This window comes from Adiantum capillus-veneris, chromosome 19 (assembly GCF_014529385.1).
Source record: "Adiantum capillus-veneris isolate H3 chromosome 19, ASM1452938v2, whole genome shotgun sequence".
Classification (NCBI taxonomy): Eukaryota; Viridiplantae; Streptophyta; class Polypodiopsida; order Polypodiales; family Pteridaceae; genus Adiantum; species Adiantum capillus-veneris.
In genome coordinates this window covers 25,429,247-25,573,425 of record NC_140949.1, presented here as the reverse complement: position 1 = coordinate 25,573,425, position 144,179 = coordinate 25,429,247, and the positions used below count along the sequence as shown (strand labels likewise).

The window sequence follows — 144,179 nt, the reverse complement described above, 5'->3', positions numbered from 1 at the left end:
AATGGGATGCTCAAGGAAGTGAAGCAGGGAAAGAGGTTCTCCCTCTTGTTCATGCCACCCTTTGTACATAGTGACAAAACAATCGCACATGTGCTACATGCGGGGGGTATCTAGAGGCATTGTATGTTGTGGGCAGCTTCATGTTAGAGTGCAGACATCAATACCACCCTCTCTGCTTCAGTGCACTTTTGCACACCAGTGGCACATGTGTGAAAGAGGCGTGTGGCATGGAATTCCTGTAGTGGAAAAAGCATATATCAGTGGGCATTATAATGTAAGGGTAAGTTGGCATTGTTTTCAATACGTTGAGGCTTTTTACTTTTGGATTACGATGTTGATTGAGCGAGTCATTTGTGATTGTGCAGATGAGGAAGATGTGACACCTGCAAGCCAAGATATGCAAGGATCAAACACAATGGGTGTGAAGAATGGTGGGCTTGGACCATCAAAGGTTTCTGTTATGGATGTGGAGGACCTTGCCAGTATGGAACGGATTCAAGACGTCCTTGTGGACTTGGAATTTGTTAGGAGGAAAGAGAAAGTGGAGGGGCAAGATGTGTACACAATGGGTAAAAGCCAAGGGGTGGATACTGCTATGGAGAAGAGGGAGGTTGCTGAAGGCAAGGATAGTGTTGGAATGAATATTGTTGAGGCCTTTGCAATGGACATCAACAAGCCACAGGACAAGCAAACCAAGTTTGATGAGCATGATGCAATTGACGAGGTGCTGCTAAGGGCAGTGGAGGCCGTGGCAGGGTAGGGTGCTATTGAAGAGATTGGCAAGGGAGTGGCCGATGGTGATAAGAAAGCGGACAGTAGTGAGGATGGTGTTAAAGGTGGGACTTTTGAGAAAGATGTAAACAAGGGAAAAGTTCAGGATAAGGTGACCAATTCAATTGATGTGGATGTGGACACTATTGATCTGAAGAAGGTGGCCGGTGCGAGGCTGACATCCCCATGTGATTTCACCTTGTTGGAGTTGTTGTCTGCAATAGGAAGAAAGAGAGTCTGTGGATGTGCCAACAAGTCCCGTGCTTGCAAACTTTAGCTTATGCCTACCCTTGTAATTGATAGTCTGTGTCTTGATGTAATGCACTAAGATTATATTTTGGTCTACCATATGTTTTAAGTACAGGTTACATTTTCCTTCTTATATTGTGCTCTCTTGTGGTAAACTTTGCCCTTTGATCTTTGAATTGACCCTGTAAGTAAGTTGTTGTAGGATCTTGATTGTGTGCTAATTGACTCAATATATTGTTATTGGCACTGTAGAAATTGATCCGTGGTGGCTAAAGGAAAAGTCAGCTGACAGAGAGATGCCAAAAGATGTTATGGCTATAGGCAGAGGCGGTTGATTGTATTTGATGTGAATGGTGTGCTCTTAAAGAGCTACAACCGAACACCATCGAATATGAAATTTTTGCACCTCCCAATGGAGGTGAGACCATTTGTATATCATCTTGGTCGAGAGTTATGGTGTGTGGTCAGGCCGGATGTAGAGGATGTGCTAAAGTTGTCCAAGCAAGCATATATTATGATATGGTCCTGTTGTAGTGTTGGAATTAGGATTGTAGGAAAACACACACAGCTTGGAGAAGACGAAAGAAGCTCAAGGCACACAACAAAGAATGTATTACTTAGTGTGCAATAGAAATATAGATAGCCCTAGAATGATGGGCGTATATACAATGCACGGGGGGGAAAACCTCCTAGTGAGGGAAAAAATATCCCGACGGTCCTAAGTGTGTTCACACACATCATTACCACATGTATATGGTAATAAATCCCCCCTGAAGTGATGCGGTGAATGAGAGATGGCACATAGAGTAAAGGGAAGTTCCATGCCCTGAGGAGATGATCAGTCCACAAAGGGGAGTAAGCCCAAAGCTTTGCGGAAAGCTTTGAACTTCTCACGAGATAATTCCTTTGTGAAAAGATTTGCAAGGTTTTCCTGTGTTGGCACATAAGCCAAGCTGATCTCTACTACTGAGAGCCTCTCCCTAACATAGTGGTAATGTACCTCACTATGCTTTATGCGAGCATGAAAAACTGGGTTCCTCCCAACTACGAATGCACTCTGACTATCAGTGTAGATAGTGTTGGAAAATGTCCTGTCGTCCAACACTCAAATCAGCCATAAGGCGCTTGAGCCATACACACCTTGTACTCAACCTCACAACTAGAAGTGGCCATAGTAGTTTGCTTGTTGCTCAACCATGATGTACATGAACTACCAAGCATGAAAGAAAAACCACTTGTGGAAACTCGCATGTCAAAACAAACAGCCCAATAGGAGTCCAAAAAAGCATGTAAGTTTGGCGGCAATGATCCCCCTTGGGATAAAACAAGCCAAGATGTAAAGTTCCACTCAAGTAGCGGAAAATCCTCCAATGCTTAGACCCTGGGTTATGCATAAATCTACTAACCTATGAGACTGCAAATTGAATATTTGGCCTCGTGTTGCATACGTAAATGGGGCATCGAACAACAGTTTGGTAAAGAGTGACATCTGCAGGATCACTAGCATCATGAAGACTCAAATTCAAACCTATTTCCATGGGAGTGGTAATAGGTCTGCAATTATCAAGTCCAAACTTACATAAAAATGTCTCTATGTAACTTTTCAAACACAAGGCAATACCACCATCACATTGCTTAAACTATATACCCAAGTAATGATGCAACAATCCCAAATATTTCATCTTGAAAGTAACGTTCAAATCAACCTTAAATTCAGCATTATGTCTCTCATTTGGTCCAGTGATCAACAAATCATCCACATAAAGAACTACAATGAGATGTACACCACCCTCACACTTTACATACAATGTGCCTCTGTTGCAATGTTACGAAAGCCTCGTTTGACCAAATGAGTGTTAGCCTTCTCATACCAAGCACGAGGAGATTTCTTCAACCCATACAAAGCTTTGTTACATTTGCACACCTTATCCTCTTGTCCTTTCTTGACAAAACCATGAGGCTGCGTTACATAAACTTCCTCAAATATGTCACCATTTAAGAAAGCAATAACAATGTCCGACTGACCAAAATGAGGTGCCAATGCACATAGAAAACGCATAGTAGTCTTATAACAAGGGGGAGAAAAAGTCTCTTCATAATCTATGCCTTTTTGTTGTGCATAACCCTTTCCAACAAGTTGAGACTTATAGCAATCTCACCATCAGCTTGTGTTTCAACTTGTAAACCCACTTTGTACCAATGGCATTTTTGCCAAGAGGCAAATCACATAAAGTCCACGTGTCATTTTCTATAAGTGCATCATATTTTGATTGCATGGCAGCCATCCAATTTTTTGAATTCTGTGCTCCATCAAAAGATAGAGGTTCCTCAACATCATGTAAGATAGACACAACCAAAGCATAACAATCTGATGCATAAGATGCATGGCAAGAACCTGAATGAGTACGACTAGACAAAGGTGCATCCAATTTACTATCACGCAATGTATGCACTAGACATTTTGGCATACCTCTAGCTTTTTAATTTTAAGCCCTTTCCTCATCAAGTACATCATGTACATCTACATCAATAATAGGCTAATTTGTAACATTTTTAGAAACCCCCATAGGCTGTTCATTTGCCTCATTGGAATTTACATACGAACTTCCACCACTAAAAAGAGGCAACTAAGTGTTATAAATGTCCTATTAGCTTACATTACTCTCTCTAGTACATGACAGCAAGGGATGAACAAAATCTTCCACAAACACAACATCTTGTGAAACGAGAATACGCTTTGTTTGTGGATGATACAACTTATAATCTTTTTTCTCAACACTATAACAAAAAATAGTACATTTGACAGCCTTATCATCCAATTTTTTGCGTTGTGTTTGTGGCACTAAAGCGTATGCCAAACAGCCAAAAACACGCATGTGCTCAATAGAAGGCTTTATATCATGCCATGCTTCACATGGAGTCATAGACTACAAAGCTTTCATAGGACACCTATTAAGTACATAAGTGGCACACATGATGGCCTCAAGCCAAAAAGAATGTGGCAAAGCTTGACTTTTGACCATACATCGTGCCATTTTTGCAAATGATTTTTTTTCCCCTCTCAGTGACACTATTTTGCTAAGGCGTATAAGGCACTATACATCGGTGTTTCATCCCACGACTAGCCAAAATTTCCTTAAATTCATGAGACATATACTCCCCCTCTCGATGGAACGGAGGGTGCCCATAGTATATTTTGAGACATTTTTAGCCATAGCCAAAAATTGTTTGAAGCACATAAGCACTTTGGAATTCACCCAATGACGGAGTTTGCATGGGCCCACAAACATCACTATGTACAAGATGCAACCTGCATATGGCCCTAATTGAACCATCCTTTGGAAACTTTGAAAGCTGTATCTTACAAACAATACAGCCTTCACAAACATGTTTGACAGGTGCTTCAAGAGGCGGCAAAGAAACAACCATATTAGATTTCTGCAAATGTAGCAAATTGGCAAAATACAGATGACCAAAACGTGCATGCCAAAGTTTTGCATCTGAAATAGCCTTTGAATCCACAACTTCATTTGCAAAATTCTACCCACACTTGTCATACACAGTGAGCTTATACAGACCATGGCATAAAATGCCAGATGCAACAATTTCATCACCAAAACTGAGATCATGTACAATACATCTGTCATCCACAAATTTGACTACAAGAGCAAGTCTAGCAAGTGGAGATATAGATAAAAGATTCTTCTTAATCCCAGGTACATAAAGTGCATCAACAAGTGTGAAAAAACTATCATTTGCAGCAGTAAGCACAATCCTTCCAAGTCCCAGAACCGGATAATAGGCATTGTTGGCACATGTAACTGAATTCCCATGAGGGATAGACTCAAGAGAGGTGAACAAATCATGAATTGAGGTAATGTGCTTTGTAGCACCACTATCAAAATACCACACATGGGAATCTGAAACAACTGACATGCATGCATCATGGACAACAGGATTATAGATACACTCTGCACTAAAAGCCCATTCTGCATCAACATCAGCATCATAGTCTCCTTTCACAGAAGACTTAACAATAGCTGCATTTGTAGTGGAACCAATAGTAGTAGTGGAACTAGCCTCTTTGGCCTTGAACTTAGGACACTGCTCGATCAAGTGATTATTAGCTTTACAATAATGGCAACACATCTTCTTTTTTTCCTTATCACCAGAATTTCCAATAGTAGAAGCATTAGGAACATGTTATTTTTCACTTTGCAGAAGGACCATGAGAAGTGGCTGCATTACTGCTACCACCTTTTCTTTGAGCAGCAATAGGGGCCTATTCAACTGCACCCTGTCTAGTCAATTTTTTTTTTTGGAAAGTGACTCTTGCAACAACAATGTGCATAATGCATCAAACTTGACAACTTCAGGATTTCCTTGGATCATAAGTCTCCAAGTACTAGCAATAGTTTGATAAGAATCTGGCAAGGCATCAAGAACAGTCTGCACAAGGGATCTATATGAAATGACTTCACATGTAAAAATAAGTTGCTTATTGATATCCTTGACACCAACAACGAAAGTTTCCATGTCATATTCCTCATGCATAATCTTCAACTCTAGCTCTTTACATAGCAATGCAATTTTTGCCTCATTGCAACTTGCATAAAGACTAGCCAGAATATCCCAAGCTTGTTTTGTAGATTTCACTAAATAAATGTGAGGAGTAATAGTATGCTTTACAGACAACACAATAAATGCATGAGCATGCACATCTTTTACATCCCAACGAGCTTGTTCTTTCGTAGGCAAAACAACTTTAATAGAAACAATCCTTGCAGCAAGACCTACAACATCCTCAACATCTCCTACATCCTCAGAACTAGGACGTACATCAATGCCCTGCACAATGTTCCAAATGCCCTTTAACACAAGAACATGTTGCATCATATAAGCCCACATAGGGTAATTGTTCCCATCTAATTTGTCCTCAACAACAAACATCTTGAACGCATCTGTGTTGTTGTCAGCCACCATGGTAAATGCTGCACCTGATGTGTAAACTGCTCGAAAAGAGGAGAAATAGAGTGGGAACAACACGTGCTATATAGCACAAACTATAGAAGACTATAAGGGACCTGTTATGCAGAAAATGCCGAAACGAGCTTAAATCCAAGTTATGAGCAGGCCAAGCTCTTTGAGATTACCCAAAATTTTATCGACTTGCAAACGCTTACCAAAGCTCACAAAAATTGAAGAAAGTGAGAAGACGTGTGTGATGGAGCTGCTTAAGCCCCGGAGGATGCAACCTGCTCTGATACCAATTGTTGGAATTAGGGTTGTAGGAAAACACATAGCTTGGAGAAGACGAAGGAATCTCAAGGCACACAACAGAGAGTGTATTACTTAGTGTGCATTGGAAAGATAGATAGCCTTAGAATGATGGGCGTATATACAATGCATGAGGGAAAAAACCTTCTAGTGAGGGAAAAAATGCTTTGGTGGGCCTAAGCGTGTTCACACACATCACTACCACATGTATAATGTCACAAAATCTAATATCTAACTAATCCAAATGATTTTCTCATATAAAACTAATCATTTAATGTGGGAGAATAAACGGGAACAAGAGTTAGAATAGAGATATGTGCTTCTAGACCTATCTCAGCAGAGGACCAAAAGGAGAGATGGTTGCATCTCAATAGGGGTCCAAAAGGAGATGGTCTACCAAAGAGAAATATGCAATAAGTGCTTCTAGACTTATCTCAACAAGGGACCAAGAGGAGAGATGGTTACATCTCAATATGGGTCCAAAAGGAGGTAGTCTATCAAAGAGCAACGTGCATCTAATGGAGCTTAAAAGACCTTAGGGTTAGCCTCATTAAATACCTCCAATTGTTAGTGTTAAAAGTCCTTTGACCTTAGGCAAGCTAGGGCTGAGCTTGAGTTGGGAACCCGATCTAAGCTTGAGGTGCTTGTCGTGCTTGATGACTAAGGTGCATGTTTGATGACTAAGGTACTTGAGGTGCTTGTCATGCTTGATGACTAAGGTGCTTGAGGTGCTTGTCATGCTTGATGACTAAGGTACTTGAGGTGCTTGTCATACTTAATGAGAAAGGTGCTTGAGAAGCTTCCCATGCATGGGGGTAAGGTGCTTGAGTCAAAAAGAGACCCTACAAACTTAATGAGGAAGGTGCTTGAGAAGCTTCCCATGCATGGGGAGGTAAGGTGCCTGGGTCAAAAAGAGACCCTAAAAACCTTAATGAGGAAGGTGTTTGAGAAGCTTCCTATGCATGAAAGTCCCAAAGTTAGGGGAATCTTTGACTTAACCTTCCACTCACCCAAAGGGCACCCCTTTTCTCAAAGGGCACATGGGACACATGTGAGACTCTCACTATGCTTAACCACATGGTGTGCTTGAATGCTATTGGTTGGGCTAAAGAGGGGTCCAATGAGCTTCTAGTTCCATCCAACAAATATCTAGATATTTTCAAGCCCTCTCTCTCTAAGGGGTAAGGAGGACACTTGTCCAAAGACTACCCATCTACTTGAATGCATGCTGCATGTGATTGGCTAGGGGGGAGAGGGGTCCAATGAGATTGAAACATGTGTAAAAGCTACAACTTGCCCCAAGAAAGCAAGGGGGATGCTAGGGGGACACACACACACACACACACACACACACACACTCATTTTGTGGATTTATTTTTCTCACTTGGTGAAAGTTGAGGAACTCCACCTCCTTCTCCAAGTTTGTGAGAAGTGAGAGCCTACACCAACACTCTTGGCTATGGAATGCAAATCCAACCAAGAGCCATGCTTCAATGCTTAAGCTTGCCATCTTCTCCATCTTCATTACTATGCTATTATGTATGCTACCAAGAAGAGTGATGATCAGTGAGGAACTATTTCTTTTCCCTACGGAATGTTTGTTCTTCCTCTTCCCTATCCTCATTCCCCACTAGCTCTCTCCACCTTCGAAGGTGTTTGAGGCCTTGGGACTGAGGCGTGAGATAGTTAATGCTTTCTACAAAGTTTATGTTATGTTTGTGATGCATAAAGTTTTCCATCTTCATTGCATCACCTAGGTCACAAGGAACACAAATATTGTATTGTACCAAGTCTCTCTTGATGGGAGAAACTATAATACAAATGCCTATTGGAGGGGTGACCGGCTCCGCACAAATCCGGTCCTCAACGATTGTCATGTTCTCTAAACTCTCTCTCTTGCAAAAGTATTGTTCATTCCAAGTTAACTAAGTACCATGTTTATGTTGCTACCATCAATTAAGTTCACCCGTTCTGCTCACAAAGTAATCTCACAAAAGTGCTTTATCTAATTTCCTAATTCCACTGCTCTCAAAGTTCATAGGCCATTTCCATTACATTGGTATCAGAGCATTTGGTTTCTTTTTTCTTGCTTAAGAAGAGAGTCCTTAAGTAGCCTATAGAATTCAAAAGCCGCAAATTTGGAGGTTAGAGTTGTGGCTTGATGAAAGGATGACTTGTAATGTGCTATACACTAGAAGAAACTTTACCTCTATGACATGCACAATCATCAAAATCCCCCCCCCCCCCCCCTTTCTGGGAAGTCGAGAAGCTATATTACACACCCACAAATAGAAAACTTCTATTTCTATGTGTACTTCTCTCTCTCTCTCTCTCTCTCTCTCTCTCTCTCTCTCTCTCTCTCTCTCTCTCTCTCTCTCTCTCTCTCTCTCTCTCTCTCTCTCTCTCTCTCACACACACACACACACACACACACACACACACACACTCAAAATGCGGAATAGAGTTCTTGTAAATATCCTCACAACTTAAGAAATCCATCCATTCCTTTTGATGATAACTTATTTGGACATAGATCACAAAGCCTTCGTTACTTTCAACTTAGTATCTCTCTTTCCGTTCGTGTGGTTGGGATGTTGATTTGACTGTGAATGGTGGAATGGGGAGTCTCCGATCAACAAGCTACAATCTTTGACGTGGCAGATAAGGTGCAGTTGCAAAGTTCAAGACGGCAATAAGGTTGATAATAATGGGACAAAATGAGGAACTCCAACATCAAGTGTAGTAGTAGTTTGGAGCCTAGGTTTCATCTGAGCAATGAAGAATTATCTCGATGCTTTATTAGAAATCAATGGAAGATGTGATGCTTCCGAAGTCATGGTTGGTGGGAAATCCACTAAGATTTCAAGTAAGAACCCAAGCGGTTTGGTCTTAAAAGCATGAATAGGAGCGTACATCTCCAAGTCCAACCAAGTCTTTGAAGGCCAAGTGTAACAGGCTTGGACACTCCAAGCAAGAAATCAATAGCAACGTACAAATAGAAATTTTCAAAACCACCGAACTTTTAATAGACGGAGAGAGAGAGAGAGAGAGAGAGAGAGAGAGAGAGAGAGTCGACACACCCTGACGTAGATCCATGCCCAAGGTATTGGTCCCAAAGTCCGGCGCCCCTTTCGGTATTTCTTTATCATTAATCATTTCAAAGTACAACTCCCAAGGGATCTCTTCTCTCAAACTCTGCGTCCATATGCTCTACAAAGTGAGTCCCCAGGGGCTCTTATAAACTTACAACAATGGATGCTCAAAAGAAGAGCCCCAAAAGCATTCAATTCAAAAGCACTAAACCCAAAAGCATCTACTCTCAAAATCTAGCATTGGGGACTCCCAAAAGCAACCAGTGTAATTTCTAGAATCCATACAACCTGCCACATGTACAGAGCAATGCGATGTACGAAAATTCCGTACATTCCTACCACGTCACCTAGCCACGCGCTTCGTGTCTTCTTGGTTTATTTTTTATTTGTCTTGTGTCCCCTGGGCCTCGTCGAAAAGGGACCCATAAGTTGGAACAACTTAAAAGATCATTTCTATTTTTTAGGTATTTGTTTGGGTGGGCATGCCACATCATCACTCTGTGACACCAAGATATAGATTTGCCCAAGTAGAAATCGTATTCAACAAAACAAAAATTGGTATCTTCAAAGCCCAAGTTATAGACTTGCCCATAACAAAGCCCACCTAGAAACCACCAGATTATTGTTCTCAACGATATGCATTCTTTCATGTTAAATTATCATGATGTACTTGTGGTCTTTGCCTTATTAACTCTCTAGTGTGTGTGAATTATGTAGGACATGGTGAACTCCGTGGTGTTTCTATATAAGGGGAAAGAATAAACAACACTCGTAGGAAGGAGCATCACTTGAAAGTTTGTAAAAGAAGGACCGACGCTTGAAGCTCAATGAAGCAAGAGTAAAGGCAACCATCTCAGGATATCTAGCTTGATCATGTGTTTTGAGACTATCCATGTTGAGCTGATTTATAGGGTGGGGTTCATTGAGGCAGCAACGCCTACTTGGCAAGCAATGTCACCTCCTTGCCACGCCTTGTGATTGTTTCACCTTTAGTACACATACTTGCGGTTTTTCCCTGCCTTTAACTCCCCTCTAAACCAACCCTACTCTCTAGGGGCCTTGCCATTAGGACCACCCTTTTAACAGCACTCTTCCGGTGATTGCCCTGCATGCAGCTATATGCTTGCTTTTAGGATATAAAACCTCACTGCTTGTGTTGAACTTGCTTAATGCTACTTTTGCACTTGCCCCATCTCAATTCTGATATCCTTTGCTGGTTCAAAGCTAGCTTTCCCTTTGCTACCCACTTTCAAAGAAGAAGCACCGTATGAATGTGAACCTCTTTGGTTTTTGAGGTTGGAGTACAACCATCTAAAGGTACCAAAATCTATAGGCTCAAAGTCCTAGTAGGTGCTCAACCCATCCCTAGAACTTGCAACAACCGTTCGGTCGTCACCTGCATCAAAATGCAGTCATAAGAATTTCAATTTCTCAAGAAGTAAGAGTCTAACTAGAACCATTGATTACACCTTGAAAGCAGGCACTAGATTTTCTTTGTTTGCAGCATATTTTTCCCAAGTGAAAATTTTTGTGGGAATGTTGATGGCACCATTAGAGGCAGCCAATCGGGTGTAATCACCTATATGTAGGTTAGAATGATGTTCTCAAGAAAATTTGATTCTATTACCATATTCCAAACACTCACATAGTACTAACATGTCGAGGCATGTTGCTCCCTTGATGTTAAGATGTCAACATTGCAGCATGCACCTTTGCTATTTTCTATAGGTGTGTTCACAATGTATGTCTTCTAGTTTCACCTTGAAGTACCTTGGGGTTATTGGCATTTTGAAAGGATTTTAAACTTAACCATCTCTTCTTCGAGAAATAATGTGTAGTAGGAAGAAGTGAAATTTACATTACTTTCTTTGTGATTGCATACAAAGGGGCCTAAGTTCAATAATTTGTTAAGAATCAAGGCAAGGAGTGGTGCGTCAAGACTAAGGAAGCTGACAGAAACACCCTACTTAGAGCAATTAAGTTAAGAAAATGGTAGGCTACCCATCTCTTCCCTTATTGATAACCAAGGAGTTTTTATCAACAACCTTGATCGATGGGCAAAGTCAGGCTAGGGCATCTCAGCCAAATTATTGGTAAGGAAGATTCCCTCTCTCCCTTAATCAAAGAAGTCAAGACAAAGATTTTCACGACCACACCAACACTTGTTGACTCAGCCCAAGCAAACTACTCAGAAAGGCCCTTTATCCTGGAGAAATGTTTGACAACTCTCAAAAAGCTAGGCAAAGAAATGTCACCATGTTGGGATGGATCACGATCGAATTCTGTCAAGAATTTTGGGAGGTTCTAGGTCCATCTTTCTTGCAAATGGTTAGCAAAGCCTTTACTAAAGGTACACTCAAATCTGGGGTGAAGAGATTATTACTTAAACTCATCCCCATGCAATTTTCTTGCTCCCATCTCAAAAACTATAGAAAGATCACCATGATGACAGTGGTTTACAAGGTATTGGCTAAGCTCATTGCTGAAAGAATGTCCCTGGTGTTGGCTGATGTTTCTCTCCTCACCAACACGGGATTCTTAAAGGTAGATCAATTTATGACAACATCCTGGCGGCCATGATAGCTATGGAACATGCCAAGTTCAAGAAGCAGGAGTGTATCCTGCTACAACTGGACCTTGGTAAGGCATATGATAGGATTACCTAGTCATTTATGCAAGAAACATTGTAGACTCTGGGGTTCGAACGGCAAATTTGTCAAGTTGTCTCAGTAATTTTAGGGAAGGGAGCTCCTGCGAGCTACTTTTCAACTCAAGAATAGCTGGCTGCTTTGATGTCAAGAGATCCATTCATCAAGGGTTCCCTTTAGCTCCGCTTTGGTTTGCCGCCTCCACCCACCCTCTTATTGCAATGTTTGAACAAGCGGTTGCTAAAGGAGAGATTCCGGGGTTTAAAATCCAGAACGGAAATTACTTATCAAGATGTTTGCAAATGACTCGCTTCTTTTCCTTCAAGCGAATGGACACAATGTTAGACAATCCTAGGAGATTATCAAGGTGTTTGCCATAGCTTCAAGGTCTCAATGCAACATAAAAAATTCAAGACTTATCTCTTTGTCAAAATGATAATTTTGATTATGTAGGGTGGACTAGAGAGGTTGTGAAGAGAGGCAACATCTTTCGTCACCTAGGGGTGCATGCTGGGTAAGGTTTTACTCATAAGACTGCTTTTGACTGAGTCCAAGAAAAAATTAAAAAGAAAATGAAGCGGTGGGAATTCATCCTAATTTCATTCCACTGTAGAGCTACAATAATTAATACCTTCTTCATCCCGTATATAAAATTTCCTAAACTTTTCTACAACTGTCTCAAAAAAATTGGAATTCCTTCTTGATACTAATCAAGGAGTTTTTGTGGAGAAATAAATTGATTATTGCTGGTGGAATCCGGTGGCAATGGGGTAGGGTAAGTGGCCGAGTATCACGAAACCAAAAGCTCAAGGAGGGTTGGGCATCCTTGTCCCTATCGCTCACGACCTGGATTTATGTGCAAAAATTTTCTACACCCTTGTTGTTGGACGGATACGCCGCGACGGACGTCAGCACAGCGAGAACTCACCTAACATGTAATGTCAGCTGAGGACGAAGCTCGACCCGCAGGCGCGTGGAAGCAAGCATAAGGTGTCAACCTACACTTGACCGAATCCTAACTAATTCCTACAGAGGTCTCTACCAATTGTCTAAGTCACAGCCTTCAGAGTGCATAAGAGGAAACTTCCTACAACGCTTTCTAGAGTCGAACACCCATCAAACAATCTCGAAACACCATAGAACTTGAAGGACACCCTACTAATACCAATAGGTCGCTCTCCCTAGGGTCTATGAACCAAAATCTAGACCCAAAACACCCGGTGCGAAAACGTGTAGGATGTCTGGCCGAAATCTGCAGGTCTTCGTTTCCAAAATCTAAAGTGTCTAATGTGTAGTTCTACTCAATGTGAGCGCGTGGATATGCTGCAATGCAAAATCGGACAACGTATACTCACCCAAACACCCGATGAAGCTCGTAGAAGGAGCTCGCAAGACCGGACAGTACACGCGCAATGTAGGTATCGGCGCATAGCTCTCGTCGAGGGCAACACGCTGCACTTCTCCGCACTCAATTCCGACCACCGGAGCACACGTAGCATCAAGATGAAGCTCACACTCTCTCTCTCGTACACAGTACGCTCACTCACAGACTTCAAACTTGTTTTTTTTAAATGACAAAAGGTTTTTTTCATTAAGGTCAAAAAGTGGTATATATACCTTACAATTTCTCAAACCCTAAAGTTCCAAAATCAACCATCTACTCAATCTAATTATCAAAACTGGGATACAATCTAGAAACTTCTGTAAGTCCCAATAATTACAAGGTGAAAAATCACGTTTCCCTCAATGAATGAATAATTACAAAAAATAATAGTCCTCGGAGTAGTTACTGTCGTGGGGTGTGTCCAGCTTCTAACACTCCCCCCCTCCTTGCTCATGTCATCCCCGACATGGCCTTGATCGGCTGCTTCATCTTATCGTTTCCCGCATCTTTAGCAATGATTCATACCTGGCATGTAGGTTCAGCATTGTTGGGCCAAAGATGTCTGTATTCATGGTGAAGAACCCTGTATAGAATGCTTCTTCAAAAGCTTGGAGGTGATAGGATGGTAGAAACATGATTCTTTGATACAACGCATGTATCACCTCCTTGGAAGGCTGACCTGACAGATCATAGGCGCATCTGTATGTATCCTGGAAGAAGAATATGATGTCGATCACCTGGCCTGGCTTGAAGGTCTCGAACACTGCTAAAATGATTCTGCAGATTTTCCTCATCATAATGCATGTAAGGTCAAGTGAGCCAGTGAACAACTTTATGGCGCCCGTTAGGGTTTTCACCATGTATTGGACACTTATTCTCTCACCTGCCTTCATGCCCGGCAGCTTTGGGTAGTTCAGCCAAGTGGGTTGGCTTCTCTGCAAAATTTCTTGTGCCTTCCACGTCCTAACCCTTGGTAGAGGACATAAGCTGAGGTTGTCTCTGATATCTTTAGGTGCCTCTACCAGGTGGATTAGGCATTGTGGGTACTTTGTAAGCCAAGCCTTCCTCCACTTTGGCTAAGAATCCACTATAAGCTTAACTCCTTCTGGCTTCGAGGTGTCTGCATTGTAGAGAGGTACCGTTGGCTCTTCTCTGATCCGCTTGTTTATTGTAGCTGCCTCATATTTCAGCAATGGATATGGGAGAGAGGGTTGAAACCACTCGCGCCTGAGATTGTTGGCGTCGATCTTCTGAATTGTCATAGATTTGAAGACCCTCTGCTCCCATTCCAAGGCTTCCTTCGTGGTTTCTCTTAGCTCTTCCTCTATTGCCTTACGCAATTTTTCCTCCTCTTCTTGTGTTAGATCCTGTGGCTCTTGAGAGGATCCTGCTATGATTTCCTCTTGCATAGGAGTGTCCACAGGATCTGCCACATTTTCGAGGTCGATGCCCTCATTGGCGGCTAGCCCTAAGCTTTCTGCCTCTCCTCCTTGCTGGCCTTTCAACTCCTCAATTTGCCTGAGGAGTGTTTGCTTTTCCGCTTCAGCTTGTCCGTCCATATTCACGAGGAGGTCATTAAGTTCGGCATTTATTCTTTCCGCCTCCTCGAGCTTTATCTTCATGCCTTCCACTTCTTCTTGGAGGGCTTTTTGGCCCTCTTCCATTCTCGTTTGCATGACTATAGAACCTTCATCTATCATCAATCTCTGCTTTTTCTCGAGAGTCAGCTCCTTCTAAAGTTCCTGCATTTGCTCTTCATATAGTTGACTCTCAAAAATAATTTGAGTCGAGCTCGTAGCTCTGACTCTAGCAGGTGATGCTCGCAGCCTCTGGATGGTTTGATCTTTGACTTTTAATTGGTCCTTGAGCTCAAGGATTTCATCCAAGCTTGCTTCTTGTTCTATCTCTACTTTTTCCTTGGCATTCCTCATGGCCTCTACTTCTTTCGATTCTTCGGCCAGCTGTAGTGTCAGATTATCTCTTTCTCTTTCAGCATCTCGCAATGACTTGCTGAGCTGCTGACACTATTCTTCAGCTGCTTGTATTCTTTTTACTGCTTGTATTCTTTTTACTGCTTCCTGATTTACTTCTTCCATTGCTTGGCAGTTTTGTAGAGTCGTTGCCAAGCTGGCCTGCAGGTCATCTTCTCTCTCCTTTTGCCTTTGGCTTTGTGCCTGCAGAGAATCTACTTCCTTTTTAATATGTTCTTCAGTGGTTTTGAGAGTTGTCAGTTCTTTCTCTGAAGCCATGGATTGTACCCTCAATCCGGCTAGCTTTGTCATCACCACGTCCCAGTCATTGGAGGGCGGGTGCAGGTCTACTGTGTCGGTAGCAATTTCTTTTAGCTCAACTAGCCTGATGCCTTGCATCTGTTCTTTAGGCCCTGTCCTCGCCAAGTCGAATGCGACTGTGGCGGCTTCTTCCTTCATATAGCCTACAGCTAGCAGGTCCAAAAATGCATAATAGGCCTCATCTAATCCTTTTTGCTGAGATTCATCAGGCTTGGCCTCTTCTTTTGGCTCAGGTTCCTGCCTTTGCTCTTGCTCCTCTTCTTGCCTTTCTTCTTGTTTGTCCTCAGCCTCCTTGTCTTCCTGTGGAGGGCTGCTAGGAGGTGGTGAGGGCGGTGGGCTGGGTTTAGGACTGGCTGGTAAAGTTGCAGGTTTGCCCTTTAAGTCTCTACTGCTTTTGTTTTTCTTTCTCTTTCTTGGCTTTCTTGTTCATCTAGCAGTTTCTGCCTTATCTGCTCTACTGCCCCCTTTGTGAAAGGGACATGGGGGATGTTTTCTGCTGCAACATCAAGAATCTCAAAATTTTTGATATAATCTTCAAAGCGGTCCCTTTGCACTCTTATGGAGGATCCGGACATAGACTCGAGAGATGGCTTCCAGAGTTCGTTTAAATCACCCTTGAGGGCTCTCTCTGCTCGAAAACTCTCCATCAGCCTCTCGAGTCTTGCCGCTTTCTGAGACCTAAACCATGTACGGCCAAGTTGAGCAAATTTTCAAGGGGTCACAATACTCAGACAGCATAGACCATAATTGAGCAAGAATAGTAAGCCTGGTATCCAACCCAGAAGCACATCAAAAGAAGAATACCTGCTGCGGTAGTTTATTTAAAGCAAACAAATTACCAGGCCGCGGTTTTATACCCACCACCAGTAGGTCAACCTCATCATGTAGGTTCCTTCCCTAAGTGATAAGAAGGACTTTTAACACCATATTTTAACATAAACAAAGGTTTAGGGTAACAATCCTCCAGTATTGCAAGAGGATACCTCTATTCAATAAAAAACCATGCCTTGGTACGTATCTATGCCAAGCCATTGTTTCTCACCCAACAAGTAGGTCAACCTTACCATATAGGGTCCTTCACTAAGTGTTAAGAAGACCTTCAATCCTAATTTTAAGCATTTTTAGGGCACCATTCATCCAGTCTTGCAGGATGCTACCCTCCTTCAATGTTAAAACAACCCAAGCCAATGAGAGGACCATCTATGTGCATCAAAATAAAACCCTACACTTTTGAAATGAAATCACACACCAAGGCCACAGATACAAACGGTTGCACTTCTTTATGATTCATCAATAAATTGAAAGCATTTCCTAAAGGTGAATAAACCAATCGTGCCATAAACATAAAAGGCTCAGTAAAAGTAACATTACAATCTATGCATGAGGAATAGCACCATAACATCAAGTGAATCACAATCTATGCATGAGGGCAGAGGAGATGGCAGCAGGAGTCCCATGAGGGGGGGCCCACGAAGGGGGGGGGGGGGGGGGGTATTTTTAGGGGCTCTCTACAGAATTGGGGAGCCGAACCTCCTGCAGGACCATAGATAGTTCGCTATCAAAAACCGTGCAGCTCGTGGCCTTCCAAAGATTACTAAGAAAGAGTATCTGACAATTTGAGTACATACTAGAAGCGCACGATTTTGAAATATTATCTCCTTACTGTCCTGTACTATCTTCCAGAAGCTAGCCACAGATAGGTTGCTGTCAAAAACCCGACAATTCTTGGCCTTCCAAAGATTACTAAAGAAACAGTATCTGACAGTTTGAGTACAAACTAGAATCGCAGGATTTTGAAAACGTTTCCCACCAAGGCACGGATCCTTCTTAATGAATCCTATCTTCCACGTTCTTAGCATCCATTTGCAAACCTTTCTTGCCATGCCTCTAATAATCGGGCATTCTATAAACAGGTGGGTGAGGTCTTCACTAGCAAAACTGCACCCTGAACATATATCAGACCCGATACCACATGCCTGAATCTTGACACCTATCGAAAGAGCCCCCCACATCACCTTCCACAGAAAAACCTTCATGAATTGCGGCCACTTTGGATTCCAATTGTTCTTCGTGACTTCAAGCCATCGAGCTTCCGCCCATTGCAACTTCCACTTTTTGTTCAAGGGGCCAAACCAATCAGCCTCGTACACTTACACTTGGTAAGGATTTGGATAATTCCTATCCATGCATCCAAAGGCTTCAAGTCTTTCACCCCATAAACCTCGATGTGCTCCTTGTAAAGATGCAAACCACAAGTTTCATCCAATAATTTGGAAGCCATTCTTATTATATTTTTATTTTTTCAAAACTCACAATAGTGAGTAAGAATGTATTAACCAGAAGACAACAAGGAGAAAGAATGTATTAACCAGTTTCCAATGGGTGATGGGCAAGATCAGAAACAAGATGAGAAGATGGGATTATGTGTTGCTCCCCTTCTCAGGCAAGGTAAAAGTGATCAACTCTTATGATCCCATATATAGCCTTTACCAGCCTGCTTCTTAAATTAGGCAAATGCAATAGGAAGGAGTTCTTCAAAGTGGTAAAAAAATTTCCATGGAAAAATAACACCCTGGTAGTGGGCAAGCTGGGAAATTGTTGCAAGGCCGGTGGAGCGAGGTGGTATCAGGATTCTCAACCCCTCTATTCATGCAGAGGCTCAATGTGCCAAGATTTTCACGTCAATTACAATGCAGGACCAAGCATGGGCTGTCATGGTAGAGGACTTGATCAACAAGGCAAAAGTGAGTTCTAAGGGTGGCCAGTGAAAAATTTAGAGGTTTACGACAAGCTACTCACCCCTCATTCATCCAAATTAAGATTGGGGGGCACAACATGCAATATTGTTTGAGAGTGTAATAGAGCATCAGAGGCACTGGAATGGGGAGACGTGACAAAGTACTTCCGCAAATCCATCTCTTATTGGTCCCCATGGCTATCAAAGGTGGATTGTATACAGCTCATTTCATTTTGGAGAGAGGTATCTAGGAAGGTCAACAATAAAGGGCTAAGTCATCTTGTCCATATGTGGACAACGAGAACAGGGCTGGAAAGACGCCAACCTCGTTGCCTCCCAATTTCTTCTAAACGAGACCGACAAAAATTTGGTCGGTAGAGTCTTGGCTGAGCTGGACAAGTATTGTTTGCCGGTGTGCAATTTTTCTTTCGAATGAAAGGCTTAGTGGTGGCCGAAGAATAGACCTATAGGAAAACCAAAGACCAAAGACGTTTACCATCGTCTCTTGGCCTTGCTAGAATGGTTATATACCCTTAATAAACTTTGCGGTAAGCAATGGCTGGAATCAAGGTGGATGGTGGTTACTCACAACATTTGGAGCCCACAGTGGCCGTTGTCGACGTCGATGAAGGTCTTTCTTTGGAAAGTGCTATGGGGGCTATACCGACAGGAGTGAAGATCTCAGCTAGAAAAAATGAATTGGCAAGTGGTGGACCAACTTGAGTAGACTACTCCCTTTCATTTTCAAAACATTTGGATCACTAAAAGGTCTGGTCAACCCAAAATTGGAAAAACCCGCTAACTTCAAAGAAAATTAACAAAAAAAACCAATTATGGCTAAAACTTGAAACCAGGGTTTGGATAAATCCGAACTTGTGGGAAAATCGATATGTGAAACAAAAATGGAAAAAATCTCAAAATCTGGTAGAGTTTTATCTTAGGCACGTCAAAGATAGAATTCCATCTATAGGGGTATTTTGCCAAACTTTCAAGTCACACGGTTTCATTAGACCACAATACAGCTCTTGAGCAAGTTTTATCGAGTTTGGAGTTGTGCAAGGGTAAAAACACCAAGAAAACTGGAAACCTTGGTCACGGTATCAAAAGGGGTGAAAAAACACTGATAAATTGTTCAAACTTTGTGAAGCTCATTGTACAAGCTTGAAATCCCATGTAGAGACCCAACACAAGTCACATTGGCCAAAAATATGCTAAAATAGAGAAGATTTATCTTAGGTGCAACAAAGATAAATCTCTCACCAAGAGGAACATTTGTGAAATTGAGACCATGATTATCTTTCTTAAGCTATGTGGACCCCATCCATGTGATAAAAGTTGAGATTAACCCCATAAATAGGTGCAGCCATCTTAGATGTGCCCAAGATAGCTTGAGCAAAATTTCATAGTTGGGGCATATTGGGTATGTCCAGTACATGGAGAAAGGGATTTTTAGATATTTTGTGACGGATTGACAATTGTGGAATCACATATGGTTTGAAGTGCTAGTGTGTAGGGAATTACGACTTTGCGGAAAAGGGTGATACAAGGAGTGGAAGCATTGTGTCTTAAACCAAGGGCAGCTTTCCATGTTTGAAGTATCAATTCAATTAAGCTGTGTGAGCCCATATATGAACTTAAGATCTGGTAGATTTTTGGGAAACTTGGGTACCTTCGGGGAGAATAGGAGCAGAGCTTCCACATAAGAGAGTGTAAATTAAGGGAGACCTTTAAAAACTATTGCGGAAGAAGTATCAGACACTTATTTCGACTCAAGCTCCAAGATGTCTTCTTTTTCAACTCAATTAGGAGGTGGGACCTCTCTCAAGTTCAAGCATATCTTGACCAACATGCAAATCTATCCTCACTATAAACTCCTAGTTAGAATCCAAGTAAATATGGGGTTCATACTTGTTGGTTTTAAACATTCCTTCTATAGCATTGGTAGGAGCTCTAATAGCCGGTCCTACTTGTGTTCACACCGTGGATGTAGTTTGCTCTCTCTGTGTATCTTTAGCAATGCTTTCCTCGTTGAAGCTTGCAATTGTCATTCAAGTCAATCGCATCCAGACTACATGCTTCCCATGTCATACGTCTTTTGCTATAATCTTTGTTCAGTAATCCCTCCAAAACTAGTGAGACAAGTCTTTCCTCAGTTGGAATCTCCAACTCCGGACATCAGTTTATATATTCTCTCATTAGACTCACACTATTTATGACAGTTTCTCCTTGTTTTTGTTTGAAATCGTAGATTTGGGCTACCGTACTATACTTGATTGTCATTTTTAAACAACCTATGGGACAACAAAGGCAATTGAAATGGTGTGCCATTGAAGGATAATGGACAAAATCATGAGACAAACGAGTGCTACTACAAGCCCAAACATGATGGAAATGTCCAATATGTGCCAATGAGGCCACAAGGACAACCCATGTATAGATACCCGTCAAATGTGGCACTAATGCAAAGATCACCCATGAATATGGAGAGACCACAACCAGTGTTAGGCCAACAGCCACCACTCCCAGGGGATAATTCTATACCAATCAAGTATATGTTGTCAGAGAGAGAGATGGATGAATAGGCTCTAGTACCTGTTACCATATCCTGAAACAAGTTTAGTAACAATGGGGATAGAAGAAGAGTGGTATAATCAACCGAATCGAGTCTCTGTAGAACCAATGTACCAAACGCCTGCGGCGGATAGAGCATCGGTTTACTTCATTGCAATCGAGGGAGCTAGACTACCCATTATTTTCCAATTCCCAAACCAAAAACAGGAAATTGCCATAATTGTGGGGCAGATGATCATTGGAAAAATGGTTGTCCATGATGATTGGAAAAATGGTTGTGTTGAACCAGATAAGAATGTGAGACTTATAGAGGCATATTGTGGAGCATGTGATCACAAGGGTGGACACTTTCCTAAATACTACCTTAGGAAACCAGCAAACAAGGGAAAAACCGCCATAAACATAGTTCAAGTTGTGCCAAGTAGTTCGTTGTAAGGGGAGCCTACAATTCCCTTTCGAGTAGTGATTAAAGCACAAGCCAAGGGGAATAAATAGAAAAATACAAGTGGATTGGACATACCCAGCAATTCCTCTTAAAATTCCAAAAAGATAGACACAAACGATATGAACTCAAGAGACAGAAACTATGAAAGGGGGTTGAAGAAAAGATATCGAAGGAGATAGGGAAAAAGATGCAGACTCTTTCATCAAACTTTAAGAAACCTAAACCAAAATTACCTGGATCAGTATTGGTCGATAAAATTTACAAACCAATCAATGTGGCCTTGGAAGCTTTGCAAGTTGGAGTGAGAGCCAGTCAAACATTGAAAACCAAATGGAAAAATTATTTAGCACTTGGTATGGAAGCAGCTGAATTAGAAGCTTACAAAAACTTGGTGCAAATCACACAATCTATGCTAGAAAAACAAAAACCTGAGTTGAAAATCACGAGAAACCAACAAAATTTGAGATTAAGACCATCAAAGAAAAAATGCAAGAGAAGGGAGAGTTGGAAGCTTTAGAGAACAATGACACACAATCACCTAAATATATAGTTTTTGCAGTGGAGAGGGAGTGGACGGAGTGCCCATTTGCACAGCAGCAAATACGGTACAACATAAGTTGCCATTCAAGTACCTTTACTGGTATATGCATGAGGAATACCAACTAAAGAATTACAACTCATCAAACGGTTGGGGAAAAATCCATTTTAATGCCAAAATTCACTTGAGATTGAGTCAAAGCAGTCAGCTCCACAATGGCCTTCTTCTCCTTGCCCTTTGCCATAGATCCAATACTTAACACTATCTCTTAGTAGGAAAAGACATATATAGTCCTAATGTACAGACTATTATACCCAAGTATACACACACACTACCAATGCTAAGTGAGCTTGTAAAGCTCACCTTTTTATAGGGTTTGGATCTGGTAACACCTTCCTTCACGGTTGAAAGGCGGCCCCGACCTCATTATATGAGTGGTGCAGCAACTCCATCACGTACACACACACACACAGAAGGGGGGGAGAGAGGGCGCGTTTGGAGCTAGTGGCAACCTTCCACCTGCACTGTAAGGCGGGCCCAACATCAAGAGGTAGAGGTATCAGCGTCGCCTCGTACAGAGAAGGGGGAGAGAGAGAGAGAGAGAGAGAGAGAGAGAGAGAGAGAGAGAGAGAGAGAGAGAGAGAGAGAGAAGGGGGGGGGGGATGAGATAGAACAGTAGCACAGACCCACCAAGAGGGAGCCACCATGAGTTTAAGCGGAGCATGACAGGGTATGCAGAGCCATGAAACCCATCACAAGCACATAACCCCTATTAACTACAAGGGTTAGGTACCATTAATGTACCACCCTCTAGTAAACTCAAGCCATCATTTCACCCAAGGTTCAAAGCTTATCCAATCAAACCAAGAATCTAGCAAGGCAAAACATCCACCCCATTTTGCACTAAGGTTTAGATACCATTAGGTACCACTTACTTTTATTAAAAAAAATTCCAAGTTAACTCAAGCCGGTTATACACCAAGGGCACCCCCGGCCAATAGTCCCAGAAAATGTGTGTATGTGTGTGTGTGTGTGTGTGTGTGTGTGTGTGTGTGTGTGTGTGTGTGTGTGTTGTTGTTAGTCCACTCAAATGGCTCAAACAAATGCTCTGGAAAGGGTTCAGGTACGTAGGCTTCGTCTGTGCAGTCCCTTTCTAGGATACATTCATCTTGTCTTAAACTTCCATTTTTTGAAGCTCCACACATCCAAATAAGAGTGTCTTTGTTTAACCAGGATGGAAATTTAGTTTCAGTTGAAGAGACTGAATCAAACTCTTGTATGGGTATTTTCAAGACATCTCTATAAGTGTGATCTTTTAGATTTACTCTTGTTATAGATCCCACTTGCTTCAAGTACAGATAATTGTTTCCCCAATCTTGGATAAGCTGTACCTGTCGCATGAAAGGTCTTCCCAATATGATTTCATAGTTGAGTTTCTTCCCAAAGTCTACTATGGCAAAAGTGTGTTGATTTTCAATTCCACGGGAATTGACTATCACTTTTTCAAGCAGCCCTAATGGTCTTTCAATGTGTCCGTCAGCCAATTGCAATTTCATTCAAGTTTGTCTAATGGCTGGTTGGCCCCAGGACTCCCATACTGCTACAGTGGCTATGGCTATGCCAGCGCCATTATCCAGTATTGCCATGGTTTCAATGCCATTATATTTCACTGGGAGGGTGGTGTTTCCTTCTTCCCCTTCATAATATTCTCCTACTTTGTCCATGGGAACATATCGAATCTCTTTGTTGTCCATTTCATTTTTTAATTTTTCCAAATTTTTCGAGTTTAGCCCCTTTATCCCCACCTTCTCTAGGGTTTTCTATAGATCATTCAATAAGTATTGTCTGGAGTTTAACAATTCTCCCAAGGTAAGAGTGCATTGGATGGGTATAGACATGATTGAATGAATGCTCTCTACTTCTAGGGTCTGTTCAGCTCTTTTTACTTGAGTGGTCTTACACACTATGGATTCGTCTTCGTTATCTCCCAAGTAAGAAGGTAATGTTTTCAAGGTCAATGGTTTCGACATTCCTGAAGCTTCAAATCCGCAATCCATGTACAAGGATTGTACATCCATGTTTACATCAGAAGGTACGTTATCCAACCAGACTTCCTCTATAGGAGTTGACTTTAGAGTTAGGCTCCCATCATTGATCTCTCTCACTTTTTCCCATAAGTGTCATGGCCAGTCTTCCTATACGAATGGAATTCCATCTAAGGCATCTTCATTGTCAGGCACAATAAGCTCTGGTTCTTTTGTTTCAAGGTGGGGTTCTGCCACCACATCGGATTTTTCTTTATTGTCTCTTACCACAAGCTCCTCATGTTTTGCAATACTTTCAAGGTTGGGTTTTTGTTTTTCCAGCATTTCTTGCGTGATTCTTACCAAATTTTGATAAGCTTCCAATTTAGTTGCTTCCATGTCTGGAGAAGGATAGTTTTTCCATTTGTTTTCCATGTTTTGGTTTGCTTTAAGTCCTGCTTGGTAGACTTCCAATGCGGCATTAATAGGCTCAAAAATTTTATCAACCAGAATGGATCCTCTAGATTTCACGGTTGTTTCCTTGATTTCGCTTCCAGTTTCTTTCAAATTTTCCTGGAATAGCTTTTTTGCTTTCTCTTTGATTTCAACCCTTTGTTTTGTTTTCTCATCTCATATCTTTTGCTTCTGCTCCTTTTGATTCTTTGAGAGGAAACTTGCGTATTTTCCAAATCATCAGAGGAGTTGTGTTTCTTTTTCTTTGCTTGGGCTCTAGTGATTACCTTGATTAGAACAATCGGTTCACTCTCTGATGAGCTACTAGGTATCACTTGGACTATGTTTACTACTGTTTTACCCTTGTTTAAAGGATTTTTAGGACAATCTTTTGGAAAGTGTCCTCCCTTTTTACAACATTGTATGCAGTAGGCTTCAACCGGTTTGAGGTTTTTGCAGGCTCTGGACATTCATTTTTCCAATGATCATCTGCACCACAGTTATGACAGTTTCCTATTCTTGGCTTAATCATGGGTCTTACAATGGGAGGTCTAACACCTTGATTAGCTACATAATACATATGGTGCGAGCTTTGGTGGAGCATAAGTCACGAGTTCCTCCATTGGTGGTGGATGTGAATTATACCAATCTCCTTCTACCATTACTATAGATGGACTAGGCTCTGCATAGGTTGTAACAGGCACTAATGCTTGTTCGTCTATGACTCCTAAGTGCATGTACTTTACAAGCACTGCATTATGTCCTGGGTATGGAGGTTGTTGTCCCAACACAGGTTGAGGTCTTTCCATACCCATTGTTGGTCTTTGAGCTTGGGTCATATTAGGCTGGTATCTGTACATGGGTTGTCCTTGTGGCCTCATGGGCACGTACTGAACATTCCCATCATACTTTGGTCTGAAGTTGCACTCGTGGGTCTCATGGTTGGTCCATTTACCCTCGATTGCACACCATTTTTGTGGCCTTATTGGTTGTCTCTATTGAGGTATCCCCTGTCCTGGTCCCCTCATAGGTGCTTTTTGCATGCTGTTCATCATGTCATTCATCCTTTTAAGCATATCTTCTATGGTTGAAAGTGGTGCTGCAGCTGCCGTTCCCACTTGTGCTGGCCTAATAGATGTTGTTTTCTCGCTTTAGTTATCCTTAGGGACATCTTCTTTGTTGAAAATATCACAATTGTCTCCTAAGTCGATAGCATCTGACACACACTCTTCTAGGGTTGTATGCTTTTTACTATAGAGTATAGCATGAAGTTATTTGTTTAGTAGTCCCTCTAGAAACCAGGATACAAGTCATTCTTCTGCAGGTATCTCTAGCCTTGGGCATCTGGCAATGTATTGTTTCATTCGAGTTGCACAATCCCTAACAGACTCACCATGTTTCTGTTTAAAGCTGTAGATTTGAGCTATTGTATTATGTTTGATCCCCATTTTGAAACAAGCAGCTACAAATCCTTGAGCTAATGTGTTCAAGTCCATGATTGACCTTGGTAGAATGTTTTGGAACCATGTCAAATCTTTTCCTTCTAATGTCATTGCAAACCCCTCGAATTGAGTATGGAAATCGAATATACGTTCAGCTCTTAGCACTTGCTTAAAGCTTGCTAAGTGGTCGTATGGATCCCCTGATCCACTGTATTTTCTGACCCATTTCTAAAAATTAGCTGGTCTAACCCGTCTGTTTGGTTCAACTCTCGGTCTTCTGGCATTTGGTCCTGTTCCGAGTCCTTCAAACCAGTCTGTTGGAAATAGTGACTCATGTAGCCCTAGACTGGCCTTAGTGTCACCCGGTTTTCAACGTGATGAGGTGGTTTCTGGTTTCTTCACATTACTCTTAGATGATCTCTCGCGGTGTTCATCTCTTGGAATGGTTTCTGGTCCTTGTCCCAATATCCAATCCCGTATGGAATACCCTTGGTATTTGGTTTGTTCTACCTCCTCAAGCGTCATCATAATGAAGTTGTTGTTATAACAATCCCTAAACAGGTAGGTTGGTAGGTTCCATTGATTCCTTATCTTTGATCTTGAAGATATCGATGATCTTCATGGCCGTTAGTTGTCCTGGTTTGGCATGCGAAGTCCACAGAAGATCTTTTATCTTTCTATCTTCCCAACAATAGACTCCGATCCTAGGATTATCAGTACTAAGCCGTTTCAACGGCTTCAAATCTACTTGATTGTATCCCTCGAATTCTAAAGTTGGTGGTCCTTCTTTTGCTGACATATCTGGGATTATGGTGTTTACTTCTAGCCCCCATTTGTCTACCACATTAGGGTTTTCAACTTGTACAATGTAAATATTTCCTTGTTTGTTTGCTCTAATCTCTTCTTCGAACTCAATACCATGGTCATCAATGCGAATAGCATACTCCTCGTTAGGGTCCAAGTAAACCTGGGCTCCATGTCGGTTAGTTTTGTAAAAAGAGAGTATGTGCTTATAGCGCATCGTCGTTCCGGTTTTCGAGTGAGTCGAGTAAGAAGACAATTCGGATGTTGAGTCAGAAAAAGTATCTGAGACTTCTTCAAGAATTGTGTGTAAGGAATTGCCTTGATTCACGTTTTCTTTGGTGGATACTCTACTGGAGGTTTCTCCGAGTATGCCCTGATTTTCTAGTACACAACCAGATCTAAGGTTCATATAGACTTATGAAGCTCTGGATAGAGTACTCACCTTTGGATCGACTTGTCATCAATTTCCACTTGATTCGATTGCAACTTTCTGTCAAGCCACTAATTCCTCGTTTGCAACCTGATTCCTGTACAAATTTGATCAAGTTAGCTATTCTTCTATAAAGAAAGTAGAGTTTTTGCTAACTCTTGTGCTCGGTCTATGTGTATCACTTCAAATCGAGCTATGGGAGTCAAAATTTGACTTTCAAATTCGACTTTAGCAAAAATTCAAAGGTTTAATCTACAACCTGGAAACTGAGTGATCATGTACTAGTTTTGATCCGATTGAACCCAAAATTGCCCGGTGGCTTTATATTATGTTGGCCTAACACTGTATAAGTTCAAAAGTCAAAATTGATGTCTTTGGATAGCAATAGTAAATAATCACGATTATTTACTTTTGTCAGTTTTTGGCACTTTTTGGCTTGGTTTGGCAAGTATACAACTTGTTAAAGTCACTGGACAAGTTTCAACAAGTTTGGACAAAATCTGATCGAGTTTATCAACTATTTTGTGTTCGCAAACTCTGATTTGGAGAATCTGGCTTAGGACTCACTTTTGTGATCAAAATTTCACCAAAATTGATTTGTGGGGTCCACTTGATATGCTTGACCTTGTGGTATACTCAAATGTGCAAAATTCTCAAGTTTTGAAGCAAATGTAAATAATCGCGATTATTTACTCCAACTAAATTTTTGCAACTTTTTTTGCCCCAACTTTGACACATATCTGTTAAGCACCTCAAGTTAAGGTCACTAGCCAAGTTTCATCAAGTTTGGACAATTTTTGGTCAAATAGTCATCAATTATCTGTCCGCAAGCTAACATTGGAAATTTGGTCACAATTTTCAATCCAGTGATCCAATTCTTACCAAATTTGGTTTGTGGGCTTATTACAACATGGTAAAACTAGTGGTATACTGACTTGGCCAAAAAAGTTGAAAATGGGGTAGATGTAAATAATCGCGATTATTTACAACTGACAACTTTTTTGCAAATTTTTGGTCAACTGAGCATGTACACATGTTTATCACATCAATATAAGCCTATGATGCAATGAGTCAATGGTATAAACCTTGGTCAATTTGGAGCAGAAAGTTAATAATCATGATTATTAACTTCAAGCTTGAAATAAACACTTTTTTACATGAACTATTTTAAGCCTATGAATCGAGTAAAAACTTAATTTGGCCTAAAATGTCAAGAAAAAGTAAATAATCTAAGTTTTGGCCAACCCTTGAAATTTTTACCTCGAAGTGTCTTTGAGCTTACCAACCGGTTCAGACAACTTTTAAGCTTACTCTCCAGTCGGATTGAGTGGTTTCAAGTCTTTTCGAGCTATTTCTAGTCGTAGACCAAAAATTCTGTAACTTCCAATAACACACACACTTGATTCTTCCAGAGAGCAATGTTCTGAAATCCACATCGGATCCTACTTACCCTACTCCTAGATTTTCATGCAATGGGGTTGTGGAAAGTGTCCACAAACACTCGTTTTCTTGTGTTTTATGGTTTTTTGAGCATTGATCTTAAGACTTGTTTTGTCTACCAATCATTCTCAAAATCCTAGTCTATTTCTACAATCCTACAATCCTAAAAGGACTCAGCAAGTACGATTACTTCCAAGCTATCTCTACACAGCAAAAGACGACAATCTTATGCTATGCGGTTTCTGAAAGAAAGTTTTGAACTCTAGGTGAACCTAGAGGAAGTTAAAGGATAACTTCACAAGACACTCGTGTTTTTCCCTAGTTTAGGTCTCTTCGATCCCCGGCAGCGACACCAAATGTGGGGCGCAACAACTCGCATCTAACTCAGGTTACACTCAAGTGACTGAAATCACCAAAAGCCAATCGCTCATGGCAAACAAATCACATCCGTTACAGCATCAAATGACATCCAAACATCACGAAACTTCTTGGACAAGTTTGTGAGACCTAAGCACACATGCTTATGATCTCAAACCCCACTTTAGGTCAAGTTCCAAAATCACGATTATTAACAACAATGGATTTTTGACCTAGTTGTTTTCGACCCAGAATGCATCTAAATGCTTAGCAATGATGCCCCAATACCTCGCCTATGCTTAGTTTTTTATTTGAAAGTGTAAATTTCTAGTTATGATGAAATTAGGCCGCGGGTCGGCGATGCCAAAAGCTACGAAATACTGTGAACTGCTTATGTCAATGTGTACAGCTCTTACCTGCGGTTGCAATGCAACAAAAGCGACTGCAATGTGACAACCGGGGAGGGAGTAGGAAGCACGAGAAGGAGAGGAGTGAGCGCCGTTAGCTCACGCTGCGTTTCTATTATCCAAAAACTTATTAAAAACTTACAGAATTTGGCTTTTATACCTTAGCCAAGGTTTTTGGGTGGTCAAAACTAATAATCTGGAGTTCTACCAAAGCTGGGTAATGACAGGTTCATACAATCTGGAAGCTTGTAGCCCCAGTTCATTAATTACAAAGTTTATCCGAGAAAATAGGAGTTACAATATTCTCGATTTATCAAAATAATAAGTGTTTTACAAAGAGAACTCCGAAAAATGATATCCGTGTTAGCTTGCTGCTAACATAGAGCACTGGTTTACTTCATTTCAAACTAGGGAGCGGAGCTAGACTGTCTATTATCAAACCAATGCCCAAACCAAAAATAGGAAATTGCCATAATAGTGGGACGGATGATCATTGGAAAAACGGTTGTCCTAAACCAGATAAGAATGCGAGACCTATCTATAGAGGCATATTGCGGAGCATGTGGTCACAAGGGTGGACACTTTCCTAAAGACTACTTAGGAAATCAGCAACAAGGGAAAACCGCCATAAACATAGTTCAAATTGTACCAAGTAGTTCGTCGGAAGGGGAGCCTACAATTCCCGTTCGAGTAGTGACTAGAGCACAAGCCAAGGGGAATAAATAGAAAAATACTAGTGGATCAGACATACCCAGCAATTCCTCTAAAAGTTCCAGAAAAGAAAGAAACAAATGATATGAACTCAAGAGACAGAAACTATGAAAAGGGCTTGAAGAAAAGATATGGAAGGAGGTAGAGGAAAAGATGCAGACTCTTTCATTAGACTTTAAGAAACCTAAACCAAAATTACCTGGATCAGTATTGTTCGATAAAATTTACGAACTAATCAACGCGGCCTTAGAAGATTTCCAAGCTGGATTGATAGCCGATCAAACATTGAAAACCAAATGGAAAAATTATCCAGCACCTAATATGGAAGCAATTAAATTAGAAGCTTACAAAAACTTGGTGCAAATTACACAATCTATGCTGGAAAACAAAAACCTTAGTTAGAAATCATAAGAAACCAGCAAAATTTGAGATGAATACCAACAGAGAAAAAATGCAAGAGAAGGGAGAGTCGGAAACTTTAGAGAACAATGACACACAATCACCTAAATTGATATTTCCTGGCAGTGGAGAAAGAGTGGACGGAGTGCCCATAGTCAGAGAAGATTGGCCAGACAACCTGTGGAAATGAGTTAGAGAACATGTCAACTTCAATCCAATACACAATCACTTTGGGTGAGCTGTTGAAGTTACGACCACACCTATGAGGAGAGATTCAAACCACCATGGAAAAGATGGGATAACGGGAGTATCTCAAATGAACTTGGCAAAATTGCAAAATGAGGAGACACGGACTAAACTTGTCAACTTTGTGCCCATGAACAAAGTAGGAGACTATTGTGAAGGGAACGAGGGAAACACTACCCTTCCAGTACATTACAATGATGTAACAGCCATGGCTATTTTGGACAATGGAGCAGGCATTGCCATAGCAATGAAAGCCATCTAGGAAGCCTAGAAAAGCTAGCAATCACGCAAACAAGGATGAAACTACAAGATGGACACATAGAGAAACTGATGGGCTTACTAGAGAATGTTATAGTCAACTCCTTTGGAATTGACTACGAACACGCTTTTGCCATTGCAGATTTTAGAAAGAAATTCAACTCTGAAATCATCTTGGGAAGACCGTTCATGAGACAGGTACAATTAATCCAAGATTGGGGGAATGAGATTATCTCTACTCGAGTGAACTTGAAAGACCGTTCCTACAAGGATGTTCTGAGGACACCTATACAGGAATTGGACTTTGAAACCTCAGCAAAGACTAAAGTGCCATTTGGATACACAAAGACACTCCAATTTGGATGTGCGGGGCTTCTGAATTGGGTAGTTTACGAAGGGATAATTGCGTTTTACAAAGAGAAGTAAATGATACAGATCACATACCTGAACCCTGGACATTTGTTTGAACCTTTTGAGTGGACCCAGATTCTGACAACAATGGATGTATGCATTAATGAATCTACACCTACACACTTTGTCACGAGGAGGGCTATGATATAGTCCCGATCCAGATGGTACTTATCGAAATGATAAAGGAGAAACGTGTCTTTTTTAATCACTACTATGATGCAATGGACGAGTTCGAAGAATAAACAATTACAACAAAGGAATCAAACTCAAAAAAAGAGCACGTAAGAGCCAAACTTTGACTCAGGGGAGGAGAGGAAAAGTTTTTCGAATTTCCAAACCAACATCAAAGACGCCAATAAAAGTATTGCAAGAAACAAGACAATAACCTGAAAAAGAGAATACCAAAACCTGCACTAAAAAACAAAACTCAATTCTTTATGAAAGTAGATGCAACATACTTCATAAATGACAAGATTGCGAGAAGGTATCGAGACACAAAACATTTAGAGCAACAAAACAAAACAAAACCAAAATTGTGCAAGCCTGATAAGACCAAAGGAAAAGAATGACAAAAAGTGAACGCAAAGCAAAATACAACGAGTTGAATTGGACTTTGAAAGAAGTCTGGACCACGCAGATGGAATTGGATAGTGACAAACCGGGAGCAATCAATGTTCCATCCCATTATAAAAGCAAAATACAACGAGTTGAATTGGACTTTGAAAGAAGTCTGGACCACGCAGATGGAATTGGATAGTGACAAACCGGGAGCAATCAATGTTCCATCCCATTATAAAAAAGTACACATTGCAAGATCAAAGGATCATTGTTGAGCAACCCTTGCAACAACCGAAAGAACCATGCAAATCTTATGAAGGGCCCGAGAACACTAAGAGGATTGCAAGGCAAAAAAAAAAGGAGAAATTTCAATCAAAAAGCTCGACGGCCACTCCAACTCACTAAGAATCTGGGACAAATTGCGACATAAAGGTCCTTGGATGTCGATTTTCTGAAATTTTTGACCGGAGAGTACATTGTGAAGCCTATTGGGCTCAATGGGTAGGTATAGGATGGGGGGTGTCAGAAAAGTCCAGGTATGTATAGTCTTTTAGGCCATTTTTCCTCTTATTTCTATTCTAGTCCTTTGAGAGATAACTTCTATGCATCGTCTATCAGCTCTTACTTGCTCCAGCCATGAGGACTAAGTTCCAAACTATACCAAGAATCATTTTGAGTATCACTTTGTCAACCACAAGGCTATAGGGAGCACGGCAACATAGGGCAATCTGGAAACTTTCAAGAACAAAGGCGAATACACCGGCCGGCCACACCAAAAATCCAAATCATACCAAACTTGAATTATAGGCTCATCTCTAGTGGGGGAACACCTTAGTAGGCTCCAAAGTACAAAAAATGCTAGAAAAGTTGATCTAGTATCTTCGGCGCGACAATGATGAAGAGCTCAGTCCTAGACCAAACTTGACACATGAGAAGATGCCATCATGTTGGGAACTCTAGAGAAGTGGGGGTGCATTAGAGTCCAAATCATAAGGATATATCAAAATGACCATATCTTCACTGCAAAGCGACATTGTGCATCTTAGTGCAAAATATTGATCCGTTTGACCTCAAACTCAAGGGGGGAACTCTACTCATTACAGTAGACCCTTACTAGCCTTCAATGGGCACACAACTACTGAGTAGTGACTCCAAGTCAAGCTCATCTCAAAAGAGGACCATCAACTTCATTGGGGAAAACACCAATTGCAAGATACACAACCAAGGCCATAACCCACCATAACTGACATAGTAGAATCTAGATACGGCAAGTTAGAGGCATAAATATTGATAAAATGCAATTTTTATCTTAGGCGTGCCGAAGATTATCTGCCATGTTTTAAGTACTTTTTGCACATTTTTTTCACATGATCACGATCCTCATACCTGGCACATAGCCTACCTCTCCCTAGTACACTTTTCCCATGCATACATTAGCCCATGATCACTTTATCGCCCTAGAAGACACTAAAAGTGGACGTTATTGACTTTCAACTTGTCAAATAAGTCCAAACCTCATTAAACACCAAGTCTCAACTCTGTGAAGCCCAAAATTAGCCAATTCTATCTTAGGCACGCCTAAGATAGGACTATGACCAGAGGGGTCAAAGTCATCAAATTTCAACACAAAAATGTTTATATGGCTCAGCTCAAGCACCATGACAATTTTCATCAAATTAGGCAAAGCACAACTCCACCAATCACCACAAGCTCTGAAAGCGGGGCATAACATAAACTTTGCAAAAAGAATTAACTATCCCAAGCCTCAGCCCCAAGGCCTCAAACACCTTCGAAGGTGGAGAGAGCTAGCAGGGAATGAGGGTAGGGAAGAGGAAGAAGAATCATTCTTAGGAGAAAGAGATAGTTCTTCACTTATCATCACTCTTCTTGCTTAGCATAGCATAATAGCATAGTAATGAAGATGAAGAATATGGCAAACTTAAGCATTGAAGCATGGCTTTTGGTTGGATTTGCATTCCATAGCCAAGAGTGTTGGTGTAGGCTCTCAACTTCTCAATAAGCTTGGAGAAGGAGATAGAGCTCTTGCACTTTGCACTCCACACCATGAGAGAATGTGTATGTGTGTGTGTGGAAGACTATACCCCTCTCAAGCTTGGTCCCCGCCCCCCCTTCTCTCTCTCTCTCTCGTATTATTTAATTATATCATTTGGACATGTGTTCTCTTTTTCCTCTTTGAGAGAAAGAACTTAATTATTTATGTTTATGCATCTAAATTCTTATTGGATCCCTTTTAAGCCTATCCAATAGGATTCAAACACATCATGAGAGCCACATATGGAAGATTTTGACATGTGTCTTTTATGCTTCTCAAGTCATTTGGTTTGAATTGAACACTTCAAGCACTTAGTCAATTAAGCATGGAAACCCTTTATGCCTCTTGAGAGTTTATCTTTGAATTGAACACTTCAAGAACCTTAGTCATTTAAGCATGAGAATCACCTCAAGTTTGGGCAAGGTTCCCACAAACACTTTAAGCACTTTAGTTAGCAAGCCAACAAGCACCTCATGCTTGGGTAGGATTCCCACCACAAGGTCAGCCCTATCTTGCCTAAGGTCAAATGACTTTTTAACACTAACTTTTGGAGGTCTTTAATGAAGCTAACCCTAAGGTCTTTTAAGCTCCATTAGATGCACATTTTTCTTTGATAAACTACCTTGTTTTGGACCCCTATTGAGATGTAACCATCTCTCCTCTTCGTCCCTTGCTGAGGTAAATCTAGAAGCATTTATTGCACATTGCTCTTTGGTAGACCGTCTCCTTTTGGACCCCTATTGAGATGCAACCATTTCTCTTTTTGGTCCCTTGTTGAGATAGATCTAGAAGTACATATCTATATCTTAACTCTTGTTCCCCTTTTATCTTCCCATATTAAATTATCAATTTAATATGAAAATATCATTTGGTAAAGTTATATATTATATTTTATGACATTGCCTCTCTTTTGAAATCATAGTCATCCTCAACTATGAGGTAGAGAAGATAAAGCCTAGTCATTAGTCCATGTTTCTTAGCGGATAAAGGATCCCTTTTGACCCTACGATGTCATTCCAGAATGGATGACTAATCCATTTGGTGCTTGGGAGACTTAGTTGCCGCAAGCATGTCTGATCTTTTAGTCCATATCATACTTCCAAAGTAGAGTGACAAGTTCTACTTGGTGTTTGGGAGACCTTGTCACCACAAACATGATCCTAAGCATGCATACTTCTTAAATTTTGTCATTTGAAATGCATTTTCATTTGCTTACTCTAGTGTAGCATTGTAAGAATTGACAAGGTTCATATTATCCTTAAGCTAGGTTCCTTGTATCCCTCTAGTATCTTTAAAAGGATAATTCTTAAACTTAACAAGATATCAATGGATAACGTTATTGTTTCTTAGTACCTTGTCTTCGTGTCGAAGAATCGATTCGGGCTACAACACCTCTTCTTGATCTTCGATCTCTAGCGGGTCCTTCATAATTGGTTCTTTTGGTGGCTCTCCTTTGTAAGGCTTGAGTAGACTCACATGGTTAGCATTGTGAATGAGCCAATGATTGGGCAACTAATAAGCCATCTCATTGATTGGATTAAGAGTTTTAAAAGAAAGGACCATAGTATCTTTTTGCTAGTTTAGCATAATACTCTTGGTGGCTCGTAGGATTCTTCCCCGTAGTATTCCTTAGATAAGCCTTGAGAAACTTTAGCAAGACCCAATCGTTTTTCTTAAAGGCTAAGGCTCTTCTATGCTTATTAGCAACAACCCTTTTTGCCTTTGCTGTGAGATGGATATAACTTTTTTAATCTTTGGAAAAGATTCTTGTAAGTCTCAGCTATATTCATCAACAGCGAAGATCTTCCCATGTACTTTAAGTAGTAAGGGAATTTTGGATCTTCCCTCTTTAACCTTGAAAGGTGCTTTCCCCATAGAAGTATGTACAATGTCATAGTACGAATACTCTATAAGAGGTAGGTACTTCTCTCATTGAGAACGTTGATCTACTTCCATGACATAGGCTTTTAGTAGATTCAAGAATCGTTAGATTAGTTATTTCATTTTGGTCATCAATTTGTGGATGATAAGCCAAAAGAGAAATTTAATCTACTTCCTAGATTCTCAAAGAGACCCTTCTAGAAATTACTACTCGTTCTAGGATCTTTGTCCAACTTTATGAATGTTGGCAAGCCATGATACTTGAAAAATTGAGATCTAAAGAGAGTTGCCATTTGATGTGCCTTAATAGTCTTTTTGACATGCATAGAGTGTGTTTTCTTGCTAGCCTGTCGACTAAAACAATCCAAATTGCTTCCCTCGATCAAATTTCAATTTTTGGTATACCACGCATTTTGAAACATACTCTTGTATGTTTACTTTTCATGGTAGACCAACAGAAATATATTTCTACTCCTCGAAGAGTAGATTATGGAATTCCTCTTTGCCCCACATAACGAGAAGCATGGGATTCATACATGACTTTTTTATTGTATGGGCGAGTAACACATAGCCTATTGCCGTTTGGAAAATAACCATCCTCCAAGGTGAATGGTTCTTTTTTTTCTTTCCTTAATGCAAAGGTTGTAGTTACGTACTTAAAGTCTCGACCAGTAGCATACTCATCTATCATAAAAGATAGATCATTGTGAGTTGCTATAGACACCACATTTACCCTTGGCCGTTGTGAAAGTGCATTGACCACTTGATTGTGCTTGCGAGCAATGTGAGCAATATGAAATTTAAATTGCGAAAGAAAATTTTCCCACCTCATTTGTTTATCGGAGAGCTTGGTTTGTGTCATGAAGTTCTTGAGGCTTTGTGATCCATTCGTAGGATGAATGGAGCCCCCAAGAGATAGTGCTTCATGTGTCTAGGGCATGTAGAATAGCTAAAAGCTCTTTTTTGTATATGCCCAAGACCCATGCATAGGCATTGAGCGTTCGGCTCTCATATGCGATGGCATGCCTTTCTTGAAGCAAAATGGCTCCAAGGCAATCACCACAAGCATCACATTGAACCTCAAATGGTTGAAAGATCCAGAAGCATAAGGACTGGTTGGGAGGTAAGCTTCTCTTTGAACTTGTCAAAAGTATTTTGTTCTTTAGCAGTCCATAAGTACTTAATGTTCATCTTTGTTAAGTCATGCAATGGTCCTGCTATTTGAGAGAATTTTGCTATGAAGTGTCTATAGTATGCACACATACCATAAAGCTTCTTAGCTCATGTAGATTCCTTGGATTAGGCCATGCTTTTATTACCAATACCATTTTGAGAGATAATGAGACATAAATATTGAATCTCTTGTAGGAAAAATTCACTTTTCTTTTGATGAATGAAAAGCGTATTCTCTCCCACAACTTGGAAGATTACCTGGAGGTGTCACTTGTACTCCTAAAGAGAATTTGAGTGGCCTGAAGATTTTTGTCCATCGTGAGTTTGAATGCGACTGGAGCATTTTTCTGGCCAAAACTTGTAACTTATCAAATAAAACTTCTACCCGCGGCACGAAAAATCTTTTTTTTAATAGTAGTGATCCTATTTAGTGCTCTATAGTAGCCACACATATGATATGCGCCATCTTTCTTTTGCACTAAAAGTACTGGTGAACAGAATGGAGAGGAGCTAGGCCTCACCATCTCTTTTTCCACCAATTTATGCACTTGCCTCATGATCTCTTCTTGTTGAGCTTGTGAAACTCAATAAGGAGGTTTATTAGGCGGTGAGCTTCCTAGTAGAAGCTCTATTGCATGGTCATCATCCCCTCATTTTGGAGGTAGCTCAGTAGGGATGTCATCAATGATAACATCTTGGAATCCATTTAGGAAATTAGACAACTCTAATTTCTCTTGATTCCTTTTGTTGCTACTTGTGAAAACATTAGAATCATTTACAGACTCTCTAACAAAAATCATATACACAAAAATAGAGCTTTTCATTGACTTATCAAAAGCAAGCGTATTTACGAGGGATATGGTGGTCCCCGATTCATTAGCATCTATGTATATGCTCTTTTCTCTGTAGGTGAAATAGATTCTCCTTTCAAGGAGCTTCATGTTGACAACCATACGGTTGAACCATGGTGTCCCTAGGATAGCATCCTCATGTTGAAGAGGAGAGATGAAATTTTTTTCTTTGTCGACATAGCTTTGGACATGAAGTCTCAACTTCCCAATCAGCGTTAGCTTCATTAAAGACCTCCAAAAGTTAGTGTTAAAAAGTCCTTTGACCTTAGGCAAGCTACGGCTGACCTTGTGGTGAGAATCCTACTCAAGCATGAGGCGCTTGTTGGCTTGCTAACTAAAGTGCTTAAAGTGTTTGTGGGAACCTTGCCCAAGCTTGAGGTGATTCTCATGCTTAAATGACTAAGGTTCTTGAAGTGTTCAAGTTAAAGATAAACTCTCAAGAGGCATAAACGGTTTCCATGCTTAATTGATTAAGTGCTTGAAGTGTTCAATTCAAACCAAATGACTCGAGAAGCATAAAAGACACATGTCAAAATCCTCCCCATGTGGCCCTCATGATATGCTTGAATCCTATTGGATAGGCTTTAAAGAGGTCCAATGAGAATTTAGATGCATAAAAATAAATAATTAAGTTCTTTCTCTCAAAGAGGAAAAAGAGGACACATGTCCAAATGATATAATTAAATAATGTGAGAGAGAGAGAGAGAGAAGGGGGGGGGGGGGGACCAAGCTTGAGAGGGGTAGAGTCTTCCACACACACATATACACATTCTCTCATTGTGTGGAGTGCAAAGTGCAAGATATCTATCTCCTTCTCCAAGCTTATTGAGAAGTTGAAAGCCTACACCAACACTCTTGGCTATGGAATGCAAATCCAACCAAGAGCCATGTTTCAATGCTTAAGCTTCCATCTTCTTCATCTTCATTACTATGCTATTACGCTATGCTAATCAAGAAGAGTGATGATAAGTGAGAACTATTTCTTTCTCTTATGAATGATTCTTCTTCCTCTTACCTACCCTCATTCCCTGCTAGCTCTCTCCACCTTCGAAGGTGTTTGAGGCCTTGGGACTGAGGCTTCGGATAGTTAATTATTTTTACAAAGTTTATGTTATGCTCGTGATGTATGAAGCTTTCCATCTTCATAGCATCACCAAGGTCACAAGGAACACAAATATCGTATCGTACCAAGTCTCTCTTGATGGGAGAATCTATAATACAAATGCCTTTTGGAGGGGGGACCGGCTCCAAGTAAATCCAGTCCTCAACTATTGTCATGTTCTCTAATACTCTCTCTCTTGGAAAAAGTATTTTTCATGCCAAGTTAATTAAGTACTATGTATATTTTGCTACCATCAATTAAATTCACCCTCTATGTTCTCAAAGTGATCTCACAAATATGCTCACTTTAATTCTCTTAATTCCGCTATTCTCGAAGTTCATAGGCCATTTCCATTACATTGGTATCAAAGCATTTGGTTTCTCTTCTCTTGCTTAAGAGGAGAGGTCTTTAAGTAGCCTATTAATGGTTGATTTTGTTAATTATATTATGGTAAGTGGGATTGGATCTATTATCGGTTTTGTTGAGCCCACTACGTGGGAAATGGTGAACACCTCGGGAGCTTTAGTCGTAATAATGGGGTCTTTTAGACTTCCCTACGGCTTTACCATTATTGAGCCATAAGAAGTCCGAAAGGAGCTATCCTCGGAAATTCTGTTATGTTAGACCCACTCCACTACTCTCTATAATTAACCAATTCGAGTCGTGGATGTAGATACTTAAGTGCTTATTTTCAAAGGCTTAGAGGAGTAGCAACTAAGGTTTTGAATTGCCAAAGGATACACTAAGTAAACACATAAGTATAATAGCATGGCGACAATAACCAAGAGAGTAGAATGAACATTGATAACTTTGATTTTGCACATGAAGGTGCTAATGATGATGTCTCCGTGTTTATCAATTATCTTGTTACTAGGTTGCATTAAGCTATGGGCAAACCTACTTTGCAAGCCTAAGTTACCCAACAACTTTGTGCTTATGGAATTTCCCTTCCTGTCCAAGAGAGAGAGTTTAGGAGGCCACTTGATGAGACTCCCAAAAGAAGACTCTCTCCCATAAGAGAGGAGGAATCCAAAGAACAAGAAATAAGTGAATCCCTAAGTTCCTCTAAAGATGTGGCTCCATGAAGATGGCGGTCTAAACTATCGCCAACTCCTCCCAAGAGGAAATGATCAACCGATATTCCTTCTCCTCGTCACTTCAAAAGGGAAGAGAGGAAACAAAGGAAGAAAAAGGCAAGAAAGAGATCACCCTCTTCTCCTTCTTCTTCACCTTCCTCCTCTTCCAACGAAAGATATGGCTATTCTCCTAGAGAATACAAGAGGAGAGGACATCACAAATCATATTCTGCATGGCAAAGATCACAAAAGCTAAAGAAGTTCAAAGAGGGAGGAAAGAGTATCTCTTTTCTCACCTATGATGGGACCTTTGGTGCCACCGACAAAGTATTGACCTTCATCCCACAATTTGATATGGCCTTTGGAGACGAGGGCTTCACAGAGTCCTCCAAGCTACACCATGTAGCTATGTACTTCCAGAAATCGACTTGTCAATAGTGGGATAGCCTTCGTGGCAACAACGAAGCCCCAAAGACATGGAAAACTCTACGACTTTCCATCATGAAGCAATTCCTTGCAAGTGATACGAAGGACAAATTACTTATTAAATGGAACAGCTTGAAGCTTATCTCACATGAGTCTATTCACAAATATGTGGACAAGTTTTGGGATTTACATCTCAAGGCTACTGTCTTCTAAAAGATAGACTTTGCTAAGCAAAAGCAACAATTTTGTGTGCGATTACCTAAAAAAATGGCTGAGTATGTCAACTCACAACGGCCTAGCACTATCACCGAAGTCATCCACCACACTATGGTTGCTTCAAGGATCAATTCCAACAAGGGGCGAGAAGAAATTTCAAGCCCATGGAAAACAAGGATCAAAATGAATCTAAAGGGGAAAACCAATGCCTAAAATTCTTTCCAAGGCAATTCCAATAACAACAACGACAACAATCAGATTAAGGAGAAGGGAGTTTACAAAGGTAAAAACAAACTCTCTCCTGAAGAGCTTGAAGCTTTTCGCAAGGACCATATAATTTTGAAGTGTGGGGAGCAAGGACATGGCTATCGTTCTTGCCCCAAGAGAAATGTCCGCAGTGAGACTACTAGAGCTTCCACCATCAAAGCTCCAAAAGAGGATGTTCATTGCAAAGGATCACCTCTCTCCTATGCTTGGGGAAAGGTAAGGGAACATGATGCCTTCATCTTGTTTGACCCTGGCTCTACTCAAAACTTCATATCAACGGAGTTGGCCAAGTTGGACATTCAAGCTTTTGAGATGGGAGATACTATAACTGCTGACACAGCTTTCAAGGGACAACAAGTCTCCGTTACTCCCTTTAAGGTCTTTTAAGCTCCATTAGATGCACGTTGCTCTTTGATGGACTACCTTGTTTTGGACCCCTATTGAGATGTAACCATCTCTCCTCTTGGTCCCTTGCTGAGGTAAATCTAGAAGCACTTAATGCACATTGCTCTTTGGTATACTGTCTCCTTTTGGACCCCTATTGAGATGCAACCATTTCTCTTTTTGGTCCCCTGTTGAGATAGGTCTAGAAGGACATATCTATATCCTAACTCTTGTTCCCCTTTTATCTTCCCATATTAATTGATCAGTTTAATATGAGAAAATCATTTGGTAAAGTTAGATATTATATTTTATGACAATATCCTCTTCATGTGTACATTCTCCATAAGATCATTTGCCTCACTAACCTATGCTCCAAGATACATTCAAAGTTTTACAATCCGAAAGTGTTTAGAACCCCACGTGATGGACACACATCCAAAACCATGGCAAATGCTCCTCATAAGTGGCTCTTGGGCTGCTTACAAGAGCACTTGAAGATGTTCATTGAGTGCTCATAATGTTGTTGTGATGATGATGTTGGTGCACATATTTGCTAGCAGCTTTTGCAAGTTGCTTGCAACTTCCACTCAACTCCTACTAATAATCCATCATCACTATATGTATTAAATCTATATTATTTATTCAATATTAAATTAAATATCCATTAGACAATAGATTCCAATTAACCACAATATGGAACCGCAAGGGAAGCTAATGTGAACTCAACTAGCAAAGGTGGTGGACAAATAGGGTATGGTTTACAATGCCATTCCAATGCTATCAAGACTTGGTGCTTCCACGAGACCAACTAGTAGCAACGGTTGTTGAAGCACTCAAAGCAAGTAATGATGATTGGTTGCATGGCATTCATTTGACTACAAAAGCTTAAGAAGCTATCGATATTTCCCAAGGGTCCATAGGATTCTAAGCGCCACAAGCTACCACTACATAACAAATGCATCTCTCTCTCTCTCTCTCTCTCTCTCTCTCTCTCTCTCTCTCTCTCTCTCTCCCCCCCCCCCCCCCCCCCCCCAATCAATAGAGGCAAGGGTAGAGCAACACCTATCTCCCTCTATGCTCTCCATCCCTCCCTTTTCGTTGGAGTTTTTGTAGTGGATTAGTGTCCTAATTGCAAATTCATAGGCATTTCTTGTAATGCAAGGCCCTCCCAATGCATTTCCTTTTCCTTTTCTTCTAAGTATAGACTATAATTAACGCATAACATGGGCTAAAGCTAAAGACAGATTGTGTCGATCAATAGTGTTGACCTTCGGTTCTTTTTAAGCCACCATAACAGTCAATTGCACTGAGGATGTCGGTGCTAATGATAGAGTGTTGCACAAGGTAGTGGAGTGCACTATTGCCTGCCTTTCGTATTACAAATGATTGTACGACAAAGGCAATCCAACTAAGAATGATGGCTCCCATGGCTTTGGCAAGCTATCACAATGTTGCAACTTCTATTGCTAAAATCTGGACACCAATTTTCCATATATGTTTACTACAGTTTCTAAGTTTCCACGAAGCTTTTATCCAAGCAAGGGTGATTACACATTGTGCCTTGAGTCACAAAGCAAGCTGACAAAAATTTCTAAGTTTCCAGGATAGTTTTTATCCAAGCAAGGGTGATTACGCATTGTGCCCTAAGTCACAAAGCAAGCTGACCACACTTTCATCTTCTTCTCACAACTTTGCAAACGGTGCCTTTCATATGCATGGGTTTACTCTCTCTCTCTCTCTCTCTCTCAAAAGGAGGCAAAGTTTTGTCATTTATGAGGGTAGCCCTCACAAGAGGTATTTCCATCCAAGAGCTGCACACATGCAGCTAAAAGACAACCGCAGCGGGAGGGGAACCTGACGTGGCAAGCCGCTGCGGCAAATGCATAATAGTAGGGCTTTGCACATAGTTGGACGCTGTGGTTCGAGTTTTAAGGGGGAAGCTTGAGGCTGAGAGAGCGATTACCTCGCAGAGAGGAAGCTTGTGTGCGCAAAGAGGCCCAGGCGGTAGCTTCCTTATTTTCAGGCGGCAGTGCACTCAGAGTACATGTGCGCACCCTTCCAAGCAAGTATCCATCTTGGGCATCTCTAGAATTCTCCACCATGCATCTCGACAGTCACTATCTATATTTTGTATCGACATCCCTAAGAATGGCATCTATAAGATCCTATAATGGTGAACCTTTCCAGGCTTGCCACATAAGCACCAATTCCACAAAAGGAGAAGAGAAGATATTGTGGCTCGGATAGAAATGAAAAATGAAACACTTCGGAATAGCCTATCTACCTATGCCAGAGAGAGAGCGGGCGTTCTCTCTCTCTCTCTCTCTCTCTCTCTCTCACACACACACACACACACACACACACACACACACACACACAGACTCCGTGCCTGCGCACGGGCGCATCTGGTGGCTGCATGAGCATTTGAGAGATAGACAGTGTGAATGGCGAGCAGTATAAATGCGTGTGCGGGGGTGGTCTATGTGCCTTCGCACGGCAGCAGAAGCAGAGAAGCTGCCCGTTTGAATTATTCCTCTCTCAAAAGCCCGTCCTTCGTCGTGCCAGCCCTTCGCCCTTTTCGCCCTGCTGCTCCTGCCCCACTTCCTCCTGCCCGTCTGGTAAAACTTCAATCCTTGTGTGTGTGAGAGAGAGAGAGGGAGAGAGGGAGAGAGAGAGAGCGCGCACGAAATGTATGAAATATTTATTTCAAACAAGGTTTCATATTGCCAGAAACACTTGCAGGTTGGTCTACTTGCAGTGATTCCAAGCTCTACGAGTAGTGATGGTTGGTAGTAAAGAGTGATTCTCTGGGAGAAAACTCTATAGCTAGAGCTAGGACCATTCTTGAAGCTAGTCTCTTGGTTCATTCTTTAAATGCTCGATATCAGTTTTCCATTTCTTTTTTAAAGTTCATAATGAAAAAATGTGAACAGAGCTTCGTATAAATGTGTGCTCATATGTGTGTATGGTGTGTGTGTGTGTGTGTGTGGGTGAGCATATGTTAGTACCTAGTTCTACACTAATTATTTGGCACTGATGACCCTAGTAATAAGTAAAGAGAAAAACAATTTTGAGTCTAGAAATTATGAAGAACATGTAGGAAAGGATACAAGTTCGATTCCAATTAAGTTGTGACAGCCCACCGGCTCTTATCCTCAACTGTGTTAGTCAATTTGTTCATGAACTAGTTATCCACCCCACTTTGCATCTATCAGGGGTAGATCTTTGAATTTGAGCACTACAAGACCGCTTCTTGTAGTTCGATCCTTATGAAATAGAATCTGTTCAAATTAAGTCATTTTCTCTGTTTCTTTGACCTCTGGCGGATCTTCGATAATGGGTTCTTTTGGTGGTGGTGCCAATATGGCTTTTAACAAGCTTACATGAAATGCATTATGTATTCTCCAATGAGTGGGAAGCTCAAGCATGTAGTACACTTCGTTGATTTCTCAATCAATTTGAAGGGTCCAAAGTATCCTTTAGAGAGCTCAGGAAAAATCTTTGTTTGCCTTGAACTTTGCTTCAACCTATTTTTATTAAACTTTGGTAGGACATAGCCACTTTCTTTAAAGGACCAAACGTCTTCATCGCTTGTTCGCCTTCTTCTTCTGTCGTTCTTGAGCAGCCTTGATAGTGGCTTTGTACTTGATTCATGGCTATCTTCAAATCTATGATAAATTTATCGGCTGCAAAATTTTATTCCTCTTTCTTATATGACTTCGTTTGGGGCTTTCTGTCACAAGACGGGCACCACTTGCCAATAGAAAAGAACAGAGTGAATAGACTTTTAGCACTTTATTAACAACTGAACTGAGAGAGAGAGAGAGAGAGAGAGAGAGAGAGAGAGAGAGAGAGAGAGAGAGAGAGAGAGAGAGAGAGAGAGAGAGAGAGAGAGAGAGAGAGAGACGACACGCGACGGAGTGGCGGAATTCCACCCCAGAGAGTATTGGCCCCAAACCTTGGCGCCCCTTTCGGTATTTCTTTATATTGCATCAACACAATACAAGCCGATACTCGAGACTCTACAGCTTCGCCAGGAAGCATGCAAGAGAATGAGCCCTAACCTCATATTTAAAGGCCCTTGGCTTGAAAAGCAGTTTACATAAAAAGCCTTCAAATCAAAAGCTTTTGGTCCAAAGCGCAATGCCAAAAGCTACCAACGTAATTTAGGGAAATCCTTATAGCTGCCACGTCATCGGCCAACGCAAAATGCGGAAATCTGTACAACTTGCAACGTCATCATGTCAGCACAATTTTCGAAAACTGCCACGTCATCAGCTGCGGGTCCTGCTTTATTTTAATCTTTATGTCACTTGGGGCCCCATCGGACGGGGTCCCCATAAGTTGGTAGGACTTCTTTTGTTACTTGCTCTTCTTAGGGTTTGGGCCCCTCGACCGGCATCTATAAGTTGGCTCCATTCTTTAGGCTTTGACACGTTAGCAGTTTGTGACACTTTCACTGTTGACAAGTTTACCGTGTTGTTGTAGGCAAACTCCAATGAAGGTAGATATCTTTCTCATTGTGATTGTTGTTCACTATAAGCTTTTAACACATCAAGAAGAGTGAGATTCATGACCTTTGTTTGACCATTTTCTTGTGGATGGAAAGATGAGAACTTTAAAGTTGTCCTCAAATTTTTAAATAGAGCACACCAAAATTTTGGAGTCTCTATCAGAAAGGCATGCCATGTAATCTATAAATATGTTAAATAAAGAGCCGTGTAGCTTGTGTAGACTTTAGTGTTTTGTGACAAGAAATGAAATAAGCTTGCTTATTGAATCTGTCTACGATGACCCAAATCATGTCATTTTCTTGTGGTGTCTTTGGAATTCCTGTGATGAAATCCATGGTGATAGACTTCGAATTGTCTGGTATTGGCAAAGATTGTAGTAATCCTAAGGCCTTTTGCCTTGCAAACTTTGATTTCGGACAAACCAAATATTTTTTCGATGTAGTTGTGTGTATCCTTTCAAAGTGCTGACCAATAGAAAAAGCGCTCTAATGCACTTTAGAGTGGCTGCCCTTTTGCTATGTCCTGCGTAAGGCGGTCCATAACCTTCTATAAGCACCTTTTGACGAAGAGGGAGAGTGATGCATAGCCGATTATGTCATAAGATAGGCACCACGTGCCAATAGAAAAGAACAGACTGAACAGACTTTTAGCACTTCATTAATAACCGAACTGAAAGCATAGTTACCGGGGAACGCCCCGCCCCCTAGCCCCCGTTCCGGCGTTCCGAGGGGCAGTTCCCTTCCCGAACGTTCCGGAACGTCCCGGAATGTCTGACGTTCCGGGTGGCCAATACAAACCGGAACGGCCGTTCCGGAACGTTCCGGGATCGTTCCGGAATGCCCCTGGAACGGCCAACGGCTACAAACAAATTTGGCAAAAATTGAAAAAATTGAAGTAAATGTTTGGGCTTCTTTTGAAAGTGTGCAAGGCCTCAAGGACTCATAAAATGCACCCCCCTCCCCCTTTCTCTTCACAAGCTAATCCTCAAGGCTCAAGCTCTCTCCCTCTCACTCTCAAGATCTCTCCCTCTCAAGACTCACTCTCTCAAGGCTCAAGGCTTCAAGCCTTCAAGCTCTCTTCCTCTCCCTCCCACTCTCTCAAGTCTCTCCCTCTCCATCTCACTCTCTCTCTCTCTCATCATCTAGTCATAGCAAGGTTGAATGGTCTTCAAAACGAGTTTTTTGTGAGTATTAGAGTCAAAGCACTCTAATACTCCTTGTATTTAAACACAAGGAGCTCAAAATTGCACTATTTGGGTGTTTTTTATACCTCTCGTTCCGCGACGTTCCCGTTCCGGACCCCTAGCCGTTCCCCCGTTCCGCGGGGATCCCGTTGCCGTTCCCGTTCCGCGTTCCGGGTAACTATGACTGAAAGGGATAGAGCACACGCGACATGGAGTGGCGGAATTCCACCCCAGAGAGTATTGGCCCCAAACCTTGGCACCCCTTTCGGTAATTGTTTATATTACTTGAACTCAGTACAATGCCGGTACTCGCGCTTTGCACTTCACCCAGAAGAGTGCCAGAGATTGAGCCCTGTGCACTTATTTGAAGGCCCTTGACCTTGAAAAGCAGTTTACATGAAAAGCTTGAAACTCAAAAGTAGCTGGAGCCTGGCCCAAAAGCTGGCGCTGAAAATCAACTAGCGTAAATCACAAAAATCTGTACAGGCTGTTATGTTAGCACAGTTAGCGTGAAACGCGGAAATCTGTACAGGTTGCCACATCAGCAAGTCAGCGCAAAATACGAGTGACCGTACAACGTGCTTTATTTATTCTCTTTAGGTCACTTGGGCCCCATCGAACGAGATCCCATAAGTTGGCAGGAACTTCTTTAAAAATTGACCCACTCGGCGAGGATCTGTAAGTTGGTGAGAACTTCAACTTCTTCTATTGCTTCTAGGGTTTAGGCCCCTTGGCCGAGATCTGCAAGTTGGCTCTGTTCTTCAGTGGCTTGACACGTCAGCAATTTGTGACATCCCTCCTTCTTGAAAGAAAGTAAATGTCCGTGATTACAACATATCTGCAAAACAACTCAAGTTAGCTTAAAAAAGATTCTGAGGGACAATCAGTTTGCTCTTTCTTGTTAAGGAGTTGGCTTCTCCTTTCGGATCTTTTGATCAAGGAGTTGGCTTCTCCTTTCGTCGAGATCAAAACTCTTGATATTCCGGCGTAGTAAAATTAACCATCACACCTAGACTGCACTGAAACTTCCATGGGTGTCTTGATGCACTAAAATTACATACGCAGGCAATCTCATCTAATTAGGAATATTCAGTGGTTGGCACATCACAATGCAACACAAATGCTCACATATGCTTGTTACAGGACACAACGAACAGCGCCGCTAAGCACTCCCCCTAGACGAACGGTCTACGGTATGAAGCTACTCAACAACTATCTCGTCACTTCCCTCGCAAATAACCTAAAAAGGTTTGGGCCATGAGCTCAGAGGATTGTACAACCAAACGCTCCCCATGCATTGCTTGGAGGTTCAAGCATACAACCAAATGCTCCCTAGACATCGGTCTGCATCGTTCAGAAGTTTTCAAGCATACAACGGAATGCTCCCCAAACATCGGCCTGCGTCGTTTCGAGGTTTTCAAGCATACAACAAAACGCTCCCTATACATTCCGTCTGCGTCGTTTCGAGGTTCAAACAATAGCAAAACAACATTTCTTACTACTCCACTCGAGAGTAAAATCACCAATCATTGAAACCAGTATTAAAACCAGAGTCAAACATTCAAATTGGCTCCAAGACAGGTTCAAAATAGATACCATCCATTTCAAACAAATTCCAAACATGATCACCAAACAAGTTCAAACAGAATTCAAACTTAAAAAGCAATCTCGACATCAGTCGAGCTCGAAAAGTCGATTGACTTTCCATCCTGAAACCTGCATCAAAAATTAGGGTTAGATTCCTTCCATAAGGTTGTAGCCAACTGCACCATGGTCCATAAGCTGTTAGACAGAAAATGTTCTTGTGGCGGTGATGGTAGTCCCAAGACATAGAAATCACATTGGACCTCCAAGGTTATCAGCTTGAGAAGAGACACCTATTGAGAGATGTCGAGAAATTTCAAGTTATAATCTGCTAGGGTTTCCATGGCAAGCATTTAAAGATACCCCACTCTGCAAGAAGCTGTTAGAAACCATATAACTTCGGGCAAAAATTTAATTGAAAGCTTGCCAAGTCCTTGGAGTGAGTGGCGTGGTAGTTATAGACTTCCACCACTGCATGACATTGCATATGAGAAAAACAGTAGCTCGAAACAAATTTTGGATCCTTCTCTTGCAAGTGATTTTTATGGCTTATGCCCTTAAGACATGACCGATGAGGAAAGGAGCGTGCCTGATGTGCGATGAAGTAAGGGTGGGAGTCGCTAATAAGTCCGGGGTTGGGACCAAGGTACTTCAAATAAGATTCCAATAGACTTTGGAAGCGCCAGTTTGCTCTGTCTGTTCTTTTGTAGGACCGGTATTGTCACAAATTGATGATGTGGTAGTGCTTGGACACACACACCCAAGTGGTTGACAGTACGGATCTCCGCAATGCACGCTGACTGGCTGACGTGGCAATGCATATGGAATCACGGAAAAAGCACTGGCTGTGTGAAGTGTTTTGAAGTGAATCTCTGCTGTGTCGCGACAGAATCGTGAGTTGGGGTGTCCAAGTTTGTTCCAATGGTATCAGAGCACGATCAATTTCTCTTCTACCGGGAAATCCGATCCCTTTTCTCGCGACACTTATGGATTCCGAAAAGAATCAATCGAGTCCTTCTGCAACTGCTGAGGCGGGAGGAGACAACGCAAAAGATTTAAACGACTTAATAGAAGATGAGTACGGGCCACCTCGGCCTACACAGTAGAACATTTGGAGATGCAACGTCAACAACAGGTTGATGAGTGCACAAAGCAGATGCTTCAGTTTGCTAAAGATCCTGAGTTTGCTAAATTTTTGTCTCAACAGTCCATGGCTGAAGTGCATACTTAGTGGCAGAAAGCCACCGAACGACCAATTAAACCGGCAATCAAGAAACCTCCTACTCCGAGGATGTTTATAGAACAAGAATTTCAAGAGGTGGTTCAGACCCAGACCAATCAGCTTTTGGACACGAAGAATCAATCGAAGAAGCGCAAGAAGGGGACTGACTACCCTAGTTACTTGGGCTGTCAATCTTCTTTTGCATCTGCAAGAAAGCAGAAGAAGCGTATGCGTTTTGAAGGTGTCACCAGCCAGTGGCAATTCCATTTTTGTTTATTTTCTCTTTCTTTGGGGAATTTCGTTTGTTTTACCTTTTGGAAACACCCTTCTGGAAATCTAACTGCCCTGCATTGCATAGCCAGTGTGGAACTGTTCAGAGAGAGTCTAGGCCTGAGGGCTAAAGAGCACTAAGGTTGGACAAGGACTATGGTTAGCCAAAGTGGGGTCATTGGCCAGCCAAAGCGGAATCCTTTGCGACATAGGCTACATTTCAGTTATGGGTGTGGTTGCAGTGTACAAAGAGGGTCAGATGACCTAGAAGAATGTAATGGCAGAAACTCCTAAATTTTAGGGATTGCTATTTTTGGACGGCAAAATGTCTTCGTGTCATTACGTGCAGTTTGACATGGGGATCATTTTGTTACTCTGTGGCCAAGTCAACAGAGGCTACACGTGAGATATTTTTAGACCCGAGGGTCTAAAGCGGGAAAATGCACAAATGAGTGACACTTGTCACTCTGAGGCTAGTTTACTACCTAAAGAGAAGGCAAAAACGCGATTTTCAGCTGTGAGCTCGTTTTTGAGTGCTGTCACAGGTGGGAGAGCTTCAATGGAGTGTTGGCTTACCCTCTATGTACAGTGAGGTGCAGGATGTCATGACCTGCACACCTCTCACTGCTCTCTCTCTCCCCTATTCTTTATGGTTATGCCCCTCTAGTGGGCTCATCAGATTCACCAATGTACAGTTGTGTGGGTTCGTGCGCGATTGCCGAGGCAAGAGCCTCTTGCACAGGTACTGGATTAGCTAGCGGCTAATCCCTCGTAGGTACATGTGATTCGGAGAGGTTTCACGTGCGAAATCTCGTCCGATTCAAAGGGCAAGTAGCCCTATAGGTGCGAGAGCTCGAGGACTTGCTACGGATGCCATCGGCACGCGAAACGGAGCCCGAAATAGTGAATTACAGTCTGCTGTGTATTTTTGCAGGTTTAGGGTTTTGGCCCTAAGCAAACCCTAATACCCCCTGGAGGTTCGGGGACGCAAGGGGACCGTTGTACAGGTGATCTGGCACATTTTCGGGGCAGAAAACAGAGAATTCAGCGTGCTGCAGATTCTCGCCAGGTTTTGCAAAGTGTCCGTATGCGTCGGGAAAGTCATCCAATGTGTGGGAAATTGGGAATACTGATTGTGAAGGGTCCTAGTACAATTATGCTGCCGAAATCAGGCCAGAACATTTGAAATTCAGCCAAGATTGTGCGGGGCAGCTTGTAGGGAACCACAACTTTTATTCCCTCTGTTAAAGAATAAAGAAATACCGAAAGGGGCGCCTAATTTAGGGGCCAGTCTGGTGTTGGTCTTCGCATACAGATGCATTCTAGCATCTGTATGCCATTCCCCTCTCTTGTGTCATTATAGCACAGGTAGAATAGACGACTAATAATGGGTGAAAGCTAAATCAAGGTTTGAAGTAAAGTCTACCGCCCTTTTTGGAGTTAACAGGCCGGTTACATGGTTCCATCGACGGGATTAAATCACTTTTTCCTCAAAAAGTGAGCCTTGGTTAGTTTGGGTTAAAGACACAGAGAGTTTGGGATGACCTTGAAAACACAGAGTTTGAAAGTAGATCGAGTGGATTTACAGGTGAGAAAGGCTACGAGAGTCTTTCTTTGGATACAGGTGAGAAAGGCTACGAGTCTTTCTTTGGATTTACAGGTGAGAAAGGCTACGAGAGTCTTTCTTTGGATATAGGTGAGAAAGGCTACGAGTCTACAGGATGGATGGCAACAAGGAAGAGGGTTCCTCTCAGAGGATAGACAGCCTATTCCAACTGCACATGAAATTGGCGAGAGTTCAGGCCAAGCAGAGAAAGGTTTGCAGGTTGTTACTGCTGTGACCATGTTCAAGCAATTGATGGAGAATCCAAGATTTATGGAGTTCATACAATCTTCATCAATAGCACATCAAGTTCAAGGCAGTTTTGACATGCCAAGAACAATGTTTAGGGGTATGCAAGGCATGGTGCCCAACCCTATGTATGCAAACATTGGTTTGCACCCAGGATTTCAAGGCACACAAGGTCAGTTTGGGGTGTCACAAGGCAACTTAGGTATGGCTGGTTTTTCAATCCCATCAGTGAATATGACACCTGGACATCAACATGTTACTCTCCAGGGAGTACAAATAGGTGTACCCATTATGCAAACTGTCTCTTTTGACAATTTGGAGTCAATGGATAAGCTAAAGCCATACAAAGAAAATGATCAGTGAGTCCATCGACACATTCAATGGCTTTGATGAGAGGACAAAGGTTTTTCAATCCCATCAGTGAATATGACACCTGGACATCAACATGTTACTCGCCAGGGAGTACAAATAGGTGTACCCATTATGCAAACTGTCTCTTTTGACAATTTGGAGTCAATGGATAAGCTAAAGCCATACAAAGAAGATGATCAGTGAGTCCATTGACACATTCAATGGCTTTGATGAGAGGTCACTTTTCTGAAAAAGAAAATGCAAGTCAGTGGTGGAATACACTATTGTTACAAGGACAGACTCCTTCCACTTGGAATGATTTCATACAGGTACCGAATTAGCTAAAGGCTAATTCAAAACAGGTACAGGATGATTTAACAAGATTTCTTGCGAGAAATCTCATGTAAATCAAAGGGCAAGTAGTCCTACTGATGCAGAAGATCAAAGGCTACGAATTGGTGCGATTGGCACGCAAAACAGAGCCCGAAAGAAGAAAATACAGCTTGCTGTATTTTTCAGCAGATTTAGGGTTTTGATCCTATTTGATGCCTTTTTGTCCCAAGAGCTTCGGGGAAGCTAGAGGATAGTAATACAAGTGATCTGGAGCATTTTAGGAGCTAAAAACAGAGAATTCAGCGTGCTGAATTTCCAGGACAGGTTTGCAAAAGTGCTCTATTATGCGTGGATAATCACTTGGATATGTGGATTTTTGGTTGTGAAGGTTTCTACTACAGTTATGCTGCCAAAATTGGGTGAAAAAGAGAATTCTCGGCCCAATAAAAGTGACAGCATAAGGGTAGATCACAGGTTAATCTCCAAAGATCAAAATGAAGAGCAGAGAAAGATTGTTTTCGATGCTCAGTATGCAAATCAGTGATATTGCATAAAGGCTGAAATTGCCTGAGAGTTGGAAGATTCACAATGCGTTTCACGTGAGTTTTCTCAGACCCTATGTGGGTGATGTGCCAGAAGATATGCCAGCTGAAGATCAACCGGAAGTCGAGGAACTTGACGAGATCTTGGTCCCGGAACAGATTTTGGCACATAAAGAAAGAAAAGAAAAGGCAAGGTTGCAAGGTGCTGTTTCGTAAAGTTCAAAAGCTATTCACCTCTGGATGTCAAGTGGATGGAAAAAAGTGAACTTGCAGAGTCACTAAAAGTATGGGAACTTAAAACCAACCTACCTTGACCCCTTGAGATTCAGAGCTACATGGATTGTCAGTGTGACAATGGCTTCTGAAAGAAATAATGTACATGTTACTTACAATACGCTCAAATGAAGTACATGTTACATGAATGTTAGAGCTGTATAGATTGTCAGTTTGGCAATTGCTCTTATGGAATGTCCAAAAGTTTGTTTAGTGCTTTAGAAGTGAGTATTTCTTGTCAGTTTGTCAAGGGTACAACAATTATTTCTATTGAAGAGGAGTACATGTGTAACTGCATTCTTAAATTGTCGGTTTGGGTATGCTCGAAAGGTTACTGGATCCAACGTGTACTAAAAGACAGTGGCAAAATGTGACGCTTCCATTTTGTCTTTGGAAAGTTATGGACTCAAAGCAATGGTAGAGTGTGACGCTTCCACTATGTCATTGGGACAGGGTTCACACGCAAGCAATACATGTGTCAACGAGGTGTTGACTGTGGACATGTATGTGTCGTACATGTGTCGACACGATGTCCGCACACCCGAGTGCTGACTGTAAGCATGTACGACATAGGTGCAAACAAGGACGTTTGAGATTTTAAGAGGGGGGTATGTCACCAGCCAGTGGCAATTCCATTTTTGTTTATTTTCTCTTTCTTTGGGGAATTTCGTTTGTTTTACCTTTTGGAAACACCCCTCTGGAAATCTAACTGTAACCGGCCTGTTAACTTCAAAAAGGGCGGTAGACTTTACTTCAAACCTTGATTTAGCTTTCACCCATTATTAGTCGTCTATTCTACCTGTGCTATATAATGACACAAGAGAGGGGAATGGGATACAGATGCTAGAATGCATCTGTATGCGAAGACCGACACCAGACTGGCCCCTAAATTAGGCGCCCCTTTCGGTATTTCTTTATTCTTTAACAGAGGGAATAAACGCTGTGGTTCCCTACAAGCTACCCCGCACAATCTTTGTTGAATTCAACTGTTCTGGCTTGATTTCGGCAGCATAACTGTACTAGGACCCTTCACAGTTGGTATTCCCACGCATTGGATGACTTTCCCGACGCATACGGACAGTTTGCAAAACCTGGCGAGAATCTGCAGCACGCTGAATTGTCTGTTTTCTGCCCCGAAAATGCGCCAGATCACCTGTACAACGGTCCCCTTGCGTCCCCGAACCTCATGGGGATATTAGGGTCTGTTTAGGGCCAAAACCCTAAACCTGCAAAAATACACAGCAGGCTGTAATTCACTGTTTCGGGCTCCGTTTCGCGTGCCGGTCGCATCCATAGCAAGTTCTCGAGCTCCTGCAACTGTAGGGCTACTTGCCCTTTGAATCGGACAAGATTTCGCATGTGAAACCTCTCCGAATCACCTGTATTTGCGAGGGATTAGCCGCTAGCTAATCCAGTACCTGTGCAAGAGGCTCTTGCCTCGGCAATCGCGCATGAACCCACACAACTGTACATGGTCAATCTGATGAGTCCACTAGAGGGGCATAACCATAAAGAATAGGGGAGAGAGAGAGCAGTGAGAGGTATGCAGGTCATGACATCGTGCACCTCACTGTACATAGAGGGTAAGCAAGCACTCCATTGAAGCTCTCCCACCTGTGACAGCACTCAAAAACGAGCTCACAGCTGAAAATCGCGTTTTTGCCTTCTCTTTAAGTAGTAAACTGGCCTTAGAGTGCCAAGTGTCACTCATTTGTGCATTTTCTCGCTTTAGACCCTCGGGTCTAAAAATATCTCACGTGTAGCCTCTGTTGACTTGGCCACAGAGTAACAAAATGATCCCCATGTCAAACTGCACGTAATGACGCGAAGACATTTTGCCATCCAAAAATAGCAGTCCCTAAAATTTAGGAGTTTCTGCCATTACATTCTTCTAGGTCATCTGACCCTCTTTGTATGCTGCAGCCACACCCAGAACTGAAATGTAGCCTATGTAGCAAAGGATTCCGCTTTGGTTGGCCAATGACCCCACTTTGGCTAACCATAGTCCTTGTCCAACCTTAGTGCTCTTTAGCCCTCAGGCCTTGACTCTCTTTGAACAGTTCCACACTGGGCTATGCAATGCAGGGCAGTTAGATTTCCAGAGGGGTGTTTTCAAAAGGTAAAACAAACGAAATTCCCCAAAGAAAGAGAAAATAAACAAAAATGGAATTGCCACTGGCTGGTGACATATCCCTCTCTTGAAATCTCAAATGTCCTCTTTTGCACCTATGTCGTACATGCTTACAGTCAGCACTCGGGTGTCCGGACACTGTGTCGACACATGTACGACATATACATGCTCAGTCAACACCTCGTTGACACATGTATTGTCTGCGTGTGAACCCTGTCCCAATGACATAGTGGCAGCGTCACACACTGCCATTGCTTTGAGTCCATAACTTTCCAATGACAAAATGGAAGCGTCACATTTTGCCACTGTCTTTTAGTACACGTTGGATCCAGTAACCTTTCGAGCATACCCAAACCGACAATTTAAGAATGCAGTTACACATGTACTCCTCTTCAATAGAAATAATTGTTGTACCCTTGACAAACTGACAAGAAATACTCACTTCTAAAGCACTAAACAAACTTTTGGACATTCCATAAGAGCAATTGCCAAACTGACAATCTATACAGCTCTAACATTCATGTAACATGTACTTCATTTGAGCGTATTGTAAGTAACATGTACATTATTTCTTTCAGAAGCCATTGTCACAGTGACAATCCATGTAGCTCTGAATCTCAAGGGGTCAAGGTAGGTTGCAAACCAAGGTTTTAAGTTCCCATACTTTTAGTGACTCTGCAAGTTCACTTTTTTCCATCCACTTGACATCCAGAGGTGAATAGCTTTTGAACTTTACGAAACAGCACCTTGCAACCTTGCCTTTTCTTTTCTTTCTTTATGTGCCAAAATCTGTTCCGAGACCAAGATCTCGTCAAGTTCCTCGACTTCCGGCTGATCTTCAGCTGACATATCTTCTGGCACATCACCCACATAGGGTCTGAGAAGACTCACGTGAAACGCATTGTGAATCTTCGAACTCTCAAGCAATTTCAGCCTTTATGCAATATCATTGATTTGCATACTGAGCATCGAAAACAATCTTGCTCTGCTCTTCATCTTGATCTTTGGAGATTAACCTGTGATCTACCTTATGCTGTCACTTTTATTGGGCTGAGAATTCTCTTTTTGACCCAATTTTGGCAGCATAACTGTAGTAGAAACCTTCACAACAAAAAATCCACATATCCAAGTGATTATCCACGCATAATAGAGCACTTTTGCAAACCTGTCCTGGAAATTCAGCACGCTGAATTCTCTGTTTTTAGCTCCTAAAATGCTCCAGATCACTTGTATTACTGTCCTCTAGCTTCCCCAAAGCTCTTGGGACAAAAAGGCATCAAATAGGGTCAAAACCCTAAATCTGCAGAAAATACAACAAGCTGTATTTTCTTCTTTCGGGCTCTGTTTTGCGTGCCAATCGCACCAATTCGTAGCCTTTGATCTTCTGCATCAGTAGGACTACTTGCCCTTTGATTTACACGAGATTTCTCGTAAGAAATCTTGTTAAATCATTTTGTACCTGTTTTGAATTAGCCTTTAGCTAATTCGGTACCTGTATGAAATCATTCCAAGTGGAAGGAGTCTGTCCTCGTAACAACAGTGTATTCCACCACTGACTTGCATTTTTTTTCAGAAAAGTGGCAACTTTACTGACTTTAAATGCTCCTTCCAACAAATGCTTTGTCAAACTGTTCGAGGAAAGAGAAAACCTTTGTCCTCTCATCAAAGCCATTGAATGTGTCAATGGACTCACCGATCATCTTCTTTGTATGGCTTTAGCTTATTTATTGACTCCAAATTGTCAAAAGAGACAGTTAACAGGCCGGTTACAGAAGGACTACCCAATTCTTCTTCCTCTTCTTCTGACAGTTCTTCTAGGTCTTCTGACTTGATCGAGGAGGACAGAAAGGGCAAAAAGCGAAGCAAAAAGCAAAGCTTCGGAAAGAGCAAGAAAAAGGCAAAGAAACTCAGATCCCCAGTTTCTGATAGCTCTACGGAGGAGTCATCCTCTGACAGTTTGGACTCCGATGACCACATGTTTATGCGAAGAATCAACACTTCTACAGAGCCAACCAATACGACTTCCTCTAAGACGAGCAAGAAGACAAAGGAATTTAAAGAGGTGGACAGTCGATAAAATTTGAATCCTTTTCTGGATTCCAAGATGCTCCGAGGGCTTTGGCTTTCATCCAGTAGTTTGACGTAGCCTTCTCTGGAGGGCATTACTCAGAGCACTCCAAGGTTAGGAGGGCTGCATCTTTTCTAAAGGGAAATGCTCGAACATGGTGGTCCACTCTTCTTTTGAGGAAGAAGCTCCAACTCAAGTGGTTGAAATTCAAACGGCTCTTTATTTTTCTTGGCTGAACCGAGAGTAAGAACGGGATGTAAGAACCACTTGGAACCACCTTCGGATGACAAAGGAAGATTCTTTGGACGCATATTGCGAGAGGTTTTGGGACTCTTTTCTATCAACCTCTTCATTTAAGAAGGTCACCCTTAAGGAACAGATTGAGCGGTTTGGCTGCGGACTCCCTACATAGATCCCTACCTGGAAAAAAAGTCGGATTCTATTCAAGAATCAATGGGTCATGCGAAACGGGGTTTCTCGATACATTCGGGGTTTTTGACTTACCTCGCTGATGAAATCTTGACTCAAAGGACCTGACATACCTTCAACAATGAAAGTAGACAAAAAAAGAGCTCCCATGAAAAGAAGGATACACACCCCCGACTGACTCTTCGAGAAAGAACTAACTATCTCAAAGAGGGGGAAGTGTTTTGGTTGCGGGGAACAAGGGCACATCTCTGCAAAGTGCCCCAAAAAGGCACATCAAGGACAGACTAAAGCCAGGCCAGAGAGTTCTAGAGCAGCCAGGAACGTGGCAGAAAAGGCAAGATGAAAGCAGGACTGTTACCGGATTGCATGGGAAGCGACCCAAGCCAGATAGATGAAAGTACAGAACTTTGTCGAGCTTGGGGCAAAGTGAAAAATCAAGAAGCCCTTATCTTTTCCGATGAGGAGCCAAGGCCAACTTTATTTCACCTGAATTGGCGGCGCGGCTGGAGGTTATGACCGACACGATGGGGCCACCAGCAGAGGTAGTTCTAGTGGCACCCGGACGGGATATAACCATTACGCCTGTCATTGGCAAACTTTGTTTGCATTGTCGGGGGTATTAAGGGCACGAAGACTTTTACATCATGCCTTTGGAAGGGTGTGACGTCCTCCTAGATGCAAAACTGAAGGGCGAGTCCGTCCGTGTTGTATTTGCTTTGGCCATTTCAAAATAATGAAATCCAGTCTTTTTGTTTACTCGATCTATTTGAAAGAGTTGAATGATAAACATAGAACGAACATGTCTGAACTTGACAAGAACGCCAAGATTTTCTCCACACACATGCTGATTGTTTCTCTGAAGGCTTGCCAGGCGAGTTACCCCCATCTCGTCCTAAGGATCATACTATTGATCTGATTCTTGGAAGCTCACCACCGAACCGACCACCTTACCGTGTTAGTCGAGCCCAGAATGAAGAAATCATGAACTGATTGAGAGACCTTCTTGAAAAGGGTCTTATTGAGCCGAGTACATCACCCTACTGCTCTTCGGTTTTGTTGGTATTAAAGAAAGACGGATCATGGAGAATGTGCATTGATTATAGAGCTCTCAAATAAATCACTGTCAAGAACATATTTCTGATTCCAAGGATCAATGATATTCTTGACCGACTTCAAGGATCCTCGTGTGTCAGCAGGATTGATTTGAAAAGCGGATATCATCATATCAGAATTGCTCCAAGAGATGTCTACAAGACAGCCTTTCGGACAAGCTTTGGTTTATATGAAGTTTTGGTGATGCGTTTTGGACTTACCGATGCTCCAGCGACTTTCAATCGAATGATGGATAGGATTTTCCGAGAGCATCGATCTTTTGTTGGCACTTTCTTTGATGATATTATAGTTTTCTCCAAGGATGAAGGAGAACATCGACACCATCTGCTAGAGGTCTTTCAGGCATTGCGTGATCACATAGTAGTTATCGATGCCAAAAAGAGTGAATTTTTCTTGCCGAAAATACACTTTCTGAGACACATCGTCTTAGCAGTAGGAGTACAGATGGACCCGTCCAAGATTGAGACTATCTGCGATTGGCTAGATTTGAAGAATGTTTATGAAGTTAGAAGCTTCTTGGGTTGTTCTTACTATCGGCGGTTCATTCAGCAGCTTGCAGAGGTAGCTTCCCCTATGCACATATTGACTCAGAAAGGAGTCCCTTTCTCGTGGGGACGGACAGAGGTGACTGCCTTTCAGACACTTAAAGAAAAACTAACTACCGGACCAATGTTGGCTTTGCCAGACTTGCAAAAGCCATTTGAAGTATTGTTAGGTACAGGGGAAGTGAATGTTGAACTTTGTTGAAGATGAGTACTCCAAACTGTGCTCAAGGGTTTCTTTTACTTACGGAAGGGAGAGCATTCCGTTCCTTTAGTGAGAGAGTGCAATGGACACAAACAAAGTGATGAACACTCTGAATGAAGGTGTTGAGACTGAGAGATAGAGAGTGAAGAATACGACAGGAGAATGTTGTCAAACCCTCCTCCGAAGGCCCCACTCTCTAGGGCGAGAGCGGTCTACTTATGATTGCACAAATCTCTACAATGCTTTGGACTTGCCGACGATGTCGACGACGATGAGGACGACGACGAGACGGGCTGAAATCTGAAAATGCTAATGGCTGAAATCTGCAACTCTTTATCTGCTGAATTCTGACTCTATGTCGGAGATGATGTCGATGGCGACGACGACGACGACGCGTTGAAAACGCAGATGCTGAAATCTGCGTTTTCTGGGCTAAATCTGCAAACTTTGCGGGATTTGACCTACGGCGAGGATCTGCTGTGGGAAGGTGAGATCTGCAAAGTCGAGGTTTGGGGGTTCTACTGATGACTTACTATCTGCTCCGGTTGGAGTATTTCTTCTGTTTCCTCAACCTCAGGAGGTTCCTCAGCACTAGGCTGGCTCGAAGGCGATCCCACATACGGCCGGAGTAAATTGACATGGAAAGCATTATGGATCCTCCAATTAGGCGGTAGCTCTAATCGGAAGGTGACATCATTCACTTGCTCAGTGATCTTAAACGGCCCATAATAACGGGTAGAAAGTTTTACCACCTTCCCCTTATGAGACGCTTGTTTCTTAAGTCTTGCCTTCTCAAACTTGAGTAAGACTAACTGTCCGACTGTTAAGTCTAGATTCCTCCTGTGCTTGTCTGCAGCTTTCTTATGCTTTTCGTGAGAGCGTAGAATAGCTCTCCTAACTTGCCCGTAGGCTTTGTCCAAATCCCGGACAAATTCATCTACTGCAAAGATCTTATCCTTAGTTAAAAGGATCGGTGGAAGCAAAGGCTTACCATAGAGAATCTCAAAAGGTGCTTTCCCCGTCGATGAGTGTATGGTATTGTTATATGCATACTCGACAAGAGGCAAATATTTCTCGTAGTCAGATTGCCGGTCTGACACATAAGATTTTAACATATCCAATACTGTGGAATTGGCTATTTCACTTTGCCCGTCCGTTTGAGGATGGTAGGCAGATGAAAAATTCAGCTTCGTACCAAGATTATCCATCAAAGCACGCCAAAAATTTCCTGTCATGCGACGATCTCGATCACTCACAATAGACTTAGGCATTCCATGATGCTTAAAGATCTGTGCCAGAAAGACCCTAGCCATATGATCTGCTTTGATCGTTTTCTTGATGGGTATAAAGTGTGCTTGCTTGCTAAACCTGTCCACAATGGTCCAGATCGCGTCATTTCCAGTCTGAGTTCTAGGGAGGTCCATGATGAAGTCCATGGCAATACTTTCCCAAGGTTCATTAGGCACAGGCAATGGTTGCAGCAACCCACGCGTCTTATGCCGATCATACTTCACTTTTTGGCAAACCAAGCATTCCCTGACATACTTATCAATGTCTGCTTTAAGGCTAGGCCAAAAGAAATATCTTTCCATTGCTAAGGTCGTAGGGAGAATACCTCGATGACCCGCATAAGGTGAAGCATGTGCTTCATCCATGATCTTCTTTCTTAATGGTTCCGCCACACATATGGCCTGATGGTGGTAGAGATAACCGTCCCGAATGGAATAGGGAAACTCATTCTCTCCATGATGTAGCTTTCCCCAAATGGTGGAGAAGTCTGGATCATTCGGATACAAATCTGGTAGTGCTTCTAATTCTTGGTGATACACCGAAGTGATAGCGTTCACCCTTGGCCGCCTAGACAATGCGTCCGCGACCACATTCTTACTCCCAGCCGTGTGAAGGATCTGGAAGTGAAACATAGACAAAAAGTTTGCCCATCTCATCTGCTTCTCAGATAGTTTCCTTTGCGTAAGAAAATACCGCAAACTCTGGTGATCAGTCTTGATCACAAAATCCGCTCCTAGAAGATAGTGCTTCCAGTTGGATAAGGCGTGAATCACAGCTGTGAGTTCCTTTTCGTAGATTGATGCATGCAACTCTGCATCCTTAAGCCGTCTGCTTTCGTAGGCCATTGCATGGCCTTCTTGGTTTAGCACTGCTTCGATGCAATTGCCTGAAGCATCGCAGTGAACCTCAAATGGTTTTCTTAAGTAAGGCACTATCAGAATAGGTCCATGGCTTAGCAAGTACTTGAGCCGATCAAAAGCTCCTTGTTGTCTCGATCCCCATCTGAAAGGAATCTTCTTCTTTGTCAAATCATGAAGTGGTCCTGCTACCTGAGCAAATCCTCGCACAAACCTTCGGTAATACGAACATAATCCCAGGAAGCTACGTACATCATGTACCGTAGTGGGAATAGGCCAATCTTCTACCACTCGGATCTTGGCAGGATCCATACTCACTTGATTGTGAGAGACTATATGGCCGAGATAGTGTATCTCTGAGAGAAAGAACTCGCTCTTCTTTGCATTCACATGCAACTCATGCTTTCGCAATCCTTGAAACACTAGGTCCAAGTGCTTCCGGTGTTCCTCTTCTGACTTAGAGAAGATAAGTATGTCGTCAAAGAATACTCTTGTAAAAGATCGATACTGGCTGAAAATGCGGTCCATCATGCGATTGAACGTCTTAGGAGCATTGGTCAAGCCGAAAGGCATTACCAAAAATTCATATAGTCCAAAGGTTGTGCGGAAAGCAGTCTTATGGACATCCTCAGGGGTGATCCGTATCTGATGATACCCACTCTTTAAGTCTATGCGACTAAAGACACTTGCACCGTGCAACTTATCAAGTATATCATCAATCCGAGGGATCGGAAAGCGATTCTTGATCGTGATCTTGTTTAAAGACCTATAGTCTATGCACATTCGAAACGTGCCATTCTTCTTCTGCACCAGTAGAACTGGAGAGCAGTAGGGTGAAGCACTTGGCCGTACTAACCCTTTCTCTAGAAGCTCGTTGACTTGCTTCAAAATTTCCTCTTGCTGAGCAAGACTCACCCGATAAGGGGGTTGATTGGGAGGCAAGCTACCCGGTATGAGATCTATGCGGTGATCTTCCGGGCATACCGGAGGTAGTTCATCAGGGAGTGTTTCCGTGAAACAATCTTTGTACTTTTCAATAAATTGAAAACGCTTAATTTCCAGACTAGAGAGTGGATCCCCACTAGTTTTATCCTTCTCACGTGCAAAAATCAAGTAAGCAGAAACACACTTCTTCATTTCTTTCTTAATGGAGATATGACTTACAATTGGGAACTGCCAATCAATCTCCTACATCAGCATGAATCTTTATTTTCTTACCCCCATGATCAAAAGTGAGGGTCTTTTCCACATAATCGGGGACAGGTGTCATGTAGAAGTGCCATGGCATACCCAAGATGATATCACATCCCTCGATGGGTGCCATCAAAAATGATTCGCGGTCCTTGTATTGCCAATCCGAAGATTGAGCTGTCCTTGCACGGGAGTTGCATTGGTTGTCAACCCCTCGAATGCCGATCTGGATGTAACCGGTGTGCCAAGCTGAGCCGGTGTGAGGCACAAACGTTCCGCAGTATCCAGGGAGATGAAGTTATTCGTGGATCCTGGATCATAAAGAATCAGTACTCGCTGGTTGTTTAGAGACCCCTAGCCCTTCAGAAGCTGACGCTTCCCTTTCTCCGTTGCTGTGTTTCCTTGAACATCTGGAATTGAGTTCGAGCTTGGTGGAGCGGGTTCCTTCCTTGCTTTATCTTGCCTCGTAGAGGCTTGTTCTTGCCGTTGCTGCTGTATAGGGCAGTCTGGCTTCATATGTCCTTTCTCTCCACAGTAGAAGCATCTTCCTTCCTCTCTGAAGGTTTGGAGTTGAGTAGGAGAGAGATACTTAGTTCGCTTGCCATGCCCTCTGGCTTCTTAGAATAATCATGGTCCCTAGATGGAGGACGTTTTCTTCCTTGGCCCCCTTGGTCATCGTAGACCCCTCTTTGTCTTGCACGGTAAGTGCTATGCTCCATTTTTCTGGGCGTCCTAGTTGAGTGCAAATCCTCAGCAATGATTGCTGACTCCATCATCCTCTGAAGAGTGTCATGCGGATACACTTTCATACTCTTTCGAAGCTGCGGTCTCCACTTTCGTTTCTTTTCCTCGTCGGCAATCTTCATGAAGGGAGTGACCTTCAGAAGAACCGACCAATACTTGTCCACATAGGTCGTGACTCTCTCATGATCCTTCTGGGCGAGCCAGTCCCATTCCTTCCGTATGTCTTGCTCGAAGTCAGGCGGAAGAAACTGTTCATAAAATTCAGATTTGAATCTCTCCCAAGTTCTGGCCTGAGAACCTTCCAGAATCTTGGCTAACCACCAATTACTTGCCGTTTCCTTGAGGTGCATCCCCACATGGCGCAATTTGGATCTTTCTGTGAAGTGCCCATTGGTAAAGGCGACTTCAAACTGTCCGATGAAGGACAGTGTTGTGGAGATATCTCTCCGTCCGTTGTAGGTTTCGAACTTGATGTCCTTGTCGCCCGATTTGAAGACTCTCATGCGATGTTGAGACTTGCGACCATGCTTCTTGAATTGAGGCTTATCTTTAGGTTGATGTAGGGTAGTAGTAGTAGCGGCTTCCTTCTTCTGACGAGACGATCGAGAAGTAGAAGTATAATCAGGAGAGTAAGATGGAGATGAGATAGAGATGTCCTTGCTCTCGTCTAGCAAAGAGAGCGCTTTTTCGTGGCCTTTCCTTGGAGTAGGCCGTTCATTCCGATCCGAAGATCCTTTGTGCACCTCGGCACGTTCTTCTTCTCTTTCCTCCTGTGGTCTCACGCCAACAGTGTGGTCTGGATGCTCGGCTGCATCGGTTCCATTCGTTCTCCTCATTCCGCCCAAGAGCTTTTGGACATCTGGCAATAGTAAGATTTGTTGCAAATCCGCAAGCTGCTCGCACTTGTTGAAGCTCCTCTTCAACGCTTCTCCCTTGGCTCGACATGGTTCTTCCCGTTCTTCCCGGAATCGTCCTTCTTTGCAGAGAAAGAGAGGAGTCCGAGCTCTGATACCACTGTCACAAAACGGGAGCGTACACGAGTACTTAGAAATCTGAAAAATAAAATACTTTGCAAATGTGAGAGAAGGGAGAAGATCGACACAGTATTGGGGACCAGAAGATGGGCTGGTCCCCCCCCCCCCCGTCAACAGTATTCTTTATTCAGGGAGAATTCATATACAAGCACGAGAACCCGAGGAAACCCCTCCGTTCTGTAATCTTAGACCCGAAGGTCGTGCTTTCCCGTAAAGGGCTTGGGCACAAGGCCGTTCTTTCCCGTAAGGGACTTAGGCGCGAAGCCGTACTTCCCGTGAGGGGCTTTCCCGTAAGAAGGGAGATTCCTGCAAAACAAACCACACAAAGCAACAATTCTCAATGCGTATCAACACATTATACCTATCGCTCCTTGCTCGGAAAGGTGACCTCCGTACTCAGTCGTCACACGAACACTTGCAGATTTCCGTCGCCAGCACTTGCTCCAGAATCTTCAGCGCTAACTCCTGTTGCTCCCGGCGTACATAAAACTGGAACGCTTGCTGCCTTTTTATAGGCCCGGGCACCTGGTGGAAATAGGGCACAAAAAGCAGAAGCTCTGGCGCTTCTAGAGAGAGGAGAGAGAGAGCTCGCTGTTTTCAGCCCCTGCGTAGCTTATTAGCGCTTGGTTTTTAAAGAGCCTTGCTTTATTTTATTATAAGAGGGCTGCTGGTCACTTAAAAGTGACCGGCCACTTTACAAAATAAAGTGTGCACCTGTTCAAACTTTAAAAACTCACTTAGTTAGTGAAAACAATGCTACACGAACACATTCTAGGCGTCCCTGGGTGCAGAACACGGGCACAGATGCAATGCAGACACAGACTCCTCGCGGGAAAGCATCTGCCCTCTTGCGAATGTTCCTGCTTTTCGTAAAAAGCTTCATTGAACCCATCTTTATTCTTGTGCTTGCATTCTTACGCGTATTTTCTTACTCAGTTCGGATTTCCTCCTTAGCCTACGGAATGCCCCCTTTCTGATGCACCTGTCACCCATCCTGTGACGCATCAGAGGCACTCGTAACCCGGCCCTTTCCATCGAACTTACGGAAACTCCCTCGCGATGTTTACCGTCACCCATCAAATGACACATCAGAGTTGTCCGTTCTTGATGGCACTTCCTGTAGCTATAATCTTTTAACAGCTCTTAGTGTACACAATAAAATATCCTAGAAAAAGAGATTAATCATTAAAAAATTAAGAAAATAGTCTAATTAGCAACAATACTTCTTGTGAGGGTTCTTTGGACCTAGGCTCGAGAGCCAAGATCGGTTCTTCGGGATTTATCGAATCTTCTTGTGGGGGTTCTGTGGACCTCGACTCGAAAGCCAAGATCGGTTCTTCGTGATTGATCTAATTTGCAATGATGTTAGCTTCACTAGAGAAAGTATTAACTAACACATCATCCTTGTGAACAATCACATCATCTTCATGCAAATCATCATGCTTGTGAGAAATCACATCTTGATCATGCTCATCGTCATGCTTATCATCATCATGCAATTCATCATACTTGTCAGTATCATCCAAATCATGTGTGTCATGCTTTGGAAAAGACGAGACTGAGAGTGTCTCGTTTTCTCGAATCTCTTGCATCTGTGCTTGAACTTGAGAAAAGAGTCGCAACATTTCTTTCATGTGTCGGTCGTTCATTTCTTTTCTTGCTTTGTTCTCGCGATCAAATTCTGCTTCTCTTGCTTTGGCTTCCAAGCGTGCTTGCTCGTGCTCACGCTTTATGGCTGCCATTCTTTCTTCGTATTCACGATTTATGGCTGTCCTTCTTTCTGCGGATTCACGAGCTATGGCTGCCATTCTTTCTGCTTTTCTTGCTTTGCGTTCTAACTCCCTGTCCATCATCATCTTGTCGAAAGCTGCCATAGGATCTGGTGCAATCTTTGGCGTAGATGGGGAAGGGGGAGGGTTGGAAAAACCTCCTGGTGAGGAAAACTCTTCTTCGCCACTCCCATGCTCACATGGAGGTATCCATTCCGCTTCGGGTGATGACCATCCATTGAAGTCTTGGGTTCTTAAGTTCACCAGGAACTTGGGTTCTTGTGGGTCTTGGGTTCTTGAGGGTCTTGAGTTCTCGAGGTTCTTGAGGTTCTTGGGGGTCTTGAGGTTCTTGTTTCGCTTGCAATCTGTGTTAGAGAAGGATCTTCTCTTTACCCGAGTTCTGCTCTTTTCTACGGGCGCACCCCTTGGCGGCCTTGCGCTCACACCAAGGTTGCTTTTTCCCACCTCACATCGATTGGCCGGCCGCTAAGTGTACGGTCCGCTCTCAATGAGTGAAAAGAGGCACAAGGGGAGGCTGGACAAGCCCTTCTTTCTTGGGTTTCCCGTCACTCTTCAAAAACACGATTAGGAATCGACACGCCCAAGAGGTCTTGGGTTACGTGCGACCGCAACAAGCAAAAAAAATTCTGTGGTTCTTTCCTTGAGTGATACAAAACACTGCCAAAGCTCTGATACCAATGTAAGGTGCCGCGGAAGTGAATGTTGAACTTTGCTCAAGATGAGTGCTCCGAACTGTGCTCAAGGGTTCCTTTTACTTACCGAAGGGAGAGCCTTCCATTCCTTTAGTGAGAGAGTGCAATGGACACAAACAAAGTGATGAACACTGTGAATAAAGGTGCTGAGACTGAGAGATAGAGAGAGAAGAATACGACACGAGAATGCTGTCAAACCCTCCTCCGAAGGTCCCACTCTCTATGGAGAGAGCGGTCTACTTATGATTGCACAAATCTCTACAATGCTTTGGACTTGCCGACGATGAGACGGGCTGAAATCTGAAAATGCTAATGACTGAAATCTGCAAATCTTTATTTGCTGAATTCTGACTCTATGTCGGAGATGATGTCGATGGCGACGATGCGACGACAACGCGCTGAAAATGAAGATGCTGAAATCTGCGTTTCCGGGCTAAATCTGCAAACTTCGCGGGATTTGACCGTGCGGCGAGGATCTGCTGTGCAGGAAGGTGAGATTTGCGAGGTCGAGGTATGGGGGTTCTTCTGCGGAAACTGACTGCTGAAAACTGAAAACGTTGAGTCTAGGGCTGATTCCGTCGCGAAGATCTGCAAAAACGTTGAGGTTGATCTGCAAACCAAAAACGCTAGGAGCTGAAATCCGTCTTTGCTGAGGAAACTACTAACGCTAGGGCTGATCTGCTGTCGTTGGGGAATCTGCTATCGCTAGGGCTGATTTGCTTTGTCTTGTGGTCACCGAGGCTGATCTGCCATGCAAAAACGCCAAGGGCTGATCTGTGGTTGCAAAACGCTAGGTCCTTGCTGCCGTGTTGCAAAAACGCTAGGCCTGTTGGGGTCCTGCTGAGAAGGTGCCTGTTGAACTGAAGTCCCTGTTGCCTCTTTTGCCAAAAAGTGCTAGCGCTAGGTTTCTTATATACAAACTTAGCAAAATTACCCTACCTAGTTTCCAACAAATGTCACTCAAAATAATAAGTGAAAAATGTCAAAAATAGGGAAAATAGGTCTATGCACTGTAAAGATGCTCCTAATGGAATCTGATGATCATGCTGTGTGCAACTAGAGGATATGCATCTATTCTAAGTGTGTGGACATGCATGGTTTGCGAATAGACTCATAAAAGTGCTAGATCACTTCCTATTCTAGACCGACTTGACTGAACTGAACCTTGGTCATGTTGTAGCTTGTCCACGGACACATAGGGTTGGATGTATCACGTGACAAGTATATTGTGATGCTTGTGGTCGTAGTCTGGGTGCGGTCTTAATGCAAGAAGGCCACGTGATTGCCTATGAAAGCCGATTGTTTTCTAGGCCAAAATTGACAGCACAGATTTATGAGAAAGAGCTATTGGCAGTGATCTATGCTCTTACTCAGTGGCGACATTACCTACTCGGAGCCGATTTCACGGTCTTTACTGATCATCAGAGTTTACACTACTTCTTGTCACAGAAGCAGCTTTTGGAAAAGTAGATGCGGTGGGCTAACATCTTGTCACAGTTTCACTTCCAGATTGTCCATGTTACAGGGACAAAAAAACTTGGTGGCAGATGCATTGTCTCGGAAGCCACTAGTCTTGGCTATTTCCGCGATTCATTATAGAAGCTTCGAGGATATGGTTGATCAATACGCCACCGATCTGGATTTTTCGATGTTTTTACTTGGATACAGAATGGGAAGATATTCCATACGGGATGTCTACTTGATGAAGAAGACAATGTTGTGCATCACACAGCCGTTGAGGGAAAAGGTTTTGACCGAGTGCCGTTGTCCATCTTTTACGGATCACCACGGCATTGACACCACCTTGAAAGGTGTGGAGCATTATTTCTTTTGGCCGAGACTCAAGAAGGTTGTGGACGACTTTGTTCGCAATTGTTTAGTATGCCAGAAGGTCAAGTTTGATAGGCATAAGGCACAGGGATTACTACAGCCTTTACCCATTTCCACCCACCCCTGGGAAAGTATTGCAATGGATTTCATTTTTGATCTCGCGAAGACACAGAGTTGGCACGATGGCATTTGGACTGTCATAGACAGATTTAGCAAGCAAGCTCACTTCATTCAAGTGAAGAAAACAGTCAAGCCGGACCAGTTAGCGAGACTGTTCATTGCTCGGATATTTCGATTACATGGCATGCTTGAGACAATAGTCTTCGACAGAGATCCCTGATTCATGAGTTTGTTTTGGAGGGCTATTTGGGAGAACATTGGCACAGGGTTGCAGTTCTTGTCATCATTCCACCCGCAAATGATGGGCAATGTGAGATTGCAAATTCAGTTGTTCCGAATTTATTGGAGTCTTACATCTTTGATTAGAAGACTCAATGGGATTTTTTTTTTGCCTTCGGTGGAATTTGCCTACAACAACACGGTCCACTCTTTGACGAGGAAGGCACCATTTGAGATAATTGAAGGTGCTCGGAAGGTTCCACCCTTCCTTAGCACTAAAGACAAGGTTTTTGAAGCCGACCAGGACACGAAGGACTTGGACACTGCTTTTGCCAAGGTCCGGTAGGCTTTAACGAAATCTCAAGAACGACATAAGAAGGTAGCAGATCGACATTGATGAGATTTGAAATTAAAGGAAGACGATTGGGTGATCTGACGTTTTGAGAAGGCATGCCTAAGAAAACGAAAGGGAAAGGAGGGGCTTTCTCCAAAGCTTAGCATGAGGTATTATGGCCCTTTCTAGATAAAAGAAAAAGATAAATGATGTCTCCTTTTGACTCAAGCTGCCTGATACTTGGAAGATTCACAATGCATTCCATGTGAGTCTTTTGAAGCCTTTTAAAGGTGATGTCAGTTGCTGGGAGCCTGATGAGCAACCCGAATTTAAGGAAAGCGAGGTGATACTCGTTCCAGAACAGATTTTGGCACGCAAGGAATGAAAGATGAAAGGTAAAGTGATTCGGCGGTTCTTGGTTAAATTCAAGAACTATCCCGCATTGGATGCGAAGTGGATGGAGGAGGAGGACCTAGGAGGTACTCCTCAATTTTGGAACTTTACCATGAAGCATTTGGTCTAGCATAGTCTACTTTGACAGAACCCCGAATTCAGCAAGGGTGAATCTAGTGCTGTAAGTTTGCACAAGAGGGGAGTCACTCCGCTCCTTTGTCAACAGATTACCTCGATTTTTGAATAAGGTCACTGATGTCCCCTTTGGGTTTCAAGGATACTAATGGGCTGACCAATATTCTACTGTATGACTTTATGACATGGAATTTCCGAAAATGAATATGATTGATTTGTACTCTTTCACTTGATTTGCTTGAGTGTAGGAACTGAAAGACGAAATGACTGTAGCATTTCGGTCTAATAAATCTCTATAGACATGATCGCAATAAGGATTAGTTAATCGGGCATCAGTGAGGCCTGGTTTGGATCTAGATGCGATTACTAAATACGTTGCTGACAGCCATGGTTTGAGATTTGGAATGAATTTTTTTGTGATTTGTCATGTGATGTCCTGTGATGTCTTGTGATGTGACTGTCGTTTTGTACAAGTGCTAGATGTGTCGTGTCTAGTGCGTCGATATTAACAGTCAGTGTCAATAGAAAATAGTTTATGGCTACTGTCTCTTTTGCAGGTGTAGTTGAGGGCGATAACAATTCTTTCAAGAGGGGGATATGTCACAAATTGATGATGTGGTAGTGCTCGTACACACACACACACACACACACACCCAAGTGGCTGACATACGGATCTCCGCAATGCACGTTGACTAGCTGACGTGGCAATGCGTACGAAATCCCGGAAAAAGCGTTGGTTGTACGGACTGCCGTAAAACGCGTTGGCTGTTGACGTGGCAAAACTGTACGTAATTCTGCGATTTCCGCTGCTGCTTTTGGGCAGCGCTAGATTTTGGGAGCCATTGCTTTTAGGTTTAATGCTTATGGGGCTCTGCTTCTAGCATCCCTTGTAACTTATAAATTGAACCCAAGGGGCTCACTCTACAGAGCATCTGGACGCAGAGTCTGAGAGCGAGCACCCGCGGGCAATTGTACTTTGCTCAAAGATTAATATAAAAGAAATACCGAAAGGGGCGCCAGTCTTTGGGTCCAGTATCTCTTGGCACGGAACTACGCCGGGCCGTGTCGACTCTCTTTTGATTTTGTGAAGTGTTTTAAAGTGATTCTCTGTTGTATCGCGACAGAATCTTGACTTGGGGTGTCCAAGTTTGTTACAGTGGTATCAAAGCATAACCGATTTCTCTTCTACCGGGAATTCCGATCCCTTTTCTCGCGATAGTTATGGATTCAGAAAAGAATCAATCGACTTCTTCTGCAACGGCTGAGTAAACCACTTAACAGACGATGAGTACGGGCCACCTCGGCCTACACAGTATGAACTTTCGGAGATGCAACGTCAACAACAGGTTGACGAGTGCACAAAGCAGATGCTTCAGTTTGCTAAAGATCCTGAGTTTGCTAAATTTCTGTCTCAACAGTCCATGGCTGAAGTGCATACTCAGTGGCAGAAAGCCACCGAACCACCAATTAAACCGGCAATCAAGAAACCTCCTACTCCGAGGATGTTTACAGAACAAGAATTTCAAGAGGTGGTTCAGACCCAGACCAGTCAGCTTTTGGACACGAAGAATCAATCGAAAAAGCAATCAAAGAAGCGCAAGAAGGGGATTGACTACCCTGGTTACTTGGGCCGTCAATCTTCTTTTGCATCTGCAAGAAAGCAGAAGAAGCGTGTGCGTTTTGAAGGACTACCCAATTCTTCTTCCTCTTCTTCTGACAGTTGTTTTAGCTCTTCTGACTCGAGCGAGGAGGACAGAAAGGGCAAAAAGCGAAGCAAAGAGCAAGAAAAAGGCAAAGAAACTCAAATTCCGACCAGTTTCTGATAGCTCTACGGAGGAGTCATCCTTTGACAATTCGGACTCCGACGACCACATGTTTTTTATGTGAAGAAGAAGCACTTCTACAGAGCCAACCAATACGACTTTTTCGAAGACAAGAGCAAGAAGACGAAGGCATTTAAAGAAGATGACAGTCGATAAAATTTGAATCCTTTTCTGGATTCCGAGATGCTCCGAGGGCTTTGGCCTTCTGTCATGAGGGCGTGGCAGCTGTTAACTATGTCACGAGGACGTGGCATCTGCTAACCTTAGTTGTTGGTTTCTTTCCAATGATTTTTTGTTTTATTTTTGAGACCCTCCTTTTGAAGTTGCAAATGATCGGACATTGTATGGCCAATGTGAATTGTAGTTTCACCCGCAGATGGGAAGTTGGTCGACACTGGAATTCGTATAGTAAGAGGATGTCTAGGCTCAGTCCAAGGTCATGTAGGCCCCCCCGTCGCACTTAGCAAGTTGGTGGATACTAGGAAGTGAACTCAATAAAGGCATAAAGTCAAGGTGGGATCACCAATAGAAAGTATCTGATAGTTGAGCCACATTGTACTTTTGGATGCGGTCCCAATGAGGATAGATGGTCAGAAGACCAGTGGGAGCCCAATGGAAGCATCTCCTAAAAATTAGGGAACTGCTATTTTGGGCCGTGTGATGTGTTCGCGTCATTACCTTCGGAATGACAAGGGGAACATTTTACAACTCTGCCGCGCGAAGTCAACTGCGCAACCAGCTGGGAGATTTTTAGGCGGCAACCCTGAAACGGGAAAATGCTTGTAATCTTGCGAAGTGGCGCAATTTATTGCACTTTTCTCATGCATGAAGAGGTAGCGCTGAATTTATAGGTGGGAGGCTCATTTTGCAAGAACTGTCATAGGTTAAGAGCTATGGAGTGCTTTCTTTCCACTCTATGTACAGCATAGTTACCGGGGAACGCCCCCTAGCCCCCGTTCCGGCGTTCCGGGGGGCAGTTCCCTTCCCGAACGTTCCGAAACGTCCCGGAATGTCTGACGTTCCGGGTGGCCAATGCAAATCGGAACGGCCGTTCTGGAACGTTCCGAAACGCCCCCGGACCGTTCTGGAATGCCCCTGGAACGGCCAACGGCTACAAACAAATTTGGCAAAAATTGAAAAAATTGAAGTAAATGTTTGGGCTTCTTTTGAAAGTGTGCGAGGCCTCAAGGACTCATAAAATGCACCCCCCTTCCCCTTTCTCTTCACAAGCTAATCCTCAAGGCTCAAGCTCTCTCCCTCTCCCTCTCAAGACTCACTCTCTCAAGGCTCAAGGCTTCAAGCCTTCAAGCTCTCTTCCTCTCCCTCCCACTCTCTCAAATCTCTCCCTCTCCATCTCACTCTCTCTCTCTCTCTCTCTCATCATCTAGTCATAGCAAGGTTGAATGGTCTTCAAAACGAGTTTTTTGTGAGTATTAGTGTCAAAGCACTCTAATACTCCTTGTAGTTAAACACAAGGAGCTAAAAATTGCACTATTTGGGTGTTTTTTATACCTCCCGTTCCGCGACGTTCCCGTTCCGGACCCCTAGCCGTTCCCTCGTTCCGCGGGGATCCCGTTGCCGTTCCCGTTCCGCGTTCCGGGTAACTATGATGTACAATGTGGTGCTAGGAGTGATGCCTTGCACACTACAGATTGCTCTCTCCCCCCCCCCCCCCCCCTACGTGGAGTTATGTGATGCCCCACAAGAGGGCTCCTCATTTGACTGATGTACATCTGTGTGGTTTCATACTTTCGTGCTGAGGCAAGAGCCTCCCTGAGCGGGAACAGGAGTAGCTAACTGCTACTCCAAAAGCAGGCACCGGTGAGGGTCATAACCTCACCAAACAGGTGCGTTTTCAGCGCTGTGTATGCACTGTAATTTGACTGTTTTTCAGCCATACGGACGCGAGAACCATTGGGAACAGTGCCCCATTGACAGAGGAGAGTTCAGGGACTGTTTAGGGATGAAAACAGGGCAAAAACCAGTAAATACAGCGTGCTGAATTTACTGTTTTTGGGCAGGAATCATAGGGTTTATGCCAGTGAAAGTGAGTTCCAACAGGGGAATTGGTTTCGCGCAAGTTTTGGGGCTGTTATGTTGTCGAAATTTGACCAAAACAGGTGGTATCTAGCTGGATACAGGTAAAGAATTCCCAGGACTCTACTTTGTAATTTACCCTCTCAAAGTATAAAGAAACGAAAGGGGCGCCAATTTTGGGGCCTACAAGTTGTCAGCGTCTGCTCGGAGCATTCTAGCTTTCGAGCCATGTGTGTGCTTAAGTGTTAATTCCCATCGCAGGTTTCCTTTGCACGTTCTCTGTGTGTGTGTCTCTAGGTATATTTTTTAGTCGTAGAGCGGACATGCAGACTTCACATTGTGAAGTTTTCGTCCGAGTTACGACCAGTTGATATTGTGCTAATTCTTTCTATCTTTTGTGGTGCGTATGCCCTATCAACTTCCTCATTTTTGTGCTAATTTTTCCTATTTAATGCTTCTTTCATGCTAGGCTTCATTATGGTTGAGTCTGCCCTTGATCTCCGGAGTCATGACAGAAACTCAGTACGTTGAACTTTGTGTTGATGTATGCTCAGGTGTGTGTGCGTGTGTGTGTGGTGTTGTGTTTGGGAGCATATGTTAGTACCTAGTTCTACACCCACTATTGGGCACTGACGACGTTAGTGGGGATGTCGTGGTATTTAGTCAATACTATGCATGATGAAGCTGATGGTTATATTGTCTTGTGGGTGACTACCATGGGTCTATACCTTGCACTTTTTTTTAATGGGTGAATCTGGGCTTATCCTGGATTCATCTAGGTATAATTTCGGGTGAAAGCCAAAGCCTATCGCCCTACGGGCTAGTTTCAAGGTTCTGTTGCCGGGACATCAATCACTTTTTCCTCAAAGAGTGAGCCTCGGTCGTTTTGGATAAAGACACAGAGTACTGGAACGCGGGATTACACTATGGCCAACAAAGGGAAGGGAATTAGAAGAGGATTCCTCTTCGAAGGACAGGCAGGAAACTTCTATGGTCTTCGAGATTGGCGAGAGCTTACGGCCACGTCAGACTGTACCTCCTGTTGATGTGAATGTCCCTCCAGTAGTATAGGGATTTATGACTGGGCAACTTGAGGATAATTCGTTCAAGACTCAGTTAGTTGCCGCGGTGAATGTCTTTTCGCAACTGGTGCAGAACCCAAGGTTTATGGAGTTCTTGCAAGCGCCACCAATGCAACAACAAAATAGCCAACCTACACCGCGAACGGAGCTTGTTGAGGCTCAAGCCCAAGTACTCAGCACTATAGGGAACACTTGCATGTTGCGGAGTCAGGGGCTCCAAAACAGGTTCCTCCCATCCTTGAACAGGTGGTTAGGACACCTATTCCACAGGTTATGCCAGTTCTGCCCGCCACCTTTCAGAGTCCGCATGCTGTCTTGAATGGACAGGGAAATGGTTACCAGGCAATGCACTTAGTTTTTCCACCACCCGGTACATCCTGGGTATTTCGGGGCTAGATCTGTGCTTCGGAGTATGGCTAGTTATGCGCCTGGAAGTCAGCCGTACATGCCAACAACAGTGTTTGGGGGTATGCAAGGCATGATGCCAAACCCCATGTATGGTAGCATCGGCATGTAGCAAGGTTTTCAGTGCAACCAGGGCCAGTTTGGGGTGCCACACGGTCATTTTGGCATGGCTGGTTTTTCTGGATAGCAGCCAGATATGACACCTCTGACGCAAAATGTTAATAGCCAAGATGTGCCGATGATGCCTACAACAGTGCCGATGTTGCAGACCATTCCTTATAACAATTGGGGGGCACTGGAAAAGCCAAAAGCTTATAAAGAAGGTGGTGTAGCTGTAAAGTTTAGCACTTGTAGTGGCGTCGAGGATAAAGCAAAGGCTCTCACTTTCCTCCAGCAGTTTGATACAGCTTATGCAGGAGGGAATTTTACAGAGGCCTCTAAGTTCAGGAAAGCTGCCACTTTCTTAAAGGAAAATGCGCTTACATGGTGGATGACATTGTTAATGCAAGGATAGGCACCCGCCACTTGGGTCTACTTCAAGCAAATGTTTGCATCTGCTTGGCTGTCAAATGAATTTGAAGCCGATGTCATGACAGATTGGCACCAACTTACTTTGGCTACATGCAAGAGCTTGCTGGAGTACATTTGGAGATTTTGTAAAGCGTTACTCTCAGTGACCTCCTACAGATTTGTGCCATTGACAGAGCAGATAGAGAAGTACTGTTGTGGGCTGCCTAAAGGGCTTCGAGACTACTGTACCAAAAACAGAGTGGCTACCCTCACCCAGCTCATGGAAGTTGCTAATACTGGTCTTACCTTGTTGAAAGGAGAGGACAGTGGGTTTCTGAGCAACGAGAAAGGAGGGCAGCAAAAGAAAAATTCAGCGAAGAAGCCCTTTGTGAAAACGGCTCCTGAAGCGTCACAGGGGTCAGAAAAGGCCACCAAAGACAAGGATTCAACCGGGACTTCTGGAGCGTAGGCAAAGAAACCGAAAAGGAAGCCTTTTGTGCGCAAGTCGCTCGAGGAAAAGAAGGTCCTAATGGTTGAAAGCAAATGCTTTATATGCGAGTAGCCTGGTCACTTTGCTACCAATTGTCCACAAAGGAAAAGACCAGCTGCCTTAGATGATAATGAGGACCAGAAAGGCAAGAAGCCTAAACCCACGGTAGGTTTGGTGCCAGATATGGTGGGTGATAGGCCCAGTACAGATGCCAGTGAGTTATGCAGAGCATGGGGTAAGTTAGGGATCATACGACACTCATCTTCTTTGATCCAGGTGCCAAAGCAAACTTTATCTCACCTGAGTTAGCTATGAATCTGGGCATCAAAGTTGAAGAGATGGGGTACACGACAGAGGCAGGGTTGGCATGTCCTGGCCACTCAGAGTGTGTTACTCCCATTGTTGGAAAGTTGCGTCTGCATATTCAGTCATATGTAGACACATAAGAGTTCTATATCATGCCATTGGAAGGGTGCGATGCGCTACTTGGAATTTCGTGGATGTTCAGAGTGCATGGCGTGTTGGATGCGGCAAGACGATCACCCTTCAACATAGGGGCAAAACTCATGTTTTGGATGTAAAGCTCAAAGGGGAGTCTATACAGCCCTATTGTATCTGCTTTCGCTATCACTTCTGTAATAAAGAATCATCTTTCTGTGTACTTGATTTTTGCACGTGATGTCTCATATAATTGTCGGTCAAATTTTTCTGTGTTAGATAAAGAAAGGTCAACATTTTTGCGAGAGTTTAGTGACTGTTTCTCTGATTCATTACCATCGCAATTGCTGCCAGAGAGACCTGAGGACTATCAGATAGATTTGGTGCCAGGGTGTAGCCCACCAAATAGACCTCCCTACAGGGTTAGCGTGGCACAACAGAGAGAGAAGGGGCTGATTCAGCCTAGTTCTTCACCCTTTTGCCCCCCAGTGCTCCTACTGCAGAAAAAGGATGGCTCATGGCGCATGTGTATTGATTACCGTGCGTTGAATAAGAATACCATCAAGAATAGGTGTCCTATTCCTAGGATTGATGATATTCTCGATCGTTTAGAGGGTGCTGCAATTTTCAGCAGGATAGACCTTAAGAGTGGCTACCATTAGATTCGTATAAGGCCAGAGGATGTGCACAAGACCGTGTTCAGAATGACAGTTGGTCTTTATGAGTTTCTAGTGATGCCGTTTGGGCTAACAAATGCTCCTGCCACGTTCAACAGAATGATGGACCGGATTTTCCGTTCGCATCAACAGTTTGTTGGGACGTTCTTCGATGACATGATAGTCTATTCGAAGAATGAAGAGGAGCATAGGCGTCACTTGACCATTGTGTTCGAAGAGCTGCGCAATCACAGGCTACTTGTCAATCCTAAGAAAAGTGAATTCTTCCGAAGAGATCCACTTTCTTGGCCACATAGTCTCAAAACATAGTCTCAAAGGATGGTGTTAGAATGGATTTCGCAAAGGTCGAAGCTATCAAAACAGGTCAGACTTGAAGACTGTGCACGATGTCAGAAGCTTCTTGGGATTGTGTTCCTACTATAGAAGGTTTATCAGGAATTTTGCAGAGATAGCATCACCTCTTCACGCTTTGCAAAAGAAAGAGGTCACTTTCACATGGACCCAAAAAGAGATTTCAGCGTTTAGTCTCTTAAAGGAAAAGTTGACTTCAGATCCAGTAATTGTTTTGCCAGATCTCAAGAAGTCATTTGTGGTCCAGTGTGACGCGTGTGGCAGTAGCATCGGAGCAGTGCTAATGCAAGATGGACGGGTTGTCGCTTATGAAAGCCGAATTTTGCAAGGGCCAGAGAGGACTATGCAAGTCTATGAGAAAGAGCTCTTGGCCGTGATTCATGCGCTTTTTAGCTGGACGCAATACCTCTTAGGTGCCGATTTTGTTGTCCAAACAGACCATCAGACCTTGCGATACTTCTTGACACAGTCAAAGTTATCTGAAAAGCATATGCGATGGGTTCCACTTCGAGAATATGCATGTGGAAGGCAAGAAGAATGTTGTGGCTGATGCGTTATCAAGAAAGCCACAAATTTTAGTTGTGTCGATTCCTTATCATCATGAGTTGGATGACATGAAGGAACAATATGCTACTGATGAAGATTTTGCAAGGATCTTTGAACAGTTGCAAGATGGGCAACATCATGAGCACTACCTCCTCAGAGATGGTTTTATGATGATGAATGGCAGACTTTGTGTCTCTAGGCCATTGCGACATAAGGTCATGGAAGAGAGTCATGTCCCACCGTATGCAGGGCATCGTGGTATTGATGTGACAATTAAAGCGGTAGACACATTCTTCTATTGGCCTACCTTGACGAGAGATGTGGATGGCTTTGTGCGAGCATGCGTGATTTGCCAAAAGGTCAAGTTTGATAGGCAAAAGGCACCAGGGCTATTACAACCACTGCCGATTCCGGATAAGCCATGGGTAAGCATTGCTATAGACTTTATCTTTGATCTTCCAAGAACGCCAACAGGGAATGATGGTATATGGACCATTATTTGCAGGTTTAGCAAGCAAGCCCATTTTATCCATGTTAGGAAGAAGATAAAAATCCGATCAGATGGCACGCTTGTTTATGTACAATGTGTTTAAGTACCATAGTATGCCACAATCGATTATCAGTGATGGTGATCCTCGCATGACCAATTTGTTCTGGAGAGGATAGTTTGAGAACATGGGCACTACGCTTAAGTTCTCGTCTTCGTTTCATCCACAAACTGATGGACAGTCAAAAGAGGCTAATTCTACTGTCTTAGATCTGCTGAATTGCTATGTGTCAGATAATAAGGGCAAGTGGGAATAGTATTTGCCTATGCTTGAGTATGCATACAATAATACGGTGCATTCGTTGACTGGCAAGGCACCTTTTGAGATTGTTGAAGGCGGCAAAAAAGTTCCTTCCATTTTGCATACAAAGGACAAGATCTTTGAAGCAGATCGATATGTTGAAAACATGGATGAAATGTATAAGAAAATTAAAGCTGCCTTGGAGAAGACTCAAGCAAAGTAGAGAAAGGATGTTGATCGTCGCCGTCGTGAATTGTTGTTATCACTTGGTGATTGGGTTCTGTTAGGTTCGAAAAGGCAAGGTTAAAGAAGATGAAGGGCAAGGAACGGTTGTTTCCTAAGCTCAGCATGCGTTACTATGGGCCTTTTCAAGTGCTTGACAAGATCAACGACGTAGCTTACAGGCTGAAATTGCCTGATGCGTGGAAGATTCATAATGCGTTTCACGTGAGTCTTCTAAGACCCTTCGTGGGTGATGTGCCAGAAGATATGCCAGATGAGGATCAACCAGAAGTTGAGAGCTTGATGAGATGCTGATACCTGAGCAAGTTTTGGCACATAAGGACAGAAAAGTTAAAGGACAAGTTGCAAGACGCTACTTGGTGAACTTCAAGAACTATCCGCCTATGGATGCAAAGTGGATGGAAGAGCATGAACTGTCAAAGTCACCAAATGTATTGCAGCTTTACCTTGAAGCCTTTGGGTTACAACCTACTTATGCCCCAACCCACGTGTGCCGAGGGGCAATGATAGAGCTACCACATCAAATTTACATATGAAGTCAGTGTAATAGATGGAAATGACAAAAGTATGAAGGTCTCCATTAAGTCATTTGTATCTATCTGTTACGACCTTTCTTGCGGATACATGCGATGATAAAAAGAGTGCTAACGACACAAGATCATTAATGGCGTGTATTTATGGTATGCAATCAAGGACATTTGCGATTTCAAGAGGGGGGTGTGTCACGAGGGCGTGGCAGCTGTTAACTATGTCACGAGGACGTTGTTGGTTTCTTTCCAATGATTTTTGTTTTATTTTTTGAGACCCTCTTTTTGAAGTTGCAAATGGTCGGACATTGTATGGCCAATGTGAACTGTAGTTTTACCCGCAAATGGGAAGTTGGTCGGCACTGGAATTCGTATAGTAAGAGGATGTCTAGGCTCAGTCCAAGGTCATGTAAGTCCCTCTGTCGCACTTAGCAAGTTGGTGGATACTAGGAAGTGAACTCAATAAAGGCATATAAAGTCAAGGTGGGATCACCAACAGAAAGTATCTGACAGTTGGGCCACATTGCACTTTTGGATGCGGTCCCAATGAGGATAGATGGTTAGAAGACCAATGGGAGCCCAACGGAAGCATCTCCTAGAAATTAGGAAACTGCTATTTTGGGCGTCCGATTCCATTGCGTGCGGGAGCACCTGAGACACGCGTAGGCGTGCTCGTTCCGCTCGAAACGGTCCAAAACAGAGAATTACAGCCTGCTGTGTTTTTCTGCAGGTTTAGGGTTTCGCACCTAAATTGCAGGGGTTGCCAGGGGAGCCACGGAAAGGCCTTAGAATGCGTGTGCATGGTAGTAGGCACCTAACAGTGGCAAAACAGAAAATTACAGCATGCTGAAATTGACCTGCAGCTCACTGGAAAGCTTCCATACCGCAAGGGAAAGTGTCCTTGACATGTACTTTTGATCTACAGGGACATTTGTGCAGTTATGTTGGCGAAATTGGATAAAAAACCTGCAATTACAGCCATGGATAGCTTGGTGAGGGCTAGGTGCAACGGCTCGGATCGTTTATTTGTCAGGGGAGCTTCGGGAAAGCATTGGGTGCTTGTACAAGACAATTTAGAGAGATTTTCCGCGAGGAATCACGTCTAATTCAAAGGGCAAGCGACCCTACAAGTGTGAGAGCTCAAGGGCTACCCAGAACAGTGATCGACACGCGGATCGGAGCGCAAAACAGAGAATTCAGCGAGTTGCAATTTCTTGCGAGGTTTTGCAAAGAGCTCTAAAGTGCGTGGATGTAAGGTGCAGCGGAAGTGAATGTTGACTTTGCTAAAGATGAGTGCTTCGAACTCTGCTCAAGGTTCCTTTTACTTAGGGAAGGGAGAGCCTTCCGTTCGTTAATGAGAGAGTGCAACTGATCACAAACAAAGTGGATAAACACTGTGAGTGAAGGTGTTGAGACTGAGAGATAGAGAGAGAAGAATACGACACCAGAAAGTTGTCAAACCCTCCTCCAAGGGCCCCTCTCTCGATGGCGAGAGAGGTCTACGCTATTGATTGCACAAATTTGGTATAAGATGTTGATACAAATTGTGAGGCTATGATGCAAGGGGAAACTCGGTGTGACGGCGACGACTACTATCTGCTAGATGTTGCTTTGAAGTGCTGGCGAAACTAACTTCTTGCTGTCCCAAAAACGCTGTTTTGCTACTGTTCAAACACTGACTTCCTGCCTATAAAAACGCTACCTTGCTGATGGTGCTGGCTTCAAGTTGTAAAAGAAAACGTTAATTTACCTACTGAAAAATGCTGGTTAACTTGCTGAAAAAACGTTGTTTATTATGCAGAAAAACGCTGGTTTGCTGGTCTCTGGAAACTCCTATCCGCTGGTCCTTGAACTGCTGACTTGTTGGCCCAAAAATGTTGGGAGACCAGGGCTGAAATCGCTGATGAGGTTGGGACCGGTTCTTGCTTGAGAAGGGGAGGGAGATGCCTGCTGCAAGTGGCTTGCCTGTGCACTGTCCTCTTCTTTTGCCAGAAACGCTAGCGTTAGGATTTGCTTATCTATTACCTTAGCAAAATTGCCCTACCTAGTTCCCAACAAAAGTCAATAAAAAATAATAAGTGAAAAATGTCAAAATTAGGAAAATAGGTTCTGTGCATTGGAAAATGGTCCTGATGGTTTTGATGGTAATGGTGGTGATCATGTTGTGTGCAACCAGAGGATATGCATCTAATCTAAGTGTTTGGACATGCACGGCATATATAACTAATCTTACCATTTCTTCCTACTAACAAAATCACATGATTCAAATTCAAAGTTATTTAGATGTAGCAGCTGCGAACAGACTCACAAAAGTGCCAGAACACTTCGTAAGCTAGACTGACTGGACTGAATTGAACCCTTGTCATGTTGTAGCTTGTCCACGTACACATAGGGTTAGATGTGTCACGTGAAGTCCCCTCCTTTTTAAAGTGAGGTACTGGCTTCCTTGTAGTGTGGCAACAACTCTGGGTAATCTTTGAAAAACTCTTCATCTACCCACACTGCTTCATGGGTTCCTCGATCCTTGAACTTCAAAAAGTATTGTCTCACTTACTTCTTCGAACCATGTCGAAACCGACGCAACAACACTTGCTCCGGCTTCATAACTTTTGCTTCATCGATGATCTCCGGTTCTTCTTCTTTCGAAATGTCCTTTGGAGGTGTTCCCTGAAACACTTTCAACCAAGAAACATGGAAAACGTTGTGCATTGACCATGAGTTAGGCAATTGCAATTTCATTAAAACCTCATTTATCTTTTTAATGACAGTAAATGGACCATACATTCGAAAAGACAACTTGGGACACTTCTTAACAACTCGCTTAAGACGTTGCTTCATGATTCTTAAATACACCCAATCCCCTTCCTTGATCGAAACAGCCTGACGATGCTTATTAGCATGCCGTAAATAAGATTCCTCAGCCTTGCTTAGCCGAAGCTTCACACTCTCAAAAATCTCATCCAATGACTGACTTTTAGCATTGGCATCAGGCATTTGACCGACCGAGCGAGTCAAAAGTGACTGGAATGGACGGCCAAAAGCTGCCTCGTACGGAGTTCGACCAATGGCAAAGGAAAAAGAGTCATTCAAAATAGCCTGAACCAATGGGAGATAGAGCTCCCAATGAGACTGCTGATCATGCACATATGACTTTAAAACATCAAAAGCCAACTGATTGTAAATCTCTGTCTGACCATCTGACTAAGGATGAAAAGCCGATGAAAAATTCAACATAGTGCCAAAATTTTCAAAGAGTGCGCGCCAAGAATTGGACGTGAACTTAAGAATCCCTATCTGAAACAATTGATTTGGCAAACCACAGAGGGGGTACCAATGCTTTATGAACAACCGTGCCACATCTTGTGTAGTGACTGTGGCCTTACAAGGAATCAACATGCAAAACTTGCTAAAACGATCAACAATTGTGAAACATTGAGTGTTCCTTGAATGCAAACTAGGTGAAAGGTTAGTCACAAAATCCGTGGAAATATTTTGAAAAGGTCCATCGGGAATAGGCAACGGAAGCAAGAGGCTTTGCTGCTTACCCCGAGGAGCTTTTACCTTTTGACATATAGTGCACTGTGTGACATAACGAAACACACCTTTTCGCATTTTAGGCTAAGAGAAGAATCTTTCTATTTTTTCCAAAGTGTCGTTCATTCCCATGTGCCCACCCGTGAGAGAATCATGTGCATCATGCAATATGGTTGGCTTGAGAGAGGGCAACACACATAAACGTTGACAAAAATACAAACCATCACGAATGAGATAGTTGCTTGGCCCTTGGGAAGCAAGAGCCTGCAATCACTACTTATCAAACTCGGAATCCGTATATTGGTTCTTCATGCTGTCAAAAGACACACCCTGAATAGAAACTGTGGATCTTGACTCAAGAGCCAAAATCTGTCCTTTGCGACTCAAGGCATCTGCAACAGGGTTAGCTTTTTCAGGCACATACTCAATTAAACCTTCAAATTGCTCAAAAAATTGTGACCACCGTGCTTGGCGATCACTCCAATGTGCACTAGGCATAGACTGGAGCCACTTGAGGGCTTGATGATCTTTGCAAACTGTAAACTCTCTACCATATAAATAATGCTTCCAATGCTTAAGAGAGTGAATGACAGACAAAAGTTCTTGATCATAAACTGAATAGTTCTTTTTTGCACTATTGAGCTTCCGGCTAAAGAAAGCTACAGGACGATCATGCTGCTGAAGCACAGCGCCTATGGCGACATTGCTCGCATCCGTCCATACCTCAAAGGGTTCATCTCAAGAGGCAAGGATAAGACACGGTGCTTTTGTCACCGCAACCTTGAGAGCTGCGAAAGCCTCCATGGCTGCTTCGGGTAAGTCGACGCGCTAATGGCGAGTCTTTACCCCTTCAAAACATCAATCATAGGTGCGGCATGCGTGCAAAATTCTCTATGTGTGAACTATATGCTTGACATAAACCAAGAAAAGAACGCACATCATATGCAGTTTTGGGCAAATCCCAATTACGTACCTATTCCACCTTCATAGGGTCTAGCTTGACGCCTTTTGCAGAAATGATATAACACAGATAAGTAACTTCAGTGAGAAAAAACTCAGATTTCTTAGCTGCAATGTACGGCTGACACTCATCCAAACGGGCTAGTACCCTTTCGACATCCTTTTCATGTTGTTCCCACGATGCTGAAAAAATGAGAATATCATCAAGAAATATAAACACACATACACCAACCATATCGCCAAAACGGCCTACCATGAGACGGTTAAATATACCCACGGCACCTGTCAATCCAAAAGGCATAACCACATACTCCCATTGTCCTCGCTCTGTGCGAAAAGCGGTCTTGAAGATGTCGCCTTTGAATACCCGTACTTGATGGTATCCACTCTTGAGATCGACCTTACTGAAAACCTTTGCCCCATTGAGCCTATCAAGGATATACTCAATGCGAGGCATTGGAAACTTGTTCTTGACGGTCATCTTGTTCAATGCTCTGTAATCAACACACAAACGAGACGAACCATCTTTCTTGCGGACAAACAAACTAGGAGCAACTAAAGGACTTACACTCGGACGTATGAATCCTTGAGCCACCAACTCCGTGAGTTGTCGCTCTAACTCTTCCTCTTGTGTCTTGTTCAAACGGCAGGGAGCCTTGCTGACATGCCGTGTCCCCTCCATAAGCTCGATGCGATGGTCCTCCGGCCGCTGAGGTGGGAGACGGGGTGGAAGATCATCCTGCAAAAAGAGATGCTTAAACTTGGTAAACAAAGTTGATTACTTGCCTGGAGCCTGAATGCGTTGGGTAAGTGGTGCAGCATAGATGAATGCCACTTGTGCTCCTCATCGTAATTCACGCTTTACCTGCACATGAGAAATGAGAGGCAAAGAATGTAGACCCTTCTCAGCACGAATGATGATGGGGGAGTCAGTCTTGGCATTTAATGTGAGAGTGTTGGCCTCCCAATCAATGAGAGGGTTATGGCCGTTATGCTCACGAAACCACCTAATGCCCAAAAGCATATCACATCCTGAAAGAGGAGACACGAGAAATTTCCTACGGAAAGCAGCTTGTTGAACTGTAAACAACACATCAAGGCACTCTTTCGTGATGAGAGAGTCCATACCGAGAGCGAAGCCAGAGACCTTGAGAGGAGATTTCTGACTAACCTCTAGGCGGGCTCTCTCAACAAGAGAGGCACTAATCACATCATGTATACTGTTTGGATCAAACAATATGATAAAACGCTGACCCTTTACATGATCATAATACTTCATGAGAGACTCATCAATGTGTGTGTCAGAGACATGAGAAGATTCAGTTTGGTTCATTAAAGTGCTTGTGGTTGTTGTGGGTGCCTTAGGTTCTTTAGGTGGGGCTGTCTTAGGACAAGCCTTCTTGATGCGACCCATGACGTGACATTGATAACATCTACCTTCCTTAGCATAAATCACTTGTTCTTGAGTCGTTATGTATGCTACTATAATTCCTTGTGCGGCTTTTTCATCCGGGGTTAGCCTAGGTTTTGTAGGTGCTTTAGCTTTACCCTTACATTCATTTTGAGAGTTCTTTTCCGAAGAATTAGAGGAAGATGGGCTAGAAGAGTTACCATTCTTACCATTCGTACCGTTCTTACCATTCTGCGGATTTTGAGAAGTCTGAGAGGTTCCTTGAGAAGTCTTGTTCTCCTTAGGCTTTCCTTTATTGTGCTTCATCTCCTGTGCGAGAGCAATCGCTACCCCCTTGTTGAGATCGATTGGATCAAGTACCTCCACATCAAACTTGATATACTCGTCCAATCTATAAAGGAATGCCTCCTTGCGCTCCACATCCGATTTGCGTAATTGAGTGCCGAGTTGCAAAACACGATTAGAGAAAGACATAACTGGCATACCATTTTGCTTGAGAGCGCGCCAATCGTCCTTCAATTGTGCGAGGTACTGGGGTGGCATAAACTGCGCCTTGAGCTTGTCTTGGAAGTCGGCCCAATTGAAGGAAAGGGGCGCGTCTTCGTCGGCTTCCTCTAGGTGCGTGGCCAACTGTGTCTTGCCATGCGTGGTACCAATTTATGGCATCACCGGCAAGGTACATGGCGGCCGTCAAAACCTTGCTATTGCCTGTCTTTTTAGTTGTCGCAAAATAAGCATTAAATTGATGCAACCAAGAATGAATAACAGTAGCATCCATCTTACCATCATACTTACTGAAAGTCAACTTCTCTGTGAGTGGGTTGTTGGAATCCGAATCTCGACTTGCGCCACTTGATGAACTACCAACATCTTTGGCTGGCTCGAACTTCGAGGTGAGAACTTGTCGGACCAATTCTTGCATGCGTAGTTCTCTCTATGCCTCACGATCGGCCTCCAAGGCCGCTCGTCTTTCTTCGGACGCCTCCTTTCTTTTTGCTTTTCTTTCTTTTCGTTCCTCGACCGCTCGTCGTGCTTTGCGGTCCAAGGTCTCTTGTCTGGTTTGGCGTTCATGCTCCATGGCAATGCGATTTGGTGTTCTAGTTGTGCCATCACAACGCGATTTGCTTCTTGTTGTTGTGTCATCATGTCCATCATCGACTTGAGTCTTGACCAAAACCTCCATAGGATTTGGTACAACCCATGGTGTAGATGGGGAGGAGGAGGTTTAGAAAAACCTCCTTTGTGGTGAGATTCTTCTTCGCTACTGTCATGCCCATCACCTCCATGCGAAGTATCCATTCTGTTTTGGGTGATAACCATACACTGTGATCCTTGGTTCTTAAGTTCACGAGGAACTTGGGTTCTTGAGGGTCTTGAGTTCTTGAGGTTCTTCTTTCGCTTGCAATCTGTGTTAGAGAAGGATCTTCTCTTCACCCTAGTTCTGCTCTTTTCCGTGGGCGCACCCCTTGGCGGCCTTGCGCTCACACCAAGGTTGCTTTTTCCCACCTCACGTCGATTGGCTTGCCGCTAAGTGCACGGTCCGCTCTCAATGAGTGAAAAGAGGCACAAGGGGAGGCTGGACAAGCCCTTCTTTCTTGGGTTTCCTGTCACTCTTCCAAAACACGATTAGGAATCGACACGCCCAAGAGAACTTGGGTTACGTGCGACCGCAACAAGCAAAAAAAAATTCTTTGGTTCTTTCCTTAAGTGATACAGAACACTGCCAAAGCTTTGATACCAATATAAGGTGCAGCGGAAGTGAATGTTGACTTTGCTCAAGATAAGTGCTCCGAACTGTGCTCAAGGTTCCTTTTACTTAGGGAAGGGAGAGCCTTCCGTTCTTTAATGAGAGAGTGCAAGTGGTCACAAACAAAGTGGATAAACACTGTGAGTGAAGGTGCTGAGACTGAGAGAGAGAGAGAGAAGAATACGACGCCAGAAAGTTGTCAAATCCTCCTTCAAGGGCCCCTCTCTCGACATCGAGAGAGGTCTACACTATTGATTGCACAAATCTGGTACAAGATGCTGATACAAATTGTGAGGCTATGATGGAATGGGAAACTCGGTGTGATGGCGACGACTACTATATGCTAGATGTGCTTTGAAGTGCTGGCGAAACTAACTTCTTGCTGTCCCAAAAACGCTGTTTTGCTATTGTTCAAACGCTGACTTGCTGCCTATAAAAACGCTGCCTTGCTGATGGTAAAACTCTGGCTTCAAGCTGTAAAAGAAAACGCTAATTTACCTGCTGAAAAACGCTGGTTAACCTGCTGAAAAAATGCTGTTTATCATGCAGAAAAACGCTGGTTTGCTGGTCTCTGGAAACTCCTATCTGCTGGTCCTTGAACTGCTGACTTGTTGGCCCAAAAACGTTGGGAGACTAGGGCTGAAATCGCCGATGAGGTTGGTACCGGTTCTTGCTTGAGAAGGGGAGGGAGATGCCTGCTGCAAGTGGCTTGCCTGTGCAGTGTCCTCTTCTTCTACCAGAAATGCTAGCGCTAGGATTTGCTTATCTATTACCTTAGCAAAATTGCCCTACCTAGTTCCCAACAAAAGTCAATAAAAAATAATAAGTGAAAAATGTCAAAATTAGGAAAATAGGTTCTGTGCATTGGAAAATGCTCCTGATGGTTTCTGATGGTAATGTTGGTGATCATGCTGTGTGCAACCAGAGGATATGCATCTAATCTAAGTGTTTGGACATGCACGGTCTGCGAACAGACTCACAAAAGCGCCAGAACACTTCTTCAGCTAGACTGACTGGACTGAACTGAACCCTTGTGATGTTGTAGCTTGTTGAAACCGGCCCGTAGGGCGGTAGGCGTTGGCTTTCACCCGAAATTCTTTACTTTAAGCACACACACAGAGCACTTTGCAAAGGAGACCTGTAACGGGAATTAACACTTAATCACACACACGGCTCGGAAGCTAGAATGCTCCGAGCAGACGCCGACAACTTGTAGGCCCCAAAATTGGCGCCCCTTTCGGTATTTCTTTATTCTTTAGGAGGGTAAAGTACAAAGAAGAGTCCTGGGAATCCTTTGACTGTATCCCACTAGATACCGCCTGTTTTGGCCAAATTTCGGCAGCATAACAGCCCCAAAACTTGCGCGAAACCAATTCCCCTGCTGGAACTCGGTTCTACTGGCGTATACCCTTTGATTCCTGTCCAAAAACAGTAAATTCAGCACGCTGTATTTACTGGTTTTTGCCCTGTTTTCAGCCCCAAACAGTCCCCTAACTGTCCTTTGCCAGTGGGGCACGATTCCCAATGGTCCTGGCGTCCGTATGGCTGAAAAACAGTAAAATTACAGCGCATACACAGCGCTGATTTTGCACTTGTACGGTGAGGTTATGACCCTCACCAGTGCCTGCTTTGGAGCAGCAGCTAGCTACCCCTGTTCCTCCTCAAGGAGGCTCCTGCCTCAGCACAAAAGCATGAACCCACACAACTGTACATCAGTCAAATGAGTAGCCCTCTTGTGGGGCATCACATAACTGCACGTAGGGGAGAGAGAGAGCGGTGTGTAGTGTGCAGGGCATCACTCCTAGCACCACACTGTACATGAGAGGGAAAGGAAGCACTCCATAGCTCTTAACCTGTGACAAAAGCTGAAATGAGGCCTCTCCCAGCATAAAATTCAGCGCCACTTCTTCTGCAAGAGGAAAGTGCATGAAAATTCGACACTTGGCGCATTTACAAGCATTCGCCCGTTTCGGGTTCGCCGCTTAAAAATATCCTGACCGGTTGCCCAGTTGACTTCACGGCAGAGTTATAAAATGTTCCCCTAGTCATACCGGAGGTAACGACGCGAACACATTTCACGGCCCAAAATAGCAGTTCCCTAAATTTTAGGAGATGCTTCCGTTGGGCTCCCACTGGTCTTCTGACCATCTATCCTCATTGGGACCGCATCCAAAAGTGCAATGTGGCCCAACTGTCGGATACTTTTTGTTGGTAGTCCCACCTTGACTTTACGCCTTAATTGAGTTCACTTCCTAGTATCCACCAACTTGCTAAGTGCGACGGGGGGACCTATATGATCTTGCTCTGAGCCTAGACATCCTCTTACCATACGAATTCCAGTGCCGACCACTTCCCGTCTGCGGATGAATCTACCGTTCACATTGGCCATAGGATGTCCGACCGTTTGCTACTTCAAAAAGAGGGTCTCAAAACAAATAAAATAAACCCCATTGGAAAGAAACCAACAACCAAGGTTAGCAGTTGCCACATCTCTGTGACATGATTAATAACTGCCACGTCCTCGTGACATACCCCCCTCTTGAAATCGCAAATGTCCTCGATTGCATACCATAAATACACGCCACTGATGATCTTGTGCTATTAACACTCTTTTATCATCGCATGTATCCGCAAGAAAGATCGTAAGATACATAGATACAAATGACTTAATGAGGCCTTCATACTTTTGCCATTTCCATCTATGGCACTGAATTCATATGTACATTTGATGTACTAGCTCTATCATTACCCCTCCTTTGCACATGTTGGGTTGGGGCATAAGTAGGCTGTAACCCAAAGGCTTCAAGGTAAAGGTGCAATACATTTGGCCTAGAAAGTGGATCTCTTCGAGGAAGAATTCACTTTTGTTAGGATTGACAAGTAACCTGTGACTGCGCAGCTCTTCGAACACAATGGTCAAGTGACGCCTATGCTCCTCTTCATTCTTCGAATACACTATCATGTCATCGAAGAACGTTCCAACAAACTGTTGATGCGAGCGGAAAATCCGGTCCATCATTCTGTTGAACGTGGCAGGAGCATTTGTTAGCCCAAACGGCATCACTAGAAACTCATAAAGACCAAATGTCGTTCTAAACGCAGTCTTGTGCACATCCTCTGGCCTTATACGAATCTGATGGTACCCACTCTTAAGGTCTATCCTGTTGAAAATTGCAGCACCCTCTAAACGATCGAGAATATCATCAATGCGAGGAATAGGAAACCTATTCTTGATGGTATTCTTATTCAACGCACGGTAATCAATACACATGCGCCATGAGCCATCCTTCTTCTGCACTAGGAGCACTGGGGAGCAAAAGGGTGAAGAACTAGGCTGAATCAGCCCCTTCTCTAATAACTCCTCAACCTGGCCCATAATCTCTTTCTGCTGCGCCGCACTAACCCTGTAGGGAGGTCTATTTGGCGGGCTACACCCTGGCACCAAATCTATCCGATGGTCCTCAGGTCTCTCTGGCGGCAATTGCGACGGTAATGAATCAGAAAAACAGTCACTAAACTTTTGCAAAAATGCTGACCTTTCTTTATCTAACTCAGATAAATTTGACTGATCACTATCTGAGACATCACGTGCAAAAATCAAGTACACAGAAAGATGATTCTTTATTACAGAAGTGATAGCAGAAGTAGATACAATAGGGACTGACTCTCCTTTAAGCTTTACATCCAAGATGTGAGTTTTGCCCCTATGCTGTACAGTGATCTTTTTGTTGTAGGCATCCAAGACTCCATGCACTTGGAACATCCACGGGATCCCCAACAAGGCGTCACAACCTTCCAGCGGCATGATGTAAAACTCTTCAATGTCCACATACGACTGAATATGCAGACGCAGTTTTCCAATGATGGGAGTAACACACTCTGAGTGGCCAGGACATGCCAACCCTGCCTCTGTTGTGTACCCCATCTCTTCAACTCTGATGCCCAGCTTCATAGCTAACTCTGGTGAGATAAAGTTGGCTTTGGCACCTGGATCAAAGAAGATGAGTGCCGTTTGATCCCTAACCTTACCCCATGCCCTGCATAACTCACTGGCATCTGTGCTGGGCCTGTCACCCACCATGTCTGGCACTAAACCTGCCGTGGGTTTTGGCTTCTTGCCTTTCTGATCTTCTTTGTCCTCTGAGTCAGCTGGCCTTTCCTTTGTGGACAATTGATAGAAAAGTGACCAGGCTACTCTCATATAAAGCATTTGTTCTCAGCCATTAGGACCTTCTTTTCCTCGAGCGACTTGCGCACAAAAGGCTTCCTTTTCTGTTTCTTTGCCTGCGCTCCAGAAGTCCCGGCTGAATCCTTGTCTTTGATGGCCTTTTCTGACCCCTGTGACGCATCAGGAGCCGTTTTCACAAAGGGCTTCTCCGCTGAATTTTTCTTTTGCTGCCCTCCTTTGTCACTGCTCGGAAATCCACTGTCCTCTCCTTTCAACAAGGCAAGACCAGTGTTCGCAACTTCCATAAGCTGAGTAAGGGTAGCCACTCTGTTCTTTGTACAGTAATCGCGAATCCCTTTAGGCAGCCCACAACAGTACTTCTCTATTTGCTCTGTCAATGGCACAAATCTGTAGGAGGTGACTGAGAGTAATGCTTTACAAAACCTCCTATTGTACTCCAGCAAGCTCTTGCACGAAGCTGCCGTAAGCTGGTGCCAATCTGTCAGGACATCGGCTTCAAATTCATTTGATAGCCAAGCAGATGCAAACATTTGCTTGAAGTAAACCCAAGTGGCGGGTGCCTGTCCTTGCATTAACAATGTTGTCCACCATGTAAGCGCATTGTCCTTTGAGAAAGTGACAGCTTTCCTGACCTTCGAGGCCTCTGTAAAATTCCCTCCCGCATAAGCTGTATCAAACTGCTGGAGGAAAGTGAGTGCCTTTGTCTTATCCTCGAAACCACTGAAGGTACTGAACTTTACCACTGCACCACCTTCTTTGTAAGCCTTCGGCTTCTCTAGTGCCCCCAAATTGCCATACGGAATGGTCTGCAACATGGGCACTGTACTAGGCATCATCGGCACGTGTTGGCCATTCACATTTTGCGTCAGAGGTGCGATATGTGACTACCGTCTAGAATAACCAGCCATGCCAAAATGACCCTGTGGCACCCCAAACTGGCTGTGGTTGCTCTGAAAACCCTGCTGCATGCCGATACTACTATACATGGGGTTTGGCTTGATGCCTTGCATAGCCCCGAACACTATTCCTGGCATGTACGGTTGACTTCCAGACGCATAACCAGCCATACTTTGGAACACTGATCCACCCCCGAAATACCCAGGATGTACCGTGGGTGGTGGAAAAACTGAATGCATAGCGTGGTATCCAGCTCCCTGTCCATTCAAGACAGCATGCTGGCTCTGAAAGGTGGCGGGCTGAACTGGCATAACCTGTGGAATAGGTGTTCTAGCCACCTGTTCAAGCACAGGAGGAACCTGCTTTGGAGCCCCCGACTCCGCAACATGCGAGTGTTCCCTTTCCTCCTGCGTCACATGAAGTACCCGGGCTTGAGCATCAACAAGCTCCGTACGCGGCGTAGGTTGCCTATTTTGCTGTTGCGTGACGCTTGCAAGAATTCCATAAACCTCGGATTCTGCACGAACTGCGAAAAGACATTCACCGCGGCAACTAACTGAGTCTTGAACGCATCATCCTCAAGTTGCCCTGTCATAAAGCCGTGTACTATTGGAGGGACATTCACGTTGACAGGAGGTACAGACTGACGTGGCCGTGAGCTCTCGCCAATCTCAAAAACTATAGGAATCTCCTGTCTGTCCTTTGAAGAGGAACCCTCTTCCATAATTCCCTTCCCCTTGTCGGCCATAGTGTAATCCCCGTGTTCTTGCACTATGTTTCTTTACCCTGAACAATCCAGGCTCACTCTTTGAGGAAAAAGTGATTGATGTCCCGGCAACGGAACCATGAAACCGGCCCGTAGGGCGGTAGGCGTTGGCTTTCACCCGAAATTCTTTACTTTAAGCACACACACAGAGCACTTTGCAAAGGAGACCTGTAACGGGAATTAACACTTAATCACACACACGGCTCGGAAGCTAGAATGCTCCGAGCAGACGCCGACAACCTGTAGGCCCCAAAATTGGCGCCCCTTTCGGTATTTCTTTATTCTTTAGGAGGGTAAAGTACAAAGAAGAGTCCTGGGAATCCTTTGACTGTATCCCACTAGATACCGCCTGTTTTGGCCAAATTTCGGCAGCATAACAGCCCCAAAACTTGCGCGAAACCAATTCCCCTGCTGGAACTCGGTTCTACTGGCGTATACCCTTTGATTCCTGTCCAAAAACAGTAAATTCAGCACGCTGTATTTACTGGTTTTTGCCCTGTTTTCAGCCCCAAACAGTCCCCTAACTGTCCTCTGCCAGTGGGGCACGATTCCCAATGGTCCTGGCGTCCGTATGGCTGAAAACAGTAAAATTACAGCGCATACACAGCGCTGATTTTGCACCTGTACGGTGAGGTTATGACCCTCACCAGTGCCTGCTTTGGAGCAGCAGCTAGCTACCCCTGTTCCTGCTCAAGGAGGCTCTTGCCTCAGCACAAAAGCATGAACCCACACAACTGTACATCATACATCAGTCAAATGAGTAGCCCTCTTGTGGGGCATCACATAACTGCACGTAGGGGAGAGAGAGAGCGGTGTGTAGTGTGCAGGGCATCACTCCTAGCACCACACTGTACATGAGAGGGAAAGGAAGCACTCCATAGCTCTTAACCTGTGACAAAAGCTGAAATGAGGCCTCTCCCAGCATAAAATTCAGCGCCACTTCTTCTGCAAGAGGAAAGTGCATGAAAATTCGACACTTGACGCATTTACAAGCATTCGCCCGTTTCGGGTTCGCCGCTTAAAAATATCCTGACCGGTTGCCCAGTTGACTTCACGGCAGAGTTATAAAATGTTCCCCTAGTCATACCGGAGGTAACGACGCGAACACATTTCACGGCCCAAAATAGCAGTTCCCTAAATTTTAGGAGATGCTTCCGTTGGGCTCCCACTGGTCTTCTGACCATCTATCCTCATTGGGATCGCATCCAAAAGTGCAATGTGGCCCAACTGTCGGATACTTTTTGTTGGTAGTCCCACCTTGACTTTACGCCTTAATTGAGTTCACTTCCTAGTATCCACCAACTTGCTAAGTGCGACGGGGGGACCTATATGATCTTGCTCTGAGCCTAGACATCCTCTTACCATACGAATTCCAGTGCCGACCACTTCCCGTCTGTGGGTGAATCTACCGTTCACATTGGCCATACAATGTCCGACCGTTTGCTACTTCAAAAAGAGGGTCTCAAAACAAATAAAATAAACCCCATTGGAAAGAAACCAACAACCAAGGTTAGCAGTTGCCACATCTCTGTGACATGATTAATAACTGCCACGTCCTCGTGACACTTGTCCACGTACACATAGGGTTAGAGGTGTCACGTGACAGTGGAAAGTCAATGTTTGCTTGGGATTTTGTCCGTGGAGACTTCTAATGTGGTTATGTTGCCGAAGTCGGGTTGGAGCACAAGAATTCCAGCCCGATAAAAGTGGGACAGCTTGTAGAAGTTTAAAGGTTTTTCTCAAGTATAATAATAATAAAGAAATACCGAAAGGGGCACCAGTCTTTGGGGCCAACAGGGTGTCGTTGTCTGCTTGGTAGCGCTCTAGCTGCCAGGCCGTGGTTTGTCTTGAAGTGTTGAATTCCAGTTACAGGCTTATTCGTGAAGTTCCTTTGTGTACTAAAGTCTAAAGTAATGTACCGGGTGAAAGCCTAAGCCCACTGCCCTACGGGCCGGTTTCATGGTTCCGTTGCCGGGACAGAATCACTTTTTCCTCAAGAAGTGAGCCTCGGTTGGTTTGGTGAAGACATAGAGTACAGGAACTTGGAATTACACTATGACTGACAGGACGGATGACACCAGGGTAGAGGGTTCCTCTTCACAGAACAGACAGGAAATTCCGCGTGTTCGCCCTGCCAAAAAGTGGTCAAATTAGGGCTGATTTCTGTTGCGTTTTTAGGGTTTGCAAGTATGAACCAAGATGAGATATGGAGAGGTCTCACGGTGGTAGATTGGCCACTAGATCTCCTACGGGAGTGATGTGGGTCTGCCAGGTGACACGCTGCTCGCCAATTCTCTGAGGCGATTGTTTGGATTCTATGACACATTGGTAAATCATCTTGAAATTTGAGCTTTCTTGGTCGTGGGTGGTACGTCACAGTGTTGTGGAATTATGCTCGTTTGCAGAGGCAAGAGCCTTTTGCACACGTAAAAGTTAAGGGATAGGTTGTAAGATGCTATTTGGTGAAGTTCAAGAACTATCCACCTATGGATGCAAAGTGGATGGAAGAGCATGAACTGTTAGAGTCACCAAATGTATTGCAGCTTTATCTTGAGGCCTTTGGGTTACAGCCTACGTATGCCCCAACCCAACGTCTGCAAAGGAGGGGTAATGATAGAGCCAGCATATCAAATGTACTCATGGATTTAGTGCAATAGCAGTGTGCATTGTTTGACAAAAGTGCGAAGGTCTCATTAAGTCATTTGTACACATGCTTTGACAGTCTTTCTTGCGAATACATGCGATGATAAAAGGGTTCTTACCACACTAAATCATCTATGGCATGTATATATGGCACGCAATCCAGGATGTTTGCGATTTTAAGAGGACGGTATGTCACGAAGACGTGGCAATTGCTAACTTGAGTTGTTGATTTCTTTTCGATGATTTTTGTTTGATTTTTGGGACCCTCTTTTTGAAGTTACAAATGGCCGGACATTGTATGGCCAGTGTGAAACAACCGACGGCCGAGAGTTTCACCCGCAGTCGGAAAGGGCAGGTCACCACGAGTTGGTCGGCCAAGCGGCATTGGAATCCGAGCAGTCAAAGGGTGTCTAGGCTCAGTTCAAAGTCATTTAGGCCCAGGAAATTAACTCAAAAGAGGCAAACTGGACACATGGCGGCTCCTGATGCAATTGCCAGAAGCATCAGCAAGAGGGGGCGCCCATTTCAAGAGAGGGGGCTGATTTCAACCCATGAAGTGCTTTAGTGTGTGTGAGTAGTGGGTGTAGGTGCTCACAGCTTTAATGAAAAGCTTGCCTTCTCCCTTGCTCTATGTAGTGTGAGTAGTGGGTGTAGGTGCTCACAGCTTTAATGAAAAGCTTGCCTTCTCCCTTGCTCTATGTAGTGTGATGATTTGCTCTTGCGCATCTCTCTCTCCCCTTTGCACATATGGTAATGCCCCACTAGTTGGGCTTCTCAGATGACCATGTACAGTTCTGGGGGTTTTATGCGCGGTTGCCAAGGCAAGAGCCTTCTGTACAGGAACCGGATTAGCTAATTGCTAATCCCCTTCAGGTATGCACAGTTCCATCGCGAAGGAATATGAGAACGGAGAGTTTTCTCGCGTGAAAACTCGTCTGATTTACAAGGGAATTGTCCCATTGCATGTGGGAGCACGTGAGACATGTGTAGAAGTGCTCGCTCCGCTCGTAACGGTCCAAAACAGAGAATTACAGCCTGCTGTGTTTTTCTGCAGGTTTAGGGTTTTGCACCTAAACTGCAAGGAATTACAGCCTGCTGTGTTTTTCTGCAGGTTTAGGGTTTTGCACCTAAACTGCAAGGAATTGCCAGGGGTGCCTCGGAAAGGCCTCGGGATGCGTGTGCAGGGCAGTAGGCACCTAACAGTGGCAAAACAGAAAATTACAGCATGCTGAAATTGACCTGCAGCTCATTGGAAAGCTTCCATACCGCAAGGGAAAGTGTCCTTGACGTGTACTTTTGACCTACAGGGTGTCAGACGAGCCTCGGGAAAGCATTGGGTGCCTGTACAAGACAATTTAGAGAGATTTCCCACGAGGAATCTCGTCTAATTCAAAGGGCAAGTGACCCTACATGTGCGAGAGCTTGAGGGCTACCCAGAAAAGTGATCGGCACGCGGATCAGAGCGCAAAACAGAGAATTCAGCGAGCTGCAATTTCTTGTCAGGTTTTGCAAAGAGCTTTAAAGTGCGTGGAAAGTCAATGTTTGCTTGGGATATTGTCCATTGAGACTTCTACTGTGGTTATGTTGCCGAAGTCGGTTTGGAGCAGAGGAATTTCAGCCCGATAAAAGTGGGACAGCTTGTAGAAGTTTACAAGTTTTTCTCAAGTATAATAAGAATAAAGAAATACCGAAAGGGGCGCTAGTCTTGGGGGCCAACAGGGTGTCGTTGTCTGCTTGGTAGCACTCTAGCTGCCAGGCCGTGGTTTGTCTTGAAGTGTTGAATTCCAGTCACATGCTTATTCATGAAGTTCATTTGTGTCCTAAAGTCTAAAGTAATGTATTGGGTGAAAGCCTAAGCCCACCGCCCTACGGGCCGGTTTCAACATCCTTGTCACCGGATTTGAAAATCCGCATCTTGCGGTGACGTCTGCGGTTATCCCTCTTGAACTGGGGCTTCTCTTTAATAATATGTAGGGAAGTATTAGGTCTCCCCAATCTGAAAAAAATAAAAATTCTTTCAAAACATATTAAGTGCATAAGTGAAGGGTGAGTTTAGGAAATGAAAAGAGTGGAAAGTCAAAAGACAGATAAAGGTGGAAATGAAGATAAAAAGTCAAAAGACCTTTTGTGTCCATATAATGTTTCGCGTTTTCTTCTTAGTTCTCTTTAGCATTCTTCTCTCTCTCTCTCTCTCTCTCTCTCAATGTTGTATTCATCTTTCTTAGGTAATATTGTTGCAAATCTATGTGCTTCGTCATTTCCTGTCATTACATGCTATAGATTAACGCATCGTTTTTCTTGTTTTTGAGTGGAATCTTTGAATTAGGAGCACGTTTTATTTTTTTTGAAGCCAGTATTCGAGTAGGGGGTACCCAATCATGTAGTAGTAGGAGTTTTCTTCTTGGGAGAACATTTAGATATTGTATGAGAAGTAGATGTAGTAGTATAGTCAGGAGAGTATGATGGAGAAGAGATAGAGACATGCTTGCTTTCGTTAAGCAGAGAAAGTTCTTTTTCTTGGCCCTTGCTCTTGGAAGGCCGTTTGTCCTGATCCGGAGATCCCTTGTGCGTTTTAGCACCTCTTTCCGCACCATCCCCCTGCGGGTTACTTCCATTAGCAGGATTTTCTTGATGCCCATCGGCATCCGTTCCTTGCGGCTTCTTGATTCCTTCCAAAGCCTTTTGGATAGCCTGCAACGAAATGAGTTGTTGCAATTCCGTGAGTTGGATTGGGACTTGCTAAAGTTTGTCTTTAACGGTTCTTCCGTGGCTTGTCATGGTTCTTCCCTTCCTCTGGAATCGTCCTCCTTTTCAGAGAAAGAGAGGAATTTGAGCTTTGATACCACTATCACAAACGGGAGCGCACACGAATAATCAACAAGATGAAAATAAATGATGTTTCAACTAAACAAAGTTGAGGGAGAAGTTCGACATAGTATTTGGGACCAGAAGATGGGTTGGTCTCCCCCCCTTAAAGAGAATCTTTTTACAAGCACAAGAACCGGAGAAAACCCCTCTGTTCTAATTCTTAGACTCAATGGTCGTTCCTTCCCGTGAGGGAAATCCGAGAGATGAGCTCTCAATCCTTTTCCGTCTGTACTCGGAGTCGAGATTCTGCAGACAATTTCCGAAATCCCGTTCCCAAAATTCCCAAGCGTAGGCCGAAGCCTTCTCGCTTCTCCTTCGCAATGAAGTACCTGCAAACACACACACACAAACACGGGACAACAATTTGTATGGCGAATCCACAATCGATACCTGTCGCTCTTGTGCGGGAAAAGCGACTTCCGTGCTTCGTAGTCTCACGATCTCTTGCGTCTTCTGGTGGTAGAGTCTTCTCTTGCTAGCGTTGGAAAATCCTCCTCTGAGTGAGGGCATGCGATGTTTTTTTTTTTTTTTTGTTACTGCTCTACCAAAAATAGAGAGAGTGAAATCGTTGGTTGGTTTTGCTACCTTATTTTCCAAGTGGCTGCCCAGTTATTAAGTGGGCGGCAGACATATTTTAAAATTGGGCCGAATTTGCCCAAAAACTCAATAAAACCTTATAAGTTAGAAACAATGCTTTTCACAGCACTTCCCAGGCATCCCTGGATGCAATCACATGCACAAATGCGATGCAGACATAGATTCCTCACGGGAAAGCGTTTGCTCTTCCCGGAAAACTTGTTAAATTATTCCGCTTCTTAAAAAAGGCTTCTCAGACCCCATCTTTATTCTTGTGCTTGCGTCTTTACGCTTATTCCTCTTTCCAGTTCGGGTTTCCTACCTTACCAACAAAATATTCCCTTTCCGATGCTCCCGTCACCCTATCACGTGATGCATCAAGAATATTCGTTTCCCGGCGTAAAACCCCTTGGCGATGCTTAATGTCACCCATCATATGACGTATCAGAGTTTTCCGTTCTTGATGGCTTTTAATAATTCCAGTAGATCTACAGTTCCTAACCTTACGGCTCAAGTGCACATATTTAAATATCCTAATTTCAATAAAAAGAAATTACTCGAGAAAATAAGAAATCAAGAAAATAGTCCATTTAGCAACAACAAGGCTTGTGTTCCTTGAAATTGTCCCCAAGCATTCATTAATTGAAGCATTTTTGGAGTATGTTCTGTGTTGCCCACCGCATTGCGTACGTTGGGTCCCTTGTTAGGACATTGCGTTGCTATATACACTGTTTGACCGCATTTAAAACACTTACCTTCTTTCATGTATTGTTGTTTTTCTTCTTCAGAGAAATGCTTCCTTTTAGGGTATAAAGTGGAGCGAAACTAAGGCGCATTAGAGGAGGAATAGGACTTGATCTTTGTTTGATTTGAAGGTTGCCTTTGATGTTGATTTTGTCCTTCCAAAGAACTCACTGTTGAGTTGAATGGTCTCTTCTTATCCTTTTTTGGAAAAGAGTCTTCTCTATTATACTCCATCTCCCATATTTCGGCATGGTCTATAATGTCACGTGCACAACTAACCCTATGTGCATGTGGACAAGCTGTAACTCCTACTTCTAGGGTTGAAGACAGCCTAGGAAGTGTTCTGGCACCTTTGTGAACGTGTACGCAGGACGTGCATGTCAAGGCACTTAGAGTAGTTGCATACCCTCTGACTGCACAACCCACTAGCATTTAGCCAGTACCTTAGCACCAAGCATTCTCACCTCATGTGAACCATTTCCTAACTACCCGTGAACCACCTCTTGAAGTGCACTTAATTTAATTAAGGCACTTTTGGAATTGTTGGTCGTGGGGTGTTAGGATGACCGCTCGACCCAGCTTCTGGCAAGTATATATGCAAGCCTTTGGGGCACCAATAGAAGGCAGAGGAGCAGTGATGGAGCCTCTCTAGAGACTAGAGCACCAGCCTGATCAGCGTTTTGGCATCAGCAAGGCCAACGTTTTTTAGCAACATCAATGTTCTCCAGATCAGCCATCAGCGTTTTACTTCAGCACTCAGCCCCTTTCCGCAGTAGATCCTCAGCGGACAGCCCTAGCCTCGTTGCGGTCGCAGCCCTCGCAACATCTACACCAGTGTTTTCAGTTCTCAGCCAGCATCTACTTCAACGTTTTTTAGTTTTCAGCCATCGCCGCCACCAGCGATAGCAGATCAGCCCATAGCCTCGTCGCAAATCGTAGTTCCCAAGCGAGTATCCATAGCGTTTTCAGATTTTAGCCCTTTAGCCTCGCAGTCTCAGCATCTACGCAAGCATCGTTGTCGTCATCGCTACAACAAGAGGCTCAACGGGCCGCCATGGACAGAGAACGTGAAGAACAGAGGGCGGCTATAGAGCTTGAGTGTGAGCAAGCACGCGAAGCTCAACGCATAGCAGCCGAAGAAAGGCGAGCGGCTATGGAATTAGAGCGAGAGGCGTAGAGGGACCAACGCATGAAAGAGTTGATCCTACAAGGTACTCTGTCCGAAGAGCGAGCCACTCAAGGAAGCCGGCGTAGCACAGGTAGAGATGGCGACTCCAACAATCCAGTCACTGAGAAGTTGACGTTCAATATGTATGATGGTAAGATGGATGCTTCTATGATTCATTCTTGGCTGCATCGATTTAATGCTTACTTTGCGTGATCTTGTTTGACTCTGGTAGTATGCATGATGTGGTTAGTGATTCTCTTGTAAGCAGGTCTTGCTTAGAAGCTACTCCAGCGGCTCCTATCGAGGTATCTGGATATGCTCGCTCCCGACATGCACTCTTTAATCACGCAGGAATGTCCTAGTGTGTTAGTCTCTGTTCGAAAGGCATCTTTCCGCCGCAAATTTGTTGTTTCACCTCTCACAGGATGTGATCTGATTTTCGGCATTAAATGGTTTCGTGAGCACTACCCACAAATTCGTTGGAAAGAAAACACGCTCATTCTCTCACCCGCAAGTGACTCTCTCGTGGTCATTCGTGGTGAGCAGGGCCTCCATTCTTTACCTCTCATTTCTCACGTGCAGGCTAAGCGTGAGCTACAATGAGGAGCTCAAGCGGCATTCATGTATGCCACTTCAATGACTTAGGACCTAAAGACTCCAGAACAGTGGCCAGGGGCTTCGTATGCCCTAGTGTAAGTCCTTTTGCTGCTCCTATTTTGTTTGTCCGCAAGAAAGATAGGTCTTCTCGTTTGTGTATAGATTACAAGGCACTCAACAAGATGACCATCAAGAAGAAGTTTCCGATGCCTCGCATTGAGCATATCCTCGATAGACTCAATGACGCAAAGGTTTTCAACAAAGTCGATCTCAAGAGTGGGTACCATCAGGTAAGGTTATTAAAGTTCCTGATGCCTCACATTGAGTATATCCTCGATAGACTCAATGGCGCAAAGGTTTTTAGCAAAGTTGATCTCAAGAGTGGGTACTTGTAATAGGCCTAGACACTCCAAGCGAGAAATCAATAGCAACACACGAACAGAAACTTCAAAATAATTGAACTTTGAGAGAGAGAGAGAGAGAGAAGTATCGTCCACGGAGGTCAGATATGACCCATGGGACTAAAACAAAACATTACAACGCTTTTCTCCTCGGTGAAGGCAATCGATACATATCAGTTAAGGACCGAGAGTCCATCAAAAGGGTAAAAAAAAGAACAAAACCTAGGGGGGGGTCCCTTGCGGGGAGAGTCGGCTTTTGGAGTTCGAAACTCTTGGATGATGGCTTTACCGCCTTGGTAAATTGCCCATTTACCTTGTTTGCGAGCTTCATGCATCTTCTTGAGTTCGCTTCTTTTAATCTTGAGTTGATTCATGGTCAGTTCCTTTGCAATCCAAATCTCTTTTTCCTTGAGAAGGCGAGATTGGGGTAATAGCTTCATCCGCTCTTCTTTATCCTTGAAAGTGAGGATATAATTCCCAAAAAACCCTTAACATCACCATGTTGTGACAAGAGTTATAAGAGAGGGTGCCTCATTGTCGCCTATCCACTCACTTTTTGACCATGGCCTCAAGATCTTGTGGAGTAGGAGGTGCAATCAGCATGAGAGAGAGAGAGAGAGAGAGAGAGAGAGAGAGAGAGAGAGAGAGAGAGAGAGAGAGGCACAAGCTTTATAAGCAACTTTTGCAATTCCTTGTTTTGGACTTCTCTTTGCCTTCGTTGTTCTTAGATAGATTCCTTGGATTTGCTTTATTTTCAGCAATCAACTTCTTGAAGAGATCTTGGTTCACAGAATATTTCTCTTCATCTATAACGATTCTTTCCACAAATTATGCAATGACGGGGTTCTTTGGAATGTTCACATTTATCTTTATCTCTTGTACTTATCTTTAGGTTTTTTCCCTCAAGCTTCGTGATACCTGAACTTTTGAAGGTCTTGAGGTTTTCCATTTTCGTAATACCTGCTCTCTTTGCAGTGTTACATTTTTCATCTGGTTATGTCTTTTCAGTGTAAATATTCTTTCCTTTTGTCTAGTTAAGCAATGAGCAGTCTGCCATATGATCAGGCTACCTTCCCTTTGATACAAGCTGCATGGACAAGGCGTGCTAGTGGTGAGCCAAAGAAGAACAAGAAGTCATGGGGTCAACGAGTAGATAAGTACATGAAACCCTTCATACTGGACATCAACATTTCGAGAAGGTATTTACATGCAAAAGTGGTGCATAGAGTCACTGGAAAATCAGTTGCGGTGGCTACTACTAACGCAAGAGACTTACGGTTTTCATTGCCATCATTAGTTGATGAAAAAGCATGCAAAGTCATTGCTAATCTTCTTGCAGAGCGTGCAAAGGCAGCTGATGTGTTTGCTGTCCTCTATGAACCCCGCAGGAATGAGAAGTTGGAAGGAAAGCTAGCCCTGATCCTTAACACCTTTCTTGCAAATGACATAGCCCTTCTAAAGGGTTAGGTGTAGGGAAATGTGTACTGGAAAGTACCAAATGTAGTGTGAATGAGGCTCAAAGTTGTATAACACCTTCTCATTTTTATACCTATGCAAGTACTTTGTTGCCTGCGCGTTTTGGCTTTCTAAACCAAGCCTCAGTGAAGACGAGAGTTTGGCATTCATATGACTTTTGCAGGTGAAGTGTTGAAATTTTTAGTTTGGAAGTGGGCCCTTCCATTTTCATTTTAGAGCCTCAAATGGGTTCTTATCATTTATTGTAGAATGCCAATTGCATTAATTTATTAACCTCATTTATTTAGCGCTGTAATTCGCATGTGTTAAGGTTATGATGGTTTCCTTGTGGCAATTTCCCAAAATGTTACTACCAATTGTAAGATCTATGTTTTGGATTTATGAATAATAAGGTCGAGTCGAAACATGGGGATCACCTTTATGCTATTAGCTTCCCATGCTAAAGCTGAATCGACCTTAATGCTCCTTTTTTGAGAAATGCTCATGCATGCCTACATAATATGGCCAAATGAGAATTGGAATTGTCCAAATCAACCTGATCTTGATCATGTATTTGAACACCTAAGGGATTCGCCTATGTGGTGCTAAGGCTACCAATGTTGCTTAGAAACATTATTGTGTCACCTCTTTCATGCATCCTAAAGAATGTTACACGCGTTGGGTTCTAGAATTGTTCAATCAGAATGGTCTTTAATTGTATGGTTCGCGTCGTGCTTTAAGGCAACAAATGACTTATTATGCGAAGTCGCTCATTGCACGGTTGAAGTTGCTTTTTTTTCTTGTGAAACTATTTCTTAAACAGAGGGCTCAAGCTCTTGAAGCATCCATTGGAGTTGAAAGAGGAAAAGATGATTCAAATTGTAGTTTGTAGTGTAAAGTTTATTTGGTGTGGTAAGCAGCATAATGAGTAAATTCGTCAATGCTGATCCACCCACCATAACGTCAATTCATCCACTCAAAAGCTCTAGAGTGTAAATAGATATTAGCTCAGGCTTCCATCGATTAGTCTTACATTCTTTGTCACAGCCCATGGATTTTGCATGGATCTACCTCCTTGAGAGTGGACAATGCTTTGACAATCCTCCAAACACCATATCACCCAAGTGTGGTAGATTGGTTATGCCATTTCCCTCTTGAAATATAGGTCTCGAGTTCAACTCTCTTTGTTGGCGGATAGATCTTTAAGGTCTCTTGGGATAATATCTCTCTCTCTCTCTCTCTCTCTCTCTCTCTCTCTCTCTCTCTCTCTCTCTCTCTCTCTCGGCAACGACTCCCCATGTGTGCACGTGCGGGAGAGCTGTGTGCTATTATGTCTGTGGGCGTGCATAGTCCCATTGGGTTGCAACCACAGGTCGTGTAGAGATTAGGTGCAATAGGTGAAGGTGAGGTTAGAGGAGAGAGGAGAGCTATAGAGGCATGGGAGCAGCAGGTTGCAAGCACCCTACACAGACCTGCCAGAGTGGTGCATGGGGGAGGACCCACGTTTGGGGAGGAGGGGAGCAGAGAATATCCACAGGTTATCTTTAGTTATGGGGATTTTTTTTTTCCACACACGAGGGCCCACATGGGGAGATGCTTATCCCTTCCAAATATTAGCCATGTTACATGGTCAGGCAAGGGCCGAGTACCATCGAGCAAGAGCCACACGTAGGCATCACCATGGCCATCTAATTGATGCACCACGTGCTGGGAATGATGGAGAGAACTTGTAGCAACCAGCTAGGAACCTCCTTCTAGAGTGACCCACCCCAGGAGGAGGATGCACTCCATGTCCAAGGGCAAGAGCCCTAGCAACATATTCCATACTTGTACAAGACTGAAATTATGTCTCCCAAATCTTGTATCGATATAATCATATTATTAAACAACTAGTGAAAGTCTACAAAAAGGTTATATCGTGTATATGATCTTAACTTCCATCTTTGCGGTCGTTGCAACTACAAAAGCAATATCTAGATGTTGCATTTGGTCACCTATCACTTAAAAGTAAAGAACTTATGATGGCTTTTCTCTTTCCTCTTACAAGTTGCAACAACTGTCTAATGTAGTAAAGCTAAACTTGGAGATAACAAAAGTTCCTATATTTTGAGATTAATGGTGAGCACAACCTTGGAGGCCTCCCGTCATAGCTATATTTAAATCCTGAATGGATCCCAACCCAGCTGTTTTATAGTTCCTTGCCTAGTTTAAGTGGACCTCTCGGGACCCTCGTCCCGACATTATTCCTCCTAATGTGTACAAAACGGGCATTATATAATAGGAGCCACTCTAGCACTCTGTTACAATTTGGGAATTTGCAATATAATAACAATAGCAGCTATGAAGTACTCCTGTGCCATATAGTAGAATTGTCTACTGTATAGCTATGGCTTGTGAACTGGGCAATGAAGACAAGTCAAGCCCAAATCATGTAAAAATGTACACAAAGTCAAGACAATATAGACAAATTTTGAGTTAAAAAGTGAATGACAAGTATGCCATGATGGGAAAATTACATACAATGTGGGAGGCTGCAAATGCATAGATGACTTGCTAAAATGAACTTAGGGTCCACTCATGGCATGCTTACCTATAAAATAGCGCTTTATAACTCTAAATTCCACAACAATCTGCCATCTTACATAGAGTGCTTCAATTGCTTCTCACACTCCATCCACATTCCTTGGGCCCCATAAGTTTCTCTATCACAGTTTCCAAAAGTGATGTTACAATCACACATGCTCAAAAAGAGAATAATAATCCAATTGGCTTTTTATGTACATGGAACCACACCATCATTCTTCAAAAACGGAAATCCCTCCTTATTTGGAGGAGGATGAGTAGAGAGACCATCTCGACAAAGAGAAAAGAGGCAATAAAGATAGCAATCAATAGACCTTAATTCTTTATAAACTTCAAGACAAAACAACAAAAGCTCTGACTCACACACAAAATACACCACCTCAGCTAACACAGCCAACACAAGGATAATGACTTCGACCGATATTGTGCAAGCATTAACTTGATATTTTGTTCTCCCTGCAAATTTGTATTGGAATAACCATATCACTAGCCATCATGTGACATTTACAAATAGCTACTTCTCATTGTATAATGTTGTCTTTCATTCACAACCACAAAAACCAACACCCAAAAGCTTCATTTCACCTTTGATTATGTCCCCTTAAGTTTAAAACTCACAGTGGCTTTGGTTTTCCCTCTTGTAAGTTGTAATGACTGCCTAGCCTAGTATACTCAAAACTTCACACAAATGCTCCTTTATTTTTTGGATGTTGGTGAGCATAATTTTGGTTGCCTCCCAACGCCTTGCAGCTACCTATATGTGCAAAAGCATAAGAGAAGCAATTAAGCTTAACTAGTTTGGCCGGCAACCTTCAGCCGCCTCTCTCTCTCTCTCTCTCTCTCTCTCTCTCTCTCTCATGTGTCGTGCAAGCCGGGAGGCACAGGGCACACTGGCCGGATCATTCTCCTGCTAGTACGTGGTCGGGGGAGGGGGCTGGAACCCCTTTCCCCATCGTTATTAGTATAGATATAGATATTGTCCCATTTGCTTAGTTAAAGCATGTTTACACAAAGGATTTGGGTGCTACCATGTTTACAAATGGCCATTTTCAAGCTGGCCAGTGTGGTTTCAGCAGCATGTTTTTGGTATGCCAATGGCAAAGGCTTTGGAGAATGGTTACCCGTGATCAATGTAGTGGATACCATCTCGCCATGATATCTATTGGTTTTGAGTCTACCCCAAAAAACCCAAAACACACACACAGACACACAACACAAAAGCATTTAATACTAAAACTAATAACAAAACCAGAAACCCATCCTCATCCTGTAGATAAGGTACACAACCCAAAATAGTGACAGCTGTAAAGTGACCCATCAATGCATGAAAGAGATAATATCATATAACTTTTTTAGAGCCTCCCTCCAAAAAAAAATCATCATTTCAAAATGATCACAACTAACTGGTCTCAAGGGAGCTGTCCTAGTGGTTAAGGTGAGGGCCTTTGAGCACACCCACTATAGTTGAACACTTGTGGGCATGAAGTGTGGGTGAGAGCACAATCCCGTAAAACTGAGACAGCGAAAAAAAGAAGAAGATTACGATATAAAACAAATTCAAATAGAGGAGAGGTGATTAAGGCAGTAAACATTTGTAGGCTACAAATTTCTTCTTACAATGCTCCTATATCAATCTTCTCTCAATGTCCAACCATTTGGTTGTTGAGGCACACAGTCAAGTTGCTACAGATTCCATCTCCTCACCAGCCATTTGGTTGTTTTGGAGCACAATCAAGTCACTTTGATCCATCCATTCTCTTCTATCCGTAAGCAAGCACAAGCCATATCTTGGGAGGCATCAATGAACAATTGCTTCGAGGTAAAATCATTTCGGTTCACCTTTCTAAAATCAACTCCACATGCTGCAAACAATGGCACCTAATCATTCACGGAATCCAAGCCACCCATCTTACAACTGGTACATTTGCAATAATGCCATAACAAACTGTTCAAACCTTGAAAGAAGCAGATCAAAGGAGCTGGGGGTAAAAAATTAAGATCAAAGATTAAGAAACCGACCGTAACCCCTTGGCAGCATTTCCACATTGACTTGTCTGTAACAGAGACTATACATACATATACTACTTGCATAAATACAGCAATGCACAAGATGTAGATGTCGCATAAGATTTGGAGCTTCAGTCCAAATACATTTGGAGATGTGAAAGCACACATTTGCTTATAAAAGCAAACCTTTCGAAATACAGGAGGTGCTTCATTGAAAAAACGACTAATGACACTCAAGACCACGTTATCCTCATGAAGCAAGCGGTTCTTTAGCATTTGGGAATTCTTCTGACTTGGAAAAGGCAAGAGTAGGTAGCCCTTTACCCATTGGCCTGTGCCCAAGATGGCAAAACTCCTGTTCTAAATGGAGACAGTAGCTCTCAAATGTGTGGGTGGTCACACAAAGTCGAAAGTCCAACCGGAATAGCAGATCAAGCTCCATCCTGTTCAATTCAGCAATGCTTACACCTCCAACTCTTGCAAAAAAAGCATTGTTGTAGTGTCTGAAAGACAGAAAAAAAAAAAAAAACATTTAGGAGTTCCATGCCTGATGAGACAAATCGGAATAGCTATTGAATTTATTAAAAGTTTCAGTAGATCTCTGTGAAAGATGTAAAGACAAAGAGACGAATAACTATGCCTTCCCCGGGTGAAGAAAATTTGAACTTACAAAATAAGATGCACCAACCCATGAATGCACACTGCAAAATACAATAACAGTACACTTGCACGCCTGCAATGTACTTCATTAACCCTTAATTAATGGTAATGAGAGCCACTACAATCTCAACATGTCACCAAACCTCCACAACAATAAGTTCAATGGTAGTACTAACTAACCATATGCATGACATTAAGTTCTTCAAGACGGCATGGAGGTAATAAACATAGCACTTTCCAAGTTCTCCAGTCATGTGAAGGAAATTAACTTAAATTAATATCCCCAACCATTGAAAACCTGCCTACATTTTTGTGATCCGGTACAAGCTGAGAGATATTGATGCATTTGTGCAGTCTGCCATTCCATCAACTTGCACAAGAATTCAAGAATTCAAAACAAAAACTTCTCAGATTCCCCATATTTTGCATTGCAATACTCTGGTGAGCAGAGACACAGCATTGATGACAATCATCCAAAATCAGAGAAGGACTTACATGTCATCAAGAGTCTTTGCAGCCAGCATCACCGACGTAATAAGGAGACGATGTACATTAAGAGACATGATGGGCTGATCTGGATGACGGTGAACAAGGCGATCCATGTATGCATAAGCCACAACAAAGCAGGATGGGCTGCAGTTTGTGTACTTGTAAATTCGCTCCAAATACTTGTGTACTCCAATGTTTGGTGCTCGAAGGCCATGAAACAAAGTGAGCTTGAAGTTGCTATTGACACGGCCATTGCAAAGAACAGGGGATCCGATGTGACCATTACTGAAACAACTTTTGAAGATGGGGAAGTCCTGCTCATTCCTGGCAATCAGATAATCCAGGGTTGCCGATAGAACCGACAATATCTTAGGAAGCTCATTGTCTGATGCAATGGATGTCGCTGGGGATCTTGATTCAGCATCATTCGTAAGAACAGACGCTTGAGGTGACTCGAAGGAGTTTCCTGCTAACGAGCTACCGAAGGAGGCTCTTCTTAGAGCCATTCCCTTACACAAGCCATTTAAAAGGGCAGGAGGAGGCATGTACAAAGACCGGTGATCATACCGCCACTCTCATGCCCGTGCAGAGTTTTGACGGAGAAGCATTGCCATGTCTATCCAAGAGGTAGATCCTTACCGCAATGTAGTCCACACAGAAAACCCCTGTCCTCAACAGCGACATGATGAAGCTGAAAGGCGCTTCGACTTTGAAATACTTGGGTGTGAGCTGGCTAGCTGGGAGTTGAGAAGTCCGCTAGTTTCGAGAGAAGTAGCTAGTATGAGCAGTGAGCAGCAGTAGCAAGGAGCTCTTTCGTGTTGAAAACCAGCGAAGAGCATGATGAGAAATACAGCGACCAGGAGAAGCCAGCTGCCAACCGGAATCTTGTGATGGACAGTTTACGAGAGAGCGAGAGAGCCGACAATGACTGATGTGTGGTGAAAAGGCAGGATCAACAAGAGAGAGAGAGAGAGAGAGACCCTCGAAAGAGGAAGTGGGCGCCCAAGAAAATCCCCAATAGAAGGGAGCCGACCGGGCGAAGCTGTGAGAGAGAGAGAGAGAGAGAGAGAGGGAGAGGAGAAATGGAAGGACCCAATGGCTGCTGCAGAAAAGGTCTTAAATTTTCAATTCGCCATATGGGCGTGGATATGCAACTGATGAAAGGATGAGCGCAGATTCCCCTCCAGACGCGCTCAGCGAGTCAGTCATTGAGATTTGAGAGAAGAGTCGCAAAGAAAATGTGAAAGTTGCTGCAAGCCGACTGTTCAGTGTTGAGAGTCACAAAGGGCAGATGGGACATTGGGGTCCCCCGGCACCTTCCCACCTGCAAATTTCAAAAGCAGCCAATGGCCATTCGGCTGCTCTCATCAATGCCTACATTTTAACCCTTCATTCAATAGCTCTTCACCCTTTGCTATGATTTTGTGGCTAAGAAACTTTTCTATTTCCTCAAATTCCTCTTTATCTTCACGACTTTCCCAAAACTCAAGGGAGAGTCAGGGCTATTGAAAGAGGAGCTTAGTGAGGTGTCACACACAATGCGGCCGTGCAAAGCTAGCCTGTATCTATTGAGAGAACCATGGTTCTAGATGCACTACAAATGTTGACATTTATTTAAAGTAGGATTAGGTCTCCCCAATCACAAAAAAATAAAAATTCTTTCAAAACATATTAAGTGCCAGTGTTAGAAAAGAAACCGAGGGGTCTAGTGTGTTTTAACTAGTTGACAAATATAAAATCCCGGTTAGATTTTGAGATTGCCGTTTTAGTGTAATCACTGGCAAAAGCTTCACAAATTTGGACTTGAAAATTGGGAGAATTTCAAGTTTCGCCTTATTTTGATCGATGAGGAAAAATGTATTTTTCTAGCCTTATTAAGTGCATAAGTGAAGGGTGAGTTTAGGAAATGAAAAGATAGATGAAGGTGGAAAGTCAAAAGACATATGAAGGTGAAAAGTCAAAACACCTTTTGTGTCCATACAAAGAGGTGTTTCTCTTCACCTTTATTTTCCTTTAACGATTTCTTCTGTTTAAAGTGTCCCCCCTCTCTCTCTCTCTCTCTCTCTCTCTCTCTCTCTCTCTCTCTCTCAATGTTGTATCCGTCCTTCCTAGCTAATATTGTTGCAAATCTACGTGCTTCATCATTGTCCGTTGCTAGGGGCTATAGACTAGCGCATCATTTTTGTTGTTGTTGAGAGAATCTTTGAAAAAAATTTAAGAATACCTTTTAATTTTTTTGAAGCCATTAGGAATACCTTTTAATTTTTTTGATGTAGGATAATATTGCTTGCCATATTGACATCCCTAGTATTTTTTTATCATTTTCCTATTTTGATCAATGTGGACAAAGGTAACTTTTGTTTTACACCTGGTTGGCCTCATTTTGACAGAAGTTTGTTCAAACTCTAATCTCTAAGAAACAAGTTTCAAATGCATTTTTGAGGATGTTTTCTTTCGCAATAGGAATCATTTAAAATATTAGGAGAAAGCTCTTAAGCAAGTTTAGGCTTTCCTTCTTTATTGTAGTAAGCAAGCTAGGGCCATCACGGCGGAGAAGAGAAGAATGATGATTCGAGAGCAAAGAGATTGTCTTGAAGGGTCTACCAGTTTGCCAAATCCTCGTTCGCATGCCCTCCTTGAGTTTAGAAATAAGTTAAGTTTGAAACGTTTGGTTGCTCAAAGCACCCTTGTCTTGACTAGAGAATTTTGGGTTGTAAACTGGATATAGCTAACAAACACATTTCAAACTGCTCAAAAGGAAAATGGTTATAGACTTTGTGCATGCTTGGAAAGATAATATGGTTTACTGAACAAAGATGACAATATTCTCTAACCTTCCCATGAGATCAAAAGAAATCACTAGGGTAAGAGCTTAGATTGCTCAAGCAAGGAAAAAAGTTGTAGGCCGAGATGTGGTTACTATCCTTGATTTGCCATTTTTTGGAGGGGAACTTAGAGAAGGTAACATAGGGATCCTCTACCCGCTAAGAAAAGGACTCATGAATATGCTTTATCTTCTCTACACCATAGTCGAGGATGACTATGATTTCAAGAGAGAGGTAATGTCATAATAATCAATATATAATTCTCCTAAATGATTTTCTCATGTTAAACTGATTATTTAATATGGGGAAGTGCCAGGGGAGAAAAAGCTAGAATATTGGTTAAGCTAGCAGACTGGCCACAGTAGGGATCCAAAGGGGGGGCCATCTGCAAAAGAGCCATGTGAAACAATGGGCTAAAAAGACCCTAAGGTTCAGCCCATTAAGACTTCCAAAATGCTAAGGTTCCAAAATTCAAAGGTTGTGTCCAAAGGTCAACCATAGGGGAATTGGATTCTTTGTGTGTGTCCAAAAAAGTCTTTGCACATCCCTACATAGGAGGGGGCGAGCCTAGCATGTAGGGGATGAGAGAGAAAGCCACACAAACACACACACACACACACACACACACACACACACACACACACACACACACACAAGCTCCCTTTACACAAAGGGAATGAGGGACACATGTCAGCTCCCTAGGCCAGATGCCCACAAGGTGTATCCAATTCCTATTGGATGGCCTTGGAGGTGGACCAATGAGAATTAGGCTAGAGTAAATCTAGTTTAATTAATTTAAAAACACTTGATAAAAGAACCAATGAGAATTAAGTCCTCTAGAAGACTATTGGACAGTCTCCCAAGGGGTCCAATGAGCATTCAACAGCCCAATGGCTTGCCTGATTCCTATTGGCCAAGAGGCAAAGGGGTCCAATGAGAGTTTAGTTGAATTATTAAATTACCTATAGCTCTCACAAAAGGGGAAAGGGGGACACATGTCAGAAGGCTATCACTTATGCTGCTTAATAGTCATTGGCTAGCCCTGGGGAGGTCCAATGGGAGGATAGCAAGAGCAATTAGCAAGACGGCTCGCCCAAGAGAGAGAGGGGGCTGATTTTTGCAAGGCATTATCACACACACACTCTCACACAGTCTATGTGAGAAGCAAGAAAAAGACTATCTCTTCCCAAGCTTTAATGGAGAGCTCATCACCTACTCCAAGCTTGTGAGATAGAAGCCTACATCGACACACTCTTGGTATGTGGATGCAAATCCAACCAAGAGCCAAGCTTCAATGCATGATCATCTCCTCTACCATGATAATTACTAAGCTAAGCTATGCTAATATGAGTGATTATGTGAGGAGATGTACATCTTTCTCGTAAGATACTCCTTCTTCCTCTCAATCTACTCTCATACCCTACTAGCTCTCACCATCTTCGAAGGTGTGTGAGGTCTTGGGTCTGAGACCGGGGATAATTGATGTTGTGTTTGCTAAGTCTTTTGCTTAGTGCATGAAGTTTTCATCTTCATTGCACTAGCTAGTCTTGAAGGAACACAAAGAATTGTATTGTACAATGTCTCTCTTGATGGGAGAAACCATAATACAAAGCCTTTTGGAGGGGGGACCGGCTCCATGCAAATCCGGTCCTCAATTGTTGTCAATAGCTTAATTTCTCTCTCTTTTGAAAGTATTGTTCATGCTATCTAACTAGGTGTTATGTTTTTTGTTGCTCTCTCCACCCAAGCACTCTTGTAATGACTAGTCCATTTGGCGCTTGAGAGCCTGAGGCTGCCGCAAGCATGTCTGCACATTAGTCCTATCAATCTTCCATAGTAGAGTGACAAGCTCTACTTGGTGTTTGGGAGACGTCGTCTCCGCAAACTTGATCTAAGCATGCATACTACTTCATTTTTGTGCACAATAAAGAAAAAGAGAGTCTTATAAGACAAAAACTTTGTTCATTTTTAACATTTTGTACATTTGCTTACTCTTGGGAAGCATTGTAAGCATTGACAAGGTTTAGGTTATCCTTTAATTGTATGCCTTGCATCCATCTAGCATCTTCAAAAGGATAATTCTTAAACTTAATAAGATATCGTCGGATAGTCTTACCGCCTCTTAATACCTTGTCTTCATGTCAGAGAATGGACTCGGGCTGAAACACCTCCTCTTGGTCCTCGATCTCTGGTGGGTCTTCAATAGTTGGTTCTTGAGGTGGCTCTCCTTTGTAAGGCTTTAATAGGCTCACATGGAAAGCATTGTGTATGAGCCAATGATTGGGCAACTTGAGTTGATAGGCCATCTCATTGATTGGCCTAAGAATCTGGAAGGGGCCATAGTACCTTTTTGCTAGTTTAGCATAGTACTTTTGGTGTCCCGTAGGATTCTTGCCCGTCGTGTGCCTTAATCGAGCCTTGGGAAACTTTAATAAGACCCAATCATTTTCTTTAAAGGCTTGGGATCTTCTGTGCTTGTCACCAGCAGCCTTTTGCCTTTGCTGTGAGATAGAGATAACATCCTTAATCTTTTAAAGATTCTTGTACGTCCCGGCTATACTCATGTGCAAAACGAAGATCTTCCCATGTACCTTAAGTAGCAAGGGACTTTTTGATCTCCCCTCAATTACCTCGAAAGGTGCTTTTCCCGTGGAAGTATGTACAGTGTTATTGTAAGCATACTCCACTAAGGGTAAGTACTTCTCCCATTGGGATCTTTGATCTACTTCCGTTACATAGGCTTTTAGTAGATCGAGAATGGTTAGGTTAGCTATTTCACTTTGGCCATCCGTTTGTGGATGATAGGCCGAAGAGAAGTTTAGCCTTGTCCCTAAATTCTCAAAGAGACCCTTCCAAAAATTACTGGTCATTCTAGGATCTCTATCCGACACTATGGACATTGGCAAGCCATGGTACTTGAAAATTTGTGAAATGACAAGGGTTGCCATTTGATGGGCTTTGATAGTATTTTTGACAGGTATAAAATGAGCTTGTTTACTGAACCTGTCTACTATCGTCCATATTCCCGTATTCCCATGGATAGACTTAGGCAATCCAAAGATAAAATCCATGGATATACTCTCCCATGGTGAATTAGGGATTGGCAAGGGTTGAAGCAATCCAAGTTGCTTCCCTCTATCAAATTTTGTCTTTTGGCATACCACATGTTCACTTTCATACTCTTGTATGTTCACTTTTATGGTAGGCCAATAGAAATATGTTTCAATTCCCTTTAAGGTAGACTGAATCCCTCTATGCCCCGCATAAGGTGGAGCATGTGATTCATACATTACTTTCTCACGTAGTGAGTTAGTAACGCATAGTCTATTGCCGTAGAGAAGATAACCATCTTGTAAAGTAAATGGTTCTTCTTTCTTCCCTAATGCAAGGGCTGAAATCACATCTCTAAAATCGGGATCAATAGCATACTCATATATCATTGAAGATAGATCATTGTGAGTTGCTATGGAAACCGCATTCACTGTCGGTCGTCTTGAGAGTGCATCAACTACTTGATTATGCTTGCCAGAAATGTGAGCAATATGAAAATGAAATTGCGAAAGGAAATTTGCTCACCTCATTTGTTTGTTGGAGAGCTTGGTCTGCGTCATGAAGTACTTAAGACTTTGGTGATCCGTTCGCAGAATGAAAGGAGTCCCCAATAAATAGTGCTTCCATGAGTCTAAGGCATGTAGAACTGCAAGGAGTTCCTTTTCATATATGCCTAGAGCTTGCTCAACAAGGTCGAGCCTTCGACTCTCATAGCCTATGGCGTGCCCTTCTTGGAGCAAAACAGCTCCAAGGCAATCACCACAAGCATCACATTGGACCTCAAATGGTTTTGAGAGGTCCGGTAGTGTAAGCACAGGTTGAGAGATAAGATTTTCGAAAGCATTGTTCTCCTTAGCAGACCATGTATACCTAATGCTTTTCTTTGTTAGGTCATGTAATGGTCCCGCAATTTGTGAGAACTTTTCTATGAAGCGTCTATAGTATGCACACATACCTATAAAGCTTCTTAGTTCATGAAGATTCCTTGGTTTAGGCCATCCTTATATTACCTCTAACTTTGATGGATCCATTTGGATGCCATCTTGAGAGATAATGTGACCTAAATACTGAATCTCTTGCAAGAAAAATTCACTTTTCTTTCGATTAACATAAAGTTTATTCTCTCTCAAAACTTGAAATATTACCTGGAGGTGTTGCTTGTGTAAGTCTAATGAATTAGAGTAGATGATAATATCATCAAAGAATACTCCAGTGAAGGTTCAATGAGGCCTGAACAACTTCTCCATCAAGCGGTTGAATGTGGCTGGTGCATTGGTCAAGCCAAAAGGCATGACAATGTATCCATAAAGACCAAATGTGGTGTGAAATGCGGTCTTTACAATGTCTTGATCAACTATCCTTATTTGATGATAGCCACTTTTTAGGTCAATCCCACTGAAGTAGGTCGATCCTTGTAGCTTATCAAATAGGTCTTCTACCTGTGGAACGAGAAACCTATTCTTGATAGTGATCCTATTTAGTGCTCTATAGTCGACACACATACGATATGTGCCGTCTTTCTTTTGCACTAATAGCACAGGTGAGCAAAATGGAGATGAGCTAGGCCTAACCATGCCCTTCTCAACTAACTCATGCACTTGCCGCATAATCTCCTCTTGTTGAGCTTGAGAAACTCTATAAGGAGGTTTGTTAGGCGGTGAACTTCCTGGAAGAAGGTTCAATTGCATGGTCATCATTACCTCGTTTAGGAGGTAGCGCACAAGGGATGTCGTCAATAAAAACATCTTGATCGTAGTAATGGCAGAGGAAGGGAAGCTCAAGATTGAGAAGTTCAATGACAAAAACTACCAACATTGGAAGATGCAGATTGAAGACTATCTCTACTAGAAGGACCTCTATTTGCCACTAGGTGGTCTTGCAAAGAAGCCCGCAACGATGGTAGATGAAGCATGGATTATCCTTTATCAAAAGACACTAGGAACAATCCGGTTAAGATTGGCGTCAACGGTGGTCTTCAACGTTTTGGAGATGAAGACCACGGAGGACTTGGTGAAGTCACTTGACAACTTCTACGAGAAATCATCGGCATCCTATAAGGTATTTCTCATGAAGCGCTTATTCAATCTAAAGATGGCAGAGAATGGTTGAGTTGCAGAAAACCTAAATGACTTTAACACACACATAAGTCAACTTTGATCGGTGAAAATCAATTTCAATGACAAATGCGAGCTCTCCTTATACTATCATCTCTACCGGATAGTTGGGACAGCCTTGTTATGGTTGTAAGTAATTCTATCTCTGGCACAAATACTCTTAAGTTTGATGTTGTGGGTGTTCTCCTAAGTGAGGAAATGCGAAGGAGAAGCACATGAGAATCATCAAGTGCTACACTATCAGTGGAAACAAGAAGAAGGCCTAAGGAGAGGTTCAAAAACCAAAAGAGTCGTGATCGCACAAGGCTGAGCAAGTCACACACAAAGTCAGTTCTTGAATGTTGGAACTGCGGCAAGAAGGGCCACGTCAAGAAGGATTGTTGGTCCAAGAAGAAGAAGAAGTCGGAGTCTCAAGATAACAAGCCAACATCGGAGGCCAATGTGGCAAGTAAAGTAGAGCAAGATGCTCTAATTCTCTCATTTGACAATGTGTCTAACTCCTGGATAGTAGATTTTGGGGCTTCATTCCATGTGACACCGCACAAGCAGCATTTCCAAGATTACACCAAAGGTAATTTTGGGTATGTATACTTGGGAGATGATGAAGCTTGTGAAATTTTCGGCAAAGGTACAGTTTGTGTCAAAACTTCTAACAGAAATGAATGGAAGCTTAAAGATGTTAGGCATGTTCCTTCTCTTCGCAAAAAATTGATCTCTACAGGACAATTGGACAATGAAGGTCACAACATTGCATTCAGAAACAAACGGTGGAAGATCTCAAAGGGATCTTTGGTGGTTGCCAAGGGAGAAAAGGTCAGTACACTTTACTTGTGTACTGTCAGCACGCAATCTTCAACTTATGCAATAGCTACAGAAGTCGACAATGTGGTGTGGCACTATTGGCTTGGGCATATGAGTGCTAAAGGACTGCAAATCCTTCAAACAAAGAAGCTTCTATCAGGTTTGAAAGAAGTGGACTTAGAGTTTTGTGAAGATTGTGTTTATGGTAAACAAGAGAGGGTAAAATTTCAAAAATCAGGAAATGAAAGAAAAAATAAAAAACTTGAGCTGGTTCATTCTGATGTTTGGGTCCTGCAAGTACACCATCACTTGGTGGCTCATTGTACTATGTAATATTTATAAACGATGCAACTAGGAAAACATGGGTTTATGTAATGAAGAATAAATCTGATGTGTTTTCCATATTTCATAGGTGGAAACCCTTTGTGGAGAATGAAACAGGTACTAAGGTTAAATGCCTCAGATCCGACAATGGAGGCGAATATTGCAGTCAAGCTTTTGAAAGCTTTTGTGCTAGCAATGGCATTCTGAGGCAAAAGATAACCCCAAGGAAACCTCAACAAAATGGGATTTCAGAAAGGATGAATAGGACAATCATGGAGTGAGCACGAAGCATGCGGCTACATGCAGGCCTACCGCTTGAGCTTTGGGCGGAAGTTGTAAGTATGTCTGTGTACTTAATCAACCGGTCACCCTCAATGGCATTGGATGGGGGAGTTCTAGAAGAGACATGGACAGGTAAACTGGTGAACTATTCATTTCTCAAAGTGTTTGGGTGCGAGGCTTTCATGCACATAGATAGAAGCCTAAGGTCAAAGCTAGATGCAAAGTCCAAAAAGTGTTTTTTCATTGGCTATGGATACGGTGACTTTGGGTATCGCCTATGGAACAATGAAGATGGTAAAATCTTTAGGAGTAGGGATGTAATTTTCAATGAACAAAATATTTTCAAAGATTACTTGGAAAGAAAACAAACAAAAGAAAGAGGTGAAGAGTACATGGATCTTGAGGACGGTGAAGACTCAAGGAGTGCAAATGATGACAACTTGCAACAACGTCAACCAAATGAGGAGCCTCAACCTATTCTCCGAAGATCTACAAGAGCAAGTAGACCTCCAGAAAGGTTCGTTTCTTCCTTCAACCATCTCTTGATCTCAGATTCTGGAGAGCCGGAATCATACAAGAAGCTCTGCAACACGAATTCAAAGAAGAATGGATGAAGAGCATGCAAGTGGAGATGGACTCATTAGATCACAACCAAACATGGGATTTGGTTGAGTTGCCTAAAGGTAAGCGGACACTTCAAAACAGATGGTGTATAAACTGAAGGAAGAAGAAGGGGGAAAGAAAAGGTACAAGTCTAGGCTTGTGATAAAAGGGTTTTCTCAAAAGAAAGGTATTGGCTTCAATGAAATATTTTCTCCTGTCATAAAAATGAACTCAATTAGGCTTGTCTTAAGCCTTTTGCTCATGATCTAAATCTTGAGCAAAATGGATGTAAATACGACATTCCCTCACGGTGACGTAGAGGAGGAAATTTACATGCTTCAACCAAAGGGGTATGAAGTAAAAGGTAAGGAGAAAATGGTTTGCAGATTAAAGAAGAGCTTGTATGGTTTAAAGCAAGCATAAAGACAATGGTACTTGAAGTTCAATCGATGGATGTTAGATCATGGATTATGAAGATGGAACTCAGATCATTGTGTCTACACAAAGAATTTGGGAGATGGGAAGTTCATCATCCTAATGTTGTATGTTGATGACATGCTGATTGCAAGTGCTAACATGCAGGACATCAAAGACGTAAAAGAAGAACTATTTAAATCTTTTTCAATGAAAGATTTAGGTACTGCAAAGAGGATACTTGGTATGAAGATATCAAGGGACAGGACGAAGAAGACAATAAAGCTATCTCAAGAGGATAACATCAAGAAGGTACTAGAAAGGTTTGCAATGCAAAATGCAAAAACGGTTTCTACACCTTTGGTTGGTCATTTTAATCTAACCAAGGATATGTGTCCAAAGACAAAGAGGAGATAGCCTATATGTCTAAAGTTCCATATGCTGAGTGGTAGGTTCTCCTATGTATGCTATGGTCTGGACAAGGCTAAACATTGCACATGCAGTGGGAGTTGTAAGTAGGTTCATGGACAACCCAAGTAAAGAGCACTAGCAAGCTGTGAAGTAGATACTTAGGTATCTAAAAGGGACAACAACAAATGCTTTGTATTTTGGAGGAACTGATATTTTTCTAGAAGGGTATGCTGATGCAGATATGGCAGGTGACAACTCGAAGGAGCACTATTGGCTATGTCTTCACGGTTGGAGGCATAGCAGTAAGCTGGGCTTCAAAGCTGTAGAAAGTGGTCTCACTTTCTACCACGGAAGCAGAGTATGTAGCAATGACGGAGGCAAGCGAAGAAATTATGTGGCTTCACAGATTCTTAGAAGAGCTTGGATTCAAACAAGACAATTGTGTCTTGTACAGTGATAGCCAAAGCGCTATCCATCTTGCAAAGAACTCAGATTTTCATTCAAGGACAAAGCACATTGAGGTGAGATATAACTTCATACGCACTCTTTTGGAAGAGGGACAACTAAAGCTAGGAAAGGTGCATACAAGTGAAAATCCTGCAGACATGTTTACAAAGGTGGTCAACAAGGAGAAGTTGAGCTTTTGTTCATCTTCAATGGCATTCAAGGATAAGAAGCCAGGATGGAAAGCAGTCTCACACGTTTGGTTTGGAGATCGGTCTCCAAGTGGGAGATTGTTAAGTATGGAGTCCGATTTACGTCTTGTAATTTTCTGGATAAAAAACGCACATTTGTAAGGCCCCCGTTATGAGGAAAAACCATTGTGCGTGAAGAAAAATAACTCACCGGAAACCAAAATTTGGAATATTCCTTTTTGCCGGAATATTATGGCCGAACAGCGGTCGGAAAATGACCGGTCGATCGGTGGCCGATTTAGTGGGTTCAATTTGAAGTGAGATGTAGTGGGTTCAATTTGAAGAAAGATGTAGTGGGTTCAATCTGGTAACTTATTTTTTGTTTGAAGTACTAAAGCCATTAAGTGGTTGCTTTCCCGTGGATGTAGCCCACATTGGGTGAACTAAGTATATCGTGTGTACTCTCTCTCTCTCTCTCTCTACTCTATAATCTTTTGTGCGTGAAACTTATCTCTCTCCATTAAGTAATCTACTCAATTATCTACTTAGCTACGTCATATTTCCTAACATTATAGAGGAAAAAAAGAAATGAGAAAAACAAGCCATCATGGCTCACCTTCCACAGTCACCCATAGATCTGTTGAATAGCTCACAAATTTGCAACAATCACTCGCTTATGAGCTCATTCAAAGATGAGAACTAGAAGATAAGCTATTGCACACTACACGTGCTCACACTACACCTACCCAAAATTAGTAGAAAGGCTTCCACTTTCAAGGATTTTGACATCACTAAATATACTAGCACTATTCTAACATGGGTTAGTCAATTAAATGACTACTTTCATGACCAAGATTTTTTTGATATGGTCAAGTGTGCATCAAATCACCTCACCAGTAGCACTACGTTATGGTGGAATGCCACTAAACAACACGATAGAAGACCTCGTACTTGGCATGCATTTAAATAGTTGCTTCCACCCCATTTCTTATCCACACAACATAAAGCTAAAGTACGTTGCCGGTGGGATTTAATTCATCAAGGTAGAAATGAACATGTAGAAACTACACCGATCGTTTTTAGAATTGTCTCATTCAGTTGTAAGCCATTGAACATGTCAGTTGTTGCAGGAAACTAAAGCATAAGTATATATTAGGTTTAGCACTTTAAATCAGTTTTGAGCTAGATTCATTGTCAAATGCTATTAACATGGCTCTTAATGCAGAGAAGAAGAAAGGTGGACATCAATCCCACATTGATCAACCTACTAACACTAACCGTAACAAGAGAGTTCCTTTCTCTCCTAACTTTTCCAGGAACACGAATCAAAGCCACACCTTCGTGAAGAGACACAAATTTGACAATTCTGCTACGTTTTCTTAGCTCCATGACAACAACAACATTAGCATGTAGCAAAGGGGCAACCAAAATCCTTCAACAATTAACGTCTTGCTCAATGTTCCAACGGTAGCAAAAGAATGAAATTCTTTAGATATTTTCAGTTTGGCCCGTTTGCAGATAAGTTCCCAAACAACACTACTAAGAGAAATGGTCATTCCAGTGGGGGTCACATGTATTTCCAACCAAAAACTATGTTGGAATTAGGGTTGCAGAAAAACACACACACCTTGGAGAAGATGAAGGAAGCTCAAGGCACACAATAGAGAGTGTATTACTTAGTGTGCAATGGAAAGATAGATAGCCCTAGAATGAATGGGTGTATATACAATACACGGGGGGAAAAACCTTGTAAAGAGGGAAAAAATGCCCCGGTGGTCGTAGTGTGTTCACGCACATCACTAGCACATGTATATGGTAAAAAATCCCCCTTGGAGTGATGCGGTGAACGAGAGCTGGCATATGAGTAAAGGGAAGTGCCATGCCTTGAGGACATGATCAGTCCAGAAAGGGGAGCAAGCCCAAAGCTTGGTAGAAAGCTTCGAACTTCTCATGAGACAATGCTTTTGTGAAAAGATTTGCAAGGTTGTTGTGTGTTGGCATCTAAGCCAAGTTGATCTCTCCTGCTGAGGGCCTCTCCCTGACATAGTGGTAATGCACCTCAATGTGCTTTGTGCGAGCATGAAAAACTGGGTTCCTCGCAACTGCCAATGCACTCTGACTGTCAGTGTAGATAGTGTTGGCAGTGTCATGTCCAACATCCAAGTAAGCCATAAGGCATCTGAGCTATACAAACTCAATCGTAGCTGTGAAGACTGCCCTGTACTCAGCCTCACAACTCAAAGTGGCCTCAGTAGGTTGCTTCTTGCTCAACCATGATATACATGAACTTCCAAGCATGAAACAAAAACCACTTGTGGACACTCGCGTGTCAAAACAACCAGCCTAATCAGAGTCCAAAAAAGCATGTAAGTCTGGCGGAAATGATCCCCCTTGGGATAAAACAAGCCAAGATGTAAAGTGCCACTAATGTAGCGAAAAATCCTCTTGACAGCCTGCCAATGCTTAGACCTTGGGCTATGCATAAATCTGCTGACCTGTGAGACTGCAAACTGAATATCCGGCCTCATGTTACATACATAAATGACGCATCCAACATCAATTTGGTAAAGAGTGACATCAGCAGGATCACTAGCGTCATGAAGACTCAATTTCATACATGTTTCCGTGGGAGTGGCAATAGGTTTGCAATCCTCAGGTCCAAACTTACATAGCAATGTCTATATGTAACTTTTTTAACAGAAGGCAATACCACCATCATACTGCTTAAACTGTATACCCAAGTAATGATGCAACAACCCCAAATCTTTCATCTTGAAAGTAGCGTTCAAATCAGCCTTAAATTCAGCAATATGTCTCTCATTTGGTCCAATGATCAACAAATCATCTACATAAATAACCACAATGAGAAGTACATCACCCTCACGCTTTACATACAATGTGCTTTCTGTTGGACTGTTACAAAAGCCTCATTTGACCAAATGAGTGTGAGCTTTCTCATACCAAGCACAAGGAGATTGCTTCAACCCATAGAAAGCCTTCTTACATCTACACACTTTGTCCTCTTGTCCTTTCATGACAAAACCACGAGGCTATGTTACATAAACTTCCTTAAATATGTCACCATTCAAGAAAGCAGTAACAATGTCGGATCCAACCAAAATGAGCTGCCAATGCACATAGAAAAATGAACAGTAGCCATACGATAAGTGGGAGAAAAAGTTTCTTCATAATCTATGCCTTTTTGATGTGCATAGCCTTTTGCAACAAGTCGAGCCTTATGGCGATCAACCTCACCATCCGCGTCCCGTGTTTCAACTTGTAAACCCACTTTGTACCAATGGCCTTTTTGCTAGGAGGCAAATCACATAAAGTCCATGTGTCATTTTCTATAATTGCATCATATTCTGATTGCATGGCAGCCATCCAATTTTTTGAATTTTGTGCTTCATCAAAAGACAGGGGCTCCTCAACATCATGCAAGCTAGACACAGCCAAAGCATAACAATCTGATGCATAAGATGCATGGCGAGAGCTTGAATGAGTACAACTGGACAAAGGTGCATCCAATTTACTATCACGCAATGTATGCACCAGCCATTTTGGCATACCTCTAGCTTGCTCATTTTATGCCCTTTCCTCATCAAGTACATCATGTACATTTGCATCAGTAATAGGCTGATTTGTAACATTTTCGAAAACCCCCATAGGCTATACATTTGCCTCATTGGAATTTACATTCGTATTTCCACCACTGAAAAGAGGCAACAAAGTGTCATAAATGTCCTGTGAGCTTACATTACTGTCTCTAGTACATTACAACAAGGGCTGAACAGAATCTTCCACAAATACTACATCCCGTGAAACCAGAATATGCTTTGTTTGCAGATGGTATAACCTGTAACCTTTGCTTTCAACACTATAACTAACAAAGATACATTTGACAACCTTATCATCCAATTTTTTGCGTTGTGTTTGTGGCACCAAAGCAGATGCCAAACAACCAAAAACATGCATGTGCTCAATAGAAGGCTTTCTATCATGCCATGCTTCATATGAAGTAATAGATTGCAAAGCTTTTGTAGGACACCTGTTTAGTACATAAGTAGCACACATGATGGCCTCAAGCGAAAAAGAATCCATAAGTGACCTGTTTTTCCTCTCAGCTACATCATTTTGTTGAGGCATACAAGGCACTGTACATTGGTGTTTTATCCCGTGACTAGCAAGAAATGCATTAAATTCATGAGGCATATACCCCCCCCCTTGATCAGAACGGAGGGTGCCCATAGTACATTTTGAGACTTTTTTAGCCATAGCCAAAAATTGTTTGAAGCACATAAAAACTTCAGACTTTGCTTTAAGCGGAAATACCCATGCATGCCTGAAGTAATCATCAATGAAAGTCACGAAGTACAGGTAATTGCCCAAGGACAGAGTTTGCATGGGCCCACAAACATCACTATGCACAAGCTGCAACCTACATGTGGCCCTAATTGAACCATTCTTTGGAAACTTAGAACGTTGCATTTTACCCAAAATACAACCTTCACAAACATGTTTGACAGGTGCTTCAAGAGGCGGCAAAGAAGCAACCATATCAGATTTCTGCAAACGCAGCAAACTGGCAAAATTCAAATGACCAAAATGTGCATGTCAAAGTTTTGCATTTGAAAAAGCTTTGAATCCACAACTGCATGTGCAAAATTTTCCCCACACTTGTCATACAAAGTGAGCTTATACAGCCCATGACATAATATGCCAGATGCTACAATTTCATCACCAAAACTGGATCATGTATTGTACATGTGTCATCCACAAACTTGACTACAAGTCCAAGTATAGCAAGTGCATATACATACAAGAGATTTTTCTTGATCCCAGGTACATAAAGACAAGTGTGAAAGAACTGCCATTTGCAGTAGTAAGCACAATCTTTCCAACTCCTTGAATCGCATAAGAGGCATTGTTGGCACAAGTGACTGAATTCCCATGAGGGACAGACTCAAGAGAGGTGAAAAATTCACGATGTGAGGTAATGTGCTTTGTAGCACCACTGTTGAAATACACAATCTGCAGCAACTGGCATGCATACATCATGGACATCAGGGCTGTAAGTGAACTCTGCACTAAAAAACCTATTCTGCATCAACATCAGCATCACAATCTCCTTTCGTAGAAGGCTCAACAATGGCTGCATTTGTAGTGGAACCAGCATTTGCAGTGGAACCACCCTCTTTCTTCTTAGCCTTTTGGCCTTCAACTTAGGACATTGCTTGATCAAGTGATCATTAGCTTTACAATAATGGCAACATATTTTTGTTTTGCCCTTATCACTAGAATTTCTAAACGAATTGTTGCCAGCAGAAGAATTAGGAATATAAGTTTTTCCACTTGCAGTAGAACCATAAGAAGTGGCTGCATTGCTGTTACCACCCTTTCTTTGAGAAGCAAGAAAAGCCTGTTCAACTGCACGCTGCCTAGTTTTATTTTTTCTGGAAAGTGACTCTTGCAACAGCAATGTGCATAATGCATCAAACTTGACAACTTCAGGATTTCCTTGGGTCATAAGTCTCCAAGTACTAGCAAAAGTCTGGTAAGGCATCAAGAACAGTCTGCACAAGGGAAGTGTCTGAAATGACTTCACCTGCAGAAATAAGTTGCTCATTGATATCCTTGACACCAGCAAGGAAAGTGTCCATACCATCTTCCTCATGCATAATCTTCGATTCCAGCTCTTTACGCAGCAAAGTAATTTTAGCCTCATTGCGGCTTGCATAAAGACCAGCCGAATATCCTAAGCCTGTTTTGCAGATTTTGCTGAACGAATGTGAGGAGTAATGGTGTGCTTTACAAAAAACACAATCAACACATGAGATTACGCATCCTTTACATCCCAACGAGCTTGCTCTACCTTAGGCAAAACAACTCTAATAGCAGCAATCCTTGCAGCAAGACCTGCAACATCCTCAATATCGTCTACATCCTCAGAACCAGGACGTACATCAATGCCTTGCACAATATTCCAGACTCCCTTTGACACAAGAACATGTTGCATCATATAAGCCCACATAGGGTAATTGTCCCCATCCAACCTGTCCTTAGCAGCAAACATCTTGAACACATTTGTGTTGTTGTCAACCATGGAAAATGTCTGCACCTGATGTGAAAATTGCTCAAAATGAGGAGAAATTGAGTGAGACCAACACGTGCTATATAGCACAACCCACAGTAGTCTGTATGGGACCTCTTGTGCAGTATTTGACACTAACAAAAATTCTACACAAAATGAAAAAATTGCCTATGCACACCTTCCTGTAGTGGAAACGGAGGCCAAAATGAGCCTGAATTAGAAATCTGAGCAGACTGAGGTATATGAGCTCTCCCGAAATATTTGTCGACCTGCGAACGCTCGCCAAACCTCACTGAAATCGGAGAAAGTGAGCAGGCGTGTGCTGGAGCAGCTGGCGACTAAGCCCGGGGGGACGCAACTTGCTCTGATACCAATTGTTGGAATTAGGGTTGCAGAGAAACACACATAGCTTGGAGAAGACGAAGAAAGCTCAAGGCACACAATAGAGAGTGTATTACTTAGTGTGAAATGGAAAGATAGATAGCCCTAGAATGAATGGGCCTATATACAATGCACGGGGGAAAAAACCTCCTAAAGAGGGAAAAAATGCCATGGCGGTCCTAGTGTGTTCACGCACATCACTACCACATGTATATGGTAACAAACTATTCAACAATAAGCGCCCAAATGGTGCAACAGTTAACCTCATCAAAGATGCTCTCCCCAATGACAATGAAGTTGAAGCCAATCACGGAGTTGAGGTATGGAGGAAGCTTTTTGATGGAGCTTTTTACATTTTTTTGCTCAATTGAGAAAAAAAGAAATGCTCGCTTTGCTCCAAAATCAATTTTTGGAGCGAGATTTTTTCTTCTCTCTCTTTCTCTCCCTATCTCTCGATATCTATTTCCCTATCTCTCTATATCTATCTCCCTATCTCTCTCCATGTGTCCCCGCCCCCCATATAGAGAGAGAAGGGGAGAGAGAGAGATGGAGAAGGGGAAGAGAGACACCTTGACTTTGCATCCATCAAAAATAGCCTAAAGCTTCTTGGCCCGGATATATCCTGCAACAATCAAAAGATTCCGAGGATTCTCAATCCCTCTAACCTCTCTCTCTCTCTATCCCTTCTCTCTCTCTCTCTCTCTCTCTCTCTCTCTCTCTCTCTCTCTCTCTCTCTCTCTCTCTTTCTTTGGGGAATCTCTTTGTATCTATATTATCTTGCACATATTGTTACATCCGTTTGATGAACTCATGCATCTACCACTGAATGTGAGATAGCAATGCAGTGTAGTCTTGTAACAGTCTAGTATTCAAATAGGTACAAGGCAAAGTATAACCACTGAAGTAACAATCAAACATTGCCGTGTTTCTTGCCTCCCAAATAATCACTAACATCCCAACCCTAAGGTGCATCATAAACATTTGAAGGCCAATGTCATCCAAATCAATTAAACCAAAGACCAATTGAAATTTATTAACCTTCCAATGCAGCATACACATGTCATTTAATGATGATCTCACATACACACAGTTCATGAAAATGTGTTTCATGGTTTCCAGCCTCTTGTAGTTAATACATAATCCATTCATTATGTTTTTTTGGATAATAGTTCCCCAATAGGAAAGCTTCCACAAGTATCCTCCAGAGAAAGATTTTATGCCTCTAGGCACATTGATAAAACCACACATGTTGGAGTCACTGCAGCCACCATTCGCAACTTTTGGAGATGTTAACCCTCACGGCTCATGGACACCCTATCACCTACGATAGATGTTGTATTATTTACTTGGTAGAGTCAAGTACTGGGCTTGTTGGTCCAACAAGGAAAAGGGTAAAAGTGATCGTCGATGAGAGGTGCACTCTAACTGGAACATTCAAGGGATTAGTTGGCTAAGCTTGGGCACCCAAGTGTGAGTGGGGCGAACTCATATAAAAGTCAAATAAACCTAAAATTCACTCATTCTCTCATTTGTGCAATTGAAGAGTGCTCTTGCTCCATCTCCATCTCCATCTTCTTCTTCTTCATCTCCTTGTGTGTGTGTGTGTGTGTGTATGCGAGAGAGAGAGAGAGAGAGAGAGAGAGAGAGAGAGAGAGAGAGAGAGAGAGAGAGAGAGAGAGAGAGAGAGAGAGAGAGAGAGAGAGCGATCGAGCATTGCGGCGGCACGACGGTGGCGAGGCGGTTGAGTGCAACGTAGCGACGTCTCCCTCTTCTTCGCGGCGAGGAATCCTCCATGACAGCAAGCGTAGAGCGGTGAGTGACACACCATCGCCATCTTTGAGCTTAATAGTTTAGGCTTGTTGTGTGCTTGGAGCCATTTGTGGCTCGCACACAGTGTATCAGCAAGTTCCTTGCATTGACACGTGCGACATACGCGCACAAGAGAGTCCCCACATCCGAGTGCATTTCACATGGACTTCACTTGGAAGAAGAAAATAGAGGAGGAACACTTAGATCCACAACCCAACCTAAATTAGAACCTTCTTATAGAAATACCAGATAACAAGCTGGGACAATACTTTGAGGGTGATGAATCCAATGCGACCATACCAATCACTACTAAGGGATTGATTGTGAAGGGAATCCTTGATGGTGGCGCTGGGGTTAGCATTGTGACTAAAAATTGATGGGAAACTATGGGAAGACCTCACCTTGTGACCACAACCACAGTATTGAAGATGGCCAATGGGTCTATTGTTATCACGTGCGTTCAAGACATTTTTGTAAAACCCCATATTTGTGAATTTTGTTAAGAATATAATCTACCCTTTTCTTTTAAAATCTGTAAGTTTTTTTCAAATTTGAAAAAATAATTCCCTTTTGTATATATATTTCTGTAAGTTTCAAGGACTTTAAATACCCTTTTGTTGAACTCACGTGATAGGTTACATTTTTATTAGGTGACCTCCCCGGGGATCTCAAGACCAAGGTCTTTGGACATAAAATAAGAATTACCTTCATTGTTATGGATTTCTCCAAACACACTATGGCATTCGAGATGATCTTAGGATGTCCTTTCATGAAGGAAGCAAAAATGGTGCATGATTGGTTTAAAAACCATGTCTACTTGCAGTTCCAAGATTCTGTCATTCGAGTGGATGTTGTAACTGGTGGAGCCATCCTCTAGGAAATAAGTTTATAATTGATCATAGATTTGACACCACAGTTGACTTGGCCCCATTGCACTATTGTTACACGTGTAAAGCGGACACTGATGTTGGGGAAGATTCTCCTTATATGGATGTACTACCTGGGATGAATGAGTCGGACAATGTGGATTGGGTCCACCTAGCAGCAACCATAGATACTTGGTGAAATAGGGGGACGACCTCGGTAACACCTGAGGGGGATGAAATGCCACCACTCGTACCGTTAAATATGTTAGAAGCACTGCATATAGCTTCTAACAAGACTCATCCTAATATAACAAAGAAAACATACAAGTGGGTCCCTAAAGCTAGTTTAGCGACCATAGTTGATGCTAAAAAACACAAGCCTTGTAAGAAACGTCCCACTCGCCCCAAGAAATATAAATAAACGTTGCGTTGAATTCCTAAACAACTATTGGAAGCCCAAGGCTACTATCAAGGAAATGATCAAATCTGGGTGCCAAAACGTAGATTGTGTTCTTACTTGTCACCTGACCCATGTGAGCCCAATCACGTAGTTGCAAAACGAATCAACGATCGTGGAAAGAAAAAAATTCACAAAATGCTACACACCTGCTCCAGAGCTAGTTGGGGTACCGAAAAAAGAACGATTTGTTCCTCCTATCTTAGGAACAGCAAAATCAAATGAAGCTTCTTGCTCTTCGTGTAGTTCCTATACGGAAATAGAAGCTACGACACAACCTCCAGCTACCATTGCACATATCCAAACAAGCAAGAAAAAGTTTTCACCTCCCGTTGTAAGTTCACCACCTACAACAATGTTGCAAATAAAATCATGGGAGAGTACCTTACCACCCTTGCAACTAGATGAAACGCATAGGGCGGTTGAAACTATTGGTTAAAGCCTTCACCCATAACAACTTGGAACAATTGGTTTCAAAAGGTAAGGAAATCATTCCAAAAGGTATGATGTACCCAAGGAAGGGGGGAGTATTTGCTGACATCCATCATTCACTTGCTTCCCTCTCAACCTTCCTCCCTGACCTCTCAATCTCCCAATCTTGGGGAATGTATATATAAAGCCTTATACTTACAAAAAACAAAAATAATAAAGAGCAAGAGCAATTAGCAAACGAGTATGCACAAAAGAAAAACATTGACCAAACCTACACATTCACATCCGGTACACTGAAACAGAAACCTATGTCATAAAATACCTTTGATACTCATCACTCGAGTGATGGAGGGTAGGTAGGATTAGAACGATAGGAGTGTTTCTGTTTTAGAGTTTAGTGATTAGCAAAGTTCTTTCTTCCCACTGATGTGCCTCCTAGAGGTATTCTTTGTGTTTCCTAGTGTGTACAGGAACGTGTTGCTGTGGTTAGGATTTGGACCTTCATGGAATCTTTCTCTCATTCACACTTCAAATCAAGGGTGACCATCAACACAAATAGGTGTTTCTTATCCATTAGCATTGCCCCTTATCTTTTTGCATCCCTGTTTGTCTGCTTTCATTGTGATTGGTAGCATAATATTCAACACATTTTCTTAGTATCAAACATTAAATTCAATGCAATTTTTTTGTCATAATCACTTGTCTAGGTTTAAAAATCAAGCAGTCCGACTAAGCTAGTTTGACCAAGCTAGGTGTTAGAGATCTTCTCTTAATACCATGGGGAATGCCTTCCTAATAATCAATGGTTACTTAGGTTCTTAATCCGATTCAGGCAGCATTGTGTGAAATGTACTAGGGCTTTCCAGTGGGTTTAGTCCCTATTGACCTTTAGCTTAAGTATTATAAAGGGAGTTTACTAGTGTGATGAGCCTGGGGAGGGTAACAATGTTATATGGCCCCCCTAAGTTATTGAAAACGAACAAACAAAAAATCAAAGTGCTACAATGTAAAATCTTAAGCTGGAAGAGAAATCTCATCTTGATTTGGTACTTCACTCACATGTATCGCCTATGGTACTAGAGCCCTAGAGGTTCCCAATGTGGGTGCTTTTCCTTGAAAAGCAAAAAACCCAAGGCATACAAAATAAGCACACACATCAAAATTGAATCACTGCGAAAAGACTTTGGGGGGTCAAAGAAAAGGTAATCAATCAGGCGATGATTTCATGAGAAATTCCTTTTATCGTAGCTTAACTACAAGGTCTTCTAGGTATAGCCTCTAGTCAGCCCTCGAACATGAAATACTTGGCTCTCGTGATTAAACAACTTAATTGACCAGAGAAAATTAAGAAGCTTACCCATGGTATTAATAGTCGATCTTTAGTGCCTTTTGATCGTTGAATTAGCGACCCCGAACTTGTTTAGTTTTTTACCTTTACAACTATTTATGCGTTTGATTATATTGCAATTTAATGTTTATTGCTAACAAATGGTTTAGAATTATGCTACCAATCAAATTGTCTTCCTAAAATTGCATATGCTTTTTAATTGTATATGAGAATGCAATTACAGTGCCAATGTTGTTTGATTTTGCAGTGACTGAAGAAGGCTAAGGACATTCATCTAGAAGGCTCTTCCACCGCGACGAACGAGCTTTAAATCAATAGCTTCCGAGGATAGAATCTACATCAGGAAGGGGGGCATGTTAACCGTCACGGCTCACGGACACCCTATCATCTACAACTGATGTTGTATTAATTACTTGGTAGAGTCAGGTAAAGGGCTTGTCGGTCCAATAGGAAAAGGGTAAGAGTGACCACCGATGAGAGACACACTCTAACTGGAACATTCAAGGGATTAGTTGGCTAAGCATGAGCGCCCAAGTGTGAATGGGGTGAGCTCATATAATTGTCAACTAAACCTAAAATTCACTCATTCTCTCATTTGTGCAATTGAAGAGTGCTCTTGCTCCATCTCCATCTTCTTGTTGTTCATCTCCTTATGTGTGTGTGTATGCATGAGAGAGAGAGAGAGAGAGAGAGAGAGAGAGTGCGATCGAGCATTACGGCGGCACGACGGTGGTGAGGCGGTTGAGCGCGGCATAGCGGCGTTTCCCTCTTCTTTGCGACGAGGAATCCTCCACGACAGCAAGCGTAGAGCGGCGAGTGACACACCATCGCCATCTTTGAGCTTACTAGCTTAGGCTTGTCGTGTGCTTGGAGCCATTTGTGGCTTGCACACAGTGTATCGGCAAGTTCTTTGCATTGACACGTGTGACATACGCGCACATTTTTGGCGCCACTGCCGGGGAATGCCATACACTAAGCTTGAATGGCACTATGTGCTTCTTTTGTGGTGCAATTTCAATTGTAGGAAAGGTAAGGAAGGAGGGTTTGTGTGTTGAGAAGAAGGATTTTGTGTTGCTACTGTGTACTTCTTTGTTAATGGAGTTTTCAAAGGTACTGTGTTTTTTCTCTGTCATAAGGAATTAGTATTAAGGTTGTTAGTTCTGTGTAATACAAAGTACAGTAAGTAGGAAGTAGATCTGTGAGAGCTAATGAAGTGTGTTAGTGTTTAACAGTAGGTATATTAGTTGTAAGTAGGTAGGTAGAGTGTATGTGTGCTCGCGCGCAGGCCGCGGCGACCTTATCCTTTTTAAAAATAAAATAAAATAAAAAAATTTAAAGGTAGGACCGGGATAGGGAATATCTCCCAGACCCAAGCCTAGACCCAAGCCTAAGTTCGCGCTAAGGCTTAGGTCTCAGTCGCCCTTTAAAATTACATATTTTAGCTTCACACGTAGCTAAAAATCGACTTTTTGAGGACCAACGGAACTTTAGGTGACCGAACGTTGTGCTGTAAAGCACACCGCGACCCTCTGAGTGATTCGCTCGTTTCGAGCTATCACACACTTTAATAAAAAAAACCGATCATTAAGAAACAGTAAAAAAAAGGAATGAAAACGGACGCTCAAAAAAGTAAGCGGTTAACCTTCGAGGTTATTCGCCGACGCTTGTAAGTTGTCTAAGGCACATGCATCTGCGCTCTGGTCATGTGCTAGAGACGGAGCAACTAGGGAGAATTTCGACTTACACGAGTTCTCAGTATCCACCTACCTTAGGTTCCGAGCCCTCGGCGGGGACTCAAGGTAGTACAAACCAAGACCTGAACATAGCGGCTAGTGACTCTTCCTCTGACTACGACGTCATGGAGGGTTTCCCAATGCCTAATCCCGATAGCTCAAGCCAAGGCATGCATACCATGGTCCCTCGGTCTGGTCCGAGCGTGCTTAGCCGCTTGAAGGAAACCTTTAGTAGAGCCACTCGCTCCGAACATGGAGCTAATGATGTAAATGAGGGGGGTGGGGAAGTAAATTCTCCATCCATGACCAACGTAGATCCTATACCCTTAGAGAATATGCATGTGAATACTTCATTCACTGCACGTCTTGACTCTTCAGAGTTATTTCCCTCCGAGGTCATATTACCCGACGGTAGAAGCCTTGCCGAAGTGCAAGAGGTTGAGCTAGTATATCATTGCGGCTAGGAAAAAGGAAATCGAGAGCTTACGCAAGGCGAAGCAATGAAGAGAGTTAAAATCGAAAGCTCCTATGTCAATATCTTTGCTAGGAGAGCAATCGAGTGCTCTTGACTTAGCAACCGCTAAGGGCCAACCCCTAGAAAGCAACATTGCATCTAGCTCATAGGACACCCCTAGCACCTCAATCCTAGATGGAGCGTTCTTAAATGAGAACCGGGAGTACGAACTACAAACGAAAACTCTAACCGACCTATACACAGGTCACACCTATCACGTGGGTTGGTTAGATGTCCTTTAATCCACAATGGGTGCTACTAGTGTGGAGGATCAACAACAAAGAGTTTGTGAGGTCATCCATAGGGTCATTGAGTTAGAGAGACAGAACAAGGGGATCAACATGCCTTCAACGGGTCTCATGAGATTCTTGGATACAAGAAAGGCTAAACAACCAACCTTATCGCAAATGGAGACTCCCTCGGTAAGTCCGATGGATCCTCCATATGTTGTTTCGCCAGGGGTCTCATTACAATCTGAGCCCACAAGTGATAGCTTTACCTTTCCAAGTCTAGCTCATCTTTCCCTTGATGACACCACGGATACCATGCTTACCCCAATGATGGACATGCCGAGAAACACACGCCATGGACCTCATTTAAAGCACCACTACATGGTAGCTCAATGCATGTAACAGTACCTACAAGTGTGTACCAATCATATGCACCTATGAGTCAACGCACTCATGTAGTCCCTACCCCTCCCATTGTTTCAACTACCTATGCTCCACAACCACAACACCCAAGTTCTTATTTCCATGGGACTATACCGGCTAGCATTAGCATGTCACATCTGACGTTTGCTATTCCTAGGGCCACACATATGAACTTTTGGCCGCCACATGGCACAACACCGTACCACATGTGGAACCCAAGGGCTTCCTATGCGCCAAGCCCAATGCCAATACCTACTCCACATGTAGTATCTGGAGCGCCTTAACCCACAGTGCCTACTCACTTAGGTGACTTGGCAACATTTGCTCAAGCTATGGGTCGATCTATTGTTGAGAATATGCGTAACACGCCTGATAGAGAGCATAGAAGTAAGGCAGTACAAATAGCCAAGCTCACACAAAAATTTAGTGGAGATGGGGATGTGAGAAAGCATATCGAAGTGTTTGAACAAATATGCGATTCTCTAGGAGAACACAATGACCTACATAAGAGTAATGCGTTAAGCCTAACCTTAAGTGGGAAGGCAGGGGATTGGTATAGAACCCTAAGGGTGGAAGAAAAAACGATTTACCCTACTCTTAGGAGATCGTTCTTGAAAGAATACAAGGAGAGTCTCACATATGTGATAGTAAAAGTGCGAGAGGGACAAAAGCTGATGGGACAAAAGCCAAAACACAGAATTTTTATGTGAAACCTGATAAACATGGTCAACGGGCGGAGATCATTATTGGTGATGAGGCAGAGAGCATTGCAGGTCCTTGCAGCCTCCACGTGCCCATTTGTTCCCATAAGATCGATATTCTGCAGCCATATGGACCCGTAGGTGAGAAGCCAAGGCCTCCTCAGGCGCCTCCGGATGCCCTGCTCTGCCTGCTCGTTTGTTCCTACCCCCCACACCCACCACAACCTTCATCACAATATCGACCTCACGCTTGGCCAGCTTTCCCAGACACACGGAGCGGCATGCGGGGTGGCTTGCATCCAATGAATATGAATTCCTACAAACAAAGGCACAAAGCCGGCAACCAGTTCCCATGCACCTGCAAATGATGTTGAGCCCGACGTAGAGGAATCTGTTGAGATTGAGGAGCCTAGAGTAGAAGACATAGCTGGTGGCCCTGGAGGTTGTAAGAGCCTGCAGGAGAAAACCCCATTTGTATCTGCCCACCACCTAAATTCTTTTTTTGGCTCATCCATTGAGCCCATCAGGGTGGCTTCTAGTGCTTGCACTTCCAGCTTGATGGCGTCTTTCTCTTACGGTCAGCGCCTGCGTTATGATCATATTGCACCTCCGGTCAAACCAAAGTTTCCGAGAAAGAAACATGATAAATGTTAGCTAACAAATTCCATAGTTTTCTTGAGTTCAAGCGTTGTCGAAGTTATATCCACTACCACCTGTTCCAGGTCTCAGGCACTGCAAAATAATGGTGGACAAGATCTTATAGAGCCATTGAACAGGTCGGATATGGAAAGCATTCGGGGCTGGTATGTAAGACCGGAGCAGGACACTTAAATGATTCGAAAGTCCAGTCCAAGAGCTTTAGATTATGCAAAGTTGATGATAGAGGAGTAAATAAGCAATAGCGGTTTGGACGACGTGGTGGAGGCAATAGGAGGCGCTAGCACCCACCTGTGCATGTTCTAATTGTGAGAGAGAGAGAGAGAGAGAGAGAGAGAGAGAATCTATATTTATCTATACATATATATGTGTGTGTGTGAGTGTGTGTGTGTGTGCGCGCGCATGCACGTGTGCTCCATTCCTCCCCCCCCCCCCCCCCCCCCCCCCCCCCTTCTCTCTCTCTCTCTCTCTCTCTCTCTATATATATATATATATATATATATATATATTCTTCTCTCCCCCTTGTGTGTGTGTGTGTGTGGCATGAAACTTACTTTAGGAATCAAAATAACGCTAAAAGAACTTCTTGCTAACAAAAAGAAAAAAACACATATCCAAAATACTCACCGATAAGACATATATGTATTATTGGAGACCATCAACGACAGCTACTTGGATTCTATTGGCCATGATGAACCCACCCTTCCAATCAGTGTAACAACCAAGTATCTCTGTCACTATCTTCATCGGCATCTAGAGCATCATTACATCTTCACGCTCGCTTTAGAAGCATCCTGACTGTAAACCTTGGTGCATACAAAGCCGAAGCCGCCAATAATTGATCGCCAGGTCGATATTATGGTGATCCTAGTCCATGGCAATCATTGGAAAACAATGATTTGCATGTGTGCATTGAAGTCGACCTGCACATAGACACTTGTTTATGTGTAGCCCTTGAAAATTGTAAGGCGGTTTGCCAAGTCCTAACCACCACCACCACATACACATCATTGCTCGCGGCTCACTTTCATGTGTGTTGTTTGAACGTAGAGCTTTGATGGCGATGGCGATGGTGATGGCGTGTAGAAAACTTGCTCTCGAATTATCTGACTTTCAAAACATTTATGTTAGAGAGAGAGAGAGAGAGAGAGAGAGAGAGAGAGAGAGAGAGAGAGAGAGAGAGAGAGAGAGAGAGAGAGAGGAAGGTGGTGCGTAAGCCTTATCTTGCGAGCTTTTGCAATGGCTACTTGTTGTAGCTAGGGCCAGGGTGTCGGCTCTGTTGATACTCCGTGTCTCACTCCTCACTGGTGCGAAGGAGCTATTCATGCCGCTTCGCTTTCCCATCAAGGTACCTCATGCCTCATTGCTAGCCATTGTCAGCCGAAGTTTGCTCTCTCAATATCTCGCAAAAACCTGCTATAGTTAAGTTTAAGACTGGGGTTGGGTTTGGCCTTTCCTATTCTGCAACCCGTTTGAGTGGCAATTGAGGGCTGACCCTTTGCAAGACACATTCACATGTTTGATGTGACACGTGTATATAAATCTAATAATTATATATATATATATGGGGAGAGAGAGAGAGAGAGAGAAGAAGAAGAAGAAGAAGGAGAAAAAAAGCTCGCTCTTGAGCAAGATTTTTTTAATTTTTGCTCAGTTGAGCAAAAATTTGGAAAAAGCTTTCTCAAATTAAAACTAATCTCCCCATTCCCATCCCCCCAATCATGGCGAGGGCTTTGATCCCGAACATGATGCAAATGACAACCCTTCTCTAGGTATTCCCATATCTTTACCTAAAGTGAAAGGCACAATTAAGGATAAAGATATCACAATTCTCTTAGATGATTACAATAGCCATGATTTCATTTATGCACGATTGGTACAAGACCTCTCTCTCTCTCTCTCTCTCTCTCTCTCTCTCTCTCTCTTAATTCACTTCACCCTACAAAGTAAAGAATACTTGTAACAATCAAAGTTGGACTCTCACTCATGAAAAAGAAAAAACCTTTTGAGCCATTTGGAAGTAAGGAAAACATACCTAGTGCTTGTAAACTAGCTTTTTGTTAAAGCTAAAACTCCACATCATTAACTTTCCTTCACAGTTTAAAGATTAATGTTTCATGCATGATTTGCCTCTTGGAATTTCATTTTCACACCCTAAAGACCATAAAATTGATATTATCATGAGTAGTGAACCTCCATGTAGAGCACCTTATCATGTAAACCCAACTACACACAAAGAGACACAAAGCCAGATCATTGATTTACTTGATCGAGGACTTATACAGTCTAGTAATTCACCATACGGAGCTCCGATTCTTCTTGTTAAGAAGAGAAATAGAACCTTTTGTATGTGTATTGACTACAGGGCTTTAACCAAAATCACCATTAAGAATAGGTTTCCTATTCCTTGAGTCGATCATGTCCTGCTAGACAAATTGAAAGGGACAAACATTTTTAGCAAAATTGACCTTAAATTGGGGTACCACCAAGTTAAAATGTCTGAGGAAAATATTTACAAAACTAAATTCCAAACACAACTAGGGAACTACGAATTCCGTGTCATTCCATTTGGTTTGACAAATGCACCAGTCATACGTATGATGATGAACATGATTTTTATTAATCATTAGGGTTTCATCATTGTCTTTTTTTGTAATATTTTGATGTTCAGTAAATCTAAATAAGAACACAAGGAGCATTTAATACGTGTGTTTGATCTTCTCTCACAAAATTACTTATATCTAAATCCCAAAAAGAGTTCATTTTTCTAACCTGAAATTGAGTATTTGGGACACATTGTATCACGAAAGGGAATTCATGTAGATCCCAAGAAAATTGAAGCCATTCAATCATGGCTTAAATCCAAAAGTTTACATGAGCTAGGTATTTCATTGCTTTTTGTAGTATTACAGGAAGTTTGTCTGAAATTTCTTACAAATCTCATTATTTGATTCTCTTATTAAAGAAAGACACTCTTTATGTATGGATTGATTTACAAGAAAGCTCATTCATTGCACTCAAGAATGCTTTAACTAATGCATTTGTGTTACAATTGCTTGACTTTTATAGACCATTCTTTGTTGTAGTCATTGATGCTAGTGGAAAATTATTGGTGCAGTTATTATGCAAGATAACCATCAACTCTCATTTGAGAGTTGTAAATTAAACCATCTGAATCAAAGTCAGTACATATGACAGAGAACCGATTGTTGTAGTCCATGCTTCAAAGATTTGGAAACATTATTTTTTGGGTACTGATTTGATAATCAAAACTGATCAACAAAGTATAAAATATTTATTATCTCAACCCTTAATAGATGATATGCATATTAATTGAGTTGCTTTTATTCAAAGTCTTGAGCCCAACATTCAATACCTCATAAATAAAATGGTGTAGATGAGGCCTAGAGTAGAAGAACCTCTTTTAATAATCTATCAACCATTATAGGTACTTCCTTTGATTCTATGTGTGATACTTATATACAAGATAATGATTTCAAAACCACATGGTTACATATGCTTGACAATTATATGCACACATTTTTGGAATATACTATACAATATAATTTTTTGTATTTCAAACAAAAATTGTGTATCATAAAACCATTTTGTCTTTTACCCATTGAAGAGTTGCACAAACCACCCTATGCTGGACATAGACAATTTGCTGCTACATTTCAGAATGTATGTCATGATTTTTATTGGGCTATTATCAAAAGTGATTTTAAACAATATGTTTTATCTTGTTTGATTTGCCAAAAGATTAAATCTACAAAATGTAAGAAATTGAGCCTTTTACTCCCTCTCCCCATTCTTGAAAAACCTTGGGAACACATTTCTATAGATTTTGTTATTGGTTTTTCACTCACTATTCACAAGCATGATATGATCTGGATTGTCATCGATCAGTTTTCTAAACAAGAATACTTCATTACATGCAAGAAAACTCTTACAGCACATTAGCTACACTTCTTTTTCTTAATGCTGTCAGGAGTTTTTTTGGAGCAAGGGATTGCGCATATGTACATATCCATGCATGGTGCATCGAATAAAGGATTGCCCATTTTCCAAAGCCAAGTGGTTACATGGGGCCCACATGTGTATATGTAGGACAGGATATACATAGTGCATTGATTTTCATCGTTACCAGTACTAGTGTGTTTTTCTACAATAATGAGGAGTTGGTAGCGCCTAAAACTTCTCGAGGAAGCTATCCGCGGGCCGACGGAATGAGGTAAGCAGGTGCGTCAGATGGCATTTCGTGGCGTCAGGAGGTCGAATGGGGTCAATACTTGCACGTGGAGAAGTACGGACACAACGTGGATGTTTTCTTGTGATAATTATGCAGAAAGTTCATCATGAGGACCATATTTTGGGGCCACTTCACGTGGTTGCGAGACACATTATTGGAAAAAGCTGAGTGCTAGGTGTGCGGATGATGCAAAAAGGTGACAACTATGCACTGCGAGGTTAGTTTTTGGCATGTTCCGGGTCCGTTTGAGGTCATCTAAAAGGCCAAGGGTGCCCAAGTAATAAAGCTAAGTGTGGGAACTGAAAACACAGAGAGAAGACCAGAAAAAACATGGAGAAGAGAGGAGGAACAACCGCAGGTGTGTTTTTGGGGTTTTTGGAGCCTGTTTTGGTCGTAAACTGCTTATCCGAGGTCGGATTCGAGCACTTTGACATTGTTCCGGACGCGATGGCGCTGTCCATTTTGCCAAATTCTTTACTACTTTTCTGTTGTTTTGGCTGTGTAAGTTTCTCCTATGAATGAAGCTTCTTCTCCAATTTGTGATTGTATTTGGCATATTTTACCCATATTGTGTGAGCTATTTGCCCCATTGGTGTTGGCCCAAGCTCTATTGTATCTAAACATCAGAAATTCTCCTCTTTTGAGCTGAGTTTTTGGGTGTGTGTGTGTGTGTGTGTGTGTATGTGTGTGTGTGTGTGTCTATGTGGAGTGGGCAAGTGGATAGTCTCTCTCCTCTCACTCCATAGGTGTGTTCCCTGTCTCGGCCAGGTGTGTTGTGTAAGACGAGTGGTGCCCCATAGAGTGTGTGTGTATCTTCCCAAGAGTGTGTGTCGGGTCCTTATAGAGGCGTTCTGTGTATTTCCATCCCACTCACATTCTTTTGGCGCCCCCACGGAGGATCTTCTTCGAGTACCTTCTGCTTCGAGCTTCAAGCTTCGAGATTCGGGCTTACAGGTTGCAGGTTGCAGGTTGCAGGTTGCAGGTTGCAGGTTGCAGGTTGCAGATTACAGGTTACAGGTTACAGGGACACGTACAGGTACAGGTACAGGTGATTCACACAGGTACAGGTAGTTGGAGTACAGTGATATACTAGCAGTGATGTCACTTGCAGTTGTTGTGGGTATGCATCATTTAGCGCTGCTTGAGCGCATTGTCTACTGGGTTGTACGTTACTTGTGGAAACTACCATTGTACGCCTTTGTGGAGCCATATTTGGTTTTATTTGGCAGTCCCAGCCATTTCTGAGACTTGACTATACGCGATTTGCATTAGCCTTCGTGAGGGTCGATAGCGTGAGGTATTATTGAGCTGGGGGATTCTGAAATGTGGAGATCCTTTCGGTGATACAGGTAGCTGGAGCACCCTTTTCATGACCTCACCATAGGCTATGTACTAGTGAGTCCTATTTGATGCTCGGGTTTTATTGTTGGTAGTTTATGCATACATATACAGTCTATATTTTGGGTTCACACTGCTCTACTTCTGGGGAAACTCTGCCAAAATTTTTCCAAGTTATGATCGCTGGTTTTTTGGTCTTTTGAGCCATTTATGCTATTATGCTACTGAAATTCTAGCAAAATCAGAGGATAAGACATGTGTGCTTTCTTGGGAGCTGCATGGTTGACTTTAATGGATGATCAAAATGGCCCTCAATTCACTCCTTTTCATTTAACACAAAGAATCCAGATAAATGTTCATGTGTCCAGGAAGATTTTTTTCCAGTAGCGCATAGTCTTTATGTTCGGGCCAAGAAGATTAAGAGAGATCCTGGAATGTCCTTTACCTGTTGTAATTCCGATGATTAACTATGAAAACTCATTTGATGTGCATGTGTTTGTCCTTATCTAAAGCTTGAGCTCCATTGAAGTTTCTGGGAACTGAGTCAGTCAAAAAGTTTGGGTTCTTGTACATGTGTTTGAAGGGGTTCTCAAAGCATAGTAGCTTGGGTAGCCATGGCTTTCTCTTATCCGGAATTTTATGGAAGAAGTGGTGAAGATGCGGAAGAATTTCTAGAGCAAGTCGAGGTGGCATGCATAAGCAACAATATGTGTGATGAGGAGAAGATTTTGAGGCTATTTGGATTGCTTTCGAAAGATGAGGCCCGTGTTTGGTTCATGGATTTGGAAGCTAAAGAAGCAGTGGCTTCTTCTTATGGTTTAAGTCTTGACAAGTTTATAGAAGCTTTTTTAGAGCGTTTCCAGGTTTTTGAAAATGCAAATGCAGTATGGAATGAGCTCAATGCTCTTAAGCAAGGTTCTTGTCAAGGTGTTGATGCCTATGTACAAGGTTTTACAGATTTATGGACTCGTTGGTGTGTTGCTCTTAAGGATGAGACCCCCCCTTGTTCATTGAAGAAAAGTTCTTTTGTTGATGGTTTGTCACCTTGGTTGCAGTTCGAGGTTGAGTTGAAGACACCCAAGTCTTTTGAAGATGCGGTATGCATTGCAAAGCACAAGGAATGGAAGTTTAAGCGTCTTGAGGAACATGGTATCAGTACAGGTATGCATGTGCAAGATGGATTTGACATGGAAGATGAAGTTAAGCCTAAGCAGGTGAAAAGTAGCCTATCCTATGATGTTTCTCGTTTCTTCCCAAGGTCT

At 42.8% G+C, this 144,179-nt stretch overlaps 2 protein-coding genes and 1 pseudogene across 2 annotated transcripts; 2 read left to right on the top strand and 1 right to left on the bottom strand.

Annotated features, from left to right (window-relative positions):
• The first annotated feature begins 205 nt into the window (after positions 1-205).
• Positions 206-1,048, top strand: LOC147433721 (uncharacterized; annotated as a pseudogene).
• A 42,610-nt stretch (positions 1,049-43,658) lies between these two features.
• LOC147433720 (uncharacterized) lies at positions 43,659-104,601 on the top strand. The gene is made up of 2 exons (XM_086490348.1): positions 43,659-43,990; positions 104,097-104,601. Exons 1-2 carry the CDS (start codon positions 43,817-43,819, stop codon positions 104,496-104,498), a joined length of 576 nt encoding a protein of 191 aa, XP_086346474.1. The 5' UTR covers positions 43,659-43,816; the 3' UTR covers positions 104,499-104,601.
• A 4,030-nt stretch (positions 104,602-108,631) lies between these two features.
• LOC147433719 (cyclin-U1-1-like) lies at positions 108,632-111,530 on the bottom strand. The gene is made up of 3 exons (XM_086490346.1): positions 110,232-111,530; positions 109,401-109,579; positions 108,632-108,931 (listed from the first exon to the last, which is right to left on the bottom strand). The coding sequence occupies exons 1-3, from the start codon at positions 110,768-110,770 to the stop codon at positions 108,801-108,803; spliced, it is 849 nt and encodes a 282-aa protein (XP_086346472.1). The 5' UTR covers positions 110,771-111,530; the 3' UTR covers positions 108,632-108,800.
• Between the last annotated feature and the right edge of the window lie 32,649 nt (positions 111,531-144,179).

Bases quoted from the DNA above. Each gene is read 5' to 3' on its own strand.
- LOC147433719 (XM_086490346.1), bottom strand. From the start codon at position 110,770: ATGCCTCCTCCTGCCCTTTTAAATGGCTTGTGTAAGGGAATGGCTCTA. The intron at 109,580-110,231 runs GTAAGTCCTTCT...TCTGTCTTTCAG, and splicing joins GCAAAGACTCTTGATGACAT to ACACTACAACAATGCTTTTT. The intron at 108,932-109,400 runs GTAAAGGGCTAC...CATTGTTTGCAG, and splicing joins TCTTGGGCACAGGCCAATGG to CATGTGGAGTTGATTTTAGA.
- LOC147433720 (XM_086490348.1), top strand. From the start codon at position 43,817: ATGGCGAGCAGTATAAATGCGTGTGCGGGGGTGGTCTATGTGCCTTCG. The intron at 43,991-104,096 runs GTAAAACTTCAA...CCATATGATCAG, and splicing joins CACTTCCTCCTGCCCGTCTG to GCTACCTTCCCTTTGATACA.